The 110,165-nt window shown below is 49.5% G+C and overlaps 3 protein-coding genes across 4 annotated transcripts; all 3 read right to left on the bottom strand.

Annotated features, from left to right (window-relative positions):
- Nucleotides 1–18,544: 18,544 nt before the first annotated feature.
- On the bottom strand, nt 18,545–41,838 carry LOC114105536 (MAL-like protein). The gene is made up of 4 exons (XM_027952066.2): nt 41,574–41,838; nt 22,927–23,094; nt 21,285–21,407; nt 18,545–19,398 (listed from the first exon to the last, which is right to left on the bottom strand). Exons 1-4 carry the CDS (start codon nt 41,679–41,681, stop codon nt 19,336–19,338), a joined length of 462 nt encoding a protein of 153 aa, XP_027807867.2. The 5' UTR covers nt 41,682–41,838; the 3' UTR covers nt 18,545–19,335.
- Nucleotides 41,839–49,728: 7,890 nt separating this feature from the next.
- Nphp1 (nephrocystin 1) lies at nt 49,729–103,770 on the bottom strand. The gene is made up of 20 exons (XM_071601830.1): nt 103,690–103,770; nt 100,517–100,590; nt 89,435–89,495; nt 88,302–88,426; nt 86,114–86,333; nt 84,553–84,654; nt 81,331–81,422; nt 80,985–81,027; nt 79,967–80,051; nt 77,880–77,974; nt 75,783–75,911; nt 70,512–70,586; nt 68,733–68,843; nt 67,257–67,339; nt 65,079–65,155; nt 63,767–63,866; nt 58,090–58,202; nt 55,616–55,689; nt 52,342–52,386; nt 49,729–50,144 (listed from the first exon to the last, which is right to left on the bottom strand). The coding sequence occupies exons 1-20, from the start codon at nt 103,756–103,758 to the stop codon at nt 49,872–49,874; spliced, it is 2,046 nt and encodes a 681-aa protein (XP_071457931.1). The 5' UTR covers nt 103,759–103,770; the 3' UTR covers nt 49,729–49,871.
- Nucleotides 103,771–107,385: 3,615 nt separating this feature from the next.
- Mtln (mitoregulin) lies at nt 107,386–108,315 on the bottom strand. 2 transcript variants are annotated; one of them, XM_071601283.1, is made up of 2 exons: nt 108,007–108,315; nt 107,386–107,473 (listed from the first exon to the last, which is right to left on the bottom strand). In XM_071601283.1, exon 1 carries the CDS (start codon nt 108,285–108,287, stop codon nt 108,117–108,119), a length of 171 nt encoding a protein of 56 aa, XP_071457384.1. In that variant the 5' UTR covers nt 108,288–108,315; the 3' UTR covers nt 107,386–107,473; nt 108,007–108,116. The 2 variants fall into 2 exon arrangements, with proteins under 2 accessions (XP_071457384.1, XP_071457386.1); XM_071601285.1 differs by having other exon boundaries at nt 108,040–108,315.
- Between the last annotated feature and the right edge of the window lie 1,850 nt (nt 108,316–110,165).

Genomic DNA, 110,165 nt, shown 5'->3' with positions numbered 1-110,165 from the left:
CAGCATACAGAAAACACACTCCAACATAGAGGAGGGGCTCGCGGTGGCCCCGTGGCGGGCGGAGCCCTTGCCTGGCTTGTGTGGGGCCCTGGGTGCCATCTTCAGCACCACATAGAAATAATGAAATCAAGGCCACCGACAACTAAGAAACACACTAAAGGAGGGGTCACCTCTGCCGCGGCCACTGCCCTGCTGTGCCACCTCTGCCTGTGGCACAGCTCTGACTGTGGACAGAGACTTTGTACTCAGAGGTCCCCATTTCTAGGGACAGTTCCCCCGCTACTGCCCCACCTCTCAGGGCAGGCCTGGAGGTTTGGCTGGACAGACTGCGGCATGCCTGAGGCCTAGGACGGCTGATAGACCTATGTCCCTGTCCCCAGAGGCCTCCGACCTGGGAGCACCCGGCTCTTAGCTTGCTGATCTCAGTCCACGACATGCGGCAGCCCCTGGCTTAGGTTTCCAGAGGAACCTGGCCCTTGAGGTGCCAGGCAGGGCTGAGCCACTCTTCTTACCACGTTGCCCCCCCCTCGTCCCATGTTGAAGGCACAGAGACACCTGTGACCCCTCGGATTCCAGAGTGAGCTTGGGACCTGACTGGCTGTGTCCCTTCTGTTATGTACTCAATATGCAACTTCAGACGAGTGGCTTGGCCTCTCTGTGCCTCAGTTTCCTGGTCTATGCAATGGTGACAGTAATCCCTCCGTCATAGGGTTATTGGGGATTAACAAGATAAAACATGTTGAGCGGCCTCTTCAGAGCCCAGGATGAAGTGAACCTCGGGGTGCAGGCACTAGCAGGGCCACAGGTTGACCGGGGACTCGTCCCCCGCCCACACACAGGACCCTTTCACATCCTCCTCGCCCAACAGAACTGCAGAGCCACAGCTGAGGGGTGGGTGCGTTGCCAGTGACCACACAGCTCCGTCCACCACTGGCTTCACAGGGCCCCGGGGAGAATCAAATTCACAGAGGCCCCAGGGTTTCCCTCGGCCCGGTGGAAACCCCGCTCCATGGGCTCCTTCCTGCGCTGCTCCTGTGCCACCACCTGGCACCATGTCATGGGGTGTGTGGGCAGGTGGACTGGTCCTTGCCAAGCCTTAGTCACCTGGTCAGCCAGCTCTGGAGACGTCACCTGGGTGGCCTCTCCCAGGGTGTTCAGAGCCCTCCAAGCCCACACATGGGGACCACCCAGGCCTGCTGGAGCCTTCATGGTCCTGCCTGTCAGGCCTGGCTCCGGTCCTGAGTGGTGGCTTCAAACCAGCAGGCTCCCTTGGCCTCTGTGATGACCTTTGGTTTCCGGCTCTGTCACGGTCACCTGAGGGGCTGGGTGGCCTTGCCCACCCTGCAGCAGTGCCTGCTGGGGGCAGCAGAGGAGCATCCTGCTTTTCTGTCCTTGTTCCTGCTCTGCTGTCATCTGTCCCCCCCACCCCCAGCTTCCAGTCCTGAACCAGCTTTGTCACCAAGTCCCCTTCCCTCTCCAGATCTCTGGGACTGCACAGTCTTTCTTCTGGTCACTAACTGTAATGTGATTGCCTCAGATGACCTGATGAGTAGGGGCTCCCCTTGGTTCAGGGGTTCCCTGGGCTCACTGTTTGTCCCGTGCTATCTCATCGCACTGCCTGACCACTTTTCCTTTAACTGGCAATGTCACCCTTGTAAATAGAATACACGGTGTTGTCACGGAGCTGAGAATACACGCCTTGGAAACTGGCTGCAGGGCGGTGCTGGGAGATTCTGTGGCCAACCAAGGTCTTCAGGGGGCTGAAAAGTGTGGAGATGTGTCCCAAGGGCAGCCCGGTAACCACTGGCCTCCGCTCTGGCACTGCCAGCCCAGAGGTGCTGGGCACTCTTGTGCACCCTATAAGGTCCCTGCCCGGGATGAGGTCAGGATGAGGGACTTGGGCAGGTACATCTGCAGCCTAGTGGGCTGTACCCGATGAAGTGGCAGAGGCTGAGCCCCACCTGGGGAGGGGTCCTGTCAGTCAACCGCTTGTCACCTTGCCTTCTCAAGTTCTTTAAGCATCGACAGTCCCAGGGACCTGGGACGGTATTTACAGGCCCTCTCTGCTGTTGTGCTTTGGATCTTCAGTGTCCCAAAGGCCCTATGCTAAGGGGTTGGTCACCAGCCTGGGGAGGGGTGGAAGCTCCAGGTGGGGCCTCGTGGGAGGATGGACAGATCCCTGGGGGCTGCCCTTGAAGCGGGGATGGGGCTTCAGCCTCTTCTGAATCTCTCTGCTCCTGACCTCCATGAGGTGAGTAGTATCCACCACGTGGTCCTCACCGCCAGGGGCTACCCTGCCACAGGCCCAAAAGTGGCAGATCCAAGCAACCAGGGGCCGAAACCAGGGCCCCGATTGGATCGACCTTTCCCTGGCTGAGTTGTTCGTCTGGGGTTCATGCTGAGAAGGGGAGCGAGCACACCCGGCCTGGGCCAGCTTTACCCCTGCGAATCTCTTTCCCGTCGCCTCGGGTTCTCAGGGCCTGCGGCTCTGGCACCGGGGCTTGGAGCCCGACGGTGGTCACCTGCTTCCCCTCATGGCTGCTTCGCTCCTGTGTAGACATTTCCCTTCCTTTTTGTTCCAGCCTTCATAGTCACCAAGTTCTTCCTGCTTTAGAAAGCAGGGACAAGTGTGGTGGCTGGCCACCAAACCCTGCAACCCCAGCAGTCCCTAAGTCATGGGGAGAAGGGAAGCAGGACACTAGGTTCCTGCCCCTGGGCCCTGTCTGCCACGGCATCCAGTAGTAAAAAATGGTCACTTGGGCTTGTTTCCATCAGCTACAGTCTAAGTGACCGAGTCCGTAGCAAGAAGAGAGGCCTGACTCAAATGAGCAGCAGAGTCCCCAGAGGGCCCCTAGGGCTACATGCAGAGCAGAAGGCTGGATGGGACCACTGGGTAAAACACTCAGAAGGAGCTGGGCACAGTGGTGCACACTTGTAATCCCAGTGACTCTGGAGGCTGAGGCAGGAGGATCGGAACTTTGAGGTCAGCCTCAGCAATTCAGCAAGGCCCTAAGCAACTTAGAGAGACCCTGAATCAAAATAAAAAGTAAAAAGGGCTGGGGATGTGGCTCAGTGGTACAGACCTCTGGGTTCAATCCCTAGGATGGATGGGTGGATGGATGGATGGATGGATAGATAAATAAATAAACGAATAAATAAATAAATACATAAATAATTCAGAGCTGAGAGTTTGGGGGTCTCTGACGATACCGTGATGGACTCATGAGACGTGGTCAGGAGGGGAGTGTCTGGGTACATTCCTCGGGGCACGGTGGAGGTCTGGCAGGTACCGGGCAGCAGGAGGTGGCAGGTGGTCTAGTAACCGAGGGAAACAGGTGCTAGTGGAGGTCCTGGCCCTGCACACAGACTGTGGTGACATCCCCAGGGTTCCCCTCAGGCCTGGAATCCCAAGGGCACATATTTTGGCAGATTCAAGAATTCAAGAGGCTCGTGAACTGAGCCAACGGCAAACTCAGAACCGTCACCGCATACCCAGTCGCCACGGAGAAGCCACTCCTGCTGCCTGCCGCTCCTCGGCTCCTCAAGGAGAGGGCACCTCACGGGGGCCGCTGGGCTGGTGGCCTCGCTCTCCCGGGGCCAGGTTGCTGGCCACAGTTGTCTGGGATGTGGCCTGGGGTGTCCTCCACAGTGGATGCCCCTGGAGGGGACAAGGACCTCGTTTGTGTCTCTGTGGTTTTATAACAACACTGAGCTGCTGGTGGCGCTGGAAGGAGAGACCGGTTTGGAAGCAGCCTGGTGACTCTCAATCCCAAGGGCTGTGGGTGCACAGTTAGCAGGGGACGGTGACTAGTCCTCCAGGATCTGATGGGGCACAATTCAAGTCCCCTGCAGGGTGGCCAAGTCCAGCAGATTCCATCTGAGCCGGGGTTTGCCCAGGCGGGTCCTGAGAGCTCTGCAGCAGCAGGTCGTCGATCACAGGGGCTGATTAGGGCGCCTGCTGTTAAGAGTGGGACAAGTTCTTTACCAATTAAAATGTCCATGGAGCAAGATGGTGAGGTCATGGGCTCCAGAGACAGGCCAGCCCTGCTCAGTGGAATGGCACACGGGCCTCAGCACTCACCACGTTTGATGCAAATCATTTCTCCTTTGGAGGATTTGGACCTCTGGATTGCAAACTGATAACATCCGGATCAATTGTCACAAAACCAATAATCGACATGAAATGGTGAGCACTTACACCTGACAGGTTTCTGTTATCCGGTGTTATTTTTTCTCTGGGACATTTGTTACCAAGGAGGTTGTATCAACCAGCTTTTCATCACTGTAATGAAATAACCTGAGATGATCATTTATCAAGAAAAGAAGTTTAGTTCACAGTTTTGCAGGTTCAAAGGCGTAGTGATAGCATCAGTTCAGATCTGGTGCTGGCCTTCTTGCTTGTGGACTGTGAGGTGGCACATTGCAAGGGGGGATGGGGGAGTTGTGTCTGCGGGTCTGCTCTCTCTGCGTCTCCTTACACAGCCACCAGGGTTCCCTCATGGGGGCTCCACCCAGTGACCTTGCCTAAACCTAATCACTTTCCAACCCCACCCCCAAAGTCCATAGCAGGGATAATTTTCCACCCTTTTAATTTCGTTAACACATGGCTTCAGGATTTGACTTCTGCCTGAGTTTTGGGAATGAACCACATTGAAGCCATGGGCGAGGAGCTGTCAGTTCTATCACAGGGGCCTCAGGTTATTCTAGAATGATTTTTTTTTTTTCAGAACTGGGGATGGAACCCAAGGTCTTGTGAATTCCAGGCAAGTGCTCTACCCCTCAGTCACATCTCCAGTGCCATTCCACTGAATCATATTCCAGCCTTTGGAATATGATTTTTTTTTTTTAATCTACTAAGGGAAGCCTTAAAAATCTCCCTCTCCTGGGCCGGGGATATAGCTCAGTGGAGACAGTTTTCCTGGCATGCACAGGGCCCTGAGTTCAATCCCCAGTATTGCAAAGAGAAAAAAAAAATCTTTCTTGTCGTCCACACTGCCTGTGGCAATGGCCCTAGGATTCACGATTCCCTGGAGAGGGTCAGAGAGAAAGTCTGGTTGATCATCACCCCCGAGAGCTCAAACATGCAAGAAGGGTTTTGGGGTGGTGGAAATTTAGGCTCCAGCCACACCCCACCTGCCTAGATGGGCAGGCATCTGACCCCTGAGACGGTCTATGGTGGTCGCCTGTCCAGCCTCCAGCTCTTCTGTTGCAGGGCAGGACGGGGAATCTAGGCAGCCAGGGGGACATCACTAAGAGGTCTCCCATGTGATGAGGCATAGGGACACTGAAGCAGGACCCCCCTCCCCACCCACAGCAAGGTCATGGGGAAGCTTCTTAGTGTCAGCGTGAGGCACAAGAGGGTCAGGAGCCTGGCACAGAGAGACTAAGGGATAAAAAAGGGACCCAGAGGAGTTTGTCCTGTTGCCACTTAGAGAGGAGTTCCTTGGGCCCCACGGGCCTCGTGATCAACCCACTGCCCGAGACCTGCAGGACAATGACAGTTCTCTGTCACCTTTTCTAAGAGCCAGCCTGCATGTGCGGAGATGTGAACGAGTGTCCTGGTCACACCTGTAGCAACCCAGTCTTAGGAGGGAGACAGGGGTGTCCTGCTGAGGCCTGAACTGTGCCTTGCATAGGTGGACACTCGTGACGTCGATCCTGTTTGGGGTGTCTGTGAGGCTTTACCCTGGTGGACCGTCTCTGAGGCAGTGCCCCAACAGCCATAAGAACATGCAAATGAGGCTCTCTGCTGACCAGGTGTCCAGTGCTAACCCTGCTGCCCAAAGTCTGGCTAATCGTGTTGACCCCTGGGTCCTGTCCTGCCAGGGACATGCTGGCTGAGGATGGTTAGTAATGCCCTGAGCAGGCCTGTGGACTCCCCCTGCAGCCCACCCACAGGACCCCTGGTAACCAAGGAACTGGGAGGGAGTGACCTCCTCTAGCACTCTGAGGACAGGGGGGGCCACCCCTGCTCTCGATGGCAGCCACCGGAGGGCCAGGTCTGCCCCACCCCACACCAGAGGGGCTCCAGGCTGCCCGTGTGTGCAGTTCTGTCCTCGTGACCTGAACCTGATGGGCACCAGGGTGTGGGGCTCACAGGCTCAGGCACCGCCCAAGCCTCATTTTCAGTAGATGCCCCGCCACTTCTTCTCTGGTGGTCGGACTTGAGCCAGCTTGAGTCGCTGGGACCCACACGCCTGACCAAAACAGAGTGGAGGAGGAAGTTTCCTCTGACTCACGGTTTCGGAGGCTTAGTTCACGGGTGGCCGACTGCACAGCTGGGGCCGGAGGTGTGGCAGGTCATCAGGATGGAAAGGCGTGTGGCTCTCGGCAGTCAGGACGCAGAGAGACAGAGCTGGGAGCCAGGGACAAAGCACCAACCGCAGAGTCATGCCCCTGGTGACCCACTTCCTCCAGCCACACCCCACCTGCCTGCATTACCGCCCAGTTAATCCCCATCAGGGGTTCAGCCACCGAGGCTCGCATGACCCATCAGCTCACCTCCGAACACTTGCACTGTCTCACACATGACCTTTTGGGGGACACCTCACATCTAAACCACAGTGCCGAAAGCTTGGTCCTTGTCCCCAATGTCAGGCCATTAAGGAGGACACGGCTTTGAGAAAAGGGAAAAAGAGGGTTTATTGCTTTGCTAGCAAAGGAGAAACACAGAGGATTCTTGTGCCTGAGGCTGGGATTCTGCCCCTCAGCAGGAACAGGGGGCTTTCACAGAGGTGACTCAAAGGTGGCATTCCAGGTGTCCTCTGCTGTAGTTGACACTGGTTAATTAGGAGAGAATTCTGCAAAGTCTGGATGACTGTTCCTGTGGTGGGTGTGTGCTCAGGGACAGGTACCTCATCCTAGGATGGGGAAGAAAGGTGACCCTGTTTCCCCTGAGACTAGGGAGAGGGGGAGATTTGGGGGGGAGCAGGGAGAGAGGAAGAGAAAGAAACGTCCATTTAAAGAACAAGTCTCAGGGCAGGGCAGCAAGGGCTACGTGCAAAGCATGAAGTGGACGCTGTTGAAATAGCACGAAGCCAAGAGGCAGCTCCTTGCACCAGAAGCCTGTGTCCCACTCACAGCCTCATGGGTGGTCCAGAAACTCCAGGAGGGGAGGCTGCAGGGGCATCTGCCGCAGAGTCTCTGAGGGTCCTCGCGGACCTAGTGACAGCACCAAGGTATGCTGCCCAACACCTTCCTCCATGAAGGGCGCCTGAAAGCCTCAGAATTAGGGTCCAGCCCCAGGAGTGATAAAGAAATGCCAACACTGAGCACCCAGGAAGGGCCATGCCAGTGACCGTTGCTCCACCCTGAGGTGGCCCCCACTTCTGCTGGTGTCCAGTCCCCAGAAAGTAGCCAGTTAGCACGCTCAGGTTGTCGGGAGGGACTTGGAAGACCCAGAAGCAGGTGAAATCAAGCTCCAGTTCAGCCCCGTCCTCCTCCTCCAGGCCCAGAAACCCCTCAGTGAGCCGGGAGCAGCCCCAAGAGGCCCAGCCAGAGCCAGCCCTGGGCCTCGCCCTGCCACTCAGAGCGCCCATTGTTGAAGAAGGATTAAAGCTTCTTTTGACAGGGGACACAAAGACGCTCAGACAGACGCAAGCGGGAGCAGGCCGCCAGGCAGGGCCGTGCACCAGGGTCAGCCTCCAGCACGCGGGGGCTGTCCGGGACACTTGTGTTTGGCCACTGGAGAAGACTGGCCAGTTTAAATCGTGGCGCAGGCTCCGGGGCCAGGGCTGTCCCTGGTTGTCAGGTAACCGACCCCGGATAATTGGGGCTGGTGTGCAGTGGCCTGGAGTGTGAGGTCCCCACCAGGGAACTGTTGGGGTGTGGGCCTCTTTTGGAGGGGGTGGATGCCAGGGACTGAACTCAGGGTCACTCAAACCCCGAGCCACATCCTGTTTTGTATTTTATTTAGAGACAAGATCTCGCTGAGTTGCTTAGGGCCTCACTTTTCCTGAGGCTGGCTTTGAACTCGAGATCCTCCTGCCTCAGCCTCCTGAGCCGCTGGGATTTCAGGTGAGTGCCACAGTGCCTAGCAATGCGCTTCATTAAAAGAAAAAAGAAAAAAACAACAAGTGTTTTACAACCGTGCAGGGGGTGGGACCTCTTTCTGGCCTGCAGGAACCACCAGGCCTGGTGACTCCCATACCAAGTGGTGGTCTAGACCAATAGTGGTAACCCCCGCCCCCGGCTGCCACTTACTAGCACCTAAGCATGTGACCCAGCAGGGTCAAGAGCAGAGCTCACTCAGATCCCACGTCCTTCTTCCTGGAGCTTCTACCTGGGGGGAGAGGTCTGCCGCCGTGGTCATCTCACCCGTCGGTGATAGAGAGGTGTTGCCCAGTGTTATGGGGAGGAACCAACCTCGTCATCAATAGATGGCCCTGATAAGATGGACACAACTTATAGCCCTGTGGACTCACAGCTTGGGAGAGGAGGATCCAGGCCCCACGGGGCTGGTGGACCAGGGGGACAGCAGGCTTTTTAGTGTTAAGACGGGGTGCGCCTCTGGACCTGAGGATGCAGTTGGCTGGTGACTAGGTCTGCAGGCTGACAGGGCACTGAGTCTACCCCATAGGAATAAGCAGGAAATGGGCCTGGGCCCTGGACAGGGAGGGTGTTTGATTAGAAGACCTGAGAGGGGTGGGGAGGGGACTTGAGGTCAGGCCACTCAGGGCCCTTGGGTTTCAGCAGGCACCCAATATTGTTAATATTAATTTGAGGTCTTCTACCTTGGGGGAGGGGGGGTTTCTGAGATGGAACCCTTTCTGTCCTTAGGTCTTATGGTGTGAGGAGTGATGTCTGGGGTTGCAGCAACCTCCTTGAGTCAGTGAGAATGAAGACATGGAGACAACAGAGGCAGATCAGAGCCTGACAGGCTGAGCCACTGAAGTGAGAGGCCGGCCCTCTAGCCCTCCTCTCCGTGGGACGCTGCACTACGTCCCCGTTGTTTAAGCCACTCTGGGGAGGGTGTGGTTCCTCCTGTGGGCTTTGGCGGTATGGCCCTGTATATGGGGTCCCTGGAGCTGCAGCCCCAAGCACGTGGCATGGCCGTGGGTCCCACAGGTCTGTGCGTGTCTGATGTGCATTTGATACACAAACCACACAAGGCCCCACGGTGACCCACCTTGGGCCCAGGAAGAATCGAACACAGGCAAAGCCACATGAGGACTTCTGCTCGAGGCAGGAGGACGGCACTTGGGGGACAGAGACCCCCCTCGATGGGTGTGGTCAGCTGGGCTGGGACAATGCCTGGCCACTCTGGCAGCGACCTACCCTTGGTACCAGGCAAGTGGTCAGGTGCTGCTGTCAGAGCAAGAGGGCAACAGCCCCTCTGCTGTCACCTGCTGTCAGTAAGATTCAAAGGCCCTTGAATCTGCCAACCGTCAGGCAGGGTATGCCTGTGTTCCTGGACCCCGCCAGGGCAGGACAGACCCGGGGCCGCGGAAAGGCCTGGAAGCCGAGGCGTCACAGCTCGCGGCCAGCCGTCCTGCTCCTGTCCAGACCAGCAAACCTGACGAAAAACTGAACAGGTTATTAAGTAATAGATTACAGGATGGATTTTGATGTTGCCTAGAAACTGCGAATTTACAGCGATATTTAAGGATTGTGACTGCTGGGGTTGGCATATTTTGTCCTCACCAGCCTTTGCCAGTTTGAGTCAGCTCTTAATCGTGCCACTCCTGTTCTGCTACTCCACCCACAGTGCCCGGGCTCAGGGGTCCCTCTACCTCTGGGCACCCCGCCCCAGAGGCCCCGCCCCTTCGTCTCTGGTTGAGGCAGGTTTTTGGTGCAGGAGAGATTAACCAGATTCCTGGGCTTTATAATTCTAATAGTTTCTGCCCTACACTCACCAATTCAAACAGCTGGTTTTCACTTCCGCATTTAATTTCAGCCGACAATTGACAATTTCTTTTTTGCCCCCAATTGTACTCTGGGCCACATCCCCAGCCCTTTTTATTTTTTAATTTGAGACAGGGTCTTATTAAATTGCCCAGGCTGGCCTTGAACTTGAAACTCTCCTGTCTCATCCTCCCATGTCACTGGGATGACAGGCATGCCACCGTAGCCAATGGCATGTTTTAAATTAGAATAAAAAGGCAAACATCTACTCTCCTGGCTTGAATTTTTTTTGGGGGGGGGGCTCACTGGGGATTGAACCCAGAGATACTTTACCACTGACTCGCGTTCCCAGCGCCTTTTAATTTCATTTTGAGGCAGGGTCTCACAGAGTTGCTGAGGCTGGCCTCCATTTGCGATCCTGCTGCCTCAGCCTCCCGTGTCAGGGGTTACAGGTGTGCACCACGTCACCTGGCCTGGACCACATTGTTTTACACCTGACAGTGCCCCTAGCATTTGGGAACTTTACATGCAAAATTATTAGTATGGGTTTGGTTAATTCTCAAATAATTCTGTGCTTCATTCTAAACATCCCTGGGTGGTGCTAACCCTGAGATGGAGGAGCAGGCAGGCTTTGGGTGACCAGGGACTGCCCAGCTGGCTCTCCTTGGTCAGGCGCTGCTGTCAGAGCAAGAGAGCAACAGCCAGCTCCTCCCTGGCCACGCTGCTTCCCTCTCAAGGGGCTGCACCAACTTTTAAGTGACTGTAACAGAAACAGGTGGCCTTGAGCCAAGCTAGGAGAGAGGCCACCACACTGGGCTCACAGGGACACTGGGATCCAGGATAGGGGAGCATCTTCAGCCACGCGACAGTGACGCTTCAGCCAATGGTGGACTGCATACACTGTCCATGGTCCTGTCTGATTATATCCCCAGTGACAGCAGAGATGTCTTGGTGGCATAAGCACACCTGGGGTGTTGGCTCAGTGACAAAATCCCCTCACGCTGTGTTTGTCAGCACATGTCCCTGGGATTCATCGACACATGGCTCTACTGTGAACGCCTACTGTGAAGGATGTGTTAAATGACAACCCCCAAGACGGTGTGACCAGGAGGAGGGAGGGAGGAAGAGGACCGAACGTCAATCCTTCCCCAGTAAATCCTTTCCCAGTGACAGGATAATCCCTGGGAGGGAGTCACACACCAGTCCTAAAATGGCATTCCCCGGGAGGAGGATGAACACTGATCCTTTCCCAGCAAATTCTTCCCATGACAGGAAAGCCACACATTAATCCTGTCCCAGTGACAATGCGATGACCCCCAGAGGACAAGGAAGGCACTGGACACTGAGCTCTGAACTCCCTATCCTTGCCCAGTAAAAACAAGTCTCAAGTTTTCACAGTTTCTTTCCTAGATGCCTGAACTGACAAGTCACCTCAGTGAAACCTACAAAACCCCAAACCCTCCTGTAATTGGTGGCCATTTTCTACCCAGAAAATGAGCCCCTCCGATGCCCAACTCCATTGCTGAATAAGAGACACTGCTGATCCGTGAGGATTGTCCCCAAACTCTGTCATTTGTGCTTACAGCAGGTGCCCAGCAGGTGCCTGTCAAATGTGAGCTGGAATTGGTCCTCAAGCCCAGACTCTGTGCTTGTCCACCTCCTTGCATTCCCAGACTCAGTGACCTCAACACCAAGGCCTCCCAGCCTCTGTGGAGGTAGGTGCCGGCCCCCTGTGGGGGCGGGAGAGGCAGGCATCTGGAACCTTCTGCCAAGGTCACTGAGCTGCAGCCTCTCAGAGCTCCTGGGTCACCAGAAAGATCCCAAGGGTCTTCGGAAATAGGACTGCTGGGCCTTCAGGGCTCTGGGGTGGTGGCTCCCACTTCACGCCTGCCTCGAACCCCCCACCCCAAACCAGGACATTCCACTCCATCCCTGGGAGACACCTGGGAGAGTGTCGCCTGACACCTGCTTCGTCTTCTCACAGGTGCGGTCCTGATGGCCAAGGGGGAAATGTCCACAGCAGAGCTCAGGTCCTTCCAGGCTCGGTGAGAACATGAGCTTCTGTGGCCATTACCAGGGGCGGGGCTGGGACTCGGTGGCCTACATGTGGCCTTGGGTTCCATCCCCAGCACCAAACAAAAGAAAGAAAGAAAAACATTGCTTATTACCTATCACCTGATTATTGATTATCAATCACTCATTACCTAATTTGTGTGATCATCTCCGTGTCTCACGGTGCTCAATCCAAAACGACAATTTCTAATTCTTGGAGAATTCAAAGTGCACAGATTCTTGAGATGAACTCAGGCCCCAAAAGACTCTGGTCAGCTCTCTGCAGTGTCCACTCTCCCAAGGGGTCAGGTAGGCACTACCTCTGCTGGGGAGTCACAGTCACAGCTCATGCTGTCTGGCTGTGGTCCTGTTGCTGTCACCATCCTACTGGTTGCTGACTGCTACTTCTGAACCTCCAGGCCCTTTCTTACCCTGTCCCCTGTAGACTGCCCTCCCACCCAGCTGCACTTCATCCTTTAGAACTCAAGCCCCGGGACTCCGGCCCAGGGGGGTCAGTGTGGTTGACCACTGATCATCCTAGTAACCTTCTGGCTCCTGCTTTCTAAAGGCCCTTGCAAATCCCTCCCTTCCACCTCCAGGTGGGGCTAGTGGCCCTCCCCTAAGGAGTGTGGCCTCTGGCCTCTGTCTCGCCCTCTTCCTGGCCTGCCCCAGGCACAGGCACTCTGCAGATGCTTAGCAGATGTGCACAGAGCAGAACAAACCTTGTGAACAGCAAATACCAGGCTGAGTCCAGATGCCCAGTAGGGCTGTGCCCTCCTGAAGATCTCAGTTTCTCCCATACTTGAGTCTCCTGAATCCACACCAGTGGAGCCTGGCTCTGAAGGGACCTCGATTTGCTTGGGCCTCATGACCTGTCCTCTCACTCCCAAAATTGGCCTGGGGCCTCCCTACTCAATTTTCTCCTCCACCCTCCCCATTCTCTATGGGAGGAAGCAGTGGCCTGGGAGGGTCTTGAAGGGCATCTTGACAAGCTCCTCAGTCCACAGAGCAGCAAACTGAGGCCTGGAGAGAAGGCACGTGTGCGAGGCGTGCACCTGAGCAGCCGCTCCTCAGAGCCAGGGGCAGATTCCTCAGAGGCTAGGCCCAGATGACAGGCCCTGACACCTGTAGTAATATGTCCATTCAGGGCCTGGAGAAGGAGCGTGGAGAGCCCGGCAGGTCAGGTGCCACACGATGCTCTGGAAACCTGGGCGTATGCAGGACAGTAGCAGCTGGTTGAAGGAACAGCTGTTTTGGACAATGTGTGACCATTTTGATTCTTCTTGATCCTGTGACCCCAGCTCCTCGCCCACCGTCCTAGCTGCCCGGGTAATGGAGGCTGAGCTCCTTCACCTCCTGCTGCAGGGCAGGCTTGCCTGCTGAGGACCAGGGGATTGCCTCTTGGTGACTGAGCTCAAAGGAACGCGGGATATGGGAAGCCAGGAACCAGATTCAGACACATGTCCCTCCTCCCTGCTTCCCTGCAAAACCTACCATTACCCTCAGGCTTGGGCGCAGCCGTCCCTCCACCCCATGACAGGAGAGGGGCAGAAGGGGTCTCTGGTGGGGTTCCACCTCCTTTGCTTCAGCTTTGTCCCAACCTGCAGCCTGAGCCACGTCACTTTCTGTCCTTAGTCTCGTTTGCCCACATGAGAGGCAGTAGGCAAATCCTCAAGATGGGGAGTACCTCTGTGTCACCCTTGTGGTAGGAGGACAGCCTTCCCTGGTAAGATCCCCAAACTCGGGTCCCCCTTTCCCGGGCTGCCCGCTAACAGCGCGGGATGCAGATCAACCTGCTTCCGAGTGGTGACCCGCGCCCCCTCGTGGAGCCCTCGGGTAACAACACCTTCCCGCTGGCTTCCTCTGGTTCCTGAACCCTGTTCGGATCAAAAGAGCCTTAATTCTAAGTCCTTGATCTTAAGGACAGTGGCACTGTTTGCTCTGGCGCTGAAGGGACGGCTCCCTGTGGGCTCCCGCCAGGTCTGATGATGAGGGCCAGCAATGACAGCTCATCGGCGCTCAGGCCTACCGCGCATGCGCTTTCGCCCTGTACCTGGCCGAAACCTGGGGTCCAGCCAGCCCCGGACCTCAGACCCGGCCTCGAACCACAGACCTTGCCTTCTCACAGTTTTGGAGGTGGATATGCAAGGCCAGGTTGGCTTTGGACCTTGCAGACACCCTCACGTGGTGGCGAGGCCGGGCTCTCTGTGGCTCCTTTCCTTACAAGGGCATCTCTCAGTTGGATTAGTCCCCATCCTTATGCCCTCATTAAACTTCAATTGCCTCCTAAAAGTCCCATTTCCAAATACTGTCTCAGTTGGCATCAGGCCTCCAACCTATGAATTTGCAGGTGTGGGACACATCAGACCTCAGCGTCCACCCCAACTTAACTCCACCTTGGAGTGACTACAGCACCTGACACACCAGCCCTGGCCACACTGTGGTACACACGCACCTGATGTTCCCACTTCTTGTGCCTCATGCTCGCCACATTGGAATAGTGTGGCCTGTGTTGGCAAGGCCAGGGAACACAGAAGGAGCCTGTTGTCCCCATCCCCAATATGGGTGGTTTGACAGAGTTGGCCTCGAGAGATCGCTGCCTACTGTACTGATGGTCCTGGACTCAGGGTGGCTCATCCTCTGTGACCGTGCGAAGCAACATGGCTCCCATAGAATCCACACTTTGAACTTGGAGTTTTGGTCCTTTCCTGGGTAGCAATGCCTGTCCCGTACTCTCCGGTCATGCTGGGCAGCAACAGTGAGCTGCAGCTCCCAGGCAGCCTGGCGATCGTGAGCGGAAGCCAAAGGACACTTCTTAGGGCATAACCCATCCCAAGGTGAAGATACTTGGGTTCCCTTCTTCTGAAGAGGGTGGTGGTGTCTCTGGGATCTCAACCCTGTTTCCTCTCTCCTATGGCCTTCGGGGCTTCCCTTCTGATGCTAGATGCATGTTGGAGCCCCCTGCCCCACGCTGCCCCACTCCATCGAATTATCCAATTCTTGGGACACCAACTGGGTGTGCCACCATTTAACTCAACCCTGACACCAGCTGCCTGGAGTTAGCATCAGATCCAACAGCCTGAGGGCTCAGGACTACAGTACTGCCCACGTTGGCAAGGTCCATTGTCACTTGTGCTTCTGACCCACTGCCCATGTACTGGAGGTTCCCAGAACCCCCTCCTCATGTTTGAGAATCATCCAGGGCAGCTCAGTCACTCTTACCCTTTACTATAAAGGAGCCACCCTGAGCCCAGGACCATGGGTACAGGGAGCGACTCTCACAAGGCCAATCCTGTCAAGCCACCCCACTGGGGATGGGGACAACACACCCCTTCACTTCTCCTTCTTTTCTCTGAAGAGTCAGCAAAGAAATTCACCGGGCGAGGTATTGGGGGGTGGGCAGGCAGGATGGGGAACTTCCAACCCCGTGAGGTGACTCACTTCCAGAGCCACCACATGGTCATCCACCTGAAGCTCTCCAAACTGGTCCTCAGCAGTGGTACCAGGGGCTTGGTGACATGGGCGTGCACAGTGGTTTAAATCCTTGGCCCTTGGTGATCAGCTCCACCCTCGGCCCCTCCCTTCCCTAGGAAACGAAAGTGCCAACCAATCACACGGTTGGTGATTAGAGGGCAACCAGCCCTCATCATGGGGTTACCCACCAGCCCCTGGGGGGCCAGTCACTTTAGCGATTCCAAGGGTTTTAGGAACTCTATTTCTTATTTTTTTTTATTTATTTATTTTGAGACAGTGTCTTGCTAAGTTGCTTAGGGCCTCCATAAGTTGCTGATGCTGGCCTCAAACTTGTGATCCTCCTGCCTCAATCTCCTGAGCCCCTGGGCTTCCGGGCGTGTACCACCATCCTGGCTCTTTTTCTTCTTATTGAACACAATACCACAATCTCCGTGCAAGAAATGAAGCTGCCCTCTTCCTCCCAGGAAGCCCTAAGAAGAGCTGCTTCATGCGGCTGTCCGCATCCTCCACCTAGAGGGTGAAGACCCCCGCTCAGTCGTGCACGAGGGCCACAACTGTCACTTTTGACCCCTCCCCACTCTCCCTGCCCCAATCAACCTGCCTCTTGAGTTTGGCTCTGACATTTTGGAGGCACTGTCTTAATGGTTCCCTTAAGACACCCTTGATGCAGGCCCTGGGGCTCTATGGGGGCATTAAATGCTCTTCTATTAGCCCTACTATGTGCTGGGCTCAGAACCAGTGTGTTGTGGGGTGCATGGAATCTAGCTGGGCACCCCCAGCAGCCCAGCCTTCCTTGTAGCTGGGGTCAGCAGGGCCAGCTAGGGCAGCCTTACCGCCCATGAGGCCCAGCTCCCTGAGGCCACAGAAGTCAGGCTGTGCTCTGGTGGTGACAGGCCGGGCTCTTTCTCATGGTGCAGATGGCTCTCAGGCTGGAGGGAGCTGATCTGCCCCTTAGAAACCCAGAAAGACAGGGACAGGTGGAGAATGCTCCTTTGCCCTCAGATGTGGATGGTGGGCTAGGGGACCTGGGGTCTTGGGCCAGCTCTGTGGTCAGCCTCTGTGGCTGGCATGGTCTTTGCAGGATCTATCCACAGTGCTGGGGCTGGACTGAGAGCTGAGGTTGGCAGAGCCAGGGGTGAGTGTGCCGGGCACTGGGGGTGGGTAGAAAAGGACAAAACATCCAAAAGCCCTCCCCTGCCCTTGAACTCTGGCTTTCCTGGGAGGGCAAGGTGCACACTGGGCAGTCCTGGTGCAGAGGCACTCTGGTGATGATTTGGGGTTTTTCACATAGACTTGTGAGCCAGGGCCTGTGTGTTCCCAGGAAGGGGGACCCTGGTCCAGCGATGCTCAGTGGTGAGGGCCTGGGCAGGACCTAGGAGGTTGTAAGGAGTATCTGGGAGGCAAGTTCAGGGGAAACAGACTGGATTACCAGGCAGGAGGCTCATGGTGTGTGCTCTCAGGAGCAAGGGCTGTGGGAGAGAGAGGGCAGAGAAGCGGGGCTGGGAGATGGTTCCTGAGTGGACTCAGGAGCTCTGGAGACAAGGGGAGCTGTTTTTCTTTTCTTTTTTTCTTGGTACTGCAGATTTGACAACCCAGGGGTGCTTAACCATTGAGCCACATCCCCAGACTTTTTTAATCTATATTTTATTTAGAGACAGGGTCTCTCTGAGTTGTTTTGGGCCTCGCTAAGTTGCTGAGGCTGGCTTTGAACTCACGATCCTCCTGCCCCAGCCTCCCCAGCTGCTGGGATTACTGGTGTGCTCCACCATGCCTGGCTGGGAGCTGGTTTTTCTATCTTCACTCTGGTCAGTAGTTGGAGGAAGGTGTTTCCTGGAGGCTCGTGACCCTGGGTAAGGCAGCCCCAGAGGCCAGCACCCAACACAGACACATCCGTCAGGGGCACTGATTGTCATAGGTGTGGAGACTTCAAAACCACACATTTTGTTTATTAGTTTCTTTTGTGGTGCTGGGGAGTTGAACCCGGGGCCTAAGACCACATGATTAACTGACAACCCAGAGCTCGGGGACGGTGGGAAGACGGTGTGACTGGGGTGGGGGTGGGGGCATTCCTAAATTGTGCTGTGATTCTAGGCCAGAGATTTCCCCCTCTGTGGGACTAGTGGGTGAGATGAGGAACAAAAGGTGGAGAGACACTGGGTCTGGCGTTGAGGAAGGCTGGAGCCAAGGGCTGACGGGGCTGCTGCTTAGATGTGAAATGTGAAAGGTTTCTCATGCCTGCAGTGAGGGTATCTGAGGTGGGTCTCAGTAGTGTTGGTGACAGTAATGGGGAGAGCTGGAGGATGAGGGAGTAGGGATGGCGCTGGGGGGCACTGGGGTATGGCAGCCAAGGCAGGGCAGAGGTGGGTGGAGGGCCAGAGATGCCCCAGCTGGCTCCATCCCAGGGAAATGCAGCCCCAGGCTCCGGAGCACAGTACAATGCATGGTCTTGGGTCAGTGGGACTCAGACAGGCAGGCAGAGCCAAGGAGTTGGTTGAGGGGCCAGGACAGTGCTGAGTGGCCCTCTAGGGAATGCAGACTCTAGCTGTGGGTGCAGAAACCAGCGCACTTCCTGGACGCCCCTGGCAGGTGAGTTAGAATGAAAGGCATCTAGGTGGGGCCTGGACTTGCCCCAGGTATTTAGTCAGTGACTCTGATCACACACATGCCCCCATGGGAGACAGAGGAATTTACAATCCCATCCTGCACCTGTGCACAGAGATGAGCCCCACACAGTGCATCCAGGGTCCGCTCAGTCAGTGAAAATTCCTGGTAGCTGAATTTCAGCATGGAGTGGTCCAGCATCTCCATGGAAACATCATGCACACACACCCTCTCACCCCTGAGCTGCTAGGAAGTGATGGGCAGGTGCTGTGTCATGAATCAGGCCTGGATGGAGGCATAGGCAGCATCAGAAATGACTGGCAGAGGGACAGAGAGGTGGGAGGGCAGGGAACAAGGGGAGGGTCATCAGACTGGGTGCCAATCAAGCAGCTCAGCTTGGGAGAAGGAGAAATCCGCTGATGCTCCCGCCTCCCACGGGTTGAGTAAGGGGATGACTGGGAGGTCAAGACTTAAACCCCCTAAGGAGCGGTTTTGGTGAAAATTTTCAGTGGACCCAAGAAAAGACAACTGGGGCCAGCTGCCCGCAGGAGGAACACAACCAACTTCATCCATATTAACTGAACAAAAGGTCTTTATTTGCACATGGCCACTAGGCACATAGTGAGCAGTGACCATCCCAGATAGCTGCCTGCCAACAAAGTGAGAGATCTGTGGTGGCTTTTCCAGACACCAGGGCAATGACAAAGTGACCAGGAGACAGAGATGGGGTTTTCACCTCTGTAGCTCCTGAAGACCACGCCCACCCAGGTGGAAAGACTGACACACGACGTCAAGCCCCAGACCCGTCAGGACAAGATCCGTTCACAGAATAATTTATTCGTTTCAAAGCGACAGTGGGCAGTTACTGGGCTGTGCGGACATCCTGCCTGGATCGGGGAGGAGGGCAGCCCCTCCGGGGGAGAAACACCACTGGAGCACAGCTCCCTTTAGAAAAGCATTTGCTCTGAAGCCATCTGCTTTAAAGCACCTTGGTTTGACCTTTCCGTGTGCACAGGGCCAGCTTTCCTTGGAACACCGCCCAGGAATTCGAGGGCCTTCCAGGTTGCGTATCTGGGGGTGCTGCAGGCCCCGCCCCTCCCAGGGGGCCTCTCAAGGGTGAGGGCGTCTGTGTTCATTGTCCAGAAGGGCTGGGTTCAAGGTCAGATCATTCCAAAGACAGTTACTTTCCCAGGAAAAAGGAAACAGCTTTCTCATGTTCCTCAGAGAGGGACGGTGTCCAGACACATGCCAAAGTGGGCCTCCTCGCCCCGAAGGGGACACGGCGTGATGATTCCACATTGGCTTCCGGGGAACTTGTGTCTTGTCCAGATGGCGAAGCTGAATCCTGCGCTGGGGGCCGGTGCCCTAGTGGTAATAGATGCTGAAGGCGTGGAGGATGTACAGCAGCGTGGTGATGAAGGCAAAGAACTGGAGAGGGCCAGGACCAGGCCGTTAGAGGGCCGGTGCCAGCGCCCCCTCCAGCCCCACGGGCCCTGCAGCCCAGGAGGCCCCAAGCCCAGACCCTCCTCAGTGACCCCCCCACCCGGGAGCAGCCACCCCAGCCAGCTAGCTGGATCCTGGAGACTCTCCGTCCCTGGGCCTCCCTAGGGCCACACTCTCCTGGTGTCCTGCTCTGAGTGTCTCCATCTCCACCCTCAGGAGGGTCCTCGCCACCTGGCCATCCAGCTGGCTCTCCTCCCGCTCAACTGTGGCCCTGGGCACTGTCTCCTTGCCCCCTGCAGCCCTGCACCTGTGGGCCCTGGTGGCCTCCGCATTCACACTCGCTGGCCCACAACTGCTCTGAATGCCTCGGTGCCCCAGCTCTTAATGGCCCAGCCTGAACTGCTGGCATTTCCTCACAAGCCCCACAAGCTCAGTCGGCCCCCGAATCTCACCTGGTATGGTGACCTGTGCCATGAACCTGCGACCCTCCAAATCCCTGGCCACCACCACGGCCAAAGCCAGGGCAGAGTCTGCAGGTCTCCCTGCCTGGCTGGCTCTTGGCACCGGCTCCTGTCTCAGCCGCGTCATCCCTCTCGCGGATTCCCCATGCCTCTACTTGACTCCTGTTACTCTGCTCCCAGATAATCCCCCACAACAGGGAAGCGCGAAAGCTTCAGACCGTGCTTGGAACCACAGTGGCTCTGCTCCCCTCTCAGGCAGAGGCCATCGCCAAGACGGCCGGGCGCTGGCCTCGTCCCTCATGCCCGGCTGTCCTCACTCACACATTCAGCAGTCTCTGGAGCACCTGCTCTAGGTCGGGCACAACTATGGCTGTCACAGTGAACAGGATGCCGGATGGCTCCTGCCGCCCAGAGCTTACACTGGAGCAGCAAGAAGCGGAAAGCAGGCAGGACACACAGGCACTGGGGACAGCACCCCAAATGTGCCCTTCCTCCTGGCATAGCCCTGTGATCCAGGGGAGCTGCCAGGTAGACCCAGTTCTCCTCGGCCTTTCACCCCTGGACAGGGTCCTGCAGCACTGGCTCCACCTTGGAAGTTCCCTCGGGGACAAGGAATGTCATTGTGCGCTCCGGCCACACGGGGGCACCATTCCACAGAGAGAGGGGAGTTGAGGTGCCTGGGACCAGGGAGGCCCCCAGCGCCAGATGCCCAGGGTCCTGCTCAGCCCAAGTTTGGTGGGACCACCTTGCCTGGGCTTTGGTCCGCCAACAATGCCACCCCATGGACTTTGGTTACTGAAACAAATGGACATGGGGACAACTTAGCTGTGCCAGGGACTCTGGCTTCATTTCAGAGCAATGGGGGGCATGGAGGTGTTCAGGGGGGAGAAACTATTCAATCTGCACTTTGGGAAAATAAATTCTGCATACTGTGGCGGATGTGACAGGCAGCGAGCGAGGCTGACCAGGATGGACAGAAGCCAGAGAAGGCCTGGAGCCTGGGCATGCGTGTTCTCTCTCTCTCTCTCTCTCTCTCTCTCTCTCTCTCTCTCTCTCTCACACACACACACACACACACACACACACACACACCCCTCCTGCAGCTGGAGAGCTCAGGGTTGTCTGACACACGTGGGGCAGATTGAAACCTCTCACAAAAATGCCCTCCAGTTGGGTGCGGTGGCACATGCCTCTCAACCCAGCGGCTCAGGAGCCTGAGGCAGGAGGACCGCAAGTTCAAAGCCAGCCCCAGCAACCTGTGGGCCCTAAGCAACTCAGCGAGACCAAGTCTCAAAATAAAAAATTAAAAGGGCTGGAGACGTGACTCAGTGGTTACTCACCCTGAGTTCAATCCCAGTACCCTCCCGCTGTGGCTGTCCTGCCCCTGCCCGGCTGGCCCGGCCCACTCACCGAGGCGGTAGTGTTGATGAAGTAGTTTTTCAGGTCCGAGGACTCAGAAACGATGGTGGCGTGCACCTGCAGGACAGCAGCGCTCATGTACAGGATGCCCGTGGTCCCGTGGTACAGGCTGTCCTGGGAACGCAGAGCAGAGGCCACCGCCACCGTCATTTGGGCAGGCACCTTCCTCTCTTGTGACACAGCAGGGAAGAGTGAGGAAAGGGGTGAGGTCCCCCCCCCCCCCAACTCCTGCTGCTTCTCTGCAGAGTTTCTAATAAGATATTTTTGTAGCAAATAATGGTGGAGCAGTGACAGCAGTGCAGGTCCCAGGCCCGCGGGCGCTCGCCCAGGGCCTGCTCGGCACCGGGAGTGTTTCTCGCCAACATTGCCAACCACCAGGGAGGCTCGCCTGCACTCAGTGCTGGTCTCATTTTGAGGAGATGGAAGCTCAAGGTTAAGGCCAGGTCTGAACAGAGGCTGATTAACTCCCGGCTTTGAACCACTGGCACTGTGCTGGGCACAGAGGGATCACTGCCACCTGTCAAAGCCGTCCATGCCAACTTCCAGCCTACAGTCAACTCAGTGAAGAGAGCAGAAAGTCAGATCACACCCGGAGAACCACACACACAGATCCAAAATAGGGTCCCCTGTGGAGGACAGTGGACCTCCTCTCTCCTAGAGGTCACGGGCAGGGCCAGATTTAGTCAGTCTAGATCCAAAAACACCCAAGAAACTTAACAACTAAGGCACACAAGGCCCCTTGTGAGGATCCAGCTCAAACAAGCCAAATGCAAAAAGACATTCCAGAAATAACTGGGAGATCTGAAGGTGACCTTGGTCTTAATACACCGAGTTGTTGTTGACTTGGTGTGTGAAAGCTGGTGAGAAAGTCTGTGTATGTTTTGGGGATCCAGACATGTGTGGAATAGCATGACAGTTAGGCTGAAAGTGCAAGTGGGAACACAGCCAGCATGGTGAAATCTTGGTAATTCTGGAATCTGGGCTGTGAGGGTCCCAGTGTAATTCTCTATTCTTTTGTCTATGTTTTCAACTGCTCCACACAGAGCACTTCCAAATAGTTAACACGATAATGTGACAACGTGAAAAATCAACGATGCTGTATCAAATGCAAGCATCACACATGCTCAGTGTGATTCGAATGCATGTCCATTTTGCACAAATCCATGTGGCACATGAAAGGATGAGCTGATCAGTAAGTGACAAGCTATTTTTTCCCCCTACTAGCACTTTATTCAACACTGCTGCCATGATTTATTTTACCATGAGTCAAATTGAGGAAAAATACATCGGAATATTGCTTCTGTTTTGTGGATTTGTTTATAAAGAGGCAGAGACTCTCTCTGCTGCCCAAGCTGGCCTGAAGCCCTGGACTCAAGCCATCCTCTGAGTAGCCTGATGGAGGCTGCACGGCTGCACCCAGCTCCCAGACAGTCTTAATTCCAGGAGGTGCAGACATTGCTAGCAGGGAAGGTGGCGGAGGGAAGACAGGAAAGCACCAGCCTTAGCTCAATAAGGGTCCAGCCCAGGCAGGGCCTCTGATCCCAGCTCTCTGGTTCTCCCTCCCCAGCCAGAAGGGCCCGTTGTGCCCACAGCTCCCAGGACACCAGTCCAGGGCACCAACCCTGATCCTTACCAGCACTCTCCAGGACTCAAATTTTTTGTAAAATCCAAACAAGTAAGACAGCAGGAACATCAGGGTGATGAGAAAGGAGGTCAGGGAGACGTACATCACCCATCCTTGAAGCAGCGGGTTGGCTACGTGGGTGGCCGCTACCAGGATCCAGACCCAGCACCCAAATGCCTGTAAGAGAAAAGTGCGATGTGAGGGACGTCGCACCGTGTGGGGTGACATGTGCCTTCAGAGGGCATCTCTTTTCTCCTGTCTCTGGTCAAAAGCTCCATTGAAGCTGGAAGGACCCAGGAGGGAACAGGGAGGAAAGGTGGCCTTTCTGAGCCATGGTCAAGTTGGATCCTGTTAGAAAATTCAAGGGGCTGACCCAGAGGTTGCAAAAGGAGGGGCTTCCCACCAAGTCCGGCTGTACCTTTTGAGCTCAAGCAGTGTTGGCATGTTCAGTTTTTAAATATTCTGAATAAGTCGCCAACATTTAAACAATATTTTTCACATGAAAAAAAAATCTAGATTTTGGATATTTCTTGAGAAATACATGGTTTTGGCCACAGCATACCCATTTCTCAGGCTAGAATATGTTGTGATTGTCTCTTTAAAAAGGTCCTGAAGTCCCTAGTGGACCACATCCTCCTCCCCACCAACCCCATGCCGTCTTCTAGACTCGCCCTGTTGCTCACCTACATGGTGGCGTAGCCCTCTCCTTCCACGGCTCCTGCCCCCCACTGAATGCCTGCCTGACCCTGGGGGCACATGATTTGAAGCCCTAGGTCATAGCAGCTGATGCCCTGGGGCCCACCCCCAGTTGGGTGATAGGGTTCCAGTTTGATGGCCTCTGCGCTCTGCCCCGAGATTTGATGTGTCTTTGGTAGATTTGGTGCCTTTACCTCTCCCTGTCCTTTCTGGGCTCAGCTAGGATGGCCCCTGTGTTGGTAGCCAGGGCAGGAACTCAGTGTCCAGCTAGAGGCTTGGGGGAGAAGGTCAACCAGACACGAGGTTCCCTTGCCCTTTGTCTCCTGCTTTCTCAGCCCTTCCCCTTCCCCTGCTTAGGATGTCACTGCAGCCTCCTCTGGTGTCCTGATCTTGGTCCTGTTTAATCTGTACTTTTAAACACCACACTGGCTGGTGATATCATCTCACCTCTGCCCACTTCTCCCTGTGGCCTTCAGCCCCATGCCTGCACCTGCCCATCAGATGTCTCTATGTGGAAGTCCCTCTGCAGGGCTGACTCTGCACTTGCCTGCTCTTGAGAATGTCCATTAAAGTTTGCACCCTGTACCTTGCTTGCCCTACCCCAAGCCTGGACCTGCCCCTCAAACTCCTCACATCCAACAGGTACAAAGTCTGAACTCATGCCACTCCCAAATTCCTTCAGAACCCACTTAGCATGACTCATCTGGGAGAGAGAATAACAGGATTTAGCCTGAAGGAACAGAGGTTCCTGGAGAAAATGGCTATTTATTACAGCTCATCGTGGGCACACAGCACTTATCTTTAATAAAGCAATAAAATGTTTTTGAAAAAGAATAAGAGCCTGTCAACTGTGAGATCACTGGAAATGCGTGATGATGGCAGAAAGGAAGGGAAGGGACTCAAAGGTGACTCTCGAATACGTGGTTTGGAGGAATCACATGACCAGATTTTAAAACTTTCTGTAAAGCTGCAATAATCTGAAGAGTTGTGAATGCATGTGATTCTCAGGAGAATTTCTCAGGAGACAGCTCATCTCCTTCCCTAGTTCTGTTCCCGAGTTCACATAAATTTTAGAATCAGCTTTTTAGTATCTGTAATATGTCTTTGATGAGATTTTTAATGTTAAATCCATAGATGAGTTTGCAGAGAACTGACATCTTTACTGTCTCGTCTTCCAATCCATGAACATGGTATGTCTCTCCAATTATGAATATATTCTTTGACTTCTTTTATAATGTTTTGCAGCTTTTAGCATATAGTTGCTACACATTTTGTTATTATTTATGCCTAATTATTTTATTGGGGGGGGCTCTTGTAAGTACTTTTACTTTTTAAAATTATTCGACTAGAGAGAAATACAATTGATTTTTAGCACAATGACATTATTTCCTGCAACTTGCTAAGCTTATTTATTAGTTCAAAGATGGTTTTTGTTGTTGCAGTTTGTCAGATTTCTTGGAGCTTTTAATGTGTCTCTTTAGGTTTTAATGTTAATGATTATCAGTGAGGTAGAGTGTATGTTTATGTATTTGTTGGCCCTTTATATTTCCTCTTCTGAAAAATTTTAATTGATTCTATTGGTCATAATTTTTTTTAACCTTACAGGAACTCTTCCCAGTAATGTAGGTATTATTGATTATTATACATGTTTCAGATAAAATTTGCTAGCACGTATCTCATATATTTTATGATGACTTTTGGTGAACTAATCCCTTCATTTCAATGCAATTGAATATGTCAATCTTTTCCTTTATAGATCATGCTCTGCCACAAGTTTCAGAAATTCCTCCCTACTCTGGGTCATGGAGATATTCTTGCATCTCAACCTTTTCTCCTAGGATCATTTTCTTTCTTCCTCAAGTACATGTTAGTGGTCTCTTTAGTGAAGGTAACTTGTTAATCTTCAGTTTGATTAGTTGTAAAATAGCCTTAATTTTCCCCTGAAAATTATCTCCTCTCTTATGTCCACCATGTTCTACACTTTCCCATATAATTCTATTGTTTTCTGGCTTCCATTGTTGTGGTCAAGAGGTCAGCTCAGGTGACCTGTTGCTGTTTGTAGGTATCTGTCGTTGACATCTGGCCACTTTGGGGGTCTTCTCTCTGGCTGGTGTTCTGCTGTTCATGCACTAGTGATGCAGTGTGTGGAGATAGGAATATCTTTGTACTACTCCTGCTTGATATTAATTTTACATTCACTATACAAACATTTAATCACCTTGTCCTTGGTAGCTGGATTCTGCAGTCTGTGGCTTCCATTGATTTTTATTACTCTACACTTGTCTGCCCCTATATTTAGTGAATTCTGATTGGCGGTTCATGTCTGTGGCAGTCACTCAGTTCTGAATAATACTCTTAGAGAAATTCTGGGCAAACAATTTCACTCATTTTGTCTAGCTCAACAGAAAGACACACATTTTAGGCTCTGCTTTTCATAACACCCCTGGCTTTCTGGACTAGCAGTTCTTAACTTACAACTAGCCAAAGGATAGCTCCAGATATGTCACCCTGTCCTCCCCCTGCCATTGTCTTAGCAGGAAAGACACTTTTGCAATTATAGAGAATTTATAGGCTTTAAGGAGAGAACAGGAAGGGGAAGTAAGAAGTCAGTATAGAATAAGAAGTGGACACGGGCAGGGATCTCTATGCAAGGAGTACGCGTACAGCTCTAATAGGGCTGGGAAACAGCTCCAGAATCCTGGCCATCCCTTAAAATGCCCGTTCTCTGGGCAAATTCCCCCAGGCCCTAACAGTCAATCTCCAGACGAATTTTGGAAAATGGGAGCAGGGCTTGGGGCTGCCTGTGGCTGGGTGGGCTGACCCCCCTCCTTAGCAGGGGGGTCTTGAGGGATGGGAGCTCTGTTCTTGAGATCCCCTGAACGGGGCTCTCCCACGTTGCTCCCTGTGACAGGTGCCGCTGATGCTGGTACTGCAGGGAGGTGCCAGGAGTCAGCTTTAGGCCACCTGCCAAGTGTGGTGCAAGAATGTGGCTCCCATGGCCAACACCCAGCCATGGTGGCAATTAGAGGGAATGCCACCTAGGACTTGTAGGACCAGTGGCTGCACCAGGACTTGTAGGATTTTAGACTCACATGGGACCAGCAGAGAAAGGATGGTATCATTCACAGATGTCTACCTGGTGCCCAGCACAGGGCCTGCAGAGTCATGGGGTGAGGGGTGCTGACGTGTCCCCCTTGGCATGAGTCTGTAGTAACTTCAAGACCACCTCTCAGTCCCCAGGCACTTCACAGGTGATGAAATGCCTGCCCACTCGGGCCACCGCCAACTCTAATTCCCTTAGAGAGACCACAGACCCCTTCCACTGCTGACCACCAACTCACCTGTGCCAGGCTTGGGAGTCGGCCAGGATGGCTCAGTCCCTCTGTCCCTGTCAGGGCCTGAGAAGGAGTCCCTGACCCTCTCAAGCCATCAGAGGCTGCCTTGGCCAGCCTAATCCTCACCCGTTTGTGAGGAGGAGAGGGAAGGGGTGTGTGCAGAAGCTGGATATGGGGGAGGACACTTGTGTCCCCAAGCCAGATTCCACACCTCAAGGACAGGGCCTAGACATTCCTAGGATGTGCCCCAGGTTGGCCTACTGGGAGAATTAAAGGCCTAGGTGGGAATCTCCCACCCGCAGCACCAGAGGGCCCACCCTGGACTCCCCACTCTGGGTCCCTGCTGTGTTTTGGGGATCCCAGGTCCCACCTTTTACTCTTACCCAAGCCAAAGCCCCCCAAACATTTGAAAACCCACTCAAAATGTGTGGGAATCTTTTGAAGTGGCTCTGCTGTTGTGTAATCAGTGGAATCAGAGAAATGCTATTGCTTTTCATTTCCACGCCCCTCTACCTTCTAAACTGTGGCCTGGACCAGGGCCAGGGAGCGACTCCAGGTGAATTAAACCCAGTGGAATTTGTTGGCTCATTTCTGCTTCAAGTCCCGTAGGTCGGATCTTTATAGGTTGAGAACTCGGAATATTTGTTTATACTTTTTTTTTTTAAAAGAAACTCATATTTAACTTTTCAAATCTTCCTGGAAGCCTCAATGGCCCTTCCATTTAAGTCTTCATTGTGTATTTCCCAAGAGCAGGAGATTTTTTTCGGTGGTTGGGGCTGGCCCTCGAAGTGGAGGACTATTTCACCACAGTTAGACATCCGTCTACGACACTTGTGTTTCAAGTTCAGCCTTGGCTGGGGCTTTTTCTTATAAAGCTCACTTGTGTGTTCACTTGCTGAAAGTCTAACTCGAGGTCTGAAAGGATCATTGGGGTAGGAGGGAGCGCAGTCACAGATCTGATCACTTATTCATGGGGAACATCTCCCTCCTGTTTAGAAATCTGGTTAAAGAATACAAGATTTGGGTTAATGACATCCAGCCGGGAGAAGGGGCTGGTTGCAGATCTGGGTGGGGGCTGAGCCTGGCCACTTATCACACAGTAAGACCCCACAGGCTCCTGGGGTCAGATCAGAAGGACCCAGCAGGCTCCTGCTGGCCAAGGAGGGGACAATTTGACCTTCAAATAGGGACAGCAGCTACAATGGACTGGAATGATCACCTAGGCTGAAATCCATGACGTTCAAATAATACTTAACACACTTTCTTTGGTCACTTTTGGAGGACGTTTATTGTTTTAAAAGCTGTTTAATAAAGAAATCAAACAAAAGCATGGCACAGAGGCAAGGTGTTTCTAAAATATGTGGGGGCTGGCTGTGAGGCTGGTGGTGGAGTCCTGGCCTAGCATGTGCTAGACCCTGGGTTCCATCCCCAGCACGGAAAAACAAAACGAGAATCCCGTGGACACCTGAGAAGGTATTCAGGGCAGCACGGTGAGTCCTGCTACTCCCCAGAATTCTCTGGGGACCTCAAGAAGCCCCAGGAGACTGTGGGAACTGGTAAGAGAGGCTGCACCCTTGACCACTCCCCAAGAAGGTGCAGCCCATCCCAAAGCCCCAAGTCTGTTCCTCTGCTGGCACCTCCGCCCACTCTGAAGCTCGCCCACCCACGCCCTCCCTTCTTTCTTGGAATTCCAGCTCTGCCTGCTGCACAGGTTACTTGACAGATCTGGGCCTCTGTGTCCATCAAAAGGCCAAAGGGATCTGGGGGCTCCCGTCCCACCTGGCTCTCTGTGACAATTCTCATCTGAGAGTCGGGTAATGACTGTTGGCTGTGGCAGCCGGAATCATCTCAGCCGGAATGGCACAGAGGACAGGAGGGATGTCCTGTGAGAAAGATCCAGAGAAGGGAATGTCCAAACTGGTCTCCTTAGAGGGTGAAAAGTTCACTTCTGGAAGGAAGGCTGGGAGACGAATCGCAGGACGGATGAGTCAGTATTAAGGGGGCACAGACCCTCCCGAGGAGCTGAGGAACACGTTAGCCACCCAGAAAACACACCTGCACACAGACATGATTTTTGCCTCCAAATTTGAGAACTCATACACTCCCGATATCCATACAGTTGAAGTCCTGCCACTTATAGGTCAGGTAAGGGTGCTGTCCACTGCCAACGCTGGCTCTCCCCCACCCCCCGCCCCCAGTAATACTGATCAAAACATTAAGTTGGCACCTAATGCTCCCTTCAGTAACTTGGCCTTTTGGAATCTGCCCTGCAAGTGATGCATGTGAACAGACACACCGTGGTCCTTCCATCTTGGAGGCTGCAGGAGAGCAAGGACATGATGACCTCCACAGCCAGCCAATGGGACGGGTTAGCTCGGTTATGTCTACACGGCAGAACACCCGCAGCCTTCAGAAAGCGTAGGCAGGCTCTCTGAATCCCCAACCTGAACACAAGTCCAGGAGTTCTCAAAGGCAGAGGCCAGCATGCCCAGTGCACTAGGATTCATGCAGAAGAAAAGAGCGTGCGTGTGCGCGTGCACGTGTGCATTTGGGTCCATGCACATTGTCTGGGACGCACAGAATATTTCTGGACTGAGACCCAGAAGGAGGAAACCGGGCTGGACGATGGAAGCTCACTAAAGACTTGGAACCGGAAGAGATGCACCTGAGGGAGAAGGGATTTGCCCACGGGGCAGAGTAGCCGCAGCCACCTGGGTAGCGAGGGGTCCGCGCTGGCCAGGCTGCCGTGGGGAGGGGGGGATTATTTCACACCCTGAGAGGGTCCAGAGGACGCTCGCTGGGTGAGGGCCCCAGGGGAGGGCCAGCGGGTGGGAAGGACGCTGCAGTCTTAGACCTGCCCGGCGGGGACTCCAGCTGTGGCGGGGGGCGTGGCTTCAGGGTGGGACAGAAGCCAGAGCCCCAGGCGGGGACCCGGCAGGTTTTTCTGCATCGCGGGCGGAGGTGTCTCCGCAGGGCGGGTCTCATCGCCACTCCCTCTCCTTCCCTTCGCTGGTAGCAGCCGACCCCAGCTCCTAGCTGAGCCTCGGAAACCTCAGGCTGGAGGGAAAAGTCAACTCCAGACAGGTGAGGAGCCCTGCGCGGTGGCGCACGCCTGTAATCCCCGCGGCTCGGGAGGCTGAGGCGGGAGGATCACGAGTTCAAAGCCAGCCTCAGCCACGGCAAGGCGCTAAGCAGCTCAGTGAGACCCTGACTCTAAAATAAAATACAAAAAGGGCTGGGGATGTGGCTCAGTGGTCAAGAGCCCCTGGGCTCAATCCCTAGTAACCCCCCCCCCCCAAAAAAAAAGACAGGTGAGGTCCTTGAAGTCAGCAGGCCCCTGGGACCCCTGACCTCCAGGGAGGAAAGGGCTCCACAAGGGAGTGGTCAGCATTGCACACGGAGGGAACCCCAGCTTCCGCAAGGTTCTCTGTGGCTTTGTGGAGTGTCAAGATGAAGGATGTCAGGCATTCAGGTGCAGGCAGATAAGGTGCTGCGTCTACTGTACACCTGCCCTTCTTTTAAAAATCGTGTCCCCATAATGAAATTCCCCATCTTAGCCGTTTTGTAAACGCTCAGTTCAGAGGCATCTTGCTCTGTCCAGCCCCGAGCGCCTCCGTTTTGCAAAACAGAAACTCTGTTCCCCTGGATACAAACTCCCTCCCCTCCCCTGGGCACTCAACACCAGCACTCTACTTTCTGCCTCTGCGACTTTGGCTGCTCCAGGCACCCCGCAGAGATGGAATCACGCAGACTCTGCCCTTCTGTGACTGCTAGATTTCACCCAGCATGATGTCTTCAAGATCGTCCATGTTGGAGCACGTGTCAGAACTTCCTTTTTAAGGCTGAATAATATTCCTTTGTGTGTGTGTGCGTGTGTGTGTGTTTTCCAGATGTTCCCCAAATCACAATGGTGCAACTTACAGATTTTCATATTTGTGAGCAAATTCTGTAGAATTCGCACTTCCAAGTTTGCATTTCGAACTTTTCCTGGGCTAGTGCTGTGTGGTGTGATATTCTCCCTTGATGCCGGGCAGTGGCCTGAACTGTAGCTCCCAGTCAGCCCCAGATCAGAGGAAAAAACTGATACTCTGCAGTGTGCTGGGTGACTGAGTCCGGATGAGGGGCGGTTAGGTGTATCCAGTGTGTTTCCTTCCTTCCTTCCTTCCTTCCTTCCTTCCTTCCTTCCTTCCTTCCTTCCTTCCTCCCTCCCTCCCTCCCTCCCTCCCTCCCTTCCTTCCTTCCTCCTGTACCAGGGGTTGAACCCAGAGGTGTTTAACCACTAAGCCACATTCCCAGCCCTTTTGACTTTTTATTTTGATACAGGGTCTCACCAAGTTGCTTAGGGCCTTGCTAAATTGCTGAGGCTGGCCTCAAACTTGCTATCCTCCTACCTCAGCCTCCCCAGTCACTGTGCCACTCCGCGTTGCTCCAGTATATTTTTGACTCCACTATTTCAACTTACAGTGGGGTTTTCAGGGCATGGCCCTGTGGTGAGCCCAGAGGCATCTGCAGAACCTGTGCTTATCCATTCCTCTGCGCACTACTGGCTAGTGTGAACAGTGCTGCTATGAACACAGGTGTGCAAATAGACATACTTTGATGCACACCTTTTAAAAGGGAAAACCAAGATAAGCCCATTGTGGACTGTTCCCATGTCACTGGAGAGTGACAGCTCCTTCCAACAGATGTGCCCCTGCAGTAGCCATGGGGCTGCAGTGGACGCTGGGGAGTTTGCGCTGTCCAATCAAAATGCCCCCCTGACTCTGGGCACTTTAGTGGCCAGAATTATTCTTTAACTAGACTTTAAATTGACTGTATAAATAATGTCAACAGCAACGAGAGTTTTCACTGTGCCACGTCCTCCACAGGCGCAGTCCTGAGACAGACATTATTTTAATAAAGCTGTAAATCACGGAGCACATACCTTGTATATTACACTTTTTACATCTTCCTATCTTACTGGACGGTTTAACTGTTGGCTCTTGTTGGCAGCAGTTCTGTTCTTTAAAGTCCCTGTGGACACTGGGTTTGCAGAGACTGAACACTTGCTCCAGGGGAAACAGTAACCAGCATCTGGGAGCCTCTGGTCCCACTTTCCTGCCACCTAATTATTCTATAATCTTGTTTCTGGTTAGAGGCACTTTACGTAATATGCCCTGTTGGGTTATAGCACTGAGCACGTGGCCACAGTGCTTAACGTGGACTGAGCGAGTCTTACCATGTGCATTTCTGACATGCCAGCCTGTCCCTTACCTTAGGGACAAGAGAGGCGCTTTGGCACTACACTGGGTGCATCTTAAACAGCAAAATCCCTCCAATGCACAAAACCAAGAACAACGGAGCAGTAAAAGGATAGAGAAGAGGACGTGCATTTGCAGAGTGGGCACTGAGACCAGGGAGGACACTGCCGGGCAGATCTCAGCCGGGAGCGCACAGCCAGCCCTCAGCGTGGCTTGTGGGGAACTCGCTTCTCACGGCTCTGCAGGTCCGTGAATGGCTGTAGAGGCCCAGTCTTAACCTGGCGGTAACAAATACAGTCAGCAAGTGTGTGGCCTCGAAAACAGGCTGCAGGGGTGACAAGGCCCCCTTACTGTCAACGTCCAAGCTACTGTCTCCAGTGATGAGACCTTCACCACGCAGGGTCCACCTGCAGGGTGAGTTGGTGGCCAGTGTTCCTGTGACAGGGGATGGGACAGCCAGCCACTTGTTAAGTCCCCTGGGCTTATTGGTGGCAAGCGTGGGCAGGGAGGGGGCATAGAGGTCTCTTTCCAGCAAGGCTCAGCGCAGCCTCTGGCTGGGGACATTGTGTGACTTAGTCCTGGCCAACAAGATGCCAAGGGAATTCTGCGGGGGACTCCCAGGTAAGGTTACCTGTGCCTAAGGGGACACCAGGCCCATGGTCACCTTTCTTGCCCTGGCCATTGCTGTGTGTGGGTGAAGCCTGGAGCCATGGACTGGGGAGGACAGGCCAGTGGCCAATGGCCGCGGGCCTCTGAAGAATCCGCCCACTGAGCTCCAGACTTCCCGGGACCTCAGTCCATTCTCCTGTGTTAAAGCCGGACTCAGCCAGCAACGGCCCAGCCAGAGGACGCTGAAGACCACCCCGAATGGGAGGTTGCCCACGTCATCCACGCCCCTGGCCCCCTCTGAGGTCACTTCCCTGGTGACCAAGACTCCCAGGCCAAACGCGGACCAGAACCTCACCCTCCAGCCCAGCCGCCTGCCCAGAGAAAGCTGGGGCAGCTCTGGGCCCCCTGGACCTCTGCCAGTGGCCCCCACCCTGGGGCTGCCAACCAGTGCGCAAGACTCATCTGAGGGTCACGACTCATCTATTAGTGGGTCACCAACAAGAGATGAGACCGACCAGAGTGGAAAGTACAGGAGCGTGTTGTCCATGGGAAGGGAAGTGCCGTTTCCTGAGTCTTTTGTGAACACACGCACACACACGCACATACTCACACACAACATACACAAACGCACACGCACGCACACGCACACTCACATACACACGCACACACACACACACACACGTGTGCGTTACAGGTTGCAATAAAGGGGTATTTCTTTCTGTGGATCGCAGTCCATGTGGGCCCTGACTCCACCCGCCCTGCCCAGCCTGGATGACCCCCTGGGTAAGGGCCCACCCAGGCAGGCCACCACAGTGGCTGCTGCTGCAGAAGCCCCTCCTGGGGACTGGAATTCAGTGCAGGCTCCGGTTCCAAGTGGCAAGCTGAAGGTCAGGCACCCAGCCAGGCGGAGCAGTCCCACCCAAGGGGGCCGGGTGCTCCCGGGCAGGCCCTGATCACCGCAGGCCCCCTGTGGGCACACAAAGACCCAGCGCTGTTCATAGCCCATGATGCAGGTCCCGTCCCTCCTTGGCAGGGGGGAGGAAACTGTCCTGGGACTGCCCCAAAGGCCCCAGGCCAGGACCCCGAGAAGACCCCAAGACAAGCAGCCTTTTATGGAAGTTCCATGCTCCATAATTCGGGCTGGGACACTTCCAAACACTGAGTCACTCTGTCCTGAGTCACAGGGGGAGAAGTTCCTTTGGCTTCCAGGTTGGCAGGAAATTGCCAGCCCCGTCTGCAGAGGCTCCCGCGAGGGCTAAGTCCTATCCCCGTGGCTCCAGGAACAATAGCCCTGGCCTGAGCTCTGGGGCAATGGATCCTGGAAGGACGAATCACTGAGGCCCAGGAGTGCTCCCAGGCTGGCTGGCCCTGTGCCCAGGAAGCTCCAGGACCTTCCCTGAGTGACCGGCTTCCTCCCTCCTCCTGCGGCTTCCTGCCTCGGCCGCACCCTCCATTCAGCCGCCAGGGCCCAGGTTCACTGACCAAATAGCACAGATTTATAGTGTGACATAAAATAGAATAATAAAAACATTCTCAACTAACCAGAGTCTAAAGGGCTTTTCATTTTTGACTCTTAAAAAAAAAAAGAAAACGCTTTGAGGGAATTAAAAAAAACTTCTCTTCTTGTAGATTTTAGAAAAGTTAGAAATAAAGACCCCCCCCCCCTCATGGACAGGACTCCCCACCTCCCCAGGACCCCCTCACACTGATTAACTGCACGCCCCTTCACCTGTCCCTGGGGTCCCAGAGGAGCCCTTCTTCCTCCAGGATCCCACAGACAGTGTGACCCGGACCATGTTTCTGCTCTTCCTTAGGGACCAGCTCCCAAGTCCCAGCCTCACCAGGCCCTGGAGGACCGGACCAGACCAACGTCACCTCATCTAGGTCCAGAAGCCACTCCTGACTGCCAAGCCCCACATCCCCCAGTGACCCTCCTTAGGGTGTGTCTCCACTTTCGTTGTCTTTGCTGCGTCCTGCCTGGACTCCTGAGCTCCTAGAGGCAGGACCGCACCCTGAGGTCTTGGGGTTCCCCAGCATCTATCTGGCAGAGAGCCCGGCATAGAACAGGACCAACCCCATGCGCCTGAGAAAGGAGGTGGACGGCAGGCGTGGACACCCCCGCCAGCTGTCAGCAGCCTCACCTTCCTGAGCCAGCTCCGCACAGGGGCACCTTCTGACACCACCGTGGCCCAGCCATGGTCTGAACTTCTGCTAGGAGCCTGGACCGAGGGGGACATGCCCACCACATCCTGCTCCATCATCTCCCAGTTGGAGGCCTGTTCCCTCGAGAGGGCAGATGGGTTTCCCCGGGAGGACTTTCCTACCTCCCTCTTCCCCATCCCTCCCCGTGCCCTTCATCATCCTGGGATGCCACCTTGGCCCAGAAATGCACTGTCAGAGACGGCCACGCACAAATAAATACACCCTCGAGGCCCCCGCACCACCAGGGCAGAGAGCACCCGGACTGGGGACCCAGGGACTGTGACCAGGTGGAGGAGAAAGCAGAGCTCAGAGCCACGGTGGCCCGAGGAGGCCCTGAGGTAGGTCAGAAGACACTGCAGCCCCAGACCCAGGTATCTCCTGGGTCCCACAGATCTGCCCGTCCCTGGGGGACATTCTGCAGGGAAAGCCCCTGGGAATGCTGGAAAGAAGCAGCGCCCGTCCAGAGAGCGGACACTCCTCATCCGGGAGCCCCTGGGGCCCAGCGGGTCAGAATGCAGCCCCTCTGGGGAGCACCCCGTTACTTCCTGCAAGCCTGCTGTCTTTTGCCATGGTCCAGGTGGGCTGGCCTGCCTGCAGTGCAGCTGATTGTCTGTCTGCTGAACGGAGAGGGTGGACTGCTCGGGATGGGGTGGACAGTCAGGGCAAGCATAGGCCTGGAAGTGCAGCCCTGGGCGGAGGGGCTGGGGTGGGTGCAGGACTCAAGCCCCCTGTGGGCAGCTCCCCGCACAGCTGGGGCCTCCTCAGGGCTTAGGGGGAGGCTGGAGGGAGCCCGGCTGGGAGCAGAGAGGGTCTTCCCACTGCCCTTCCCAGCGCGTCGCTATCTCTCCAGCAGCAGATCCCTGTGTCCCCTCCCGGGGCTGGCCACTGCCTCATGGCCCACTCCCCAGCGATCCGAACGCAGCCAGGCAGGGCTTCTTAGTGGTTTAAGCACCAGTCACGGTGTCCGTTTTGTTGCCCTAGCTGTGGGTGGACGGTGGCCACTTCATGTGCTCATTACCCTTTCTGCTCTTTGAGCCTCTCAATGGCTCCCAACGATTCCCCATATTGAATCCCTTCTGCGCAAAGCACCTTTCGGTGGGGTCCCTGCCGCACCATGGTCACAGCACCACTGGTCAGTCTGCCTGGCTCCTCACTGTCCCTCCCATCAGGCCCTGTACTCCACAAGGCAGGGCCGGTCTGGGTTGCCAGATGCCCAGTGCTCGGCAGAGAGCAGTGCTCAGTAAATACAGGAGTGTGATATTGGGGGTCGAGGGGACAGCGCCTCTTCCCTGACACCCACACTCAGGCTTGTTCACTCTGGTCCTGGTCTGAACAAGCCAACGTTCCCCTCAATCCAAGCCCCTTCCCCCCTCAGGGGTGTCCTGACCATGCTCTGTCCCTGGAGCCTCTTGGCCGCATGTCTGTCCCCTTCCTTCAGCCCTGCCCTGTCTTGAGGACTCTCAGGGTGTCAGTTGCTCCACTCTGCAATGACAGGGTCCACGGCCCACCTTTCCCCCCTTAGCTTCTTGTTCTTGTGTCCCCCAGGGGCGGAGCCTGGTGCGTGAGTGGCAGTTCATCTCAGGAGACCCTTGGTGACTTACCAGAGGCATTTGCTGCCCAGAGGCCCACTCTTCCTAATAGAGGTCCTGTGACCAATGACAATTCAGTCACGGGGACCACCGTTCTGGGGCCCTTACTGGTGAGGCTGACCCTTCCTATAAAACTGTGCAGCTGACTTAGGAGACCACTGTTTCTCTTAATGTCATTCCTCCCATCGTTGAAAGTGAGGCTCCAGAGCATTAAGTGACCTGTCCAGGGTCTCATGGCATCGAAGAAGTGAAGCCAGGCCTGGATCCCCTCAGGAGTGACTCCATTTTACTGATCCCAGATGCACTGGGGGTCTCCCAGTAGGGCTAGGCCTGGTGCAGGGAGCCGGGGTGGCCCAGGGGGCTTCTGAGAGGCTCCCATGGCCTCCGCCCCACCTCGTCCAGGGTCCTCCTGCCCCATGCTCCTCTTGGCCCTGGTAACATCCCTTCCTCTCTGTCCTCCCTTCCCTGTCACCTGCTTCCAGGGGCGTCCCTGGGCACCGTTCTGGTGGGGCTCACAGGTACCCTGGTGCGGAGAGCACTGGCTCCCACGTCCTGCAGGACAATACAGGCGGGGGGCCATGGGGGGGTGCAGGTGGGATGCGGCTGGCGCCCTGAGCAACCCCAGCAGCCCCAGGAGCCGGAGGTGGACTGACAGGCGGAGGGCAGCGGGGAGAGGACTTCCCTTCCAGAACACTCAGCATCTAAGGACGTGTCCTAAGGATGTGACGGGGCCTGGGGAGGGGCCTCATGCTTCCTCTAGTCCCACCTCATCACTTTCAGGCCTTGCAGAGTTGGCCTTGGACACCGTGCCAGGCTGCAGCGATTGTCAGACAGGCTCATACACACAGAGTGGAGGAAGCAGGAGGTGGAAATTAAGGTGACCCTGGAGACTTAGGTAAGAATAGGTGAACTTCCCATACTGGGGATTTGAGTAAGACATAAGGATGAACTTCCCAAGCTGGAGGAGTCTGGAAAGAACTTCTAAGAGCACCTTAGCATTTCCCTCTGATGGTCTGCGGGCGAGTGGAGAAGTGGAAATGGAGAGATCTAACAGCAGCGTTCACACATCTCCCCTTTGAACTGGCCGCGTCTCTGGACTCTCCTTCCTGTTTCCTTTTAATTAGGCAAAATCTCATTAAGTCAGCTAGAGTCAGGGTTAAAGTGGTGAGACTTCGCTGGACTCTTATCCATAAAGCACCCTTGGTGGGAGCCACCCCCGGGTGCTCTCAGCTTCTACTTTCCAGCCTTTGAAGAGCTCTGGAGCCAACACCTACCCCGCAGGCCACTGCCTGGTGGCCCATCCATCGCACACAGCTGGCTCTGAGGAGCGAGGTCAGCTGGATGTCACCAGCCTGGGCAGCACAGTGCTGGCAGCAGCCGGTGCCCCCACCCACCCAGGGGAGAGAGGGAAGCTCGGATGGGATGTGCACTCTTATCTTTAAATTCATCATATCAGAGCTTCCTCACCCTCGGAGATTGTTGCCAAATTCTCAGTTTCAAATGAGAAGCCCAAATTCCACAGCACACCGGATAAAACACAAATGTCAGTGGGACACATGCACATGCCTGGCTGGTGGGAATGGAAAATGCAAAAGCTATTTTGCAGCCACCCTGGAAAAAAGCTCCTCAGTTTCTCAATAAAAACCCAGCAGAGCCGGTCACAGTGGCGCACGCCTGTAATCCCAGAGGCGTGGGAGGCTGAGGCAGGAGGATCACAAGTTCGAGGCCAGCCTCAGCAACTTAGCAAGATCCTGTCTAAAAGTTAAAAAAATTTAAAAGACTCAGGATGTAGCTCAGTGGTAAAGCACCGTATGTTCAGTCCCTAGTATCACCACCAACAAAACCCACAACCGTCCCTTACTAGTCCACCCTGCAGTGTCAGTTGCTCCACTCTGTAAAGACAGGGCCCACGGCCCACCTTTCCCCCCTTTAGCTTCTTGTTCTTGTGTCCCCCCCAGGGGCGGAGCCTGGTGCTTGAGTGGCAGTTCATCTCAGGAGACCCTTGGTGACTTACAGGATGCATTTGCTCATTTGCTCTGGGCATTTTCCCCAGAGAGATGGAAATTACATCCACACAAAAGTCTGTACATGAACCTTCTGAAGAGCTTTGCTGTTTCTCAGCGGGTGGCTGGTTAAACAGACTCAGCCAGTCCCCAACATGGGAGGGGAAGGAGAGCAGGAGAGGACACACCATGTCCTGGGTGGGCATCAAGGGACAGAGCTGAGCGAAGGAGCTGGTCTCAAAAGGCCACACGCTGTGTGATCCTGTTTATTTCTACAACTTTTTTGAAATAACAAAATCATAGTGATAGAGTGGTGGTTTCCCGGGGTGCATTCAGGGCGGGGTGAGGGAGGGTGGGATGGCTGGGGTTTGGCTATGGTGAGGGGATTGTCCTTGACCTTGATCCTCATCTGGATTCTGTGACTCACTGCCTGTGAGACACAGGGGTCAAGATCCGCCTTACCAAGGCCAGCTCCCTGGTTTTGACCCCGGATTCTAATCAAAAGAGACTTAACCATAGGGGCTTGTGGGAAGGGTGCAGGAGACGCCCCTGCCCCATCCCGGCAACTGTGAGTTTTAATGTCCAAGACTTGAAAACAAACCTCCTTAGACAGAGATCGGTAGGAGCAGGTGGCAGGGGACCAGAGGTGGGGACTGCAGAGCCCCTTTGGAGTCTGGGTCATCCTAGAATGTCATCCTTAGGAACCACAGAGGGCCAGAGGCTGCCCCTGCCCAGCCAGGAGGACATGTGGCCCTAGGGAAGCCAGTGGGAGCCTCATCTGAGCTCCCGTGGGACAGTGCTGGTGGGCACCACCGGGCTCCGTGTGCAACTGGGCAGGTCCTCAGCTCAGGCTGCTCTGTGGACAGGCTGGAGGGAAGGGTGCCTGCAGACACTGCCCACGCCATGTCCTCCCTGGGCTGTCCCCACCTCGGAGGACACTGGGATCCCAGTTACTGGATTTCCCTTTCTCTGTGCGCCTTTGCTGGCCCGAGCCCCAGTTTTACACCCCACTCTCTGGACTCATATCTTTAGAAAGACATATACCTGTCCATGACGCCTTAAGCCCCGAGACCGAACTGGCCACACCCCGAGGCCTGGTGCTGTCACACAGCAGCAGGCGACACCACCAGGCCACCAAGCCAGAGAGGACTTGGGCTGGGCTGAGTCTGCCCTCCCTCCTCATCCCTTCCGGGAGTCCAAGGCACACCCTGCTCTAATTCCACGCGAGGCACGCTCGTTTAAGGAGCAGAACAAGAGTAGAGAACACCCCATTTAACATGCATCTGTGTCTGCGTGTGAACACACGCACCATGTGCCTCATCATCACTCCTTCCAGAGAATCAGGGCAGAGCTAGGAGCCATCCAGGTTAAAGGGCACAGGAGACAGGACAGCTCAATGCCATGCGAGACCCTAACCTGGACCCTGCACCAGAAGGAGGACATCGGTGGGGGACGTGAACAACTCTGAACAGAACAGTGGATAACACAGTATCCATGTCAAGTTCCTGACCATGAGAGCCACACCAGGGAGTCGGGACCCAGAGGAGGCTGGGTGGAGGGCACGTGGAACCCTCTGCAGGAGCCTCATTCCTCAGGCGCCACTGCAGGAACGGCCGTGGGGGCACGTGGTCAGCCCCGGGCACTTTCCTGACTCAGAAGCTGCATCCGTCCAGCCTCCTGGGCTCTTCCCTCCTGGCGGCTGGAGCTTCTCTGTCCCTCCTCCCAGTCTGAAAATCCAGCCACTCCTCTGAGGTCCAACTCCCAGGGACAGGCCTGGGCCCTGCCCTGAGCTGGCCAGGACAGATAGCCTGGCTGCAGAGAGGAAAGCCCCTGAGTCCCTCCGCAGCAGAAGGGCCCGATGGACTGCTGGCAGGCAGTGGCCCGGCCACCAGTGTCTACAGTGACTGATTGTCAAAAGGCATGCACTCAATAAAAAGTGGTGAAGCCACCACAATCCTGGCAGCCCGTGTCCCAAGGTGAGGGACACACCCAGGCCTTAACCACAGAATTCATACGAGCACTAAGATGTCATCAGTCTGGCCAGATGCCCACGTTCATGCCTGGGGGTGGCGGGCTTGGCAGGAACCTGCCCTTGGGTGGGGTTTCGGCTAGAGTCCCCCCCATGCCGACCTGCCCAGCCTAGCTTCAGGACGTGGATGGCTGCCCTTTAACCAGTTTGCCTGAAGTGCATTTGGTCCGCCCCACCATCCTGGTGCATGGGGAGGGGGCAGGGGACCGGTCAGGTCCAATCTCTGTGGGCGAGTCCACTTTCCATCTTGGCTAGTTCTAAGCAGGAAAGTAAATACCGCCCCCCCCCCCCCCCCCCCCCACACACACACGGGAGCTTCAGAAGGATCCAGAAACGCAGAGCCCTTTGGCCCTGGATTGTTGGCCAGGCTCCAGCGGCCCTCAGTGAGAGGGGACAGCAGCCACCTCGGGGACAGGGGGCTCTGGGGAAGCTGTGCACAGGTCTGAGTGCCAGTGCTGTGTCACCATCAGATCCGGGTGTACCCAGGGCATCTGGAGACTGTTTTATGGTGGATTTGTCCCCAGCCTCCTGTGCAGGGCCACATAAATCAAAGTTCAAGGCGGCTGTCAATCAGCCGGGAAGATATTGGAGGCCCTTGGGAGCCTGGGCCAGACCCCTGCCGGCTTTCTGAGCTTCAGAAAAGCACCCGAGTGGGGAAAAGGAATCACATGGGAAAAGCCCACTGGCAACAGGTCCAGAGGTCCCCGCTAGCCTAGGAGGGGCCGCAAGCGTCCAGCCACCAAGTGACCGCTTGTCCCTCCCGTGCGGGTTTCCCTACGGAGAGAGGGATCCCCGCCAGGCCGCCCAAGCCCAGGGGGCACAGCCTGCCGGGCGCCTGTGGCTCTGCGGGTGCGGAGACCGCGACCACCGCGGCGCCGCCAGGTCCCGGTCCCCGCCAGGTCCCGTCCCCGGGCGACCTCCCGTCGCCTCCCGCGGGTGGCGGTGGCACTCACCAGCTCGGGCAGGAAGAAGGCGTAGGGGATGGTGAGGAACAGCGCGACCCCCGGGGGCACGTCGGGCGGCGCGTAGCTGGTGGGGGGCGGCGGGTCCCTCGCGGCCATGCTGTCCCCGCTGTTGGCGCCCCTGCTCCGCTCCGCGGCGCTGCTCCAGCCCGCAGCCTTCAAATATCACCTCCTGCCGACACACCCATCGGACGACGTCGCCCCGGAGGAAAAAACCGTTCCCGCCGAGCAGGTCCTTCCACTCGCGAAGCCAGCAGCCCTGGGGACCACAGCGCACCGCGGGGCGCGGCGGGGCGGGGTGGCGCGGGGCGGGACCGGGTCTTCGCAGACGGTCAGGCCCCAGAAACTTCTGAATCCCGGGGCATTCGTATTTCTGCACGGAGTGCAGGTGACAGTCCCTTCCCTGCCTCATCCCTGTTCCCAGAGTGGCCAACAAAGACCGTTCATTGAGGACTCTCAATAAACCCTGGGTGAGCCTAGACGGCCAAGGTGTCCCTCAACCAGTTCTCTCTTCTTCTTCCCCAAATAACCGCCCTGGACTTCTAACCTCACATGTTAGCTTTGTCTGTTATTGAAAGGATTCGTTTGTGTTTGACTTCTTTCACTTCAGGTTATGTGTGGGACCATCCACGTCATTGTATTCATTGTATGTGGTTGATTCAGAGCTTTATAGTATTCCATGAACATTCTATGAACAAGCTACTCTTTATTCTCTTGTTGATGGACCTTGGGTTTTTTCAATTTGGGGTTATTACTAACATTCCATTTGGGGTTATTACTATTCTAAAATAGTCCTTTTTTCTTAGTTTAGTTGGACAAAATACTCCTATTTTATTTATTTATTTTTATGTGGTGCTGGGGATTGAACCCAGGACCTCAGACGAGCTAGGTGAGTGCTCTACCGCTGAGCTACAACCCCAGCCCATCTAGAATAGTCTTTAGAGGCATCTGTGTATGCATTTCTGTTGGAATATGTTAAGGGGGGATTACAGGTCACATGGTACCTGTTTTTAGCAGATAATGTCAAGCTGCTTTCCAAAACGGCTGAGACATTTCTATCCCACTAACAATGTACACAACTTACAATTGCTTATGATTGGTGTCTGCATGTGTATTATGATACATTGGTGTTTGCCCAGTGTATGTTTTTTATTCTTTTACTTTTACCTCTATCACTGTATTTATGATGTGTGTGTGTGTGTGTGTTTGTGATATAGTTCTGAAATTTGCTGCCTTTAATTTACATTTAATATAATGACTGGTATTTTTGGATTTATGTGTACTTTGGGTTTTTTTTTTTTTTGTGTGTGTGTTTTCTCTGTATTTCATTCCTGTTTCCTTGTTCCTGAATTCTTTTGGATTTTTGAATATTTTAATTAATATTCTCACTTTAATTCGCCTACTAAGTTCTTTACTATTTGTAGTTTGTATGCAGAAGCTGCTGTGGGAGGTGACTTCCCAGTTCATTCAGAGTTGACATTTGCCACTTCAGATGGACGTCACCACTGTGCAGGTCTCCACCCTCTTGTCTTTCAGTATAGCTGTCATCGCAGAAGGGACATAAAAATCCAAGACCATTGTACATATTTTAAAAAGCAGAAGAGAACAATAACCTATCATATTGGCCCACATGGTTGCCATTTATATCCCTTTCTTCTGGTGCGATTTCCTTCTGCCTGAAGAACTTCCTTTAGCACTTCTCTCAGGGTAAGTTTGCCCGCAAAGAATTCCTTAGTGTTTCTTCATCTGAGAGTGTCTTCAGGTCACTTCCATTCCCGAAGGACATTTTTATGGAGTAGAGAATTCTGGGATGACAGGTTTATGTATTTTTTTCTTTTGCCACTTTAAAAATGTCATCCAGCTGGGCGCAGTGGCACACGCCTGTAATCCCAGCAGCTCAGGAGGCTGAGGCAGGAGGATGGTGAGTTCAGAGCCAGCCTCAGCAAAAGGGAGGCGCTAAGTGACTCAGTGAGATCCTGTCTCACAAGAAAATGCAAAATAGGGCTGGGGATGTGGCTCAGTGGCCGAGTACCCCTGAGTTTAATGCCCAGTACAAAAACCAAAAAACTCCAAAAACAAAAACAAAAAAATCCAGGCCACCCGGTGGTTTCTGATAAGGACTCTGCAGTCATTCTACTGTCACTCCATTTTTTTTATGCATTGTTTTTCTCTGGCTGCTTTCAATGTTTCTACTTGGTTTCAGTTTTAGTAGTTTGATTGTAACACCGGGACTTATCTCGCTTGGTGCTCACTGAGTTTCTTAAATCTTTAACTTGATGGCTTTTACCAAATTTGGGACATTTTCAGTCATTATTTTTTCAAAAGTTTTTTTTCTGAGCAGGGCATGTTCTGTGACCTGGGAGGCCGACAGAATCATAAGTGTGAGACCAGCCTGCGCAATTTAGTGTGACCCTGACTCAAAAAAAGGGGGGCTGGGGATGTACCTCAGGGGTAAAGCACCCCTGGGTTCAAGTCTCAGCACCGCAAAAAAAAGAAAAAATAGTGGGGTTTTTTCCCCCTCATTACACTTTCTTCCCTCCCCCTGAGACCCTGAGGAATGTTAGACTCTTGGCTTTGTACAACCTGTGAGTTTATTTTTCCATCTATTAATCGATTTCCTTTTGTTGTTAAGTCTGGACAACTCCTCACAGCGACCTGTGTAGAGCCTCTGACTCGGGCCCTCTGCGCCCTGGACTGGCTCCATCAGTGCATTGAGTCTGTTACTAAATTCTGTCATTTGGTTATTATTTATATTTTTTTCTCAGATTTCAGTTCGGTTCTCTCCTGTTTCTCTGTGCAATGGGCTGTCTTCCCTTTCACTGTGAAAGGCTGCCCTTCCTTCTTAGAGCATGGTCACAACCGCTGCCTCAGGGTCTCAGTCTCACACTGGGCCATCTTGGAGTGGTCTCTTGATGTCTCTGATTTTCTTTTCCCTTCAGAGATGTTGAGATTTTCCTGTCATTTTGGACCGTATCCTGGACATCATGACTATGGTGTCTTGTGCTGAGTCGTGTTTAAATCCTGTTTTGAAACTGATTTTTGTTTTGTTTTGTTTTGTTTTTTTGGTGGTGTGGGGGATTGTACCCAAGGCCTTGTGCCTGCGAGCCCAGCCCTCTACCACGGAGCTATGTCCCCAGCCCCTTGATACTGACTTTGTTTGTCCAGGCAGGCAGCCTGTCGGGTTCCTGCCGGGGTCCCTCGCCTGCTCTGGGCTGTGGTTTAGGTGTGAGATGTTCTTAGCTCTGCAGGGCCATTCGGATCTGGTTAGTGTGACAATCCTGGGCCTGAGACCAGCCTGGGTCCCTGTGACTCAGTTCTGAAAGCCTTTGGGATTCTGTTTGGGGTCAGCTTTGGAGTGAGCTCAGATAGTGATCTACTATTTTATGGGACCGTTTTCTTGAGCTCCCTTGCTGTGTCCCCCGACACCTCCCAGGTCCCAGCAGCCTGCCCCTCCACTCTCACCCTGGTCCTCTGGACAAAACTCGGGTTTTCATTCCTGTGACCATGTCTATCTCAGGGGCTGACAAGCAGTTTGGGGGTGAGGAAGAATCGGGGATCCCCCTGTGCTCTCAGGACCAGGGCTCCTCTGCTGGGGGGACAGACCCCTTCCTCAGTTAGAGGTACTTTCCCGGCCGCCCCTGGCCTTGCTACTGTCATTACATGGCCTGGGACAGGAAACAGTGAGAGGGTTTGTTCACTCTCTCTGACCTGCAGGGGGTCTCTTTCCAATTCCTGGGACCAGAAATAAGAGGGCTTCTTCTGGAGATGTCTTTGTGTCTTGTGTCCAGCTCTGGGATTCAGGTGCCTCTGAGTCCAGTCTGGGAAAACAGGATGCTCAGCACCAGCTGGGTAGTGTCCTGAATCTGGTTCCTTCCACATCCTGCTCCATTTGCTTCTGGGGGTTCCCAGAGAGCAGCTGCGTGCAATCTGCCCAGGGCCCTTCGCTGCACTTGGTGGCAGAGGGGGACAGCTTTCTCTACTTGATCACAGCTGAAGTGACCCAGCCGTCATTGTCCCCTGCTCATCGCTGCCCCAGTCCCTCTCGCCTACCCATTCGCCTGTTGTTTCTCGGCCCTCCCCCGCACCCTCCCCTGGGACATGGGCTTCAGGGCAGCGATGGCCTCGTTCTTGTGGAGGACCATGGCCACTGCGCCATCTTGAATTCCTGGCACACAGAGCACCCCGGTAAGTGCTTCTGCAGGACTGATCCACCTCAGTCACAAGGACTTTGGGGACAACTGTTTCTCTCTCTCCTTCCCTAGATCCTCTCCTGCCCACACGTGCTCTGCATGTTCTTCAGAAATGACCTACAGTCAGTCACCAACACACAGTGTCAGGCCGCAGGCCAGCCAGAGGGAGCTGGGAGAACAGACTGTCGTGTCCACTAGGATCCTTCCACAGCCGGCGCCAGGGGGCCCAGTTCTTAGGGGACCCATTTCCCTCCTTCCCAGGGAGGGGAAGTCATTAGCTCAGGGAAGTGATGAGTGCAGGGTAGCTGGCTTCAGGTGACTTCACCAGTGACTCAGGCCTTGCCCCAAGGTGGGGGGGAGCCACGTGAGGGGGACGTGGATGTTGGGCTGGGAACTCTGTCCACTCTGACGGTCCCCGCAGTGGAGGCCGTAGGACACAGCCTGTCCCCTTGACGTCACACGACACAGGCCCAGCTGGAAACAGCTAATGTCTTTACTTCAGTCACCTCAACACTCCCTGGGTGGCAGGGTGCAGGGAGGACGGGCTGGGGAGCTGGGGGTAGTGCTGTGTCCAGGGAACCTGGCTCCCAGTGTCCCTAACAATGGTCAGAGCCAGCCGGGTGCACTCCAGGGTCAAAGGACAGCTAGCAGAACAGACTCATGGGAAACGAGTCTTCCAGATACCCCCCCCTCCAGAGGAGCTCGGTGTGGCTCTGCGAGGACAAAGTTCTGAAGCACTGGCTGCTGGCAGAGTCCCACAGGAGCGGCTGGTTAAGGTCCACCCTGTCCTCAAAACGGGACAGGACCTGAGCCGCTGGAGGCCACTGGTGATCTCTGGGCTCTCCTGCTGCTCGCAGGCCTGCAGGCCAGGGGTCAGCCAGCAGTGCTGACCCAGCCACCCAGGCCTCCATGGCCCGTGGGTCCACCCTCCGCTTTCCTATGTCCATGCCCAGCCCTTGCCCACGCCCATCTGGTTCCCGTGGCAAATCACACGGGCCCCGCGACTGGATTCCGAGAGCTGCAGAGTCACCTGGACCCTGAGAGCCAGTGAGGGAGCTGTGGGGGGGGGGTAGGAGGGGAAGGACACCTGTGTCCTCGCCCCTGACTTCGCCACCATGAGGCCGGGAACCTCCCAGGCCACAGGACTGGTGGGTTTAAATATGACACCAACAAAACACAAGGCCAGGACCACCCAGCCATGAGTACCCTAGCCTCCAGTTGCCGTGGGCAACTGCTGTCCCCTGGTGCCTGTGCTGTGCCTGGAGCCCAGGGCCTGTGACGTGGCCACGTGTGGAGTCGAGGAGTGAACAGTTAGAAGCCCCAGAGCGCAGCGCCAAGGGCGGTCCTGTTCCCGCCAGCTCTGAGAAATGGCGCCCACAGCAGGCAGCGAGGTGACCGCCAGCTCTGACCACCTCCTTGCCCTGAACACTCTCTGGCCGGCCGGGGATGCTCTGTGCAAAGGAAGCAGAGCCAGTCCCAGCAGAGGTCACGCACACTGCTGCTGGCAGGGGACACTGCTGGAGCCCGTGGGAGCAGGGGGCTTCCCAGCAGCACAGGTGACACTGAAGGAGCCCGTGGGAGCAGGGGGACTTCCCAGTGGCACAGGTGACACTACTGGAGCCTGTGGGAGCAGGGGGGCTTCTCACTGCACTGGATGGCGAGGCCAAGCTGCGGGTGCCATCAACTGGTTTTGGATGTACCTCTGCCCTGGCATTTGTCCCAGGCATCCAAACAGGGGCACAGCCGTGACTCTCACCTCCAGCAGACCCGACCAACGCTGGGAGGTCAGGAGATGGAGAGGGATGTGGTTCTGGTGTGGGGTCCCTGGCTTCAGGGCCTGGAGGACTGGGAGGACAGGCAGGACGTGCAGTCGCCCACTGTGGCTAGTGTGCTGCTAAGCAGTGCTCCCCACAGGACCCCGGGCTCCTGGCCAGGATGTCTCTGGCGCCCTGACAACCCCTTCCTGTTGTGAAAGCTCAAAAGTGGCATTTAAAAACTCAGAGAGGTTTTGCTGGGAAAAAAAAAAAAAAATATCGTGCTGCCTGAAGAGGCAACGGCCCTCAGCAGCAGCCGCCCAGCCCTGGGCCTGTCCCCGCCCTGTCCCCGCCAGCCAGGCTGACTCCTGTGACCCTCACTTTCTGGCCCCTCTCCTGTCCCTGTGCTTCAGAAACTCGAAGCTGACTCCTGACACCTCCTCAGATGAGCAGGGAGGCAGTGGGGACCCTGGACCAGTTCTTCTCCTGCTCCTGCCAGCGCTCCACCCCAACGCCCTACCTGGCTTCCTGCCAAGAACAGGCCAATGCTTAAAAAATAAAAAGGTGGGACTTAGGAAGTAGATCCCACAGTGAGCGACGTTCCCAGTGGGGCAGGGGAAAGTCTTGGGTTCCTCCGAGAACAGGCCTTCGGGGACTAAGGTGACTGGGTGACAGGGCAGGAACCAGTCCCTTGGGGGCTCGCCACCTCAGCAGAGGTGCCACTGGGAAGGGTCCACTGAGGCTGCTTCATGATGGGCAAGGAGAGGGTCTTCCTGCCTCTTACGTGTCATCCACATGTCACCGAGGGCAGAAGGGGACACAGAGGGGCACACCCTGGAACCCAGCTCCTGGGGATAAGTGGAAGCTCTCCGGGCCAAGTTCTCACCTGGCAGCCGCCGCTGGGGTCCCTTCATGCCAGGCTAACTTCTGAAGTTAAAGGCTGCTCCGATTTGAATGTGAGTCCCCCAAATTTCAGGGGTTGGAAGCCTGGTCCCCGGGGCCATGTGAAGAGCGGGTGAGGCCTGCTGGCAGCAGGTGGCTCTTGTGGGGCCCGAGTTAGTTCTCGAGAGAGTGTGTGGTTCCCCACCCGGGGGCTCACTTCTCACCTGGCACCCTCTCTCATGCATTAGCTCCTGCTGTTGTGATGCCATCTGCTGTGAGGCCCTCACCAGAGCCCAGCTGGTACTAGTGCTGTGCTCTTGAACCTCCAGAGCTGTGAGCTAAATAAAACTCTTTTCTTCATAAGTCTCTAGCCTCAGGTATTCTGTTATAGTAACAGAAATGAACCCATAAAAGGACCAAGTCTAGGTTAAGGGCTTTGAGTAAGTTAACTAAGATGTAATCCAGAAGTTTCATAATATGATAAACCTCTAAAAAAGCCTCTTTTAAGATGGCATGCTGCCAAAACACAAGTACCTCATAGGTACTTTTAAGAGTTTAAGTTAATTTTTTTCTAATTCATTCACACTTTTCTTCAAATAGCTCTCTCAAATTTTATTTGTACGCATGTTTCTTAAAGGTTTGCATGGATGAGGCAGAACATGGTAGGCAGAAGAAACTTACCATGGTGTCTTCCCTTGAGTGTCAGCTGTGACATTTGCCAGCTCTGACCTGAGCAAACTGTTTATTCCGCCTGGCTTGTTACTTCAGTAGCAGTGGGGAGAACTGGCAGGTTAACCCAAGCGCTAGGCACACAGTAGGTACTCAGCTAATGCCAGCTGCTACTGCCTGCTTCTAACAGCAAAGGCTAGGGACCTTCCACCAGAAGTCACAATTTCACTCAAAACGCAACAAGATGGGATGAACTCCTCTCTGTTCTCTAAAGGGACCAGGCTGGAAGGATTTTTTCTTGTTTTTTGACAGAGCACTTACTATGCTGACTTGAAAAGGAAAAAAACGATTCTGCTTTTGTATCTAATTAGGAATAAATAACATTCAAATATCAGACAGAATTAAGTGCTTAAATACACTTAATTTCTCAAACAACAAAAATTTTAGTAGCAACGATCATACATTTTATGTATTCTGGATCCTAAACTCTTATCAGATATGTGGCTTGGAAATACCTTCTCCTATCCAGTGCACTGTCCCTTCACTTTTTAAAATGGTCATTAATTTAGTTTTTGATAAAATCTTGCTTTTATAGAAACTGACATTGCCAACTTATTTTTTTTAAAGTCTTCAAATTTAGATGCGACAGTATTTCTTATAAAATTTATTGTTTTAAAACCTACTCAAATTATATAACTATTTCTTAAAAAACACAATCTGTACCCAAAAAGGGGGTGAGACCCGATCCCATGGGCAGCTGCCTTTGGCTCTGGAGCAGGGGCCGGGCCGCTGGGTCAGGCTGACAGCTTCCTTACCTCGCCCAGGAAGTCATAGGCCTGCTCTGAGAGGTCGAAGGGCTGGTGGGCCCCATCTGGGGACAAGAGAGCGCGCAGGGCGCCCCCGTGCTCCTGGTTCTGCTTGAGGAAGTCAGCAATGGCCCTCCAGCGAGCCCCCTCGCTCTCCTCTTCTGCCCAGTGCAGCGGGGGCAGCAGCGTGGAGCACAGGAGCGGCCATGCGCAGTCGTGGTAGACCAGGAGGAAGGTGGCCTTCAGGCACTCGGGGTCTCTCTGGGAAAATGCCAAAACCACAAGTGACCAGGACGGCCCACTCGCTGCACCTGAGGCACGACAGCCACCTGGGGGCGGGGTGGAGGGTGCCCTGGGGCCCGGCAGGGGGTACAGCCGCCTGGGGCGGGAGCAGGGTGGGCAAGAAGGGGAGCTCGGCCCGGCCCGAGCCACCAGGGTGCTGAGGTCAGATGGGTGACAGGGCATGGTCCAGGCCAGACAACCAAACACAGCAAAGCCAGCTATCGACTCGGCTCCGCCACAGCCTATCAGAGCCATGGTCACGCCATGGGGACGGCTGTGTCCTGCATGGGGTCCAGAGAAAGGAGACCCCAGGACAAGATCTGCAGCCACGCCTGGGTGGGGTGGGGGTCCTGAGGGTGTCAAAAGCTCCCAGGGACAAGAGTGATGCGCACCAGCACCGGCTGCGGGTGGGTCTCAGAGGGCCCAGCAGGCCCAGGGCAGAGCTTTCACATGCAGCAGAGCCCACAGTGTGTCCCCAGCTGTGCCCATGCGAGCACTGGGGTAGTCCTGTGGGACTCAGGACAGTGTCTCGACCCCGACCCCTGAGTTTAGGGGCATTAGTGTGTCTTTATCCCTCGTTCCTTGCAGGTGACCACCGCCTCCATTCAGGAACTGGCCGCCGCGGACTGCAGTTCTGAGCATCCTTCTCGCTCTTCACAGGGACACAGGGAACTCAGCCACATGTGCCCTGTCTGCGGCCACTTCTGCAGCACAGTGGAGCAGCTGCTTTGAGTCCAGGGCCTCACACATGCTAAGTGAGTGCTCTACAAATGAGCTTCACCCCCACCCAGAGTTGAGCAGTCCTGACAGAGGCTATGACACCTACAAAGCCAGAAATATTTACTATCTGGCCATTTACACAAAGTTTGTTGCCAGGTGCAGCAGTGCACACCTGTAACCTCAGTGGCTTGGGAGGCTGAGGCAGGAGGATCACGAGTTTGAGGCCAGCCTCAGCAACTTGGCGAGGCCCTAAGGACTTAAGTGAAATCCTGTCTCTAAATAAAAAGGGCTGGGGGCTGGGGATGTGGCTCAAGAGGTAGTGCGCTCGTCTGGCATGCGTGCGGTCCGGGTTCAATCCTCAGCACCACATACAAACAAAAGATGATGTGTCTGCCGAAAACTAAAAAAAAATATTAAAAAACTTTCTCTCTCTTTAAAAAAAATAATAAAATAAAAATAAAAAGGGCTGGGGATATGCTCAGTGGTTAAGTCCCTGGGTTCCATCCAATCCCCCAAAGAAAAATGCTGCCAAATCCTGGATTACAGAAGTCAAACCCCACCACGGTCCACTGTCCACTGCAAGTTCCATGTGCTGATTACCACTCAACAGAAGGCAGAGCAAGTACTATTTCCGATAAGTGACACAGTTTAGGCTGGTTTCTCCTTCTCTTTCTCTGCTATGGGTATTGAGAGCTACAGGAATTTTTAAAAGTAAGGAACATTGGAGAGCCAGCCAGAAGGGCTGGTTCAGAAACTCCTTCATTTCAATGAGACTCAGTGACCTGAGATGCCTTTGCACATTCAGACCCGATCATGCACACCCTTCTTGGAATGTGCACTGTGACCACAGTGACACAGTTTCCCTGACGGACAGCAAGCACCACTGTGGCCACTTGGCTGGAGAAGAACTATTATGGGGCTGGGCGGGGCTCAGTGGCAGAGCGCTTGCCTGGCATTCGTGAGGCACTGGGTCCCATCCTCTGCTAAGAGCCAAGTATATGATGCATGGCATTTTTGGTTGAAAGGTGATGCCAGCTAGCCATTGAGATGATATGATTATGTTAAGATTCGCATTCATATGGATATTGGACTCCTGCTGTTCACCTTGGCCTGCTACGGGACTCCTGGAGAGTTCCCATTGGTTGGGGAAGTACAGTAGGAGGGAGTTCCGGGGGAGGAACTCTCTCTGGCGGTGCCGGGAGGAGGCCGCGTGTGTGGATCGGAAATCTTCCTGGGCGCGTACCGGACATTGGCGCCAGTTTCAAAAAATAAAGTTTGTTCCTGCTTGAGTGGCTCGTGATTTTGTGCCCAGCCAGACTGCGGCAATCCTCAGCAGCACATACAAATAAATGAAGTCTACTGACAACTAACCAAATATAGGGAAAAAAAAAGGAGGCACTACTTGAATGCAAACAACAGCGCTGCAAATACGAAGTCAGTGTGAAAACCACATTACCTTCTCCGATCTTTTCAACATGCTTTCTCTCTCAGCCCACGAACTCTAGAAAAGCAAACAGAAAGAGGTCAGTCCCGTGTCCCTGCAGCACTTCTGCAGCTTGTCTCTGAGGGAACCTGCGGGCAGGGTTGGGAATGGCACAGAGTGACCAAATGACACACCTGCTGCCAATCACCAGGTACCAGACCCACACGGCAGAGGTGTGCCCCAGGAGCTCAGTTCTTATAAGTCAGAACCAACTTAAGAGAACCAGCAGCAGCCACAAGCCGTGCGGTCTGCACTGCCACAGGCTAGGGCTGTGAGCTAGCATTGAGCTTCCAAGGTAAGACATCATCAAGAAAACACTACCAGATGCTACAGTCCCCGACAATCCTGCTGCCATGCAATGCCCATGGATGGGGGAGATAGAGTGAAGCAGTTTTGCAATATTCCCAGCCTGCCCACAGGCTTCACAAAAGCTCCTTTAGAGAAATAAGAAACCCCGGGGTAACTGATCCCATGGGGTATGGACTGGAGTTCCCAGCCCTGGTCCTGGCAGCCCGTGAGCCTGGATGGAGCACGGCCAGCCTCAGGGCTGCCTCCTGCCCTGGGTGCAGGAGGCTTCCCCTGCTGGGGCCTGGTTTGTGGTACACCTGCAGGCCGCACCCCATTCTCAGGAGGGAGACTCTGGGGTGCTCATGGACACGGGTGCCAGGAAAGAGAGTCTCTATGACAGAGAGGCTGCCAATCACCAGGTACCAGACCCACACGGCAGAGGTGATCACAGATGAAGCCACTGTGAGAAGGTTCTGGAGTGTTCAATTTTCACTGCCTCATTGGACCATGGTTCCCCACACTACTGACTGTTCACCATTGCCTGGAGGTCCTCAAAGGCCTGAAGAGGCCCCTTAAAGTGCCAGAATACTTTACTAATCAGGCCAGGCACCATTCTTATTATTAAAAGCTAATCACATGCTGAGCATGGTGGTGCACAGCTGTAATCCCAGGACTCAGGAGGCTGAGGCAAGAGGATTGCAAGTTTGAGGCCAGCCTCGGCAGTTTAGTGAGGCCCTAAGCAACTTAGTGAGACCCCATCTCAAAAAAAAAAAAAAAAAAAAAAAAAAAAACCCATAACAAAACTGCACTTATTTAAATACATCAAGAGGTGCACGCACTTCATCATGTAAATCTGAAGACAATATGGCTTAATGTGAATATCACTGAGCAGCTTTAGACCGACTCTGCGGTAAACTCTGCCTATTGTTGGTGACATCCTGCGCCATCTTTCACTGAGCAGCAGCCAGCGGTCAGCTCTTTCCCACAGCCCTGCTCTGCACCAGGCCCCTTCTTCCTCTCTGCAGCAGACAGAAGCCCCTGCCCCTGGCTCTCTTCAAGTCGGTGGCCCACAGAACTAGTGCTGGCCCAGGCACCCTCAGGGCGAAGGCTGTGGAGATCCCACGGACAAACCTCCCTCAGTCCTCTCCCTGTTCCTGCAGGGACAATGGGCAGCAGAGGAGGCTGCTTGTTCTAGTTCTGGATGATGCCCTCAGAGTGGGCCTCTGCCAGCCCACACTCTTGGGGGACCATGGAGCAGGGTCTTCGCTGACCCAAGCTGGGCAGGGTCCATGAGTGAGAAGCCAGCCCAGGCCCGTGTGGGCGGCTGGCGAAGCCTTGCTTGTCCTGTTACACAACAGGCCAGGGCAGAAGGCTGGAGAGTGTGGTGCAAACACTCTGCCATTTCTATTATTTATCAGACAAAGATTCACTATGGAAAAATTAAGATAATACAGATTAAAATGACCCATGACCCAGAAGCCATCACTGGTAGTTTCCTGGAGCATCATCTTCCAGATGTTCTCACAGACTTCCCCCATGTGTAAGTAACACGTAACCACATGTACCCACACCGGCACACGAACGTGCACACACGCATGCAGCTCTCTCCGTGGATACACCACCCACACGTACCCAGCTTGTCCCAAACGAGGTGTTTTTCCTTCATGTCGCAACAGACTGAACGGCTTTCTCTGTGTGTGCTCCGTGGCCCAGCCTGTGGCCTAACTGGCTGCACCCAGCTGGCCCTCGGTGACAGCCCTGATTGGCCCTGATGAACTCCGGGGCCAGTCAGGTCACTGCACGTTTCTAAGCCACCTGCTTCTCAAGGACACACAGCTGTCGGTTAGCCTGGCCCTGCGGTCCCCCTAACAGAGACGTTCCTGTGGCGAAAAGGCCCAGCCCTCAGTGAACAGCTGCCCTGCGCTAGTGACTTCAGAGGGAAGCAAGACCAACACTGCACCGTTCAGTACAGCCCCAGGGGACCATGCAAGTGGCCACAGCCATGACCTTTTTGCTGAAAAAGGTCCAAAGAGAATCTTCTTATTCCCCCATTCCAGTCAAGCCAGCATGCAGTCAGCTGCAGGTCCGGAGATCTCCAGGGACGACCGAGGCCTTCCACCTTTGCTGTCAGGCCCTCTGACCACCCTCCTAGCCACTGGGTCCCCAGAGCCCAGCCGCTCCTTCCTGCACATGGGCTGAGGAGGAGCCCACCTGCAGCACAAGCCTGGCGGGAACCACTCCCTGTGCCCGTGCCCTCCACACTGGGTCCGCGACCTTGCCCACGCTCCGTCGCTCCCTGGCCTGCACCCACTGTGCCAAACCAGAAAACGGCTCTCTTCTAGAACACTCTCCACTGATTCCTTCTTGCCTGGAATGTCTGCTCAGCGTCTTCACCTGCCCTCATGAGTTGAAATCCTCGCTGGCCCAGCCCAGAGCTCCTTAATGAAGCACTGCTGCCTTCTTTAAGTCGCCATGGCCCAGGGCACCGTCCTGCTCTGGGCACGCACATAGCATGAACATGGGTCCTCTAATGTTTTTTAATCCTGACATATTAGCTTGAGCCATGGGGACCCGCCATCTCTTAAGGCCAAAGCCACTGGACACTGGAGATGTCGCGTGCTCTGGCCTAACGTCCCTGCTGTTCTAGACGCAGCAACCCATGTGGACTGGCCCTCAGGAGCGCTGCGTGCCCTGACTCGCCTCTGAGAACTCAGCTGATGGGTTTCCGCTTTTAGGACGTCACTGGTGGTCATGTTAAGCCCAGAAAGAAGCAGGCACAAAAATGCCACAGGGACCATAGGTACCTCGTGCTGCTGGGTCAGGGGGGGCGGCCTGGCAAGAGCTTGTACCCTGACAGCGGAACAGTCCTAGGAGATGCCATCTACTGAACAGGTGACAGACCTGGGTGACAGAGCTCACTAAAGCGAAGCCAGCAGGTGCATGGGCACCGTCTACTCACCCTGAGGGCGTCCATCACGTCGGGCTGCTCCAGGAGCTGGGGGAAGGTGGCCAGCATGGGGTGACTAATCAGATCTGAAAGACACAGCACAGAGTCAATGCACCTCTCTGCCCTGCATCTAAAAACACCCACATTAAATGATTGGGCCAAATGAGTCGTTAACACCCCCACACACCTTGACTTCCAGGAGGCTCAAGGCGGTGCCCCCGACCCCCTTGTCCTGTTTCAGGGAGTTTAAAGCGATTCCTGCTAGGGTGCGGGTCACTGGGCTCTCAGCAGGGAGGCTGGGAAGTTTATTTCTTCCCCTGGGGTCTCTTTCACATTTCCACCCCTTCCTCCTATGAGGGTGGCCTGGCAAGAGGAACTTCCAGTTAGGTAGCCTTGCTCCCGGAGGTCGGGCAGGAGCCAGGAAATGCAGGGGAAGGAGGGGGAGCCGCTGCTCAGGGTGACTCCAGCCCTTGGGAAGGACCCCAGCCTTGGGTAGGTGCCAGTGGGTGGTGGTGGGTGAAACTGGAAGGACCCAGAACTGGAGGGCCTGGCCCCATGGCTACAGACGCGTAGGACAGCACCACAGCACCGATGGCCCACAGGAGGGTGGCACAGGAGGCAGCTGGCCAAGGCCCCATACACTGTGGCCTAATGTCCCTGCTGCTGCCTGGTGCCTGAGCCCAGCGACTCTTGCAGCAGCAGCAGGTCACCTCCGACAGCTCTGGAGGAGGAGTCCTTGGGGTGCACCGCCAAGGCACCAGCAGCTGGTATCCGGCTTCTTACTGTGTCGCTCCCCTGAAGAAGAGGAGTGCCGGGGCCCACGTGGGGAAGGCAGGAGGGCGGGGAAGGCACATTCCCTGCGCCAGCTCCTCTAAGGGCACCTAGGCCCTTCATACGAGAGGCACCTTCCCCCAGTCACTTCTCCAGGTCCCACCTCTTAACACCATTGCTGCAGTGAGACTTGATACACAGAGGGGCTTCTGAAAGGGCAAATCTATTCTATAATTTTATGTTCTCACTAAAGAAAAACCCCTCTCTTGATCTTATTATGCTTACTCTGATGATCAAATGCAGTCAGCCATCCTGAGTGATATTCTCACCCGCAGGAGGGTCATGTCACACTGGGTGTGGTGGCCCACGCCTGTAATCCCAGCAACCAGGGAGGCCAAGGCAGGAGGACCGCAAGTTCAAAGCCACCCTCAGCAACTTAGCAAGGCCCTAAGCAATTTAGCAAGACCCTGTCTGTAAATAAAAAATAAGAAGGGCTGGGGATGTGGCTCAGTGGTAGTATCAAAAAACAAAAACAAAAAGAAGTTGTGTCACTTGTGAAGTTTTTCTAGAGTCATTAAAATAAACTCAACAGGCTTAATGATCCTCCCTTAGCGTATGGCCTTGCTTAAAAATGGCTGCTGGGGCTAGGATTGTGGCTCAGGGGTTGAGCGCTCGCCTCGTTCGGGCGGGACCCGGGTTTGATCCTCAGCACTACATAAAAATAAAGGCATTGTGTTGTGTCCATCTACACCTAAAATAAATAAATAAATAAATATTTTAAAAAAATGGCTGCTGACTTTGAGCTGCCAGGTACCAGGTGGTAAGTCCCTGGGTGTGGACTCTGTCTAACAGGAGTCGGGCTGCTCTTTCACTCACTCTCCTGTCCCCTCTGGCCTGCCTTCCCTGGTGTCCCTTCAGCTCCTGCAGCTTTCCTGCCTGGGCCTTCAGGTACGCCACCCCTCTCCCCAGAAGGGACCCTGTTGATCTCCTCTCCACGCTTCCTTCCTCCAGAGCACTTCCTGTGGAGGCGGAAAGGCTCACCCCTGCACTGCTGGGTTGAGAGGCAGCCATGCCTCTGTCACTCACCAGGGCCAGCACCACGTCTAGCACATGGGACAGGACACATCTGCTTACTCGTTTATTAATGAGTTCAAAGGCTATCCAATAAATTTAAACTATTTTTCTTTTTAGAGGCAATTCTGGTAACACATTTCTCTCTCATTGTCAATTCATTCATGTAAGAAACTTGATTTCCTAAAATTATTGGACTTGGAAAAAATTCAAACTTAAAGAAGCTGTAAGTAAAACTAGCGCCTAGAACCCAGAACACTCCTTACTGGATGCGCTGGTTTTATTCCACTGGCACTTACACTTCATGCATTAAGAACCAGCTATTTGGGGTGATTCTGCTTTCATCCCCCAAAGATGCGGGGAGAACTTATGGAACAAAAACAAATGATTCAGAAACAGAAAGAGAAAATATGATTATATCTGTGTTTTAGGATCTCCAACCTCCGGAATTTAAAATGAGAATATGTGGAAGAATTTACATGCACTTGAGCTCACGAAGTTCAGTGTTCTGAAGGAGTCCCACAAAGGAAGGGCCAGGTGCACTTCTAATATGGTGTTCCCAATGTCACATTTACAGGCAGAAGACAGAGGGTGGCACGGGTCACACACACTCAGGAGCACAGGAAACCACGCAGGCCCCTTACCAGCACTTTGCAGGCTCATCCTGTCCCTGAGGAGCACATCTCCAAGAATTTGTCGATAAAATATCAGCAGGTGGACGTAGCACATCCCTCCAATCAGTGTTTCTGGCAGCAGGCTGTTACGGAAGAACAAAGAGGCAGTCACTAAACAGCCCCTAGGCCGGCCAGCCACAGGGCTTTTTACCGTAATTACTCTAAGGATAGGCTGCAAGTTTTGCTTCATTACTGGAAACATTTTAACAACCTAAAGGTGAAACTTCCACTCCAGCTGGTCACATTAAACTCCAGTCGACTTGTATTTTAGGTGACACTTTGGAGTCTCAGCTCTGAGTTGCCATGCTGGCCTACACGCCCACGTCAAAGGTCAAGTAAAAAGTCATCAATTGCATGTTCTGGAGAGCAGGGGATTAGGGAGCTACAGGCTGTAAGAGGGCATGTGCTGCCAAGCCTGGCTGCGAGTGCAGAGGAAATGCCAGATCAGTCAGGGCAGGGTGGGACACGGGGGTGGGACAGGCCTGTGGCATCCTGACTTGGCCACTTCCTGATTGTGGATTAATTAACTTCTCTCCTTGTGCTTTCGTTTCCTCGTTTGTGGAATGAGCTGCTACCTGCATTTCAAGGAACTGGGTGGGTTAAAGGTGGCGTGGAAGGCCTGGTGCAGGGCCCGAGATGGGGCAGGGACTCGGGGCGGACAGAGGACTCAGTACTGAAGTTCAGTTGGTATCGGTTTAGAATAAATTGTTGTGACTTTAGGATACGACCCACCACTCCCATGGTAACCACCTCCAGAACAGACACCAAGGAAACTGAAAGGGAACCAACTGTGTCACTCTAAAAATCACTTCAACACCAGGGGAAGCATGAGGGGGAAATCAGGACAGAAACTCCAGGACACTCAGAGAACAACCGCCCAGGGCAAGGCCCGCCCGCCAGCGACCACTTTATCTGGTGCTGCTGGGGCTGGAACCCAGGGCCTCGGCACACTGGGAATGGGCTCTGCCACTGAGGCCCTCCCCAGCCCCGACCAGCAATGACCTTAAGTGTAATAGATTAAACCCCCAATTCAAAGACACAGATTGTCAGAATGGATACAAAACGAGATCCAACTATATGCTTTCCTATAAGAGACTCACTTTTACACTCAGAAGTTATAAAAGAGGTCTTAATTTTATAAATTAATCCTCTATCTTAACTCCAGGGTTTTAGAACAATCATCCTTGGGGCCATGTTCAGGCTTCCAGCTGGTTGGAAGGAAACGGTGATCGTGACCCTGTGCTGGCCTGAGCGAGGGGATCCCCGTTCCTAAGCTTCCTGGGAACTGGAGCAGCACCTTGCCCACTGTCCAGAGGCATCGAGGCATGGTGCAGGCCAGCTCTCCCTCCCCCACCTCCAAGCGGGAGCAGCCGCGGCCCTCTTCGAAGCCACTCAGGTTCCCACGTCTACTCCTGACCTACGAGTCACAGACTGGCAGCCTCAGTGCCCCGTGTGCACCCAGCGGTCGTGCTGCTACTCCAGGGGCTGCTCTGCCCACGGCCCCCGTGGCCCTTGTTCCAGCTGCTGCTGAGTAACAGTGGTCGCTGTGCTGCGCAGGGGAAGGGTGGAGCCCTCCTTCCTTCCTTCCTTCTCAACCCCTCATTTGCTGCCCACCTCCCTGTTCATCTGTCTGGCAGGCACGGCACTCCCACAGTGGGCACGCCTTTCCTTCTGGCACCTTCCCATTCCATGAGGCAATGCTGCTTACCTTTTTTTTTTTTAATTCCTTTAGAGAAACCTCCTGATTTTTCCAAACCTAAGATGGCCAGAAAGTTCTGTGTCACCAAAGGTTAGCTGAGTTGAAGAAGTAAGAACATATCCTCTTGACCTCACATGGGGACCAGCAGTCTCTGGTGGCAGAGGTGCTGTGATTGGGGTGAATGGGCCTCAGGTAGGCCATATCCTATTTATTTTTAGCAATAATATAACAGCATTAAAAGAGAGGAAAAGAATGCATCAAAAAGGCAAAGGGAAGTCCATTTCCAGCACCACCACACACACGTGCACATAGCTTGCTTCTACAGGCCAGCGCTTCTTGGTGCTCTGAACTTAGAGTTCAAACTCAGAGCTTCCCCTCCCCTAAGGGGCTGAGAATCTGATCACTGCAAATTGAACCCTTTGTACAAGAGCTCCAGAACGAGAAGGGTAATTCCTATTTAACCCTGAGAGAAGGCTAAACAATATAGGGCACTAAGTGAGATCTGGAATAGCTCCAGAGTCAGAAAGCCAAGCCTTGGGGAGCCTGAGACACCTGTGTGCTCCCTGCCACGCTGACAGCTCCCCCTAGCCTGTCCCAGCCCAGCCAGCTCACTGAACTGGGCCCCTGCGCAGGACCCTGGAGCTCTCTCCAGGGAGCACAGGTCTGCCCAGCTTCACCTGCATTTTCAAGGTCTCCTGACACCCACAGGCTATACTCATGTAAGGCTGTGGGCTGGGGCAGCTAGGGCCCTAGGAGACGATGGGCTCTGAGAAAGACACTGGGCTTACTGCTCTTGGCGCTGCTGCTCCACTTTCTGTGCTCACTGGCATCCTGGAAAGACCCCTCCTGTCTCCTGTGAGCAGAGACGTGGCTGAGCCAAGGTGGAGCTGGTAGGCAGGGCAGGTGGGGCTGGAGGTGGATGCACCTTGGAAAGAGAGGAGAGGGCTGCAGATGCCACACTCGCTCCCTTCTCTCTGCAGGTAGCAGGATGGGTGGCAAGGATGCCCAGTTGGGTCAGTCCTGCCTTTGCCCCTCCAGGTGCTCAGGCAGGGCAGCCACATTCTAAAGCTCACATCCAGCCCCTGACCTTGACCTACATACACCGCAGCCCATGGTCCACGGCTGTGGAAAGGCCTAGGGCCTCTGGCTTCACTGCCATGGCCTGCTGTCGGTGAGCCAGGCTGTCCCTGGGTCACACCAGCAGGGTGCCCAAACCCACCCTCAGCATCACCAGGGGCACACACGGCAGGATCCTGCCATGTGCAGAGGCAATGCCAGGACAGCCCTCAAGTCTGGGTAAGTGGCAGGTGCCGCAGTCTGGCTGGGCACAGCCATGCGCATTCCAACTTGGCTATGGCTCTCAGCAGGCAGGGGCGGCAGCAGCAGGGCTCTTGAGAGGCGTGCTCTGACACCAAAGGTCTGGGTGCCCGTGTGCACTACACTCAAGAGAGAGCCTTAGTCCCTGAGGTTGGGGACAAGGACCCAGGGCCCTTCTTAGTAACCCAACACACAGAAGAGTGCTCCTAGTTTCATCCACCCCCTGCACCACAGTCAAACCTGACCTTGAGATGGTGAAAGGACCTAAAAGCTAGTATCTGGAGCCACAGAAACTGCCGGAAGCGCTGTGCTGACAGGGCTGCGTGGGTGCCCTGGACTCCCGGAGGAGTGGCTGGCAGCAGCAGCAAGAGGGAGAACTAGGCCCCACGGGATCCGGCTGGCCCCTGACAAAGACCGCTACTGTGCTTCTCCTCTCACTGGGAAAAAAACCCACAATTTTCTGAGGAAAGATTTGCCAAAAAAGGTCCACGAAAAAGGAGCCAGGAAAGAAAAAGGGGGGGGGGGGCAGGTAAGGAGAGAGACTGATCCCCAGGAGCACGTTATTAACAGTCACTGAAAGACTCAACACCTGTGTGTGATGACAAGCACCGGTCAGCTCTGGAGAAGGAACAGGGGATATTTAAAGCAAGGCCCTGACCCAGGGGCGGAAGCCACCACTCAGGGCCACATCAGTCTGCTTCCCCTGCTGCTCCCCAACCTGCATCAGGCTCACCATCTCGTGTCCCCTGTGTGACCTGGAGGAAGGCCCTCTCATCCCTCCAATCGGTTAACATCTGTTTTAAACTCCTCAATCCTACCAGCTGCGTTGCACCTCTTCATTTGAACAAATTTCAGGATATGGCACCATGTATCTACCTGGTGTGCACTGACATTTATTTGGATATAAAATAATTATGATATAGATAATTATAGCCAACACCATTGTGTTTCCCTATAGCCAGGGACTATAAATATGGACTAAGTGTTTCATATACTTGCTTTCAATTAAACCTCATTACAGCTGGAGGGAATTGATATTGCTATTATCCCCATTTTAAAGAGGCAGCCACTGAAACCCCAAGAGAAGGTTACATGACTACAGGGCATCGAGTGAGAACTGGAAGCTTTGGGATCTCCCCAGGAAAAGGCAAATGAAACCATGGTGAGAAACTGCTGTTCACTTTTTAAACTGGTCTAAACAGAAAAATCATACCATATGCTGCCAAGAACACGGAGTCACTGAAACCCGTGCACAGCGAGGGTGAGAGGGTCAATGGCACAGGCATTCAAGGAAGCAGCCAGACCAACACCAGATGTACCAGCAAACCCTCTGCTAGGCAGTCCTATTTGAGATGTAGGTAGCCTCACGTCCACACACGCAGAAACATGTACGCAAATATTTAGAGCAGGTTTATTTATAGTTACCCAAACCTAGAAAAACCCAAAAGACCACCAACTAGAGGATGATAGACACATGGTGGCATGTCCATCAAATGCAGCAGTTACCATTTAGAATGAACAGGAACAAATCACTAACACAGGCAACAGCGCGGACGAGCCTCGGATGTATGATGGTCAAAGACGCCAGACTCACAGGTCGCGTGAATCCACCTACAGCATCTGGGAAAGGCCAAGGTGCTGGGGAAGAAAACTGAGGAGTGCTTCCCCGAGGCCGGGGCTGGGAGCTGACCACAGCGGGACACAAGAGAACCTTTGAGAGTAAAGGGAGTGTTCTTTGGATTGTGGTGATTGTCATGTGATCGGTACATTTGTCAAAACTCCAGGAACTGCAACCCCCAAATCATAAATTTTACTGCATGCAAGTCAAACCTAAATAAACCTAACATTTAAAAAAAAGTTCATACTGTAGTGACTTGGCCACATCAGTGTTTATGGCAGCTCAATTCACAGTAGCCAAGCTATGGAACCAACCTAGGTGCCCTTCAACAGATGAATGGATGAAGAAAATGTGGTATCTATACACACAACAGAGCATTACTCAGCCTAAAGAAGAATGAAACTATAGCATTTGCCAATAAATGGATGGAACTATCATGCTAAGTGAAATATGCTAGTCAGTCCCCCAAAACCAAAGGCCAAATATTCTCTCTGATATGCAGATGCTAACGCACAATAAGGGGAGGGGAGAGAAGAAGAAAAGTTCACTGGATTAGACAAAGAGGAATGAGGGGGAGGGAGAGGGGCTGGAAATAGGAAAGACAGCAGAATGAGTGGGACGTCACTTTCCTGTGTTCATATATGAACCCACGACCAGTGGAACTCCACACTATGTACAACCACAAGAATGGGAGGTCATACACCATGTATGTAGGATATGTCAAAATACATTCTCCTGTCCTATAAAACCAAAAAGAACAAGTAAAAAAAGATATCCCTGAAGATAGGCCCAGGCATTGGTCAGTCTCATTTGTTCAAAAGTAGCTGAAGGATTTATTACCAAGTCTGTCACTTGAGCTAAATGGTAAAGAAGAGTAAATGATGCTAAGCTTTATTATTTTTCTATTTCTCTTCTGCTCTTTGGCAAAAATAATTAATGGGGGGAAAAGTAACTGACAAGAGACAGCCAACAGATGAGTGCCCCGCAGGCACTGCCCGGGAAGCGGGACGCACCTGAGCATGCTCCGCGACCTTTGGGTGAGAGACCTCAGTTTCACCAGGAGTTGAGGCTGCCTCCGCATGGTCATCATCTGCTGGAAAACACTGCCTTGCGCTGTCAAAACAGAAACAGACCCACAGCTGTCAGCGCTCAGAATGGGCGTTTGGTAAGACTATTAAGTGAGAGGTCAGCACAACTGGTGGTTACAGCAGGCAGGAAGCGCCCACACCCCTCCGGCTGTCAGAAGGGACCGGGCGGTGACAGCAACCTGGGGCCTCCCTACAGCACCCCCTGGCCACTAGGGCAGATAGCCGCAGCAGCACGCAGGGAAAGGGGGAAGGGCACATGCGGCCCCAGGAAGAAGCACCTGCACCCCAAACCCCAACTCCTTCCTGTTCCCAGGAGGAGAGAGCCTGGCACCGGGCAGCAGCCAGGGTTGGTGTCCTGGACCACACAAGGACGGGAGGGCTGAGGCATGCGAGGGGGCTCCAGCCGTCAGTCCGCAGCTCCCCGAGGGAGGGCCCATCTGTGCTGCCCTCCACTCCCTTCCCTAGTGTCCCCTGGCCAACGGACATACTGACGGGTGCTCCATCTTCCTGGAGGGTGGCTGGAGGGTGAGGTGGCATGCATGTCACGATTTCAATGCCTACACGCCCTGACCCTGAAATGGGCCATCTCTGAGGCAGCCGGCTTCACTCACTCTGTACCTGCCACAGCATCAGCTCAGGGTTCAGCGACAGAACTAATGCAGGGCCCCATTTCTCATGCTTTTCAACATTATAGTCTTACATGTGCTACCAAAATAACAATCACTTAGATAAAAGTGACTAAGATCACATCACCAAATGGCACAGCTTAAAACATGTGAATCCAAGTAGAAACTGTCATGCTTACTGGAATATGGCTGCCTTCTCTGAAGCCTCTGCCATTTGTTTCATCTTTAAGGAAGAGGAGGTGCCACGGTTTGGATCTGAGGTGTTCCCCAAAGGCCCACAAATTAAAGGCCTGGTCACCAGTCTGTGGCACTGAGGGAGAAGGTGTGGGAGCTTTAAGAGATGGGGCCTTATGGGAGGAGGCTAGGACACTGGTCAGTTGAAGATACTGGACCCCAACCCTTCCTCTGAGTCCTGGCAACCATGAGATGAACAGGCCTCCTCTGCCATGTGCTCCCACCATGATGTCACAGGCTCAAAGAAACGGCCAAGCAATCATGGATGGAAACCCGTGAAGCAAAATAAACCTCTTTCTTCTGAAGTTGATTATCTCAGGTACGTTGTCACAGTGACGGAAAGCTGACTGACAGAAGGCAGCGCACCACTGCAGTACCTCTTCTGGACACTGAAGGGTCCACTTCAACACCTTTTTCATAAGGAGTGCCACCATTCAAGAAGAGCTCGTAAGTTCTGTGAAAGAATAACATACTATGATGGCTGTGCACGGCGGGCATTCTGTAGACACCAGAACCAGAAGTGAAACATTTTTAGCACAAATATATTCATTCTATTTGTGTCTCATTGATGAATGAGAATGACAATGTCGACCCTTCCATGGGGTGTCATCTCAGCAAAGAGACTCTGTCCCAAGCATCAACACAGGAAATATATGAAAATGAGAAAGATTACTTTTTGTTATTAAGATGGGCCTGGGGCTGTAGCTCAGTGGTAGAGCACTTGCCTTGCACACGTGAGGCACTGGGTTCGGTCCTCAGCACCACATAAAAATAAACAAATAAAAATAAAGATGTTTTGACTTGAATGACTTGTTAATAGCAAGTAATTACCTTTTTTAAATGTATTGAATCAATATTTGAAATTAAGCCATTATGAATTTATATGATTTTTAAAGTAAAACAGTAACACAGATCGTTGTAAAATGTTGGAATGGAGGCTGAGGTTGTGGCTTGGAGGTAGAGCGCTTGCCTAGCATGCGTGAGGCACTGGGTTCGATCCTCAGCTCCACGTAAAATAAAAAATAAAGATATTGCGTCTACTTATAACTAAAAAATAAATATTTAAGAAAAATGTTGGAATGGCATAGACACGACACGTAAAAAATGAAAAATTCCTCTGTCCTTTCCCCTAGTTCAGTAAGTCTCCTGCCCTGTCACCCACCCTGTGACTCCCTGTGCCTCATAATACACATCAGAATGCTTCCCTGCCGACCGAGCTCCACCTCCTAGGAAATAACTGGGACCTCACTTTGCCAAGATAGAATTTTGGATGTTTCCTTATTTTTTTCTTCTAAGTATAAATGAAAACCCTGAACATATTTTTTAAAAGAATCATAAGAAACTTGGGTTTCTGTATTCACTCCTGATAATGGGGCGCCCCTCCTGCTCTGGCTAGGATGAGGCTAGAAACTAGGGTTCAGAACTTTCACGTCTGCCCAGTGGTAAGGAGGCTGTGCAGGGCATGTTATCCAAGTTAATCCTCACCAGGAGCTTGTGGGGTAGGAATTATTTCCCCAGATTAAAGGTGGGGGGAATTTGGATACTATGGTGCATACCTCCTATTATACAGGCAGTGTGGGACCCAGCACCCTGAGTTTCCGTAATGACAAATTTAGGATCTTGATCACCATCCTCCCTACTTCTTGTCCATCTGTAGCCCTCTGTGAATGTCCTGTTTATATCCTAGACTTAGATCTTTATTTTCCCCATTTAAAAATTCATATGAGCTGGGTGAGGAGGCACATGCCTATGATCCCAGTGACTTGGGAAGCTGAGGCAGATGGATCACAAGTTCAAAGCCAGCCTCAGCAACTTAGTGAGGTCCTAAGCAACTCAGCGAGACTCTGTCTCAAAATAAAAAATAAAAAGGGCTGGAGATGTGGCTCAGTGGTTAAGCACCCCTGGGTTCAATCACTGGAACCAATAAATAAATAAATAAAAATTCAGATGATCTTTTACTTATTAATTTTCAAGGGCTCTTTTTACATTAGGGCTAACAACATTCCAACTTTGTGGTATGTATTATATTTGCTTCTAGCTTGCACTGTGCTTTTAAAGTTTAAATTTGCTTACAGGAGGGCTGGGGCTGAGGTAGAGCACTTGCCTAGCAAGTGCGGGGCCCTGGGTTCAGTCCTCAGTACCACATAAAAATAAATAAATAAAGGTATCGTGTCCAACTACAACTAAAAAATAAATATTAAAAAAATTGCTATAATTTCAATGTCCTACACAGATTCACAGAGGAACTGGGGATCCTGGACTTAGCTTTCGCACTGTTTTCAGCATGGTGGAATGTGCCAGTACTTCAGGGAACAGTCCCAGCAGACAGACAGTGCAAGCATATTCTAGAACACGTCCTATGTGTCCTTCTCCCTCTCTGGGTGAGAGTGTGTGTGTTGCTTTCATACACTACTTTATACAACACTAAAATCAACATTAAAAGCCCTCGCCCCAAAAGCTGTTGACATGCCAACAGAACAAACCTGAGTTCCTTGATCCTAAAAAAAGAACTTCTACAAAATCACACAACTGCTAGGAATACACAGCGCACTTACTTTGCTGGTATCGGAACGCCACTGGCATCGAAGAGCCTGAGAAACACCCAGCCGCAACTTAACTCTCCTCTCTCACCTGTTGACTAGGAAATAAAACAAGTCTGAGAAACAACATCTGAATGAGTCAAATTATAAGCACATGCAAGCCCCTGAAAGGAACAAGGCCAGTACCCCCCCTTAAGGCTAAGCAGTTCTGCCCCAGAAAATAAAATGAAACACCGTAGAGCAGAGGTGGCACTTTAAGTGATGCTCACACTTTGTCAAAATTTCCCTTGAAAATCCCTGAAACTGATGACGTGCCAACAGTTGGCTATGGTGCCTCAGGAGCTGAGCACTTGCTGTGGCATCACCCAGAGGCACATGGGTGCTCCTGGATCAGCAAGCTCTGTCTCCCTGCAGTGGACTGTGGGGATTCAGCATGCAAAGGCCTTGACACCTGGAAGTCTGCCCCACTGTCCACTGCCAGAGGCCACTGGGCCTGGCTCTGGGCTGCTCCTCTCCTCGCTCTGACTCATCTGCGACTCGCCTGGGTGTACTTGTCCTAAAGAAACGCGGGATGATGCAGTACACAGGGTACCTGTGGTGGCTCTGGGCTCCGAGGGGCCGGGTTCCTATACTGCATTCAGATGCTGCTAGGGGGTGGGAGATGGGGGGCTGCTAGCATGGCCACGCCTCGGCTCCAGCAGTTCAGGACACCATGCTTCTGGTGTTCCCTGCACAGAACCGCCACTTGGCCAGGTCTCTCAATAAGAATTGCTGACTGCAGGGCCAGATGCACCGGGTCCCAGGGTTGGAGTGCCATTGTGCTTCTGATCACTTTCTGAAAACCCCTTCTGTTGTGAATTTCCGTTCTTTTTTTTTTTTTTTTTTTTGAGAGAGAGAGAGAATTTTTAATATTTATTTTTTAGTTTTCGGTGGACACAACATCTTTGTTTGTATGTGGTGCTGAGGATCGAACCCGGGCCGCACGCATGCCAAGCGAGCGCGCTACCGCTTGAGCCACATCCCCAGCCCTGAATTTCCGTTCTTTAGGAGCTCTGGTGTTCACTGGTGCTACACATGTAAGCAGATCCTGTTCATCTTAAATGCCACTGAGAAAGCAGCACTGCAAAGGATCGTGAGCACTGCCAGCTCGCTCCGCCAGAGATGAAAATCCCACCCGGGAAACCCTCTAGGACTTCACTCACAGACACACGCACTCCAGCACTCCTTTTTTTTTTTTGTATTGGGAACTGATCCCAGGGGTGCTTCACCACTGAGCCACATCCCCATCCCTTTTAATTTTTTATTTAGAGACAGGGTCTCACTAAGTTGCTTAGGTCCTCTCAAAGTTGCTGAGGCTGGCTTTGAACTTGCCATCTTCCTGCTCAGCCTCCTGAGTCGCTGAAATCACAGGCCTGCACCACGGCACCCGGCCTGCCAATTCCCTTTTAACTGGCATATTATAAAGTGACATTTATCTTGCGTTTGACATACATTGCGAATGTAAGAAATTCCAAGTTCAAATAATATTCCCAGGTCTGGAGATGAAGAATTGGACCTGATAAAACAGTCGCCATGGAGCAAGCATGGCAAGATGCCAGTGACCTGGAACGATAAAGAAATGTGGGGTTACTGACCACAGTGCACAGTGGGAAGGGGCGGTCTGCCCCGTCCAAGGCACAAGGCTTGTGCCTCTGTATTACCACAAAGGTCTCTTAAGGAAAGTTAAGAGCAGACGGACTGACCCATCCACACCACTGACTTGGTAAACACACTCAGCTCCCTTATTGAGGGAAACATCTTTCTCTTCACTTACTTTTCTCCGAGCAGGGCTAACATACAACATGTGCGGCAAACCGCCCCCGAGGTGCTCGAGGCCCACTTGGCATATGTTATAAGGTTTTTATGCCAATCACTGTTCATTTTAAACAGAATTGAGTGGCTGGGCACGCACGTCTGCTGGGCTTTCCTGATGCCTGCCTGGAACAGGCCCCCTCCCCTTGGGCTCCTCCCACCCCTCTCCCTACACAGCACATCCTCCCTTTCTTGCCTATAAAACCCTACTCAGTCTTTGAGGTCTAGTTTTCTTTTACAAAACCTCCTGAGGCTCAAGGGCTAGAATTAACTTCCCCCTCCTCTGTGCTTCCCAAAGCGCTTGGAGCCCCGTATCCTCACAGCCTGCCTGAGCCGGAGTAATCCATAGCGCCCGCCCCACAGGGCGACTCTAAGGATTGAATAAAGCAGGGACCCAAGGGCCTGTGCGTGGCTAGAGCATCCTAAGTAGAGAGCATTCTTATTATTTGCAGCTGTGTTTCTTCCCCACTGACATACAAGTAAACCCTCATGCACCTAGGAAGAATGTGGGCACGTAACAGATGCCTCAGTTCATTCAGGAAGGTGACAAGCACTTAGTTATTCCTCCCAAAGCTCACCTTTATATCCTGAGAAAGCATGACACACAGCTGTGTGTCACAGAACTGTGAAATGACAGACCCAAATATATGTGGTGTGTCTCCCTGGAGGCAGGGAGGTCAGGAAATCAGGAGGCCACACTCACTTTCAGGCATTGTGCTAGTCAAGCAAGGATGCCTGCAGCACCCAGCGAGCGGCGGGCCTCACTCACAGCCAGTGCCCTCTCGCTGAACCCCCATTTGTGTTAAGATCTTTATTAGGAGAAGGGTAATTAGGGTGCAGTAACAAAGGGAGTTAGTTGTGGGAGGGAAGTAAACACTCAAGTAATGAAACCTGGGGGTGGAAGTAGGTGAACTACAGACAATTCGTATTATAAAAAGAACAGAGAGACATCTTGGATTCACTAGCATCCATCCCTGCGAGCCTGACTCAGTGGTATAAACCTTAACCTCATCCCAGTTCTGACAGTCCGGAGTGTACTGGTTCCCTAGGCGTCACCTTTCATTTCATCAGAGGAAAACACAACTGTCATTAGTGCAGTTGTAAGATTCCATTTCTGAGAAACACCTCACTTCCTAAATTTTATCTTCTTGTCTGCATTTTTCATCAAATGGGCATTTCCTAAAATTGAAATCCAATGAATAGGATGATTCATTGGAATTATAACCCTGGTGAGTCAGAAACACAAATAATTTTAATCAAAGTCCTCCTAGAACAGTAAAGAATCTAAGGGTTCACATGTGGCTCCATGTGTTCTGTGCTAAATGTGACGCTTCGACAGCCTCGCCTTAGGTCTTAACTACTGATCGCCCAGGAGGAAAGAAGGGTGTTTCCCGTTCTGCTACTCAGCAGATTTCTTACCTGGGGAGAAAAGGTCCAGGTTTTGGGCTTTTTGGGTTGCCACGTGGCCCTCACAGTGTGAATGTTGCTCAGGACCTGAAAGATTTTCCGATTTCAGATCAGGCTGTAGGAATTCTTTGAAACATCACCCTTCTGAGTCCCAGATAATTACCAGTGGCTATATTGGGCAGGGCAGAGGGAGAGGAGGGGCTTCCATTTTTTATTTCATGCAGTTCTGTAAGGTCTGGTTTCTTTCTACGTCCAATATAGTATGCATCTAACTTTTCAAACAGTGAAAACAAGGGTCCCAAAACTTATTAATAAAACAATGAAGGAACTGATAAAATAGATTCAGATTTGTGCCCTTGTGATAGTAATAAACCACATCAAGTGAATACTCAATATCTGAGATATGCTTACTAGAAGAGGAAGTGACACTTCTGGTAGAAACTCAGAAGCCTATAGGATTAAAATAGAAGATCTAACCCTTGTGTCATCAGAGTCCCAGAGGAGAGGAGTTTAAAAGGTACTGTAGGAAATAATGGCTGAAAAATCCCCAATTTCAGCCAAAGACAGAAACCTACAGATTTAAGAAGCTGAGCGAATTCCAAACAGGGAAGATCCAAAAGGGTTTGTGCCAGGTACACCACACTTCTAAAGTAAACAGGAAAAAAAAATACACTGAAGGTAGCAAGAGAGAAAAACAGCCAGGTTAAGCCAAGGGAATGACTCAGATGGCAGTGGGTGTCTCGGCAGAAACCAGAGGCCAGGATGAGGTGGCACCACGTTGTTTAAGAGGTAGACGAAAAGAACTGTCAACCCAGAGTCCCACATCTAATGGAAAGGTCCTTTAGGAAGGAGGGGAGACAGATACTCAGATAAAGCTAGTTTAAGAGAATCTGTCACCCTGAAAGGATGGTTAAAGGACACTCTCTGTACAGAAGGGACAAGCTAAAGAAGGCATCTTGGAACATCGGGAAGGAGATCAATGGGAACAGTAAAGATCTGACTAAATACTACTAATTTTCTCAGTTGATGGTTGAAGCAAAAATTGTAAGACTGGGTGATGTGGTTTCAGTGTATGTACAGGAAATGTGCAAGCCAGTTATGAGTGAATGAGGACAAAGAGAATTATAGAGAGGGACAGTCTCTGCCTCTCTCTCCAACCGGAACGCTGCCTGTGGTCACTGTGATTAGCTGGGTGTGTAAAATGACACCTACAGCAAGCACACAGGAAGCCCCCCAGAGAGACCACGCAACACCACGGATAATTCAGAATGGAGTTCTAAGAAACGTCCAAGCTACACGCAAGAAGGAGGAAAGAGAACAGAGGACAACAGGGAGAGAGAACAAAGCCAGGCTCCCTCCCAGCCCTAGAAAATAAAACAAAAAAGAAAAGCAGGCAGCAGACCCAGAGGCTTGAGGCTCCCCCCGACGCTGCAGGTGCGGGTGCACCTGCCCTGGGAGGACGGTGGGTGCTGGGAGGGCGTCCTGGAGTGGCGCTGCCCAGGCTCGACAACAGAGCTTTTCATTTGTAATAGGCTAGATTTGTTAAAGAAGCCTTCAAAAAGCAAATAATGCATTTTTCTAACTATTAAATGTGATGAAAACTTCTCGATTTCAAACTCTGATAAAAATTAATTTCATAAATGAACTTCTAGGATCTGGATATAAAATGAATCCCATATTTTCACCTTATTAAAGTGAAATTCTAGTTTTTGTTTTCTGTTCTCATGCGAGAACAGGAGAGTACAGCAGGTTCTCTCTTCTTGGTCACTGCTGACACCTCCTGGCGCATTTGCGGTGGTGCTTCTGTGCACAGTAGCCCTGTGGTCACCCTTACTCCAAGTTCAGATGGAAGAAAACCACCAGGGCAGCGCCACACCCAGTCCTCCCCCAGGCCTCCCTACCTGTGTGCGTGTGACCATGGTCTATCCAGGGGTGGATGTCCGAGACCTACTGCCCGCTCCACACCTGCTCTCTCTCCATCCTCCACAGTGAGCCCACTACCAATCCCGTTGATTCCCGCCTCCTGCATCTCCTCCCACCTGATCTCCACCCAAGCTGTAATCGTCATCATTCTTTTGGTTGCACTTATTATGCTCCATGTGTTGTTCTCCGTGCTTTACTTATATTAACCCAGTTTCCTCACATTGATCCCAGGAGGTACAAGAGGAGGAGCCTGAGAGCAAGGTCAAGGTCCCATGTTGTGCAAATGCCAGCGCCAGGGGCAATCCTAAGCAAGCTGGATCCAGATTTTGCTTCTTGAAGATGATGCCTGTTGTCCTCTGCCTGCCATGCTGTGCCACGGCCCTGCCCCCAGTGGTCCACTTGAGTCCCCTCTGGCTGCCCTCTAATCCATTCTTCGGAGAGGAGCCAGAGATCTTTCCAGAACATGAATCTCATCATGTCACCTCCTTCAGTGCCCTCTGCTGTTTTTAGGACAGACGTGCACTGCTTCTCACACTGCCTGCCTTCCAGACACTCCCCATCAGGATTCCACACTGGTGGCCACCCTGCTCCCCCTGGAGTCCCCTCCCCAGAGGGCCTCTGCCTGCACGTCCCACAGAGGCCTGGGGCTCCTCAGCTTAGGGGGTGAGGCCGTGAGGAGCTGTTCTGCAGCTCCCACCCACTCTGGGAACCCCTCTAACTAGGCTTTAGCTGACATCTACCAGACTGTCTATTTCACTTCCACTTTGTGTTTAGTACAAAATATTTTCTAACTTCCCTTTGACTTATTGATTATTTAGAAATCTGTTAATTTCCAAGCATTTGAAGACTTTGCCCACGGATCTTTCTGTTACTGATATCTAGCTTAATCTCATGTGCTCAAAGGCCATACGGTACATGGCTCTCAACTCTTTTAGACTTGTTGGGGTTTATTTTCTGACCCACATCCACCTGTGTAGACTGGTGGATATTCCACATGCACTTAGAACGTGCTTCTTACTGTTTAGAGGTGAAGTGCTGCTCAATACTGATTCTACCTAGTTTGTCAATAGGTTAATCAATTCCTAATATCCTTTCTCATCTTCTGTCTGCTTGTTCTATATTCCTGAGAACAGTAGTGAAGTTTCCAATTATAATGGTGGCTTTTCCCATTTCTTTTTTCAGTTCCATCAATTTTTAGGTCATGTGTTTTGAAGCTCTAACATGGGGTGACTGGGTATGTATCTACTTTGTTTGACTTTTTTTTTTTTTTTTAATGCACTGGGGGTTGAACCCAGGGCCTTGCAGATGCCAGGCAAGCGCTCAACAACAGAGCCACATTCCCAGCCTGACATTAATATCTTGAATAGTGAACCCACCTCCCTTTAACTTACCTTTTCTATTTAAGGTGGGCTTCTTGTATGGAGCATCTAAGTGGGTCTCTCACTGTAAATTCTGACTTACATTCCTCTAATAATGTAGAATATTATACATGTTAGGTATATTTTTATATGCCTATTGGTTTCTCATGTTTTCTTTTTTGAAGGGCCTGTTCAAGTTTTTGCTCATTTAAAAAACTGAGTTCTTTTTATTTCTTAGCATCCTTGACTTGTTCTTAATCTTAGACTAAAAAAAAAAAAAAAATTCTACATTTCACTGTCAATGATAGTAATTTAGGTTTTTTTTTGTTCTTTATAAATTTGAGGAAGTTCTCATCTGTTCCTAGTTTGTAGAGAATTTCTTAAAACTTGTGAATGGGCACTGGAATTTGTCAATGTTTTTTCTATGTTTATTGAGATGTTCACATGATTTTTTCTTGTCTACTAATATGATGAAATAACATCACAATTTCGCATATCCAATGCTGGCTGCCAGGTGTGTACATCTGAACATGGGGAGAAATTCCAGCTGGTCGTGACCTACTGTCCTTTCTATAAATTGCTAGATCCAACTTGAGAATGTTGTTTAGGATTTTAGTTTCTATATCCATGAAGGAAACTGGTCTTGTAATGTCATCGTTTGGTGTCATGTTTTTCCTAGATTTAGGAAATACGTTAGGGAATGTTTTCTCCTTTTCTATTCTTTGGAAGAGTTTGCATAAGATGGGTATTATTTCTTCCTTAAATGTTTGTGGGAAGTCACTAGAGTGAAGCCATAAGGACTTGGAGTTTTCATTGTAGGAAATTTTTAATTGAAGTTGTAATTTCTTTAAAAGAGAAACTCAAATTTTCTATTTCTTCTTATGTCAGTTTCAGTAAATTATGGTTTTTTATAAAATTATCTATTTCATCAATGTTGTCAGATTTACTGGCATATAATTCCTTATAATATCCCTTACTGTCCTCAGTGTCTGCAGGATCAGTAATGATGTTTCTATTTCAATGGGAGATATTGATAATTTGTTTTCTTCTTCTTCTTCTTCTTTTTTTTTTTTTTGTACCAGGGATTGAACTCAACCACTGAGCTACATCCCCAGCCCTATTTTTTTTTTTTTAATTTAGAGACAGGGTCTCACTGTGTTGCTTAGCACCTCACTGTTGCTGAGGCTGGCTTTGAACCTGTGATTCTCCTATCTCAGCCTCCAGAGTTGCTGGGATTACAGGTGTGCATGTGCCACCTCGCCCAGCTTTCTTTCACTATTTTTAAAGTATCTTGGTCAGTCTTTCTGGGCATCTTTCAATTTTATTAATCTCTTCAAAGAATCAACCTTCATCTCCATTGATTTTCTCTTCTGTCCATCTGTTTTCTATTTCATTAATTTCTACTCTTTGTTATTTCCTCTTTTCTACATTCTTAGGTTTAACTCACTCTTCAATTTCTAGTCTCTTAAGTTCCCAGCTTAGATCACTGATTTTAAACCTTCCCTCTTTCTAGTATATGCAATTAAAGCTACGAATTTCTACCTAAGCACAACTTAAGCTACATCTCATGAAAGATATATTATTTTTTTAGAAGTCATTCAGACTATCATTTGGTATTAGGTAAAAAATGTTTTTTTAGGAATCAGGGAAGAGCTGAGCAGAAAAGGATTCCAGGAGATATCACGGGAGATGGCGATGCTCCATATCTTGACTGGGGAGCTGGATATACATTGCATTTTCAAAAATGCAATGCTCTATACTTAGACCTGAACTGTACACAACACTAGAAGAAGGTACTAGTCCCTCTCATAAGTGAAGAAATCTAAGGCCCAGATGGGTTAACTGTGTGTGTACCAACATCACACATGTAGCAACTGAAGAGCCAGGGTTAACCCACTGCAGTACCACATACTCACACACAGTGCACTCCACATTTAATGTGTGGTACCACACAAGGGCTTCTCCGTCATCCTGTGTGAGATGGTTCAACTAGTGAGCTTACCTTACTGCCATCAAACAGACAGAGGCGAACATGTCTGCTGAGCACCTGGATGCTCGTTCCTGGGAGAGGAATCATCTTACAGCTCCACAGGGTGAGGATTAAGGAAACACGACTTGGCCTTGACTTAATCTGAAAGAAAAACACAAAAACCTATTAATAGTAGTACAAATCCATTTCCAAAGCATCATTTGTAAAATACAGCTTAAGAAGATATACATAGAATACAAAAAGGAACTTTTACATGGATATACATACACAGAGTTTCAATAGTCTGTTCAAAACCAAACCCAGTTATTTCAGGTAAATTTTGCATAAAGTTATATTTGAAATATCTGCATTTTTTTCTTAACCACTTAAAAACTTCAATGAAAGACTACTAGTACTAGCAGGTAAAATATATGACCTGACCCTCGAACCACTGTATTCCAGTCTCCAGGTCCATTCCCATACGATGTGTGGAATTGTAGACAGTTACCCTAGCATGACAACCAAGACACCTGGCATTAATGTCACCCAGCTGTAAGGGGGAAATATTAGGGTCTATAAACAAGTCGGGATGGCGCCTGGCATTTTGCCAGAGGGAGTGGTTTGTGAAGTAACGCCAGCGAGCCATTAAGTGTGGAGATTCCTTATTGGTTGACTGCTGTATCTAGTTTATGTTAATTAAGATAAGCTGTGTGGAATGTATATATACCCCTCCTGTCCTACAGCAGCCGGACTGCGGCACCCAGCTACCTCCTCTTTGGCTTCTTAGATGCTTTGACATAGAATGTAATGTTTGGTCTGATTGTTCAAATCTATTTCACAGATAAAGGTCAGATTGTGAATAAATAAACTGGCATTCTGTATTTTTATTTTTTAAAGAACAGCTTCAATTAGCTAAACTTTACATTCTGCTTTATGATCACAAGCCTTTTCATTTAAATAATTTATATTGTTGCAAAAGATAAGATAATATCAATAATCTGTCACCTTTTTATTTAAGTAATGAGAGCTGGGTTTTTAGTTCCTGGGCACAAGTTCATGGCATTAACTGTGATCTGCTCAAGCACTGGTGCACCAAGCAGCCCCTCTCTGCCCACTTGCAATACAGCACCTCCTACTAAGGCACCAGTTGATGCTCAGGGTGAGAGGAATAAGGGCACCAAGTTCTGCACCCCCCTTCCTACCACCCCGGCCACCACTGAGGGGTAAAGTCAAGGTAAACGGGAAGGGAGTGACATACTCTAATGCAGTTTATATCTGTTACAGGCAGATATAAAGTAGAATTAAAGATCAAGAGCATATTCTACTTCAAATACTGGGATAGCAAAAATCTTTTATTCTTGGTGGTACCCAAAAAGTGTGATCATGAAGTTCTGCCGACTTTTTCATTCCCACTCAACTATGATCATGTCACTCCTACTCCTCCTGACGGAGCTGGCAGCTTCCCACTGCGAGAGATCTGAGATGAGCAGCTTGCAGAGAGCAAAGTCTGCTCAGCTCTTCTTCTCAGAGGTCTCAGTCCATGGTCGCTTGGCTCCACTGTTTTGGGGCCAGTGGCGAGGCAGGGAATCAGAGCGGGGAGCACATGGTGGCGTGATGTGTCACCTTGCAGCAGCCAGGAAGCAGATGGGAGAGAGGCAGGGGCTGGGGTCCCACGATCCCTTCATGGGTGTGGCCCAGCCATGTAACTTCCCCTCACTAGGCCTCAGCTCCAGGTCCTACCGCCTCCCAATAGCCCCAGGCTGGCAGCAAGCCGTGGGGCACCTATCCAAAGCACAGTGCTGGCCAACACTGACTACGTTCTCATACTCTGCCAGGCACTGCCAAAGCCTTCATAAATTCTCACAACCGCTCGATGTTAGAAGGACTGTCATCCCTGTTCCCAGATGAAGACACTGAGGTAAAGCATGATGAACAGGGAGACTAAGTATTACGTCCTTTGTGGCGATGGGAGGAGGGCGCAACCGCTAAGAGAAACCAGAGTCAGGGGACCAAGTCTAGGTGCTGCCTTGGCTATGTGAACACCACCACTTTAAAGCCACATGTCACTCATATGCTGGCCCCAGGACAACGGCAGCCAGGCTGCAGCTTCTCTGCTGTCGCTGTACTCACGGTGCCTGTCTTCGCGTCCCACATCAGATCTCTGAAGGCCAGCTGAGACGTCGTGAGCTCAGGTTGCAGAAAGTAACTTGCTCGAAACTGATTCCCTGAAAAAACAGCTTTCCTTTATTTTCTTATGAAAAGAAGAATGAAATTCAAAACCAAGTCTAAGACATTATGCTACAAATTTAGGAAACAGATATTTCCAAAATGCTAAGGGGCTTACTAGCAACTTGCTTTCCAAGACAGATGAACCAAGACAGAATTATGTTCAAAATTTTAAGATTAAAAACTGATAAAAGACTACTTTAAGATAGTTTTAAGGAAGATCTTAAAGAGTTTAGACCAACAACATGCTTCACAATGAAAATGATTTATTCAAATATTTCTATAAAATGCACAAATCTGTAACATTTTTATATATTTTAGAAAAAATACATAACCATTAGTTTTGCTTCTTTTTTAAATTTTTTTAGTTGCTGATGTAACTTTATTTTTATTTATTTATATGTGGTACTGAGGATCGAACCCGGTACCACACATATTAGGCAAGTGCTCTGCCATTGAGCCCCAGCCCCAGCCCCAGCCCTGCTTCTTTCTTCACATATATGTTTTTAGTTATAGAGGCACAGAATACCTTTATTTTATTTATTTACTCTTCTGTGGTGCTGAGGATCGGACCCAGTGCCTCACATGTGCTAGGCAAGCGCTCTACACTGAGCCCGGCCCCAGAACCTAGTTCTTAACACAAAAGTGCAGGAATCCATCCACAAAATGCACGGGGACCTTTTCAGCACTGAAGCCAGCGAGGGGGTAGGTCTCATATTTGGGAACTTATAGTGGCACTTCTGCTATCAAGACCACCCAATGCAAATGAACTCCCCCTCCACTCTGCCAAAAGGTCCTGGGCAGGACCGGAGATGGGTATGACCTGTCAGGAACGGAGCAGCCTAACTGCCCCCACCTCTATCCTGCTTTGGTGAAGAATTTTCTACTAAAAGTCTTTGATGTGTTCCAATATAAATAAAGCAAGCGCAGGCTCCATTCTTTGTTAGGAACTAGACCCATCTGGTCAGCTTTGCCCATCGATGCCCCTGCTCTGAAACTGCTTTCCTGTGTTCTGAGGTCATCTCGTGGTACTTTTTTTAGCTGTTACTTCCCAGCCAGCCCATCCCTCCGGAGGGAAGCAATTCCCTTGCCCACGCGGGATATGGGAGATACATAAGCGTTTTTATACTCCTCTTCCATAGTTTATCATGAAGAACATTTATTATAAAATCACTTATTTGTTTAAGAAATAATTTGAGTCCCTGCCCTGTGCCATGGGCTGTGCTAGGAGCTGGAAATGGAGCCGAGAGTCCTTGTTGACCTACAGCTGAGTGAGGGAAACAGAGAAGTAGGCACATGAGACTAGTGTGTGTGCTCACGGGGGTGGGAGGGAAGCTGCACTGCCAGAGCGGGCATCGCTGCCAAGGTAGAAGGGACCCTGAGACTACAGGATGGGAAGGGGCAGCTATTTGGGGAGGTCCAGGAAGAACCTTCCCAGCAGAAGTAACCTTGAAGCAGCCCTTCCACCCACAGTTAATGGCTCAGGCACACAGGAGCCAGCCTGCCCCTCATGACTCCCCTTCAAAATGAGCTTCTAGACAAAAGTTGCCAAGTACCGGGAAATCCAGGGATGAACAGGAATCAGAAAGCCCACTGGAGATGCTCTAGGAGAGTCCTTGCTGTGAAGAGGGGCAGAGGAAGTGAGGCTTCCTCACTGGGACGAGATGGGCTGGTGGCACTGTGCTGGGACAGGATGGGCTGGTGGCACTGTGGTGCGCTGCTCACAGTGGTGGCAGGGGAAGGCAGGGCAGGCAGGCTAGAGAGCAGGAAAGGGCTGGCGATTAAAAAGACAAGGGCAGGGCTGGAGCCCACAACACAGGTAAACAGATGGGCCTCTCATAGAACTGGGGTCCTTGCTCATGGTCATAAGAGGGACAAGGAAAGGATGTGCTCCAAAGAGAAGTGAAACTCCGCATCTTCCTCAACTTGTTTTAGCTACCAGAGAAAAATTAGCCTCCAAGCATGGCTGCAGAGGCTGAGCACCACCATACCTTCCTCCAGCAGCTGGGAGAGCGTGGAAGGCCTGAAGCCTGCGGGGATAGCCCCCATGCTGGTTAACACATCCACCGTGTTCATCTGCCGAGGAGAGGACAAACAAAAGTGGTCTGCTCGTTTCCATCCATGATTCCTCACCTCCCCACCGTGTCCCTTCAGCACCACAGCAAGCACAACCCAACGGGAAAACACCACGTGCACATGTCGGGAAAGTGCTGCAACGTGACCCAAATCCTGAGAGGACATGGCCATCACTGGATCTGCACTCTCACAAAGACTTGGGGCCCACACAGTGCCGGGCGCAGAGCTTTGTGTTTTTAGATCAGCTGCTTCAAGTACATTCTGTCTGTAATGCTCCTGCTCCAGCCCCACCCCATACTGCACTGCTACTCAGCAGATGATATCGCTACTGACGCCCGAGGAGCTGACAGGTGCTTTGTGTAAGTGCACCCCCACCCACCCGCACCTCGAGCATCTCCTTGGGAGTTAGAAGAGCAGTAAAAGGTCAGGAAGATGCTAACTGAACCGTTCATGGTGATTACTCATGGGGTGGAGAATTTTCATTTTGTCATGTCATTTTTTTAAAAATGACAGGATTACAGATAGTGTCTTACCTTTCTGGGTTTTTCAGACTTTTCAAATAATAACTAAAATCTAATGCCAGCCTTTGCCAAAATGATAAATAATCTGGATAGGATCAATGAGAAAGATTCCGAGCTCTGAAATCACACCATGAATGAGATGATCTACTCTTCTTGTACAGAAGCCCTAATGAGAAATGCTGATTGCAGCTCAAGCTTCCTAAGGCAGAAAGAGAAGCCTTCTGCCCTGCACCTTCCACAACTGAGCCTGGGTAGATCTAGACAGTCTCAAAGAGTCTCCATCCTGGTTTGAATCTGAACTCAACCAGAACTATAGATAATAAAACACTAAGACATCCCAAATGTCTTATTTACTAAAAATATTATAAGACATCAAATATAAGGTATTATTAATAAGACAGCAGATACCAACCTCTGAGATAGCTTTTTGAACAGCACTGCAGTGGGTATCAGTTCTGCGGAGATGAAAGAGCAGGTAAATGCAGGCACAGCCTCTGCCCGTTACCACACGAATCAGAGAACAAGTACAAACGCTCAGTAGATTCTGAAGACCAAACAATCTCTAGGCGAGGCGAAGCTAGAACTAAATGCACTAAAAATAATTACAAAACTAAAGTAGCCATGACCTTTAAGTCAACAATAATATGAAAAGCTCTCTAGGTATAAGTTGACTCCATTTCAAGAAAATCTTACATTATTTTAATAGTAAAAATAAATAAAAAGTTGGCAGAAGCTGCTCGCTCTCCCGCGCTCTGTACCTCTGCTTAGCTTCGGCTTCACTCGCCGTCCCCCCGGCGTCCTCCTCACTGCCCTCTTCACTTGTCGCCTGCTCCTCTTCTTTATCACAGGGCTGGAAAAGTGTTGAAACAGGAAGTGCTTTCCAACTAACACAAAAATCAACCAATAAAAATGCTACGACTTTCAGGCACAGAGGGGAATTTAGTATGTGACAGGGAAAGAAAATTTCAACCCATGACTGATAACTTCACTATATGAAACAATGACAAAGACTATAAAGTAAACAGCAATTTCACCAAAATAAATCCCAGGTAGAATTTATTCAAATGAAAAAAAATTAAAAGAATTACCTTTGATAGGAGAAAATAAATGTGGGGTAAAGCCCTTTGCAGTTATGATACCAAAATTTAAAAAATAATAAATGGAAATGCTAGCAGATCTCACTAATAAAAAATACATGCAGCTGAAGGTCAATAAAGAAACCATTAACACCAAGTTCTAAGGGTTAATTTTATAAAAAGCTCTTATAAATCAAGAAAAAGATTTTTTAAAAAATCCATTTGAAAAATGGTCAAAGAAACTGAACTGGTTATCCACAAAGAAGAAATGCAGATGGTAGTAAATCATATGAAAGGATGCTCAGCCTCATTCGGAGTATCACAAGTGCAAATAAAAACTATGAGGCTGTTTTGTTGATCACATTGGCAAAGGCTAAGAAAGACTGGTATTGGCCAGCCTCGGCAGATGCATGGGGAAATAAGCCCTCTTAACATCAGAGGCCATAATTTTGCCAAGACAAAATTGGCAAAATAAATCAAAATATAAAGGTGTAAACCCTTTGAAGCACTGACAAGCATGTAGGAATTCACCCAAGAGGAACAACCAAGAGTCTACAAAGAGGTACATGCAGACTGATCCAAACAGTCTGCAGGTGGCCACCCTCCACCTCTTCCTCTCTAGCAGAACCCCTGACTCATCGGGCCTGCTGAGACTCCATCTGGCCAGCCAGCCTCCCTTGCAGCTAGGTGTGGCCTGGGGACTAAATATGCTGGTCGTCAAGATGTGGCTGAAGTTTTCTAACTTCCAGAAAACGTTTTACCTCCTTAGATAGCAGCTCATATTTCTTGATTCTTTCCTCTTTTCCCTTTTGCTGCTCAGAATCATTAAAGGATTTGGCCACTGACTTAACTAAAGAGGTAACCCAGGAAGAGCTGCCTCACCTGGAGCTATGGAGTTCCAGGTGGGGCCTGAACCAGCGCCAGAAAGCCATCTCCACACTCCTTCCACGCGTGGGAGAAGACGCTGCTACCTCAGGTGAGCTGCTTTGGGGAGATTTTTGGTAATTCATAGAAGCTAATTTTAGGTTCTTTGTGGCATAATTGATGGTGATTATAGGTTGCAAACACCCTGAATAAATGTCACCGCGAGCTGGAATGCTTGCTGCCTTCCAAAGGACGACCTAAACCTGTCCTGTGTGGTGCATAGCCCTTCGCCACCCGTGGCGATGTGCTGTCCACGTAAACACGGTTGAGATGTGCTGTCCACGTAAACACACACTGGATTTTGAACCTAATATAAAACAAGTAACTCAATGTCCAAATATAGATCATATGTTGAAATGATATTTTTGATATATTAGACAATATAAAATATTAAAAATAATTCCCCCTATTTGTTTACTTCTTAATGTGTGTAATAAAAATATATATTTGTGTCTTTTGCTGGCAAAGAATTCCTAAAACTCTTGGAATTTCCTGAATTCTTATTCTTAAGAAGTTTTCTTATTCCTAAGAAGTTCAATCATTCTAGTGTGCAGGCTAGTGAGGTGCATCTAGAGGACCCCCAGACAGCTTCAGGAAGGGATTAGAAGTTTGAACCTTCAGCTCTTCCTTCCAAACTTTGGGGAGGATGGAGGAGCTGGAGATTAAATTCATCACCAATGGTCAGTGATTTAGTTAATGAGATTAACCAAAATTCCATAGAAACCCCGGGAGGCTGGGGCTTGGGTATCTTCTAGGTGTGTGAACACACAAAGGCTTTGGGGAACAGCATGCTTAGGTCCTGCACGCCCCACCTCAACATCTTGCCCTGTGCGTCTTCTTCACTGGTGTTCCTGAGTTGCATCCTTTATAATAAACTAGTACATCCAAGTATAGTTGTCCCACAGTATCCTCAGGGGACTGGTCCCAGGAATCCCCATGGATACCAAACCTAAGGATGCTCTAGTCACTTATATAAAATGATACAGTATTTGCATATGACCTGTACACATCTTCCCACATACCTTAAATCATATACAAAATACCTATGATCTCTAACACAATGTAAATGCCATATAAATGATTATTATATTGTATAGTTTAGGAAATAATGACAAGAAAAAGACTTGTATATGCTCAATATAGATGCAACTGTTTTCAGATATTTTTGCTCTGTACCCTCAGATACAGAGGACAGACTGGAAAGTGTTCTCCCAAGTTCTGTGAGTCACCCTAGGGAATCATCAGACCCCTGCAGAAGGAGAGGAGACTTCTGAATTTTTAGCCAATCAGTCAGAAGTACAAGTGGCTGCTGGGACATGTGACTGGCATCTGAACAGGGGGCAGTCTGGTGGGAGTGTGCCCTTACTGTGTGGCACCTGTGCTAAATCCAGGAGTTCCGGCCAGAATCCAACTGAGTTGCTAAGGAGCTGATATGGAAAATGACACCCGTGGTGTCAGATAATAACCCCACCCTCGCTGTCAGGGTGGAAAAAAAAAAAAAAACTCAGTGTGGTCACTGGAAGATTTAAAATCCTATGTGTGGTGTGTCTCTTATTTCTATCAGACAGTGCTGATCCAGACAGGTGTCTACACCACGTGGCACGTGCTGTGACTCCCGACCCAACCATGCATGGACAGTATGCTCACCTCTTAGTAAGGGAGTAATGTATTTGTGGAAGTAAACACCAAGTGGATGGTGGCCATGTTTTATGATAATAAATGCCTCTTAGTTGTTATAAACATCACAGAGCAACAGAGCCACCTCCTTCTGAGAATGCTCCCGGGCTCACTTTCACCCGAGCTCTTCACAGGCCCCCAGGACCTCAATACACAATGTCTTCCCCACGCCCTGTCTCTGTAAAACTAAAGTAAATTTAAATTTCAAGTCATTCTCTAGTCAACCGATCCAAGAATATAGCTTAATGTTTAACTGAAAATGAGATCTATCTGAAGGAGAAAGCATAAACAACAAAGACTCACCTCCAGGTAGGTCCTGGGAATCAGACCTTCGTTTCCTTTGCTGTCCTTAGCTATCCACCAACCATCAGGCTTCTTCTCAATTACAAGAAGAATTTCCCCTTTCTTAAAGCAAAACAAAGTACAAATTTAAAAATAAAGCTCAATAGTCATGAGTAGCATTTCATTACTAATGCTTTAAAATATATACTGAAAAAAGGAAATATTTCCTTAATATTTATCCTAACTTTTATCAAATGCTTCCCTACTGCCATACCCCAATACCTTTGTGACTATAAATGAATCATTCCTTTGGGTTGCTCAACACACATTCAAATTCTACATGCAAATGGGGACCATTTCCACAAGCATTTATGAGGACCCGTACTTATTCTAGCAATTTGATTATTGCAGAAAATATTTTTGAATTTGTAAGTCTCTCTTTGGAAAATTTCTTCCAGGAGTATCATATAAATCCCTGAAGAAAAATGATTCTATTAAAGTTAAGCCCTATTTTGAAACAAAAATAGTTTACCCAATGTTCCTACCTACCTAATCCATGTTTTCAACAATACTTGTCCATTGAAAACAATACTTGTTCATGTACGAAATATAATCCATCCTTGAAAAACAGTAATTTCCACTACTGAAGACACGCAAAAGCAAAGACTTTCTTAGAATATACATTATTATTTAGTATTGGTGGCATTTTTCCAGGAAAAGTTAAAAAAAAAAAAACAACCTATGAATTAAAATGTATTAGCTGAGTGCAGTAGCACATGCCTGTAATTTCAGTGACTTGGGAGTCTGAGGCAGGAGGACTGCAAGTTTGGGGCCAGCCTCAGCAACTTGGTGAGGTTCTAAGCAACTTAGCAAGGGGCCCTGTCTCAAAGTAAAAATAAAAAAGGGGTGGGGACGTAGCTCAGTGGTAAAGCACTCCCAAGTTCAATCCCTGGTACCAAACCAAACAAAAAACAATAAATATATTAGTTGTATAATATTCTTGCATATTTTACTATTAGTGAGTGTCACACTTTGAAGTTAAACAAAAGATCAAGATTTATATATTCAATAAAAATTTCTTTGACTCATTTCACTAGCAGAAAACTGTCTCAAATCCTTTACAAACCACACCTGCATGGCTGAGGCTGTAGCTCAAGGGTAGATCACCTGCCCGGCTAGGCCATGTCTGATCCCTGCTCTGCATAAACAAACAAACAAGACCCCACAACTTCATTTTTCTATCCCACCTGCCACTTATCTATGCACAGGCCTAGAACAGACGTGCACCCCTTCAAGTCTAAGCCAACAGGAAGAAGTGTGATAGTGCTCCCCCTACCTCAGCTAGGACACTGCCTAACCCACCTGAATAACTTGGTACATATGACATTCAGAAACTAATTATAAAATTTTACCCCTTGTTAAGATTTATCAACACTAAAGCCACTTTAAAAATCTTTAGAACAGGTAACTTTAATAATAGACTCTCACATAACTACTGCTTGTAAATCATAATTCCTTATTTAAACAGATTGAGCCTTTAGAAACATTCCCCTTACACTAGGTCCCCATCTTCTCTACTTACCTTAAATGTAAGGTCCCCAACTTGCTGAGCAGTAAAATCTCCAAGAGCAATGTATTTTCTACTTGTTTGTTTAGGAGATTCATTTTCTTGTTCCTCTTCCTCTTCGTCTTCTGATTCTTCTTCCTCTCCACCACTTTCTTCCATTTCATCATCATCTTCATCTTCTTCATCTTCCTCAGAAGAATCCTCATCTTCCTCTTTGTCAGTAAGCACATCAGTTCTACAAAAAGCATTTGTATGAGGCGATCTCTTGAAAAAAACATGCGAGTACAAACCCAGTGGGAGCAGAACCTCTGTACCCTGAAGAACTGTTCCATTTTTGGAGCTGGCCAAAAAAAAAGCAATGAAAGGAAAGTACAACTAATGGTTCCCACAACCATGCTGAGCACTCGTGACCTGAAGGACTGAGGGTGGACAAGGAGCCGGTTGATATGAGCGAGGCCTGTGCGACAAGAGCACCCCACCCACGGCCTGGGTCCCCCGTTCGGGACACGCTGCTTGAGCGCTCTCACACAGTGCTTGAAACACAAGTTGGGGTTTTGATTCTGGCTCTCTCTCTTCCGTGGGTGACCTTCTAGTAAGCTCTCCCTTTCTCATAAGTAAAGTTGAGATAACAACAGAACCTGACTCCTAAGGCTGTCATGAGGATCAGGTGAGTGACAATCCGTAAAGTGTTTAGAACAATGTCTGCCTGCAGTCAGCTTCCCATCAGAGCCAGTTAGGATGAGGGCTGAGGCGGTGGCTCAGTGGTAGAGCTCTTGAATGTATACTGGAGTATCTGGATATACCTGGAGCCATTTATCTTCATCACTATTTTCTTTCTTTCCTCTTAATCGGTGTTGCTAAGAATTTATCAATTTGATTAATATTTACAGCAAAGTCAATGTTTGGCTTTGCTGATTGCACCTACTATTTATCTGTTGATGTCACTGTTTTCTGTTCCCATTGTATTTTTTCCTTTCCCTTGGGCTTACCTTGTTTTTTTTCTGGCTTCTTTAACAGCTTCAATAATTGAATTTTGGTATCTTTTAAAATTATTCATTGAAGCTATGAATTCCTTTCTAAGCACTACTTTGGCTGCAACCCATGAGTCATACATACTTTTTAAAATATTTTTTTAGTTGTAGTTGGACATAATACCTTTATTTTATTTATTTATTTTTATGTGGTGCTGAGGCTCAAACCCAGCGTCTCACATGTGCTAGGCAAGCACTCTACCGCTGAGCCACAACCCAGCCCCAGAGTCATACATTTTTATCATTTGAAATATTTTCCAATTTCCAGTGCAACACTTTCTTGAATTAATGGGTCATACAGATAAAGTATGTAACTTAATTTGCAGACTTTTAGTGATATCTAGTTATTTTTCTGTCATTGAGCTTTAATATAATTCTAAGAGGTCAAAAAATATATACAACTTCACTTCTTTGAAATTTATTGAAAATTGCTCTCTGGTCCTATATGGCTCATTTTGGCTAATGTTATATGTTCACTTGAAAAGAATGCATATTATTTATTTGCATAGATTTTATAGTTGTTTGTGGTGGAAAAGTTAAGTAAAATATCAGCTATTCTGTCATTCTTAATGCTAGAATTCAGTGAAAATTCTAGAATCTTCGAGTCAACATTCTTAGCTTTTTTCCCAGAGTACAGTGTAAAAAGCTGGGGAACAGCATTTGATGAGTCTAAATAATTGATATTTTGTTGCTCCCTACAAATTGGGTTTGTTTATACCTACAAGTCTTTTGTAATTTGTAAGAGATATTATTAACATTCTCTCCAGCAGAAAAACAATTATGTGTCTACTTCAAATTTTTAAAAAACATTTATAAGAAAGGGAACCCTGTCAGTAGACACTGCAAGTCATTTTCCTTACACATCAACACTGACACTCAGGGCATCATCCTAGTTATTTAACACTTGTTTACGTAGTTTCTTGCACCTCTGTTTTGCTTTCTCAACTATATTTTGAGTAATCTGAGGGCAGAGACTAGGACATGCACATCTTTACATCTCTCTTGGGATTTGACGTGTCCTATCATGCACAATAACTGTTCATTATTCAGACCATTGTGGTCATTTCTTCATATCTATGCTGTTATAGCATATATTTATTTCAGAATCAAATGTAAAAATGATAGCAACATAATATCTGAAAGAAAGGAATGAAGGCAAGAAGATGGCATACTCAGTTCTATGTTCTCTGCTTGTGGTCACAGCAAGCGCCTGCAGCTGTTGAGTGAGCTTGTCCAGAAAATTTTGCTCCTCCTCCTTTCTCTGATTATAGTTCCCGACAGGTGCAGACTCATCCGCCTAGGAGAGAATATTTCATTGAAAAATGAATTTTAGTTTCCTAATTACATTCATTTAAAAAAACAATAACAATAAAAACCACAGTAAGTGCTGTAGGACAAAATAAAGACTAGTGTGAGATTACACTTACCTTAGGGAAATACATCAGAGTTAAAAGAAATGTAGTTAAGTTATTGAGTTGGAATGCAAGCCAAATGAAAACACAAAACCACATGGTTTTGTTTTTGTTTTGTTTCTTGCTGAGCACTGCAGACACTCTACAGTCAAGTAGGGGACAGGGTCTGATAGGATATTGGCTCCAGAGTCAGAAAGGCGAGGGCTGGTCCCAGGTTCTGCTGCTTACTGACAGAGACATTGTTTCTTCAGCTTTGAACGCCTGTTTTCCCATCTGTGAAATGGGTTAACTAGGTTTTCAAACTCAGGGAGAGCCTGCCTCCTGAGTTGAAAAGTTCTGTGTCCCTGCAGAAATGCAGAAGAGACACTCAGATGCAGTAACAAGGATTCACACACAGGCAGGGGACACTTTCAGTGACTTCCACTTGCTCCATGAGCCTCTAGCCCTAGACACGTAGATGAAACTCAGGCCCATACCAAAAAAAAGTCCTAAAGGGATGGCCAAGGGTAAAGCTTGCTCCTCCGATCTGGCAGTCATTGCTGTGAGAGCCGCCACCGAGACCAGACTTCCTTCGACTCACCGGGGGCTAGACTCTACCCGCAGTGGGATTAAAATCAAAACGGCTCTAAACTGCACCTCATCTAAGTTATACAATGCACACATTTGAAAGGCAGTGTCTGGGGTTCTGGGTCCTTAATGCTGAAGAGCTCGGCAGGGTTGGAGGTTCTCTTCTGCTCTGAAGCACACCTGGGAGCCCATGCCCCCACTCAGCGCCTCTGGGTAGGGCTTTATTTCTAATGCAAACCCAGGAACTTACCGACTCCAATTCATTCCTCTTAGTGAAAATATTTACATAAAAAGTTTTTTTCTAATATGATTCACATAATACTTACTTTTCTTAACTTTTGAAGAACATTTTTATTCTCATCTATTGCCTGTTTTAACTGGATACATCTAAATTTTAAAAAAGAAAGAAAATATAATGATTTTTCTGTTGTCACAATTAGAAAGCTATTTTAAAAAATCATTCAATCACTAAGCAGGCAAGGCCATTGGCTATTGTTAAGAATAATGTTTAAAAATCCACATGTAAAAACCTTTGTACCCATTGCTTTAGATGATCCAAGGGGCGCTCCAAGGCCCTGGGCAGGAAAACCAGGCTCAGAAATGTCAGGGACCTGGGGCCTCAGTCTCCTGAGTCTAAAATGAGGAGGAGCTCTGGGTTCTAAGACGCCTCCCCAGCTCTACAGTTCCCAAGGCCAAGGAACTGGACATGAGACACAACTGACCCCCACCACAGCTGTGTAAGTCTCCCAACAAGCCCGACTCCAGGCAGAGAAAATAAGGTTCTAAAAAGAACCACAGTGGGTCCCTGGGAGGGCAGCAGGAAGGGCAGGTGGGCCCTCGGACTCCGGCTGCCTCTTCCTGCCACTACCACTACACACCCCTTTTGAACAGGCTCTCGGGACAGGTACAATGCTTTGGGCTACAGAGACAGCTCATATATCTCAGTTTAAGTCTCAGACACCCAGAGAAGAGATACAGAAAATGAGCAAAAATGGGGTACAACTGATGATAGGGGAGTTTTCTTTCTTTTTCTTGATACTAAGGATTGAATCCAGGAGCACTGAACCACACAGCCACATCCCCAGCCCTTTTCTGCATTTTATTTAGAGACAGGGTGTTCCTGAGTTGCTTGGAGATTCACTAAGTTGCTCAGGCTGCCTCTGAACTCATGATCCTCCTGCCTCAACCTCCTAAGCCACTGAGATCACAGGTGTGTGCCGTGGCACCCAGAGGAGTTTTCAAAAATCAAATATTTTTTTAGTATTCGGAGCCCTGGCTTTTCTCTCACTCTCTGAAAAGTGACTTCTGTGTTATTGGAGCTGTTTTTCTCTTACAGATGTGAGTGAAATGACATAAAGTAACATAAAAGGGAAAAGGGGTAGGAGTCAAAAGTCCTTTGTGAAATGGGCAGAAAAAGAGAAATGGTAACATGAAACTGGTTGACCCTGCCAAGTGCCTGCCCCAAACCCTCCTCTGGCTTCCTCTATCCTGTGACCTGCCCTCTGTTGGCACCTCTGTTCTCAGCCTCCACTGCAGGTGGTGGGGAGACACCTGGGCTGGCCAACAGAACATAAAAGAGCATGTTCAGGATGCCCCCTGCCCCCAGCCTCTACAGCGAGGCATTAAGAAACCCCCTCCCCTTCCTGCTCTTAAATACTGCCCCCTAAGGACTTTGCAATTCTGAGGACAGACATCATCAACAAGCTGAGGCTGGCAGAATAGACAGAATGTCACCAATAGCTGGTCTTGGGACATCAGGAGCCACTGACCTACCCCGGAGAATCCAGCAGCAGAGTTTTGTCAGATGAGATTTAGAAAAGCTGCTTATTTTGACAGGTGTCCTGTTGCTCGAATGAAAGAACTCAGAAATCTCACTGAAAGCCAGAGTGCAAAATGATTGTTTTATAATACACAAACCAAGAAAATAATTATAATTATCTCCTTAATATCTATAAAATTATCAAATCCTCAAACAGCCCAGATATTTAAGACTCCTGGTTCAGGATAAAAACTAAGCACACACCCATCTTCTCTGCCTCCTGAAACTGAACAAAAAATGACTAAAGTGTTTTCGAAGGAATAACCTCAAACAGCAAAGAATGGGAAAGGATCATGGGCCAGCAAGAGAGCGCAACAAATTTCTGCTTCGTGGAAAAAACAGAAGCATGTCTTCTATCAAGTGAGAAAGAGGTCACACAGGCACAAGGGACACCCGGCAGAACACTCCAGGATCATGAAGGTCTGTCTAAGATGCACCATGGGTGCACGTTTAGGGAAATCAGTCTTAAAGCCATCCGGGATCTTTGTATTACTCAGGGAAAGAGCAAAGATTCTCATTAAGTTTAGATTTAGTTAAGGCTCTTTTGTAATAATTGTACTAACTTTTTAAAGTTTATTTACAGAAATCCTGAGCCTGTTAGCTCTCTCTCTCTTCTCCCACTGAACCAGAAGATTCTTCTTAAATATAATAATAATAATAACAATAAATAATGATTTGGGGAGAATCATAATTGCTAAAGAACTTTCCAGCACACCTATTCCTGCACTGAGGGCTCCTCTGACCCCATGATGAGCCCTTTCCACCTGCAAAAAACTGATTTGCATTCAGCATATAGTGCTAACAGGAAAGACACCAAGATATGCCACAGTGAAAGAACCTGAGGGAGTGCTCTAGAATAACCAACCCAGGCTCACATTTTTAAATAAAAATGAATAGCAAAGGGCCACCAGACTAAATAAAGAAAACCAGCAACATAAGGATAAAATGTAAAACTAATAAATAAATAAATAGGAATCTGAGCACCAAGGAAGCAAAGACAATTCAAAGAATAGAAGAGAACTTAAAAACAAACCTAAGCGTGGAAGGAGAAACTCTGAAAGCAGGAATATGAGTATTTAAAAAAAAAAAGAACAATTTGAGAACAAGAAAAAACACTAGTAAATGAACAACATGATTAGTAAAATAAAACATTCATAGAAGTTATAAAAATTTTTGTTAGTGTTTTATTTGGAATATCTGATGGACTTAATTGTGGCTGCTACACAAAATACTATCAGTATTTGTTACCCAATCCTCAATTACAATTCCATTTAGGAGAAAAAAAAAAAGAGAATCTTCCAGGCGTAAGCAAAAAGACAAGCAACAAAAGGTATTCATGAGAGGTTTAGAAACCTAGACAATCTATCCAAGATATTCAATACCCGACTCAAAGGTATTTCAGGAAAAATAGATAAATGGAAGTAAAGAAATTATCTTTAGTAAAATAAAATTTCCCAGAGCTCATGAGAAATATGAGTTTTCAAACTGAAACTATCCACTTGGTGTTAAACAGATAAAAACAATGCCAAAATATATTGTGCTAAAATTTCAAAACACCAAGGCTGAAAAGTCAACAGGCTAATTATTAAGGAACAATAATAAGATTTACCAGCATCACTGCATGCAAAGAAAACTGAACAATGCCTTCAAAAGTTTTAGTAGCAATTATTTTAAATTCTATAACCAGCTAAACATAAGGGTAAAACGACATTTTCAGACTTGCAAACATCAGTGTGAATTTTTAAGGGACTGTGAAGGGATCATTTTATACACAAGCTAATTATGGCTTAAAAATACTTATTATTCCCAGGCAGGGTGTCACACATCTACAATCCCAGCAACTTTGGAGGCTGAGGCAGGAGGATTGAAAGTCTGAGGCCAGCCAGGGCAACTTAGCAAGACCTTGTCTCAGAAGAAAAAAAATAAAAAGAGAGTGGCCCAGGGCGGGACAGAGCTTCCAATCACTCCTGCAAGGTAGGCGGGCCTGCGACCCACAGGCAGAAGAGGAGCAGCCGCCTGCTGAGAGGCTGAGCCGGCCCCTCCCCCTGCGCCGGCATAGTAGAGGGAACTGGGACCAATCACAGAGCAGGCCCAGCGGCCTGCTGAGGGGCAGAGCCGCCCCCCACCCCCCTCGCCTGCCAGGTAGGGGAAGGGTGACCACCGACAGAAAAGGCCCAGTGGCCCGCGGCGGGACAGAGCTTCCAATCACTCCTGCAAGGTAGGCGGGCCTGCGACCCACCGGCAGAAGAGGAGCAGCGGCCTGCTGAGAGGCAGAGCCGCCCCCTCCCCCCCGCGCCTGCAAGGTAGTCGGAACTGAGACCACCATCAGAACAGGTCAGACCTGCAACCGAGAGACAGAACAGGCCCAGTGGCCTGAGGAAGGGTAGAGCCGCCCCCCCGCCCACGCCTGCAAAGTAGGCGGACCTGCGACCCACTGGCAGTACAGCCCCAGAGGCCTGCAGAGGGGCAGTGCCGCTGCCTGCGCCTGCAAAGTAGGCAGAACTGCGACCACCGACAGAACAAGCCTAGCGGCCCGCAGAGGGACAGAGCCGCCGCCCGCGCCTGCAAGGACGGCGGACCTGCTACCGACTGGCAGAGCAGGCCCAGCGGCCTGCCGGCGTGGTAGGCACATTGCCCCAATTGGCGGAGGGGCAGAGCCGCCGCCCGCGCCTGCGAGGGAGACTTTGCAACTATACAAGACCAATATAAATATATAGGGGGAAAATTCAATAGCACAACAGTTTCACCAAGAAGAAAGGAACGCGAACAGTATGAAGAGACAAGGAAAGAAAGGACCACAAGCATTGCAGGTCAACTCAACTTTAGAAGAGGTAATAGCTGCAGCTGATGGAATGTCAGATAAAGAATTCAGGATATACATGCTTCAGATGATCTGGAGTCTCAAGGAAGACATCAGATAGCAAAATCAGACAATGAAAGATCACTTCAACAATGAATTACATAAACAAATCCAAGAAGCAAAAGATCAACTATACAGGGAAATAGAGGTTATAAAAAAACAAACAAACAGAAATCCTAGAAATGCAGGAAGCAATAAGCCAACTTAAAAACTCAATTGAGAATACTACCAGCAGAGTAGAACACTTAGAAGACAGAACATCAGACAATGAAGATAAAGTATTTCAACTTGAAAAGAACATAGACAGCTCAGCAAGACTGTTAAGAAACCATGAGCAGAACATCCAAGAAATATGGGATAACATCAAGGGACCAAATTTAAGAGTCATTGGGATACAGGAAGGAACAGAGTTTCAAACCAAAGGAATGAGCAATCTATTCAATGAAATAATTCGAGAAAACTTCCCAGACTTGAAGAATGAGACAGAATCCCAAATCCTAGAAGCCTACAGGACGCCGAATGTGCAAAATCATAAGAGACCCACACCTAGACACATTATAATGAAGATGCCCAACATACAGAATAAGGAGAGAATTTTAAAAGCTACAAGAGAAAGGAAGCAGATCACATTTAGGGGTAAGCCAATCAGGATAACAGCTGATCTTTCAACACAGACTCTGAAAGCTAGAAGATCCTGGAATAACATATTTCAAACACTGAAAGAAAATGGGTTCCAACCAAGAATTGTGTTTCCAGCGAAATTAAGCTTCAGGATGGAAGATGAAATTAAAACCTTCCACGATAAACAAAAGTTAAAAGAATTTGCAGCTAGAAAACCATCTCTTCAAAACATCCTTGGCAAAACATTACAGGAAGAGGAAATGGAAAATAACAATGAAAACCAACAGTGGGAGGTAGGACACTAAAGGGGGGAAAATAATCAAAGTGGAAAACAAACCATGTTTAGTAACATAAATAAACAAATATGGCTGGAAGAACAACCCATATCTCAATAATAACCCTAAATGTTAATGGCTTAAACTCACCAATCAAGAGACACAGGCTAGTAGAATGGATCACAAAACAAGACCCAACAATATGCTGCCTACAGGAGACGCATTTGATAGGAAAAGACATACATAGGCTGAAGGTGAAAGGTTGGGGAAAATCATATCACTCATATGGACTTCGGAAACAAGCAGGAGTATCCATACTCATATCAAATAAAATAGATTTTAAGCCAAAGTTAATCAAAAGGGATAAAGAGGGACACTACATACTGCTCAAGGGAACCATACACCAACAAGACATAACAATCATAAATATATATGCCCCAAACAATGGTGCAGCTATGTTCATCAAACAAACTCTTCTCAAGTTCAAGAGTCTAATAGACCACCATACAATAATCATGGGAGACTTCAACACACCTCTCTCACCACTGGACAGATCTTCCAAACAAAAGTTGAATAAGGAAACTATAGAACTCAATAACACAATTAATAACCTAGACTTAATTGACATATATAGAATATACCACCCAACATCAAACAGTTACACTTTTTTCTCAGCAGCACATGGATCCTTCTCAAAAATAGATCATATATTATGTCACAGGGAAACTCTTAGACAATACAAAGGAGTAGAGATAATACCATGCATCCTATCTGATCATAATGGAATGGAACTGAAAATCAACGATAAAAGAAGGAAGGAAAAAGAATATATCACTTGGAGAATGAACAATAGGTTACTGAATGATCAATGGGTTATAGAAGACATCAAGGAGGAAATTAAAAAATTCTTAGAGATTAATGAAAACACAGACACAACATATCGGAATCTATGGGACACATTGAAAGCAGTTCTAAGAGGAAAATTCATTGCTTGGAGTTCATTCCTTAAAAAAAGAAAAAACCAACAAATAAATGATCTCATACTTCATCTCAAAATCCTAGAAAAAGAAGAGCAAAACAACAGCAAAAGAAGTAGAAGGCAAGAAATAATTAAAATCAGAGCTGAAATCAATGAAATCGAAACAAAAGAAACAATTGAAAAAATTGACAAAACTAAAAGTTGGTTCTTTGAAAAAATAAACAAAATCGACAGACCCTTAGCCATGCTAGCGAAGAGAAGAAGAGAGAGAACTCAAATCACTAACATACGGGATGAAAGAGGCAATATCACAACAGACACTTCAGAAATACAGAAGATAATCAAAAATTATTTTGAATCCTTATACTCCAATAAATTAGAAGATAGTGAAGGCATAGATAAATTTCTTAAGTCATATGATCTGCCCAGATTGAGTCAGGAGGATATAGACAACCTAAACAGACCAATATCAATTGAGGAAATAGAAGAAACCATCAAAAGACTACCAACTAAGAAAAGCCCAGGACCGGATGGGTATACAGCAGAGTTTTACAAAACCTTTAAAGAGGAACTAATACCAATACTTTTCAAGCTACTTCGGGAAATAGAAAAAGAGGGAGAACTTCCAAATTCATTCTACGAGGCCAACATCACCCTGATACCTAAACCAGACAAAGACACTTCAAAGAAAGAAAACTACAGACCAATATCTCTAATGAACCTAGATGCAAAAATCCTCAATAAAATTCTGGCCACTCGGATACAAAGGCACATCAAAAAAATTGTGCACCATGATCAAGTAGGATTCATCCCTGGGATGCAAGGCTGGTTCAATATACGGAAATCAATAAATGTAATTCACCACATCAATAGACTTAAAAATAAGAACCATATGATCATCTCGATAGATGCGGAAAAAGCATTCGACAAAGTACAGCATCCCTTTATGTTCAAAACTCTAGAAAAACTAGGGATAGCAGGAACATACCTCAATATTGTAAAAGCAATCTATGCTAAGCCTCAGGCTAGCATCATTCTGAATGGAGAAAAATTGAAGGCATTCCCTCTAAAATCTGGAACAAGACAGGGATGCCCTCTCTCACCACTTCTGTTCAACATAGTTCTCGAAACACTGGCCAGAGCAATTAGACAGACGAAAGAAATTAAAGGCATCAAAATAGGAAAAGAAGAACTTAAATTATCACTATTTGCAGATGACATGATTCTATACCTAGCAGACCCAAAAGGGTCTACAAAGAAACTATTAGAGCTAATAAATGAATTCAGCAAAGTGGCAGGATATAAAATCAACACGCATAAATCAAAGGCATTCCTGTATATCAGCGACAAATCCTCTGAAATGGAAATGAGGACAACCACTCCATTCACAATATCTTCAAAAAAAATAAAATACTTGGGAATCAACCTAACAAAAGAGGTGAAAGACTTATACAATGAAAACTACAGAACCCTAAAGAGAGAAATAGAAGAAGATCTTAGAAGATGGAAAAATATACCCTGTTCATGGATAGGCAGAACTAACATCATCAAAATGGCGATATTACCAAAAGTTCTCTATAGGTTTAATGCAATGCCAATCAAAATCCCAACGGCATTTCTTGTAGAAATAGAGAAAGCAATCATGAAATTCATATGGAAAAATAAAAGACCCAGAATAGCAAAAACAATGCTAAGCAGGAAGTGTGAATCAGGCGGTATAGCGATACCAGACTTCAAACTATATTACAGAGCAATAGTAACAAAAACAGCATGGTACTGGTACCAAAACAGGCGGGTGGACCAATGGTACAGAATAGAGGACACAGAAACCAATCCACAAAACTACAACTATCTTATATTTGATAAAGGGTCTAAAAGCATGCAATGGAGGAAGGATAGCATCTTCAACAAATGGTGCTGGGAAAACTGGAAATCCATATGCAACAAAATGAAACTGAATCCCTTTCTCTCGCCATGCACAAAAGTTAATTCAAAATGGATCAAGGAGCTTGATATCAAATCAGAGACGCGCCGTCTGATAGAAGAAAAAGTTGGCTACGATCTACAGTCGGTGGGGTCGGGCTCCAAATTCCTCAATAGGACACCCATAGCACAAAAGTTAATAACTAGAATCAACAAATGGGACTTACTCAAACTAAAAAGGTTTTTCTCAGCAAAAGATACAATAAGAGAGGTAAATAGAGAGCCTACATCCTGGGAACAAATCTTTACCCCTCACACTTCAGATAGAGCCCTAATATCCAGAGTATACAAAGAGCTCAAAAAATTAGACAATAAGAGAACAAACAACCCAATCAACAAATGGGCCAAGGACCTGAACAGACACTTCTCAGAGGAGGACATACAGTCAATCAACAAGTACATGAAAAAATGCTCACCATCTCTAGCAGTCAGAGAAATGCAAATCAAAACCACCCTAAGATACCATCTCACTCCAGTTAGATTGGCAGCCATTATGAAGTCAAACAACAACAAGTGCTGGCGAGGATGTGGGGAAAAGGGTACACTTGTACATTGCTGGTGGGACTGCAAATTGGTGCAGCCAATTTGGAAAGCAGTATGGAGATTTCTTGGAAAGCTGGGAATGGAGCCACCATTTGACCCAGCTATTCCCCTTCTCGGTCTATTCCCTAAAGACCTAAAAAGAGCATGCTACAGGGACACTGCTACATCGATGTTCATAGCAGCACAATTCACAATAGCTAGACTGTGGAACCAACCTAGATGCCCTTCAATGGATGAATGGATAAAAAAAATGTGGCATTTATACACAATGGAGTATTACTCTGCATTAAAAAATGACAAAATCATAGAATTTACAGGGAAATGGATGGCATTAGAGCAGATTATGCTAAGTGAAGCTAGCCAATCCCTAAAAAACAAATGTCAAATGTCTTCTTTGATATAAGGAGAGTAGCTAAGAACAGAGTAGGCTCGAAGAGCATGAGAAGAAGATTAACATTAAACAGGGATGAGAGGTGGGAGGGAAAGGGAGAGAGAAGGGAAAATGCATGGAAATGGAAGGAGACCCTCAGAGGTATACAAAAGTACATACAAGAGGAAGTGAGGGGAAGGGGAAAAATAATACAAGGGGGACAAACGAATGTCAGTAAAGGGGGCAGAGAGAGAAGAGGGGAGGGGAGGGGAGGGGAGGGGAGGGGAGGGGGGATAGTAGAGGATAGGAAAGACAGCAGAATACAACAGACACTAGTATGGCAATATGTAAATCAATGGATGTGTAACTGATGTGATTCTGCAATCTGTATATGGGGTAAAAATGGGAGCTCATAACCCACTTGAATCAAATTGTGAAATATGATATATCAAGAACTATGTAATGTTTTGAACAGCCAACAATAAAAAATTAAAAAAAAAAAAATAAAATAAAAAGAACAAGGGATGTAACCATGTGGCAAAGGGGCCTGAGATCCGTTCCCCCCTTAAACACTTATTATTTTTTAAAAGAAAATTCAAAACTTAGCTTTCCCCAAAGCTTCAAATATAGCCTGTAAATATTATTTTGTTTTTAAATCTAGCAAAGCAAGCACAATTACCTTCATTATTTTCTTCACTATTATTAATTAACTTAATTTGAAAAAATTCCTTAAACAATCAATCTTGCCAATAATGGTAAATTAAATTCCATTTGACATTTTAAAAATTATTTATATTTTACTTTGCCTTTAGGCACTCTGAATTCCTGGCTTAAGTAAAACTTTTAAATAAATAATTTAAGTTAATAGAATGAATCCCATGCTCTTTTCTTCCCCATGGTCTTATTACTTAAGTATTTACTGTTTATCTCCTGGTGCCCCTTCTCATGTTCTTCTGAATGCTATAAACTCTTCAAACATCCCCAAATATGTAAATTAACTTAATGATGTTCTGAACTTAATGCAAAAGTGTTAGCAGTCTAGTTCAGTTAAGTTTGTTATGTCTATTTAATGTTAAAATTTCCCAGGGATTAAAACCAGAAACTACTTACTCATATAGAGAACACCGTATCTTTTCAAGAAAATTAAAGGTCATTATCCCAAGCAAAGACAAATTGCTTCTAGCAAGATTTCTGATCATTTATAGAAGAATCTGGGCTACACGAGCCAAGGGTCTAGGTAATTCTGCGTGAGCCTCCACAGTGCACTCTGAGCAGATTTTAGTTGCTGCACAATAGCAACAAGCCCACAACCACTAGGTGTAGCTGGTTCCTTCTAGACCTTCATGACATCACAGTGCAATCCTTCCATTTGGTTGTAATGGACCAAACCCTGCACCACTGAGATTCTCGTCAAGTGCCTTCCCTTGCTTCAAGGAATTCTGCATTTCTTAGCCACCTTAAAACATTTTCATAGGCTCCCAACTTTAGTGTCTTAAAGCCAAGTAATGCTAGATGCATTAACTAACTGCTGTGAGCCTTGATTTTCTTATTTATGTTAATAAGTACCTTATGGTATTATTGACAAAATTAAGAAAAAGTTTGAGGAGTACAGACTATAATGCCTGGCACATACAGAGTATAAAATAAATGAAGGGTGCTTCTCTTTAATATTTACTATTCTTTATTTGATCTTATCATTTCAAATTAAGACCAGGTAGATATAGATAATGAAAGGAAATATTTAAAAGTACATTTTAGAAAATCTTATTCACTGTTACCTCAATATTATCTATCATTATTATTTTGTCTTTTGGGGGAAAAGTAGACAAATAAAAATAAAAAGCAAGAAAGGAAGGGAAAGAGGGCAAGAAAGTCTCAAACAACTTCTGTGCCTTAAATCCAACTCATTGAGATATAAGTGTAGTCCCGAGAAAACCCAATAATTGAGCATACTTTACCTTTGGTAAATATCTCGACTTTTATTAGGTTCTAGAGCTTCTTTCAATCGGCTCTCAGAAAGCAGACTATCAACCTATGGCAAATGGAGACAGTTTAAAACATCATATTAAGTTATAATACTTACATTTCAGTTATGTCTTGTCTTCGGAAATAAAAATTTACTTTTCTCCCCTTAGGAAATAAACACTTTTAGGCATACGATAAAGTTGAAAGAATTTTATAGCAAATACCTATATGCCACTACCTCAATTCTACTGTTCACATTTTACCGTACTAATTTGGTCTATCTATCCATCAACCCACTTTATTTTTATGCATTTTGAAGTCAACCACAGTCACCAATACACTGCCCCCTAAATAATGTGCTGTAGGTACCACTAACCAGAGAGCTGAATATTTGATATAAAACATACAAAGACATGCACAAACCTAAAAGGTATATTTGCTGCATTTTGACAAACGTGTGCTTATAACTGAAACCTCATAGAACTCCAGTGTCCTTTCTAGTAAATTCCATCCCATTCCTCCAGAGACAAACTTGTCTTGATTTTTTTCCACCCTAAGTTTTGCCTGCTCTTGAACTTTTTTTATATAAATGAACTTGTACAGTATGAACTCTTGTCTACATGAACCATGTAATGTTATGCTTCCACACTGTTGTATCATGAGTTTATTCCTTATTACCAAGTGGTATTCATTGCAACGAACATACCATGACTTTGTCCTGACTTCCTGTGTTACTAAAGACTACAAGCATCTTTGTCAATGTACCCCTCCAAAAAGGCACACCTTTCTTTGGTTTCTTTTCTGCAGATTATGTGGAAAAGATAGATAAAAAAGAAGTAAATTCCACTAGCTTCTTCTCTGTCCTTATTATTTGGCATCCACCTGAGTTAATTTATAAAATTCATACACTCAAGTGACCCAAATAGGAAGCTGATTCCTTGTCCCATGGATACCATGCTGGAAATTTATTCCACTTTCTTTTCTTTCTTTCTTTCTTTTTTTTTTAAGAGAGAGAGAGGGAGAGAGAAATTTTGTAATATTTATTTTTTAGTTTTCGGGGGACATCTTTATTTTATTTTTATGTGGTGCTGAGGATCGAACCCAGCGCCGCCCCCCGGCGCATGCCAGGCCAGCGTGCTACAGCTTGAGCCACATCCCCAGCCCCGTCCGCTTTCTTTCAGGTCTCCTTTGTGGATATAAGAATGAGCTAATACTATTAAAACGTCCTTTCCAGATATTCAAGGTATCAAGTGGCTCCTGAGTCAATTTGTCTCCAAGTTGAATAATTTTGTAATCATCTTTTATGTTTGCTTTACCAATTGCTTTTATAGTTTACTTTTGAAAAATGTCCTGGTTTTCTTAATGTCCCACTAAATTTAAAATTAAATGCAGATCCACAGTAAGTTACCAGTAAGTCAGTACTCCATCAAGTTTTATTTTTCATTTCTACCAGGAGACAATTTTGCTTTTGCTGTACCACTGGGATTCCAATATAAAGTCACTTAAATATTTATGTGCCAAATTCTTTGGTTCATTTTAAAATTTATTTTTTAAAATTCTTTTTAGGTACCAGGGATTGAACTCAGGAGCACATGACCCCAGCCCTATTTTGTATTTTATTTAGAGACAGTCTCACTGAGTTGTACAGCACCTCATTTTTGCTGAGGCTGGCTTTGAATTCACCATCCTCCTGCCTCAGCCTCCAGAGCCACTGGGATGACAGGCCTGCATCACAGAGCCTGGCTTATTTTTAACTGATATATTATAAAATAATTTTATTTAGAGTAAAAATCTTGGCAATAGATCCCTTTTTACAAAATAAAATTAGCAAACTGATAAAGAATCTAAAAAAATGAACCTACTAATTGCTATTTACTTTTTTTTTTCTTGCAAGGTAACAGACCTGGGATGAAATGGCACACACCTATAATCCCAGCTACTATGGAGGTTAAGGCAGGAGGATCACAAGTTCAAGGCCAGCCTCAGCAATTTAGCCAGACTCTGTGTCACAATAAAAAATAAAAAGGGCTAGGGATGTGGCTCAGTGGTGGAGCACTTACATGCCTAGCTTGCACAAGGTCCCAGACTTGATCCCCAGTACCATAAAAATAAATAAATAATTAAAAAGCTGGGATGTGGCTCAGTGATAGGGCACACTTGGGTTCAATCTTAGTACTGGGAAAAAAAAAAGGCATAGGCATTCGGTGTACTTAAAAATGAGAAAAAACACTACTCCCAGCATTCCACCACAGAGATACCATTTCAGCATGCTTTCTTTTATATCTTTTTCATGTACAATATATAGAAAAACGTCATTAAGATACCTTTTATTCCGTTTTGTTTTTGTTAACTTGCCATTTGATCACAAATATTTCCCCTAACACATTAAGATTTAACAAAAGTTTAGTCACAGTATTATTATATCCCATCGAAAGTTATTCATTCCCCTATTACTTCTCATTAAAGCGTATCATTTTTTTCTATTAAGCAATGAGACCAGTACTTTTACTATCGATCTCTGTCCCAACGTTTCATTATTACATAGGGCAGGTTTCTACCTGGGCGCCTGGGCGCATGCACATCGGCTACACCTCGTCACAGTGCTTTCCAGAAAGCTGAACCCGACACCGTGGGGCAGCGAGTCTAGGTGGCAGGCCGGCCACGCCTTCCCCAAGACTGAGTGTGGCCACTTTCACAGTCTTTGGGAGAGTTCATCTCCTTTGCCACTGGTTTATCTTTGAAGTTAACTTTCATGCTGACATCACTTGTGTGTCCTCTAGGACACTCGCCCTTCAGGTCCTGCAGTCCTGACACAGTAGGACTCTTCCTGGGGCTTGGGCCCCAGGAGCGGTGGCTCCAGGGACAGGGACCCGGAGAGCGCGGGGCGGGCGCGGGTAGGGCGGCTCCTGCGCAGCCCTGGGCTGCAAACCCGACGGCTGGGGGCCGTCAGGGCGGGGGACGCGGTCTGTCGTGGACGGTCAGGAGGTTCCACGGGTGGCCGGGCCGGGCGCAGCGCGGGCTGGAGCCGGGTTTGGCGCGGGGAGGTCGCGGGTGCTGAGCGTTTGGGTCGGACGCCGGCTCCCAGGGCGTGGGGTCGCCGGGAGGAAAGCGCTGCGGCGCCCCGCGCCCCCTCGCCCACCCCGGGGTGCGCCCGGCCCCACCGTACCTGCTGCTTCAGCTCCTGACTGCGGCGCCGCACCGCCTGCAGCGGATCGCGCGGCCGGCGTGGCAGCATCTCCCCGGCCCCGGCGCCCGGCGCGCGCCGGTTGCCAGGGAGACTAAGGCGGCGCCGGAAGATGACGCCACGCCGCGCCCGCCCTCTAGCCCCGCCCACCTGCCTACTGCTGGCGGGAAGAAGGCGAGAGCGGTAGCGCGCCCGCCGCGGTAGCCGATTTGCGAAGCCCCCGGTGTGCGAAACTACACGTGCCACAGCGTATCGTTATTACCTCGGGCTGGGGTGCTGTTTTATGCTGTTGACTCATGCCAGTCTCACTGAGCAAATCTTAAGATGCGATTTGAGCGTTTTAACACTTTCATAACTACAAGAACTGTCCAGTGTAGCCTTCACGGGGTGCATGATTTTGGCGCATACTGTTGCTTTCAAAGTAACTTTTTAGTTCTTTGTCTTCTGGGATACGGCTGGGCTGTAGTTTCTCTCCATTCTGATTTTGCACGTCGTCCATCTGAATTCTGGGAGGATGGTGATTCTGTTCCAAGCAAGTCTGTGAGCAAATAATACATCTTCACCTTGATCCCCAGTTTGCATGCACCCTTAGGAAGCTGGTAATAATAATTCCCCAAGCGGGGCTGAATTCTGTAAATCCAATCCCCAAACTCCACTGTGGCAACATTGTACTTGAGCAAGAATGACAGACCCAGCTAACCTCCCAAATGATGGACCACATAAGTGTGTGTTCTTCAGAACTACACATAAGTTGATTCCACAGGTCAGGCCAAACCGTCACATTTTTATTATATACTTCTTTCTTCAAAAATGATAGAAAAGTCCATAAAGCCAAGTACTGCCCATATTGCTTGCAACTTGGGAGGCAGAACTGGGAGGATCACAGGTTAGATGCCAGCTTCAGCAACTTAGCAAGACCCTATCTTAAATAAAAAATTAAAAAGAACTGGAGACATACTTGGTGGTAAAGCACCCGAGTTCAATCCCCAGTACCCAGGAAAAAAAAAAAGTGCAAAATGAAAGCATGCAGCTTCCTGAATCTTCACTGTATGCCCCATGTAATGGCACCCAGATTAAGAAACATTACATGCACCCTAACAGTTCTTCCTCTCCTAGTTCTTACCCACCCTTATCCCCCACCACCACCAAAAGTAAACACTACAAACTTGTTTTGCTTCCTTTTGGACAATATAATGGAATTATGCTGTGTACAGAATTCTTGTGTCAACCTTGTGTTTGTAAGACGCTGTACTTAGTTGTAGTATGTTCATTCTCAAGTTGGTCAACTAAAAGGAATTTTAAGTCAAGATCTGTGTTCTTGTGACTAAGGGAAAGCTGGGAAAGATTGAAGGCCCAGGGTAGATACAGATACAACTGAGACCAGAGAGGAGATAGCCTATGAAGGGGCCCCTACATCTGCTTTCCAAGTAAAGTGCGGCAGTCCGGCTGGGCAAAATGACCAGGAGGTGACAAGCAACTTAAAGGTTGAAGCGGGAACTGCTTTATTGCGGGACAACAGCGGTATACATACACCTAACTGATTACACACATCTTGACTCAATTAGTATCATCCAGATACAGCAATCAGCCAATAAGGAATTCCCATCATCTTAATGGCTCGGTGGCGTTGCCTCACAAACCACTCCTCCTGGCAAACTGCCAGGCACCATCTTGACTTGATTTGCGGTCCCCAACAGTAAAGGAAAGATCATGCAACAGAGCCTGAACCACTGGGTCTCAGCCTCTGCTGAGCATTAGAGTTACCTGGGGAGCTTTAAAATCCTAACGCCCAGACCAACTACATGCAGCAAAATTTCAGGGATTCATATTGTGAAGATTCTTTAGATGATCCTAATGGACAGCCCTGTTGAAAACCACTGCTCTAGTCAGATCATTGAGAGCTAAGGGAATTCCCACCTCATGGCCTTTATCTTCTCATATGATGGAGAGCAATCTCCTAGGAATGAGATATACACTGGGAAGAAACATTACTGGGACACCAGAAGGATACACAATAGAACCCACTTACGGTAGGCCACATGAGAAAGGTGAAGTGTCTTCCTCTGGTAAGTTTGGTGGCAACAACAGTGTTGAGGGGTAAATGTGGGGATGGAGTCTAATGTGATAAGGAAGCCCAGGATGACTGACAAGGTGAACTGGAGGATAGGATAACCAGTGGTCTTGAGTTGGCACTTTTACTGATGTCAGCTGACCTAAACAAGGAGGGTTTCAGCTGCTGACATCAAAGAAGCCAAGTATGAGATGAGGTCCAAGTCTGTTGAAAAGAAGATCCAGGGTTTAGCTAAAGCAATGTGGAATGCAGGTGGTCTGAGAAGCCCATATGGGGCAGAAAGAAGACAAGATAGAAGAGCGAGTCAATCAAGACAAATAGATGTTGTGATTAAATGGCATGGCAAGTGGGGGTGGGGTATTTATTTCAAGTCAGCAGTATGTCATATCCAGGATATCTACTTTTGTGACTCCTGGCTCCCAACCTCCTGTTTCCAGTTTTGGTTAACATAGCAAAGGGTGCTGCCTCTATGTGAGAAAGCATTTCAGGGGAGAAAAACTAATTTGAGTAAAGGTAAGAAAAAGGTGACAGAATATCAAGGGGGATTCCCCACTACAGAGATGGGGACACATGTGCATAGAGCATAAAGAAATAATAGGCACAGAAAATGAGATTAGGAGTGGCACACAATGGGTGAAGACCCATGGGAAACAAAGGGACTTGGGAATGAGCAGCACAAGCCCATAGGCAGGGATGCCCAGATATGGGACAGGAGAGGGGGCTGAGTACACCAGGGCACTGCATGCAAGCAATGAGGAAAGAACCTGGAAAGACCAGGTCCACCAGGAACAGGGTACAGGAACAGGTCCAGAGGCAGAACTTGTCAGAACCCAGATACTTAACCAGGAACATCCCAGTAGTTGGAGGGCAACTTGTACCTCAAGAAACCTACTGTGTCTCGAAGAGCTTTAACTCTGAGCCTCAATGAAAGATGGTAACTGGAAAGCTTCAGCTAACTGGAGCCGACAGGATGAAGCTCTAAGAACCATCCTTTGGGTCCTTATGTACTGCATTCACAGAATGAAAAAGAACAAAGTTGGAAGTAGTGTGACTTTAATAGACTTTCTGTAGGAACACCTTTTCTAAATTTCCTTATGTTGTTATGGAGCTGAGACACAAAAGTCATCTTTATAAGAATGAGCAAGGGTGATGTGCTAGAAAGCATCACTTGCAAATAAAAAGTAACCGTGGACCTAGTCACTCACTCTTGATTTACAGAATTTATCACCAAGCTCTTTTCGATAACATTTCTTGTTCACATGTATATTCTGTAATGAGACATACAGGAGACTTCTGCCAATAGAAATGTCTACTCTGTACTTGGTACGCTGTCAATCTCTGAAGTGCAAAGGTCTTACATACATCATCCTCACCTCAGTTATGTGTACACAGACCCTTGCTTTCCTGGTCCAACAAAAGGACCCATAATGGTTCCCTGGTGAACTCTGCCTTGTGGCTGTACCAACGACCCCGCATAGATTCCATAGGAAAGAAGTTACTTGTTGAAAACTGCTAATGCATAAGCTTAAGAATCCAGAATCTCTTCATACAGCAAACTTAACAGCAGGCAAAAGATCCCTTTCCCTTAAAGAAAAAAAAGGTTCAAAGATATTTAAATTTTTTTTATTTTAAAAATAGATTCATAAAGTGCAAGAACTTATTTCTTTCCGGTATTCTACATCCCTCTTCAGCAAGCTGTTGGAAACAGAAAAAAAGAAAAGGTTAGTAACACACTCTTTAACTTCAAATAATTATGCTGTAGCTTTAAACCCTGAATTATTAAGATCTACTGTTAAAAGGAAACGGAGGTCCTGAAAATCTATGACAAATAGCGCTGATGAGAAAGTCTGGACTAAATGCAAGGATTCTGACTTCCAGACCACTGCTCTTTCCTGTTCACCAACTTCCCACAACCTAAGTTTTCTGACTGGAATTTACAAAACGTTAATGCAAAGAGGTCCCCCGGGAGCCACGGGGATGGACGGAGGGGGAGCAGGTGCAAGAGGCATCTCCGTGGTTCCCATGGCCTTTCCTTTTTCCCCTGTCGTTCTTTCCGGGATTTTTCACTTTTAATGATGTCAGGGTGCGGTGACACTGCATGTGGCAAGTCAGTGCCACCAAACCCCCGCAGGGAGCTCAACTATTACACCCAAGCGCTAGTACTCAGCAAAGTTACTCCTCCTGGTCTCTGGGGAGGGAAGCAACTCCCTCCCGGGGCCCCAGCCTACCGCGGCTCCAGGCCCCACGGTCCTTCTGCTCACCGACGCTGGGGAAGGGCCGGCCCCGCGGGCGGGAGGGCTAGGGAGCCGGGCGCGCGCGTGCATCGCGAGGCGTCCACTCAGGCCAGGTCCAGCTTCTTCTGCGTCGTCGCCAGCTTGTCCTGCAGCCTCCGCTTCCTCCAGTCCAGATAGCGCCTCCTTAGCCGGTTCGCCTGCCAGCCGACGAGCACTCCGGAGGCGAAAGCCACCAGCACCGACACCTGCAGCGTCCTCTCCGACACGTCCGCCATCGCGGCTGCCCGGCGTGCAGCGCGGCCTACGGCGCTGCGCGAGGGTCAAGCAGCGCCGCGCGTTCACAGCGGGCACCGGGCGAAGAGCCCGCGGAGCAGCTGCTGGCGCGGGACGTCCTGCTGGGTGTGTCAGCAACAGGTCGGCCTTCTCCTGAGACCTTCCCAGCGCTTGGAGAGCCCGTCTGCACCCCTCTGAGCCCTCCACAGTGTCCTATCTATCATTAATCAGGTGTTTCCTTGCACTATTAGCTGACATTGGTGTCTTGCCAAGTGTAAGCTCAGCACCTCTTTATTTTTGCTCAGCAATAGAATTTGAACCACGTGTGCAACTTAAAATCCTCTGGTAACTTGTTTCTTTCAAAAATAAGTACAAGCAGATAAAATTGTTTTTAATAATATATCTTATCATTTCAACATCAGTTTGGAAATTATTTAAGAGATTTCTGGTTTTTGTATTGTCTTTGAAACTTGGTGTATATCTTTACAATTAACATCAATCATACTGTTTAAACACTGAGTTTTCAGTGGAGACATTTGATCTGTATCTAGTTTTATAAAATTTACAGTTGAAAAAGAAGTCTCATTTACTTACACAAACATTTTTTTTTCCTGAAACTGAGTTTACTATGGATTTTTAAATTAAATTAATCATTAGATTTCTTTAAATTGAAAATGAAGTTCTTAGGGCTGGGGCAGGGGCTGGGGCCCAGTGGAAGCGCTCTTGCCCAGCATGTGTGAGGCACTGGGTTTGATTCTAAGCACCACATAAAAAATAAATAAAATAAAGGTCTGTCAACAACTAAAAAAAAAAAAAAATTAAAAAAGAAAATGAAGTTCTTTTGTCACACTAGCCATGCTATGCCAGAGCTAACAGGAGACAGAATTGTTGAGATGGGGGGCACACACACTTCTAATGATACAGGTCACTGTGATCCCGAGTGTGTCCCACTTCCTGGTGTTCAGGCACTTAAGTGTGCAGGTCCAGAGACTTGCTTCTAACTAATAGAATAAAGCAAAGGTGATACGGTGTCAGCCTGTGATTGCTTTATGTTACAATGAAGACTTTCGTTACAGCTTGATGAACAGGGTGGAAGTGTTGAAGGAGTTGACATCAAAGAACTGTGAGTGACCCCTGGGAATGGCGGGGTGCTCCAAGCTAACAGCTAGATCCCTTATCCTACAACCACAAATAAACCAACTGTCTGCAACCTGAATGAGCTTGGAAGCAGATTTTCCTCACTGGGGCCTCCAGATGAGAACACAACCTGGCACCTTAGTTGCAGCCTTGTGAAACTTTTAACAGAGGACCTAGCTAAAGACTCCTGGCCCATGGAAAGTGTGAGAGAATAAGGGTGTATTGTTTTAAGTTGCTAAGTTTGCAGCAATGTGTTACACAGTGTGGGAAAAACACTTTCCCACTCTGGTTTTCAGTACCAACTACCTCTTATGCAGACGCTCAATACTTCAGACATCAGATGTGGGAGAAGCCCCACACACCAACCAGTTCTGCAGTGAACACCAGCAGTTGAATGTCCTCCAATTCTATCTGGAAATAGTGTCAGATACCACAAGTTAAGAGCTCAGAATCACAAGACTCTGACCACACCCCACTCCCTTCAAATTGCCAGTTTCAAGTGGTAGGTTGTCACTTATACTTCCGACAGGTATAAATCAGGAGTTCCCACAACCCTGTTGATTTGTTTGCTCACAAAACTCAAGGAAACACTTTACTCATGTTTACCCATTAGCGTCATCTCATCTCTTAGCTCACCCTGTTGTGTTTTCAGGACAGAGCCGACCTCCGCTATGGCCCTGGGTCCAAGCAGTCGTGGCCTCTTACCTGAGGGGCTGCAACAGCCCCCACCGGCTTTCGGAACT

Source organism: Marmota flaviventris, chromosome 14 (assembly GCF_047511675.1).
Source record: "Marmota flaviventris isolate mMarFla1 chromosome 14, mMarFla1.hap1, whole genome shotgun sequence".
Classification (NCBI taxonomy): Eukaryota; Metazoa; Chordata; class Mammalia; order Rodentia; family Sciuridae; genus Marmota; species Marmota flaviventris.
The sequence above is the reverse complement of the archived record's forward strand: the minus strand, read 5'-3'. Positions and strand labels throughout refer to the sequence as shown.

Excerpts from the sequence above, each read along its gene's own strand:
- Nphp1 (XM_071601830.1), bottom strand. The coding sequence starts at position 103,758 with ATGCTGCCACGCCGGCCGCGCGATCCGCTGCAGGCGGTGCGGCGCCGC. Across the intron at positions 55,690-58,089 it reads GATGAGCCTGCAAAGTGCTG|ATCTGATTAGTCACCCCATG; the intron begins GTAAGGGGCCTG and ends TGTGTCTTTCAG. Across the intron at positions 50,145-52,341 it reads TGTTGAAAAGATCGGAGAAG|AGAGACCCCGAGTGCCTGAA; the intron begins GTAATGTGGTTT and ends GCATTTTCCCAG.
- Mtln (XM_071601283.1), bottom strand. The coding sequence starts at position 108,287 with ATGGCGGACGTGTCGGAGAGGACGCTGCAGGTGTCGGTGCTGGTGGCT.
- LOC114105536 (XM_027952066.2), bottom strand. The coding sequence starts at position 41,681 with ATGGCCGCGAGGGACCCGCCGCCCCCCACCAGCTACGCGCCGCCCGAC. Across the intron at positions 23,095-41,573 it reads CCTTCTTCCTGCCCGAGCTG|GCATTTGGGTGCTGGGTCTG; the intron begins GTGAGTGCCACC and ends TTTCTCTTACAG. Across the intron at positions 19,399-21,284 it reads TCATCAACACTACCGCCTCG|TTCTTTGCCTTCATCACCAC; the intron begins GTGAGTGGGCCG and ends GGCCCTCTCCAG.